At 41.9% G+C, this 140,088-nt stretch overlaps 5 protein-coding genes across 14 annotated transcripts; 3 read left to right on the top strand and 2 right to left on the bottom strand.

The window, feature by feature from the left end:
• Nucleotides 1-9,013: 9,013 nt before the first annotated feature.
• LOC102797990 (uncharacterized) lies at nt 9,014-62,707 on the top strand. Of its 7 annotated transcripts, XM_087848193.1 has the most exons (16): nt 9,014-9,275; nt 10,609-12,290; nt 14,294-14,632; nt 15,444-15,570; nt 15,658-15,767; nt 35,024-35,203; nt 36,265-36,354; nt 37,361-37,561; nt 39,562-39,741; nt 39,987-40,219; nt 41,261-41,390; nt 43,212-43,343; nt 45,241-45,484; nt 47,799-47,867; nt 61,947-62,091; nt 62,204-62,707. In XM_087848193.1, exons 2-16 carry the CDS (start codon nt 10,683-10,685, stop codon nt 62,322-62,324), a joined length of 3,909 nt encoding a protein of 1,302 aa, XP_087704319.1. In that variant the 5' UTR covers nt 9,014-9,275; nt 10,609-10,682; the 3' UTR covers nt 62,325-62,707. The 7 variants fall into 7 exon arrangements, with proteins under 7 accessions (XP_087704319.1, XP_006781821.2, XP_006781823.2 ...); XM_006781758.3 differs by lacking the exons at nt 61,947-62,091; nt 62,204-62,707 and adding an exon at nt 50,902-57,805; XM_006781760.3 differs by lacking the exons at nt 61,947-62,091; nt 62,204-62,707 and adding an exon at nt 50,902-57,805 and having other exon boundaries at nt 15,661-15,767.
• Nucleotides 55,565-60,099, bottom strand: asb12b (ankyrin repeat and SOCS box containing 12b). Of its 2 annotated transcripts, none has more exons than XM_006781757.3 (4): nt 59,910-60,099; nt 59,385-59,708; nt 58,090-58,618; nt 55,565-57,303 (listed from the first exon to the last, which is right to left on the bottom strand). In XM_006781757.3, exons 2-4 carry the CDS (start codon nt 59,667-59,669, stop codon nt 57,158-57,160), a joined length of 960 nt encoding a protein of 319 aa, XP_006781820.2. In that variant the 5' UTR covers nt 59,670-59,708; nt 59,910-60,099; the 3' UTR covers nt 55,565-57,157. The 2 variants fall into 2 exon arrangements, with proteins under 2 accessions (XP_006781820.2, XP_006781819.2); XM_006781756.3 differs by having other exon boundaries at nt 59,905-60,098.
• On the bottom strand, nt 62,569-74,158 carry zc4h2 (zinc finger, C4H2 domain containing). 2 transcript variants are annotated; one of them, XM_035910059.2, is made up of 5 exons: nt 73,833-74,158; nt 73,081-73,252; nt 72,697-72,869; nt 64,614-64,776; nt 62,569-63,372 (listed from the first exon to the last, which is right to left on the bottom strand). In XM_035910059.2, the coding sequence occupies exons 1-5, from the start codon at nt 73,841-73,843 to the stop codon at nt 63,259-63,261; spliced, it is 633 nt and encodes a 210-aa protein (XP_035765952.1). In that variant the 5' UTR covers nt 73,844-74,158; the 3' UTR covers nt 62,569-63,258. The 2 variants fall into 2 exon arrangements, with proteins under 2 accessions (XP_035765952.1, XP_006781817.1); XM_006781754.3 differs by having other exon boundaries at nt 62,576-63,372; nt 73,883-74,150.
• A 1,854-nt stretch (nt 74,159-76,012) lies between these two features.
• LOC102797197 (moesin a-like) lies at nt 76,013-89,516 on the top strand. Of its 2 annotated transcripts, XM_035910027.2 has the most exons (15): nt 76,013-76,117; nt 77,272-77,319; nt 77,538-77,621; nt 77,701-77,796; nt 77,898-78,020; nt 78,444-78,595; nt 78,699-78,782; nt 78,886-79,032; nt 79,471-79,567; nt 80,124-80,287; nt 80,461-80,591; nt 80,792-80,952; nt 81,213-81,305; nt 82,104-82,337; nt 88,890-89,516. In XM_035910027.2, the coding sequence occupies exons 1-15, from the start codon at nt 76,109-76,111 to the stop codon at nt 89,052-89,054; spliced, it is 1,788 nt and encodes a 595-aa protein (XP_035765920.2). In that variant the 5' UTR covers nt 76,013-76,108; the 3' UTR covers nt 89,055-89,516. The 2 variants fall into 2 exon arrangements, with proteins under 2 accessions (XP_035765920.2, XP_035765922.2); XM_035910029.2 differs by lacking the exon at nt 77,272-77,319 and having other exon boundaries at nt 76,019-76,117.
• Nucleotides 89,517-95,936: 6,420 nt separating this feature from the next.
• On the top strand, nt 95,937-107,245 carry LOC102795905 (progesterone receptor-like). The gene is made up of 9 exons (XM_006781752.3): nt 95,937-96,935; nt 97,929-98,065; nt 98,288-98,404; nt 98,552-98,695; nt 98,825-99,031; nt 99,996-100,140; nt 100,875-101,005; nt 101,155-101,306; nt 106,045-107,245. The coding sequence occupies exons 1-9, from the start codon at nt 96,073-96,075 to the stop codon at nt 106,207-106,209; spliced, it is 2,061 nt and encodes a 686-aa protein (XP_006781815.2). The 5' UTR covers nt 95,937-96,072; the 3' UTR covers nt 106,210-107,245.
• The last annotated feature ends 32,843 nt before the right edge of the window (nt 107,246-140,088 follow it).

The raw sequence follows: 140,088 nt of genomic DNA on the forward strand, positions 1-140,088 counted from the left end.
TGCTCCTGTATATCCAATGGAAACATAAAAGGAACAACTGAGTGCCCTTCATAACAATAGACAGTTTACAATGGCCCAGGGGGATGGTGACACAACAGGGGAGAGGAGACACAAGTGTCTTGATTAGTAATACTAATTATCATCAGACCGTTAGCAAAGACGAGAGAGCATTAAGTTAAATGGCCTGCTCCAAATTCTCTTTGTCTCAGCAACATAAATAGCTCGACGACAAATCAGATCTTCATCTTTTTCTCATTCTCTCTCTCCCACTCCCCACTTTCGCTCCCTTTGAGGAGAACAAAATGAGTCAAAATCTTGTTCGTTACAATCAAATCAGACAACATTAAATTGTTCGCCTATTAAATCAGCCCTTTATCAGACGAGATATTTTCAGTACATAATTCACAAAATGAAAACCAAGTTCACACGAACGCAGGTCTCTGCAGACCAGGGAATGGACTCCAGCTCTGCTGCCACACTTAGATGATAATTATAGTATATATTGTCACAGTGGATGCATCCTGACAAAACACAAACACACCATATGCAGATTGGCCAGTTTAACAGGCTGAGGATAAATCAACATTTAGTGTGCAGCAACGCTGGAGAAATATTTATCCTGGAGGACAAATGATGTGTGTGACAAAGCAGCCATATTGGGCGAAGTAAATAAGGCAGATTAACCGTTCTGTTGTTCTGGTGATGTTATGTTCCCAGACATGTTCTAGTAGGACAGATGGAGGCAGTGAGACATACAACCCTCATTGTTATCACAGACTGGGCAAAGCTGCATTAGAATTAATTAAACAAAAATAAACTCAGCATGAGGAGGGCTTCATTACTTATCATGCAAGGACCTAAAATGAGAATTAAAAGATCAAAGTTATTACAGTTAAGATGCAGAGAGAGTAGAGTATTCACAAATAATAGTTTTTTTTGCTACTGCTGTATATTTGACCTTATGTGTCAATACAAGATAGCCTGTACAGCTGTCACCACCTTGGTATTTTGGAGCCAGAATAAGAGATGCATTTGGATGAGAGGGAGAACCCAGCCATGGAGGGGCCACAAGCCAGTCCTTCTAGTGCCCAAACCACCAGATAAATGGGCAGGGTTGTGTTCAAAAAGCGCATCCGGCATAAAACCTTTGCCAAATCAAACATGCGGATCATCAAGAATGAGATTTCCATACCAGGTCGGTTAGGGCTTGGGTTAACAACGACTGCCTCCGGTGCTGTTGGCCAACAGGGTGGCAGTGGAGACTGTTGGCTGAAGACAAAGGAGGAGGACAGGGGGAAGGCATGTCCAGAGGCAGCAAGAAAGAAGGAAAGGAAGAAGTTCTTTGACTAGTAAAGGGAGAGAGCTGCCTGATAAGACAGAGAGAAAGAAGGAAGATAGATATATTGCGTGGTCAGGGGACCTTGTGGAAGGGAAGCAAGGCCAGGAGTACTGGAGGTGGACTCAAGCTGTTCTACCATGGTGTAGCTAGTGTGGTGATTGGATTGCACGTCAATGGATGTGTAGGTAAAGGGACCAGAGATGATGAGGTGTTGGGTAGGTGTGGAGTTAAGGAGAAAAATGCAGACGGGCAGGTGATGGTTGATTGTGGATGAGAATATCAAAGGGAGACATCACGTTGAGCGTTTTGGAGACCTTTAGAGAGGCAAGGTGGGGATGGCTGTGACATGGTGGCCAACGGATGTTGATGATAGAGCTGCCAGGAAGACCCCAGGGCAGACACATGGATGTGATAAAGGAGGACATGCGTAGGGTTGGTGTGACAGAAGAGGATGCCAGAGATAGGGTGAGATGCCGAAAGAGCCGAAAGAAAAAGGAGATTTGGATGAGAGGGTGGATACAAAGTTGCAGTTATGCTAGCATGACACATTCACAGACTGCAAGGATGTATCACACAGCAAGAGATCTTCTAATTACCGCTAAATAATATATCATTGAAATACTAGAATTTGACTCATAAACGGTGGAGCAGGCTTATTAGACGGGGTGTTAATTAACCAAACGAGCCATATTACTTGCTTGATTATCACCTTAAAAATGATGCATCATCACTAGCAACACAAACATGGTGAAGAGGTCCATTTCAGTTCATTCAGTGAGCCTAGATGAAAGCTAGAAGACTGCTACCTGTTTGTCAAAGCAGAGACGCCTGTAATGGTAACATTAAACATTCCCAAGATTTAAACAGGTGTGTGTAAAACTATTCAACCCTATAGATTATATAAATCACCCCAGATTATTTAATGCAAGTATTGTTATAAATTAAATTACTAATGACTAATTGGCTCTTTTCTCCTTTCTCCTGTTTTTTTTAGAGCTCTACCACTGTTTGCTTTAATTCCACAATCCTACTGTGTCACAAAAAGGGTGCGAGTTGTTTTTTTCTCTCGCTCTTTTATTTCTGTCAGACAAGTCCGTCTCATATTGATGTCAATCCATTGGTAAGGTCTAGCCAGTCGAATGAAAGGTCAGAAGACAGACTCTGTATTCCTTTTCGGTAGCAACCAAAGCCACCCACATGTAATACTGTGCGCTGCATTATCAATCCTGATGAAAAGACACGAGGCAATCTTTCATCTCACCTGGGAAATGTCATCTCTTTCAGCGGGACCTTGCCTGTGCTGAAGTTTGTTTGTTATTTCTGTTTACTGATCGTCCGCTGAAAAGATATGTGTTTCCTTGAGGGATTATTCAAATTAACAGAGTTGAAAATGATCAAGTGGTATTTGCTTCTTTTTTTTAAAATTCATGCTACATACCTTTGATTGGCTTGGGCTGAGCACACTGTGACATAAAACATAATGCCTTTTCTAAGTGAATATCATATATTTCCCATATGAAATAATGCACACGCGAGCTTTAGCAGCATTTACCTTCAAGCAAAGATCAGGCTGAGAGCCTGAGACACAGATCAGTGGAGGAGTCTCTGGGGAAAAGTAAGTCTCCCTCCTGCTCCCAATGATAATAACATCCATGGTTACAGAGTCGAGAATGCAAAGATATCACTTTCTTTCTTCTTTTAGGGTCTCTTACACACACACACACATGCATGCACGTGTATATATATATATATATATATATATATATATATATATATAAACATTGCAATTACATTCATTATTACCATAAAAACAATCTCTGTGTATATTCACACACCAGAGGGACCTATCTAATCGAATCTATTTCCTTTGCAGATGATGGATTCACCTTCTGTCATGGTGGATGTTGTCACATTTCCATGCTGGTGGAAATATGGTTTTATTTCCCGGCTTATCTCGACTGCCTCTACCTCATCTGCTCCCTGTTCTCTCAGCATCTCACACCCGTCTCTGCCTCTCTCTCTCTCTCTCTCTCTCTCTCTCTCTCTCTGAATCTCACTAACATTACCACCAGCAGCAAAAAATGATGGTAATTGGCCATTTTGGACTTGGACAGCTGCTAACATGAAAGCAAAAGTGGCTTCAGCTTGGAGTGCTGGGCTCTATAACCTCTTCAACAGTTTTCCCCCTAATAACCAGGATATCTCTTTCCTCTCACATAACCTCAATAAGAATGCATGAAAAGATGAATGTGGAACCCAGGTAATACATACAGGACACACAAACACACATGTGAGAACCATCTCTACTGGTTTTGCTCCGTCTTGGCTGATTGGAACTGAGAGCTGAAACAGAGGTATGTCTCCCCATATACAGATTAAAAAGCCTCTTATCTTGCTTCTTAAAGCCTTTAAGCAAGGACGATGTGCTTCACTGAATTATAAACGAGAAAGTTCCACTTGACTTGTAGTTTTTAATTTAAACCAAGCCATTACCTAACTTGCATCAATTAGGCATCCTTGGATTCTATGGAACTGACCAGGAAAAAAGTGGCAGATCATGTTACTGTTATTTTTCTCAACATTTTTGCAAACGTGCAAAGCAAATAAAATGATTTCACAGTGTTACATGGGAAAATCATGATATTGAATGGAGGGATTCCACTGTTTTGAAGAACATCCCGAGGCTCGGTACCTTGTAACAGAGATCCAATCAATGCCTGTGGCTTTAATCACATCTAAGTTTAATGCTAGCCACATCTCTGAGGTCTAATGCTTTACTTTCACACCAAATTACTTTTTAGCCCAGGGCACATTTTCTGAAAAAAAAAAAATGTATCTGTGGTCACAGCTTGAACAGTACGGCCATGATCCATTGATTGACACACGGCTAAAGGCTGAATCCCACTGGAGAGGATTCCTTGTAAAGCACATACAGTATGTGTGAAACAGTGTGTCTGTTTCTGTGGAATTACTGCACATATTTATTACAGAGTACGGTGCCCAAAGCCTTACGACAACTTTTTTTCATTTACAGCGAGCCTAGATTCAGGTGCAGACTGGTGCTGAACACAATCACAACCCCTTTATCAGGTTTGGTAGCAGTTTCTTATTGAACCTCCAACAATTGCCAATAATCCGATGAGAGAGTGAAATAAACCTTGGAACTCTGGTAGTTAATTAAAATCCTCATTGGAAATTTGGTTCATTTCATTTCATCATTTTAGATCCATTCCTCCAGTTTCACTTTATCATTCTGATTCCCCTGAAAACTGGATTTGCCTGTATGGTATTACTCCTGAAATAGACAATATTCTCAAATGCATTGTATATCTGATTTTTAATAATAAAGGATTGTCTTGTAATCCAAAGCAACTCACGAGATGAAGCGCCATGCTTTAAAAGAACCAGAGTGCCATCATGTGGAGGACATATTTAACTGCAGGGTGCTGTGTGGACTGCATTATATAAAACTGTTACACTATTACAAGTATTTACAGGAATGACAGCATATTTCAGTGACCTAAGTTATTGTTTTTTGAAACTGTGTATTTTCTGTTTAGAGACTTGATTTAGTAGAAGAAGAAAAAAACATCCCTCATGTCCCTGGTGTAAAAAGAGGACAGTTTCAGTTGGTTCCTCCAGATGTCTCTCTTTACCCAAGTGTATTTGCATATTTGGGAAATCACACAATTCCAAACAGTGAGGATCTAGGGGATGGACAGTTGTTCAGATGGCACTGAGTGTACACAAATACATGCAAAGTCCAGAATATACAATGTCTGTCCATTTTCCATATATTGTAAATACTGGTATGTTGGCATTTGCACATTTATGCACTCTTCTCAGTGCCAAGAGCTGAACCATGTTCTGCTATTGTAATCTAAGGGTCTGCTGTGGTTATAGAAATAGCACACAGAGCTGGGTTGGCCCATAGACATAAAAACTGCAACTAAGTGAATAAAAATACAATTTTTAGTTTAAAGAAATGAGGCGGGTGTTAGAATTCCAGACAATACTTAGTAAGTGACTACCAGATAAGCAGCATTTGTTTTTGGATCAGTTTTGTGGGATTACAAAAGAATAATTTTGTTATGCTACTTATAGAGGCATCCTTTTACCACCTTCCTTTATACAGAGTATCTGATGATTGGAAGATCACTTCCATGTATTTCCCTTTGCCAGGAGACAGTTCACAGAAAGCTGAGAGGACACAGGGAGAAGAAAGGGAGATAAATGATAGGCCTCATTATAGAGCTATTGTTTCATATCTGTTAAAAACACAGTTGGTTAAACTTGATTTCAACAGCTAAACCAGCACAGCGGACACTGACCAGAAACAATGACGTGGTCAGAGGTCAACATTCATCACGGAGATAAAACAGACAAGTCTAAAAGGACTTTTCCAGTGATGACTCAGTGCGAGGAATGCCGGTTTACTATCAATCATGCTACTGATCGTGTAGGAGATCTCGCCTAAGATCTCAGGCCTTGACTCAGCTCAGCTGTACTGACACATTGTGCTGAGAAGATGCAGAATGATCTTCAAAGTTTTTATATCCTTTTGTTCTCCTCAGCCCTCCTCTGATGACTCTAATCCCACCCTTCTTTTCCAAAGTCCCCTGGGTTTTCCCAGTCAGAAACACTGCTCTCTGAAGAATTTGGAAGCACCCAGATGAGTGGAAATGGTGCCAGGGTGCTTTTCTGTCACTTTTACTGACCCAAAAACACAGCCAAGTTCAGTTCACCCCGAGGGCCCGTATAGAAAGTTACAAATAAACAACGCACTGATAAAGAACTGGGGTGAATATCTGCATCATCGAAGTTTAGATTTTTGACAGCCACAAAACACAGAGATGCAGGAACCTACTGAGCCACATGCAAAACTAGGCCGGACAAATGCTGAATGCTAAAAATGCCGAAAATGCCAAAAAACATTTAATGTTTTATGAAGAAAGTCCATCCAGAGTGCACTTATGACTTAAATTCCTAAAAAATCTGCTGTTTCCTCCCTTGCTCTAAAACAGGAAGTAGAACTGTGCTTGCCTTCCGCTCGTCTTGTTTATTGGAACCCGCCTTCCTGTTTTCAGATTCATCCTGATAATGGCTGAAAGTCCCCAGCTGAAAGCCTCCCTCTCTCTCTCTCTCTCTCTCTCTCTCTCACACACACACACACACACACACACACACACACACACACACACACACACACACACACACACACACACACACACACACACACACACTGTCAAATCCCCCTCATTCCTTTTTTTCCCTCCCTCCCTGCACCTCTTTCTCCCTCTTGCTGTCTCTCAGATCACTGCTAGATAAGTCATTTTGTGAGACCTTCCAATCACCAGCAACATTCAGACCTTTCAGCACATTCCAGCTGTCCGTATGCGTGTGCCAACTGAGGTGGTATTTATGTGTGTGTGTAAGTGTGCAAAAAAAAAAGTCCCATGATTGATTAACCCAAAGTGATTGGAAGGTTCAAAGAGTCAAATGTCAAAGCGTTAGCTTGTAGGATGAGCTCAGATGTGTGTGTGTGTGAGTGAGATCTGGGGATTGTGCCATGTGCACCCAAGCCAAGGAAATATGCAGGTCAGTGCAGAGGGAATGTCAGGAATGTCAGTGTAATTCAAACTCTTGTCTGCCACCGGAGGCGAGTGCTACCTGGAAATACTTTTTACACCAAAAGTGGGCAAATATGGGTGTGTGACTTTACATCAGAGCATGGTCATGCATAAGGAGTGTTATACACGGTCGTGACAGCCCACTGGCTTCTCCTGCCAGCAATCGGCGCCATCTAGGGACATGTGCTAAAGTTCCACAGTGTTTTCCAAACACCTGCACCGAAAAACAAGATTTCCCCGACTTCCCAGCTGTTCTCACATGACCTACACCTCCCAAATCCAGTTCCCAAGCTTTTAGTAAGCCTTTCATTTGATATCACAACATATCGGCCAACCCCTCCCTCCCTCCCTCCTTCCCTTCCCTGTCTGTCTGGCTTTTTCACGGCAGCCTGTTTTCACTCAGCGGCTTTGACAAACACTGGCGAAATAATTACAGCTGGGCCTAAACTGGGTTTGTCTCCAGTAATCTCCACCAAAAACCAATGAGTGCGGACCGTGTCATAGGAAGAGGAGGAAGAGGCTGATTGTTCTGAAAACGAGAAGCCAGTGACATCATTTCAAAGAGCTCTGTTCCGAGTGTTCAACACTCGGGGTAAATGGGCAACAAAATAAACTCGCTGTAATGCACGCAGCTCGCCAGACACCAACAGAACTTATCATTTCAGGCAGAAGCCCATCTCAATTCATCGCCCATTTCCCCGCTTTCTTTTCCCTCATACAAGATGCTGCTTTAATGAGTTTATTTTCCAAAGATCAGAGGCTGCTTTTTCTGTCTGTACAAACCAGATCTGAGCTGAAACATTTGTCCCGTTTCAGCCAGGATGTCTTTTGTGATGGCCCGGGGACAGCAGGAAGACTGCTTGGGGTTCTGAGGAAGTGTGAGTAAGGGGAGGGAGGAAAGGAGTGAGGGACTGGAGGCAAAGGAGAGGAACAAAGACATAAGTTAACTTTATGAGAAAAGATGAACAGAACACATAAGAAATGACAGAAGGCATTAATTTAAATCAGTCAAATGTAGCTTTCTATATGTATAGTATAAAAGGGGGGGGGGGGGGGGGGGGGGGGGCAAGCCATTAGCTCGGCAAATGAAGACGTGACCTAAGATGCTCCATCATAAGAGGGGGTCATATGAAGATGAGGTGGCTTTAATTCGCAGTGACAGCTGCTTATGAGTTATCTGGGGAAGTGTAGCATGTAAATCACCGTCTTGCTGCTACTACAACCGCTACACCCTGGAGCACTCCAGGGACAGCAGAGGAGAGGAGTACGGCTCCATGGGCAAGCAAGGGAAGCATGGACACGCAGAGATATTTACATACAGTCAGACAGACTTCCTGGCATTGTCAGCCCGAGAGCGTTGATGTCAGATCCACTCCTTCCTGTGCAGAAGGGAGAACGCTATGCGATGACAATGGGCCCAAAAACAGGACAAAGAGGAAATGTTTAAATTTAGGCCCCCTTCTTCCACCATCTCCTCTTTCACGGCTATGGAGCTCTGGAGCTGTTTAGTTTTGTGAATTCCTTCAGCCCCCCCACCACCACCACCTCCCTGCCTCTCCAGAGCTCCCTCTCCCCATTGTGTCATTTCAATAGAAGGATTTTCACATTCAGAGCAAATCCCAAAGGAGGATCAGCTAGTGAGACCAGAGTTCAGTCAATCACTTGTTTTCACTGATGTTCCTTTAGAAATTATAAGTGCTTTCTCATAAACCCACCCAACAAATAGAAGAAAAGAGAAAAAACAAAAACATACATAAGTATGTGCTTAAAAAGCGAGTGGAAAACAGATGACGGGTTTTAAATGAGCTGAAGACTTAAAATGGGATTAAAAATGTGATAAATATTATTTATAAAATGAAATGTTTCCAGCATAATTTAGCTCTAAACGCGTTGTTATGAGCCTGTTTAACTCAAATAATTACAGCTGCTCTGCTGGTGTGCAGGCATGTGTGTCTAGGTGTGTGTGTGTGTAGGGGGTGTTGGTGTGTGTTTCTCTGTCTGCGTGAGAGCTTTATCACAAATCAGAGTGTCGGCGTCTGTAGAAGCTTACAGGGCAAGAGTTCACCGGTTTGTCCAACTCGTTCTCGGAGTCTTGAGGATAGCGGACGGACTTTACAAGCCCCAAAACACACGTGATCGGCAAAGGAGTCGCTGCAGTCCACGACTTAACTCATGGATAAAAGTTAAGCCCGCAGAGGACGGCGGATAAGTCTGGCTGACGTTAATAGCGACTGCTGTTATTGAATTTGACGACAGCAGCGACGATGCCTGTTTGACACGGAGGGGGGGAAGCTTTCTGCTTTCAGGTACGTTGTGAGCTCCAACAGCTAACTTCTCTTCAGGAAGACTCGGGAATTGTAAGGGAGAAGAAGACAGTTCGTTTTTCGCGGGTGTTACTTGACAAGCAAGTTTATGAAGTTCGTGAATTTCACAGCAAAGCCCACATCGGCTGACTTTTGCGCTATTTCCTTGTTTTCACTTTTTAAAACACTTTTAAGGTGGTTAAAAACTTAAAAGCCCGTTTTACACTTCAGCCTAGCGTTAGGCAAACGTTAATTTTATGACGCCATTTTTTTTAAATGACTTAAACGCCCAGTGCGGCAGCCGTCTGTCGTTCACTGACAGCGGGGTAGAGCGAGCTGCTGGTGCCCTTAAAACTTTTGTGACACGATAAATACTGAAAGCCAAAACTTAGTGTATATCTCATTACAGTATAACTACCAAGCAGGGTGTATAACACTGAGCAAAACTCATAATGCTGCTATCAGAGAATAACAGTCTTTTAAAGCCATTTAAAAAAAAAGTACATGCACTTTTCTGTTTAAATGCTAAAATAAATACTAGCTAATGTGTGTAATTAGACAGCGCTTGTAAAACTGTCATTTCTTCTTTTTCTAATTATTATTTTTTTTTAAACTTTTTGCGCAGCTACTGTTTATTTAAATAGCCCTCTGAAAGGCTTATCAGTAAATTGAATTGTAAAATTGTGCTGAGAGGCCAGCTTAATTGAAACGCATCTTTCGTTGTGATCTGAGGGAACAACAAAGATTTGTGCTGGGGGGCCTCCAATTACACAAAATGCTTCCATACATTTAAAGGGATTACAGTAGGAGGGGGTGCTATTAGCATGTGGTGGGTTCGCTGTGTCACCGAGCATCTTCTTCCTCAGAGGGAGCTTATCTGAGCTCTGATGATGTCACAGCTGGAGCGGGCCTGAAATAACCACACATCTCTGTAGTGGGTGTTTCCATGACAACACATCCTCTCGGTTTAAATGGTGGATGGCAACTGTGTCTGAAATAATTACTTTGAATAATATGGGCAAAATACTGGGAAAGTGGGGCGCTGGGTGTTGACTTGTTGCACAGACGTCTGACTCTCGCAATCACAGAATGAGACTTTGAATACTGTCATTGTGTTTCAGTATTTAAGCTCATTGTATTGGTTATTCTTGAATGTTTGACCTGCGAAAAAAATTCAGTTTATTTAATATCCTCCTCTGATATTTCCCACATTTGTGGTGCCCATCTACAGGCAGGCATTCTGAGCGAGTTACATTGGAGTAAGGATGATATAAAATGACAAGACAGTCAGTTTAATGTCAAACTCCTGAATAAAAATGTGGTTTTGTTCCTCTAGGTGATTGAGAAAGGGAAGGGCCTGAAACATGATGTCCATTGGAACTGATAGCTGACACCGTAGAATGAGAGAGGATGGAGCAGACAGGCAACCCTGCCCTTGAGAGCAACAACCCTAATGGGTTTGTCAACCGTGTGTTTAATGTTTCTCTGGATGTGGAGAATGAGACCAGCAGTGTTTATATTCAGGAGACTGGAACAGGGCCTGCAGAGGGGCAGGGAGAGACCCAGGCTGCCTCTTCTCAGACCCCTGTCAAGGACAGACAGGAGGTCAACAGGAGGCCTCGTGCCACAGGGGGCATCTGGAAGATCCTGAACCGAAAGCGAGCTGTCTCAGAGCTGGAGAGGAGACCCCACTCCATGATTTTGCCAGGGGAGGCTTCCATCCCGAAACTCTCATTCGCTGACAAAGTTCGATCCTTCAAGAAGCTTAAATCCCCAGCTGTATTCAGAGGGAAGGCAGGGAAATTGTCCACTGCAAAGTTTACCAGCTCTTTGGTGGATGAGGAGTCTTTCTGCCGCGATATTGGCACACCTCAGCAGCCCAGTGGTGGCACGCTTAGACAGCGTGGCCAGAGGCATTCGTATGCTGGCTATACAGCACAGTTTGACTGTTTGTTTGAAGACATTGACCTCTCAACTTCTATGGATGGCCATCAATCCACTGTAACGGGCGAGGCTGTGACTCAGAATGGCTGCAAATCATCTGAAAAAGTTTCCTATACTAAAAGAAGCCACAACAATTCAGCCAACTGCAACAAAACTGCTGCAGCTTGTGAAGAACTAAGCACTAGAGATAGCTCGAGGACCCACCGGAGTGGAGGAAGGAGGCACAAAGATGTGTGGAGTTACCTGAGGAGGATTTCCCTTTTGGGGAAGACCAATCCTGTGTATTCAGAGAGGAGCTTTGACTCTGAGCTTCCCTCTCTGGACAAAACAATAGACTCAGACTATGGCTCTGTGGACTTTGAGAGTGTCAGAGACTTTCAGCCACCTCCCCCAAAACAGTCGGACACCAAGGGGCACTTTGGTGGTCTCTTCAAATTTTTCAACAACTTTGCAGAGACAGCTAGACGATGGCGAACAACATCACGCTCCTTCTCTCCTCCGGAGGGGGAGAAGACTCCGATGAGCTCCCCACAGGCCCCACAGCGCGCAGTGGACAATGTTCACAGTGTGTCTCTGACACTTCACAATGAAGGACTTCCAACATCCCTGCCTACCCCTTCATCACCAGTCACTAGTAAATTCTTACACTCCAATAGCTTTGATGGTGACACTCCAGCACCTGTGACAGGTGGACGATCACCTACAGTGGTCCTTAAAGCCTTTAGGCCCTGCTCAGGACCTCAGGCTGTCAATGGTTTTCAGAGTTTTGAAGTTACAGACAAACCTGCTGACAGAGAGACAAACCTCTGGTCCGAGGCCATAGTAGAAAATCATGTCCCTCATTTAAGCTTAAACACGGAGGCTGAAAGTGAAGCAGAAGTTGAAAGGGACCAATCAGATTCTCTCTGTCAAGAGGAAAATGTAGCGGGACAGACAGGAAATGAGCAGGATTCCCAAGATGCTCCGCTTGACTCCCACCCGATACAGGAAGTGAATGTCCAATCACAACAAGGTGATAAAGAGAGCACAACCAATAGCGTACCAGCATCAGATTCCACAGAGGAAATATTTAAGGTAGGTAACTTTAAATAGCCAATGAGCCACCAAATTCAAATGAATGCATTCAGTAAACAAGTGTGTACTTTGTGTTGTTAAACCACCTTTGTTTTTCTGTTATTTTTTAGAGAAAGGCATTTTCATGTGTAAAGGGTCACGTTTTTATGCCATAACTACATTCCATTGCAGGCTTTTATTCACAATATTAACACTGCCAGAAGCATGCGACATGTCATTACTTCATAAATGCTGAAAATATCATTTATGTAACTGCTTTAATCATGGTCATTCTTTTGCTTCTGAAAAAAAACAAACGTAGAAGCTAAAAGGGACCAGGGGTGATTTGGTTGCATGCAGGTAGCATACGTGTCAGAAAAAAACAAAAATCTTTCAAAGAGCTAGACTATGACATGATTTGGGCACCTGCTTTGCAGTTGTCCTTTTGCCCCATCTGTTGGAGAAAAGAGGAAATAGTAATTGTAAAGGTGCACAACACCATAGTGGAGGAATTTGGCCTTTTCTTGCTTAGTCGGCCTTTTGTAGCCTGCAACGAAACCCCACGTTTCCCACAGAGCCAGGCGTGTGTGTGTGTGTGGGACTGCGGCAGCCCAGAGTTCTGTGACATCCGCGCATCATGACAGCACCCTTCCCTTCTCACTCCAGTGGCAGAATTAGTCATCTCCCTTCTAGTCACAGCAACGAGTCAGGACATGTTGGCCCCAGCTCCTAATGACAAAATCAGATATGACATCTCAGTACTCAGCACACTTTCATAGGGGCTTATTATGCAAAGGCAAGGGCTTTGGGAGCATGTGTTTTGGGAAGGGTGCTAATGTTTGGTCCCACTGTAAATTAGCAGGGTTCTACGCTGATGCCACTCTTAAATGGAAAAGATAATAGGGGCAGAAGGAGGAATTAGCAGATAAAAAGAATTCATGTTTAACAGTATTACAAGATGTAACTTAACTTGAAGCCTACTGAAGAATTTAAAGATGGAAAATGTTTTGAGCCTTAAGAAGGGCAGAATTTCACTTATTTAACCCAAATCCTTTTAAAGGGCTTAGTAAACCTGCGTGTGTTTAGAGTTCTGCTTTTTGAAGTCAGTGAAAAACTAAACAAGTAAGCCTTAAAAGAGCTAGCTGAAATCTGTAGGGTGATAAATGTCAGCCTAATTAAGGTTCACAAGCCAAGTAGCTGTGGCATGAAAATGGAATAAAACACAACTTCATTTTTTTGCAGAACTGTTTGTGCCAAATGTGTACACAGATCAGCAGTAGAAGAAAAACTGAAAACACTGATTATGTATTCACACACTGACTTAACTGCAACCCACTGGCTTTGGGGGAACTTGTTTCCCTACTAATACAAGTACCATAATACTTAAAGCCTTGCTTCAAGTATTGTGGTACCTCATTAAGTGAAATTGATCTATTTAATTCAGCCGTACACTCATGATTTTGAATGTGAGAGGCTGGTAGTTACAAAGTTTTTGCTGCTGTCAGGTTTGTATCACCTGCTGTCAAGGTGATACAAACCTGACAGCAGCACAAATGTGTTTTGGCCTGTCATCAAGATAAGTTATTGAATTAACACAAGTTTGGCAAGAGCATTGCACATGGACAGCAAAAACTGTGAAGCTGTGTACACCGAGCTTTGCTAAAAAGAGCGTTACAGCTCAAAGTTGTGCCAAAATAATTTGTCACATTTACACTGCAAAGCCCTGTTTAGGGGACGTGATGGCGTGTGACAAGAAAATCCTTCTCAGTAATCACAAATTATTTAAAAATGAAATCCACATGTCTGTTGTGCTGATGTTTCCCTTGATTTGCCAACAGTCTTGGCATTCAGTTACCTACTGATCCACTGCAATTAAGCTACTGGGTAGAAACTTTAAAAATAAAAAAAAAATTGAGGTATATTTTGTTGAACCTGCAGAGACATTTTTCTCAATTCCCTACACAAGAAATGCATTGTTGCACCTTTATCTGGGCCAAACTGCTGAGTATCTGTGCCAATCGCAGCTGTGTGAGCAGATTGCCAGCCAGACAGGCTGCAGTGTAAGACAGCCTGGCCCGGCCTTGCCCCACTCGAGCACAGAGAAGACCTCTGTACCTCAGAAGCGCTTGCGCCCTCGTCCTCGCCCGGCATCAGCTGTCCTGGACCTTTGGAGACCCAACCCGGACCGAGATCTCGACAGCCATTACAGTGAGGTCGGCTCACTTTCCCGAAGGAGACGCAGGCCTGCTACCACAGTGCAACACTCTCTGGGGCAGAGAGGGATGGCTTCCCGCACCAGGCCTTGCTCTGTCATAGAAACCAGTGTTACTAGGGAGACGCAGTCCACGGAACTGCATCACAGAGTAAGATGTTAACACAGGCATTCATTCAAAAACTCACTAAAAGCAAACATATAAATATGAACATAGACACGACAAGTAGTCCCATAAATATACCAACACATGCAGCTATATAAAGTCTATGTAGGTGTGGCTATTACACATAAATATATCTCATTTTTACACTGAAAAAGGGAAAAAAGGTAGGCCAAGTCTCACTAGTAGTCTCCACCAACTCACTGACAAATATAGCACAAGCCCATAATGAATCAAAGACACACCACAGACTATGAAGGGCATCCCAGTACTAACCCAGTATTTATATACCACTCACTGTTTAGCTGCAACAATGCTCAGCCTCTGCCTGCACTTTTGGATGCAGCTTTTATCCCTAGCTCTCATACTCCCTTTCTGCCTTTCTCTCTTTCTTTCTTTTTACTTTCTTCTGTCCTCCCTTGTGGTTCCCCTTTCTCTCTCCTTCACTCTCATTCTTTTTCTGTGGCCAATTTTCTGCCTCATCGCTTCCATAAGCTCTACCTCTCATTGCCCTAACTCAGAGTCAGTTCATTTTAACCTGAGAGACTGCCTGGTTGGCATGATGTATAGTCTCTCATGGTTTGCTGCAGGGCATGCACACTGACCAATGCACCAGAATAGACTTGCTGGATGTGAAATACTTTAATTCTCTGCACAAAAAAAGGAAAAAAAAGGGGGACAAGGCAGTAATGTGAAGGGCAGGAGAGAGTGTGCATTCAGCCTTGTGTGTGTGTGTGCGTGCATCTGAGTAACCGTGTATGGAATATTTGAGGTGTCCTGACTAGTCAGTGTTCTCCAGGCCTTGTCTCGCCCCCCGGGTGTGTCACCGTTAGAGCCCCCACACAGGGCGTCTCTCCAGCGGTGTCGCTCCCTGCCTCTCCCCCCCAGCACTCTCACTGCATTGGCCCTGCTCCTGCCACAGTCAGGTATTGTTCCATATTTTTATTCGTTTAAATATGCAGATTGTTAATTGATGTGTGCTCAATTCTGCATGTCTTCTTGTCTCTATCCAGCAGACATGGGGCAGTCCTCATCTTCAGTGCGCCTGCGATCTGGAGGTTCTGGTAGCTGCAGGAGGAGGAGGCTGTTAAGACCTGGGTCAGAACCGCTACAGGTCAACATAGTGAGTATGATATACACACACTTGCAAATAATGGCATTGCGTATTTTTATTTCTTTTATTTTCTTTTAGACTTTTCAGGCCTTTGGACAGATTTATTAAAAACAAAACACTGCACACAGTGGACGGTATGATGACTGATAGCTTCTCTCTGATACCGTTAATACTGGAGTTTACAAGGCGTTGCTCAGTGTTTCATCAGATAATGAAGGGACTGATCCGTGAAGATGGTGGCCACGTGGATTAATGTCACGCAGTACTCTTTGGCCATTACTCATCCTGAGTTGCACACCCAACATTTCAGATGTGTTGTTTAATGTGTCGTGTGCAATTCACTCAGACCAAATTGTTAATTTTCACAGCAGATAGAGAAATAGCAGTAAATTCTAAATAATACTCTTTGCATGCTGGATTCTCTAAAAACTGTCTAGAGTGTCAGTTGTGTAAAATTGGCTGTAGAGTATGCTGGAATAACGCTGCTCGGGAGGTGAAACCAGGCATTTCGGAATCGATGCTTTGAAGTGGAAGTGGCCTCTAGAGGATTCTAGTGAAAGGAGATACAGAGTCTTCTGATACATCCTGACAGGGTAGTGGCACACATTTCTAGTGCTGGGTCCAGCAGCTCTACTTACAGAACTATAATGCACAAGACAAACACTGTTTTTTGTTTTGAAAAATATTAAGAGTAAAAATAAAACCATCCAGAAAACAAAGAAAAGGAAAACAACAGAAATAGAGGTCAAGTGTCAGGAAACCACTCCTCTTTTTGATACATGTGACCCAATATAGCAAACAGCGCCCAAAAAGAGTCTGCAAACCTTTTCATACATTGTCTGGTTGTCTTCTTTATCTTATTCTTTCTACCCCCCAAAATTGCCATGATTTGTCTAACTTTGAGCAACATTTGAGGGTTTTTTTCTACCACTAAAATTATGCTTTTAGCTTTTTGAGACAAAAAAGGAAAAAATTAGGTTCCCTGATGTTTGTTCCTTTTTTAATATAACTGTGCTTTTGTGGGTACAATCCAAGTAGAAATGACTTTGGGTCTAATGAAATTTTTAATAATTTGCTCACATTACTTTTTCCAGAATGTTTTAATCTCTCTGCACTCCCAAACTCACTGTTCCTTTCACCTCTGTGCATCATTCATTTATTGTAATAATTAAAGTGCTTTAATCTGAAGCGCATCTGAGTAGCTAATTTCCAATCCTCCGCTGAGATTTCAGGTTCCAAGTCTTTGTTCCATGTGTGTTCAGTTTTTCTAGGTCTCTAAAGAACTCAATATAAACTCGTAAAAGATGTTTTTTTTTACCCAGAAACAGTCTTTTGTCATCATTATTTCGACAAGTGTAGTGAGTGAATTATGTTTATGTGTTTTTAAAAAGCTCAAAATAAAAAAAGGCTTCTTTTCAGGTCTTTAACATCACAGTTTGGATGAGACAGCTCTTAAGCTCTTTCATTGCTTTAGAGGGCCAAAATTTGAATGTAGAATCTGAATTTCCTGCGGTGTAAAACCGGTTAGACCACACTGTGACAGAGTCTCTTTGTTTTAAAGATTTTTCTTACGTTATATCAGAATGGAGCTACATGTTTAAAAGTCAGCTTACCAGCCTGCTTTGGGGTAAATATGGAAACTTCAACGAATATTATTTATTTGTAGTATCAGAAAAGTATTTTTTTTTACTCAGAAATCAAATAATTCAATTCTTTTAGTTGCAAATGTATATTGCTACAAGTTGCATTTTCCACATCAGTCTCAAATTTCCAGTTATTTACAAGCAGTCAATGAGGACTGACTACAATATATGAATTACATTAAGGTGTCTCTTCTCATAGCAGTGATGCTGTCTGCTCAGCTGCTGAATTATAATCCCCGGGCTTTCGGTCCTGGCATGTCTTCCCATTGAAATTTTGTAAGCTGTGCCTTTGAAGAAGTGACACTACTGCATTTATAGGCTTTGATTATAACTTTTTTCTCCTGCTGATCTAAATAGTGTTTGTGAAACACTGCGCACTGTTGCCATGACACTCACTGGCTCCAGTTCATCTTCTTGCTTCTATCTTTAGGCAGCCTTTTTAAGCGTGAGCTAAATAGAGAAAGTGTGTGGGTGAGAGAGAGAGAGGCAGAGAAAAAGGGGTGGGAGAGAAAAGAAGAGAGATGCTCCCTTTGTCGTGGTCCTCCCCTGGGGTAGGAAACATGGACACATAACACTGGCAGTGTCTTATGTGTGCGGTTGAGTGGTGAGAAAAGTTTATTTGGAGCAGGCTCAAACGCTGGGATCTAAAATAAAATCAGTAACGATAGCTTTATTGTCATTATAGTTACTGTTTAACAAAATTTCATATGACTCCTTAAAAAGCAAAGGAGTGCATGGTGACTTAACCTGATAGTATATAGATGATTGATAGATGGATCTCTCTGGGTCTTCATTGTTAAAAAGCTCTTGTTTGTGATACAGCGTAGTGTATATTATAGTCTTCCTGTTAGGATGACTGGTAGAGGCCGGAGGCCGCAGGCACAGAGAAAGCATTCTCACTGCAGTGGATTAACTGCTAATGCTGACGCCTCTCTTCTCCCTTTCATTTAAATGGATTTCTCCCCCAGTCAACCTCCTCTCCTCGTCTCTCGTCTCTTCTCCTCTCCTTTCCTCTCCTCTGACAAACTCTGGCAATAGGCGTCTTTAATTCCTATGCAGATGAGAGGACAGTTTCCTGTGTGTTACTAATGCTGTGCCTGAAGCTCTGCTGTCAGCTTGTCAGTGAAGGGGACTGTCTTATTAACAGCTTCATGCAGATTAAGAGTTTCAACAGAAATCTTCTATGATTAAGTTTGGGCGAACCTAGGTCTGTCTGGACATAATCATATTATGCAATGCTATCTATTTATTATGAACGCATGACTCAGCAGGCAGTGGTTAGCTGGGCAAGAAATGGAGCAATGATGAAAAAGGACAACGTCCTTATGCACACACTTAAACACACGCGGGAAGTACCAGTGCTCAAAATTTCTGTTCGCTAATTTAATCGGACACACTCGCAGATTTAGTTTGTATTTGCATCCTGGGTCTTTGGCCCCCATGTGATACACCCTCTTTGCAACCCTCTGATGCACACACACACTTCACGTGCTCTTTTGATGTATTCAGTATTCATCTGTCAGGATGTATGAGTCATTGCATTGACAACTTCATTATTTGGTGCGGAATGAACAGCACCAGCTAGTGATATTTCTGTCAACCACACTATGAATGTGTAGCGTTTGTTTCACCCTGGGCTTTATTTTAGAGTCCTGAGAGAGAAACCATGGGAATAGCTCAACCTCAAAATAACTGCACGTTTGTTCAGTTTGCACTCAGAGCCAGTGGCGACCTAGAATCCTTTATCAGTGTTCATTCAGCATTGTTCCTCAGTCAAGGTGCTGTAACTTACCGCAGCCACCAGCTAATGCTGTTTTGTAGGACGCTGTAGAATCTGATAAATAGCGGTGCCACTGACTAAACCAGAGTAGATGGTTGTGTCAGAGCCTCCCCAGGCTGTTTCTTCTTAAGAATGATTTTCTGCCTGTCAGGTGTGTGCATGTTGTTGTTAATGGCGCATAAATGCCCATGTGACTGTGCTTACATGTATGGGTGTGTGTTTCTGCGTGTCAGCGAGTGAGGCAGAGAGGCTAAGGGCCTTTCTCTTATATAACTGAGGAGAGCGTTGCCTTCACTCCCTACAAAACCCATTTCCACTTTTCAGATGGCTGCACGTTCCCTGGGACTGGAAGAACAGTGCCTGCGTATTAATTCTCTGAGTCACTGGTGTATCCTGTTTTACAGTAGCTCCGCATTACACTCTGTATTTTGTCAGAGCATGCATGCCTGTGCAAGTACTGATTTGCCTTCATGCTTTCTTGAAAAACACTCCACTGTTCTATATCTCAAGCTGTGATATGTTGTTGACAGTGTGGGACAATGGAGAAATACTGGTGGATGATTTCAGCAATATCACAACATGCAGTCATTTCACCTATGAGACCGTTTCAGACCTAAAGGACTTAGGGCTTGTTATCCAGCACCAGTTGTAGTTTCATGTGTACAAGTCTTCCCTGGCTGATTTTACCCACAGCCATCACTGTCCACTGCTAGTGCTAGTGTAGCACCTTTAAGGTGCAGTGCATTGTCCTGTATAATATATAAAACCAATTAAACTAAGTTTATGAGAGAGACTTGTAATGATGCCAGGTTTAGCAGAGAAAGCTGTAATTTGAATTGCCTATACAGAAATAGGTTAGAAAATACAAATGTCAATAAATAAAAAGTAGCTAACTTTCAATATGACACATATTCATAAGGAATATGTGTAAAATATATTTATTATATTTAACAATTTATTAAAATAGCTGACCCTGGATGTATTCAGTTAATATTGATGGTCAGCTCTTTGAAACCCCTATGTTATCTGTGATTCTTTACTCTCTCTGTGCACATTTAGAGACAGTCACTCTGATTTGAATTACTTTAACTAACTTAATCTGCTGAGTGTTTGGAGTCTGAATAAAGAAATAGCTCTGGCCCTGGTCACTTTATCCTGCATTAAAATAATGAGACAGAAGCTAACTGTCTGTACAGTGTTCTCCTAGTTAGAATGTATCCTGCAGGCCTCTGTGAAAGATGGGGTGTATTTTTCTGGCAGCTGCCACTTCTTGTGTACATTATTTAGCTTAACTTTCTGCCTTTGACCTCCCTGGCTCCCAGCTACGCCACATGCGGCATCAGAGAAAACCCTCCATCACATCCACGTATTATGCAATCTCCTTGCTCCTTGTAGTTCTTCTTCTTCATCCCCCCCCCCCCCCCCCATCTCAATCTGCCTCCCTTTCTTCATGACCTCAGCGCTCGTCATCCCTCCCTCCATCACGTCCATCTCTGTTTTCTCCTGTGTTCACATCAAGTTTTCTTCCCCCCCCACTGCTTTCTGTGCTTGCTTACCTTCTCCCCCCTCTTCCTCTATTCCTCCCTCCAGGCATGTGAAAACACCTGCTTCCTGTGGCCTGTTGTGTGGATGTGAAAGCTTGTGTGTGAGCACAAGAGCACAAAGTTTTAGTGCGCATCCATGGCTGTGTGCAGTCTTATATTTTAGCTTTTCAATGGAAGATGGTTATCAGACAGCCTATTAAGTCTTTGATGGCAAGAGCTACCCTAACAAAACAAAAAAAAGAAATAAGGTGCTCAGAAACAGAGAACAAGCCAAACAAGCTTTCACCCAAATATGGTTTCACTGCAGAGTTTTGCATTTCAATCTGCTGTTCTGCTTTTGAACTCTTGTGGCGTGGAAGCAGTGAGAATGTAAAGTCGTTTTTGCTCAGAGGACAGGTGGAGGTTTCTAACCATCCCTGCAGTTTGTAGCTAGTCACACATCTATGGCATGCACTGTGTGATAGTAGATTAGAGTGAAAGCATGGACTCATCACTGCTAACTGCTGTCCCACAGACTATGTGAGAAATGTTTTACAGGAAATATCTAAACATGGACGTTTTTTTACTCCTGAAAAGCCGTACCCAACAAGCATCGCATGCAAATCATCCTGAGTTGGAAAAGTCAGGAAGAACAGGAAGGCACTTCTCTCTACATGCTTCCGGGGGGTCTGGGCTGCAGGTGGCAGCCAGTGGCTCTGATGAATGGTGACAATAACACATGCTTACTACACACACAGCCAGCACAGTCGAGTGTAGTGAAGCAATGCCAGTTTATACAACCAACCTAGCAAAGGCCACTTGACTTTATCCCTCACACCTTAGCTGGGGTCTCTCCAGCGACGAGTCTGTGGGCTTCATGAAACCACACACTGACTCTCACGCTGAACAGAACCATAACTAAGAAACTGCAGTTACAACAGTGCTTCCTATTGGTTGCAATGTCTCAAAAGCTGCCTCACCATTACACACTTTGTTACGTTAAGTAAATATTTTAACAGAAACAGAGTTCTCCCCTCTATTAGAAGACATTTGAAAGCGGTCCTTTAAATGCATGTTTTATCACTGAGATGATTCAGGGAGGCAGCTTAATGAGTGAAAGGGATATCAAGATGATAATTTAATGGCATCATTTAATGAAATAGTCACTTCTGTTATCTTCGTTAATCGTCTTTAAAGAAACATTTTTTCTGTTTGGGAAATTACACGTATTTCTCAAAGAAGAGAGATGAAACTATCGTTACAACTCACATAAATGTGAAGCTACAGCCAGCAGCTGTGTGGCTTACAGCAAACAGTGACAGCTTGAACAAGTGCTTTCAATCTCATTAGGATTTTTTCTTAATAGAGGTGCGGGAGGATAATGCTGAGATTCATTTGTTTATTGCATTTTTGAAGCTATCAATGCACAATTAAATTACTCTGTGTTATACGGTTATGACAGTAGCGTGGTAAGCTTCTGTCACAGAAGTGCGGAAAACAGGTGAGGCGTGCATCAAATGAGTTTCTAATTTTATATGTTTCACAAATCTTCAAAAGCTTGGTTTCATTCCACAGAGAGACTTGATGTGGCATTCCCTAAGTTCAGCCTGTGTTTATTCAAAGACTTTCCGTCTTTAGTTCTGCTAGCGCTGCACAATGCTATGCAGTCTCACCAGGGACTGACCCAAAGACCACAGTCGCTGGACAGATGCAGTTTGTTTTGCAGTCTCAAGAACACACAGATACTGTATTGATTTGTCATTAAATAGCATTTCATTCTCATGACTGTATCATGCATGAGTAGGACTATTTCTCTTGAAGCTATTAGGCCCTGGAGTGTTTTGATATCACTTTTGAAATATGTATCTGTGATTTTGTCTGCCCTACTTGGCATCTATCTTACTCTATTTCTCAAATCTCTCCGTGCGCTGACCCACTGACTCGACTTTACACTAAAAGCCAAATTGAGCTGAACGAATAAACAGCTGATGCCTGAACAATGGTGACAAAACTGCGTTCAGGAAAAGTCCAGCACTTTATTTTTAGGGCGCTTTTGTGGCTGAAAGGCCTGGGAGGAAGCAGGAAGTCAGTGTGGTTGCCGTGGGGATGGGAGGAGAAGAAAAGAATTGGAGCAGACAGAAGGGAAATGGGTGTGGTGGGCTTTGCCTCCTATTAACTAAATACCTACTGACCACAAACAGATTCATTTGCTAGCACTGAAACTTTGCAGTCTTTTTCAGAGAGAGGTCATAAGATAGTGGCAGCTTTTAACTAATCCAAAAATGAAAAGTAAGAATTAAAGTAAGTCTCAAAAGAGCTGATCCCAGACCAGCAAATGAGCAGCGCTTGTCTTAAACTGATATCATGTAGAATCCAGCTTTTACCCTGGGGCATAAATTACGGGTTAATGTTCTGTCATATGCAGGGTGTTTTTTCCACATTGTGCCAGCCTTGTTCAAGGACGGCAGTTTTTACTTAGCTTTATTCTAATATTATTTAACCACCAAGTTGATATATAAACATACACTGCATTAGCTGCTGTTCATTGGACCGACGTGTTTACACAGCTACCATATTGTTCAGGGGCATCAGTATCCCCTTATGTATTCAGACCTGTAGGAAAAAAGTCTGTCTACCTATAATAAGCAGTTTATCTCAAACAGCACATGTTTAGTATTAGATTTAATAAGCATTACACGTGTTAGCAAGTTACACTGTGACAGAAGAACAGCAGCAAAAGTGAAAGGGATGATTTACAAGATGGTATTGAGACCTGCTGTGATGTATGGTTTGGAGATGGTTGCACTGACAAAAAGAAAGGAGGCCAATCTGGAGGTGAAAGATCTGAATATGTTAAGATTTTCATTAGGAGTAAACAGACAAGAATATTAGAGAGACGGCTAAGGTTAAGTGGCTTTGAGACAAAGTCAAAGAGAAAAGGCTGAGATGGTTTCGACATGTGCAGAGGAGGGATAGTGGATATACTGCACAAAGGATGTTAAAGATGGAGTTGCCAGGCAGAAGGAAAAGAGGAAGACCTCAAAGAAGATTTGTGGATGTAGTTGAAGAATGACCTGCAGAGGGTTGGTGTGACAGAGGAGGACGATAGGGTTAGGGTTAGATGAAGGCAGATGATCTGCTGCGGGAATCCCTAAAGGAATCAGCTGAAGGAAGAAGAAGCAATTCACAGGAAATTAGTAAAGATACTTAGGAAATGTAAAAATGCTCCTTAATTGCATTGAGTTGTTTGTCAAGTCTTTGGGTGTGTAATGACAGCAACAGTTGACTGAAACGTCATGTGACTCACTGTGTTTTTATCAAGGCTGCTGTTTACTAACTTCTGGGAATTTACACAGTAAATGAGTCTGTGTGAATGACGCTTTCTACATGCTGTTACAACTTGATCACTTGCATGCAAATGGATTGTCAACAGTGTGTCATGGACATAGTTTGGGACTCGTTAGCAACATAACACAATATTTTACAAAAACTTGTCACCATTAGAATCTTCTTCCTTTGGTGCTTAGTTTTGGCTTTTAATTTTCTTTTTTAATTAAAACACAGTAAGCAGAAAAAACATTTTACAGTAATAATATCTTCAGAGAGTACAAAGTCACTGTGAACATGAACATCATGTTATAAGGTTGTATTGATATCATATTTTTATTTTTTTTATTTTTTTTGCCTGTCCCGTTTGGATCTTTAGCCATCAGAATTGTTGTCTGAAAGCCAAGAAAGATGCCAAGTGGATTTACTTTGCCAAGTGGATCATCATGGCCTTGCCATATTGGTCCATTTCATTGACCTTTATTATAATTATGTATTTATTTTATTTTCATTTTTTAAAGACGGGACAGACATGACTGGGGGATAGGACAGGGAGAAAGAATGAAAGAAAGAGAGGGAGAGAAAGAAAAATAGAGGGGAGAAGAGATGGTGAGAAAGGGGGGAAGAGAAAAAAGAAAAAAAAACAAACAAAACACCTGGATCACCCGTATGGAGATAAAAAACCAGAAGAGAAAACAAACAACAAAGAGCAACATAATGAAAACAACACCATCACAATAAACTAGCTAACAATAGATAACAGTAGATACTTTTTTAATTTCACCTGTTGAGAATGAAAAAAGAAAACAAGCAGAAGAAAACGAGAGCAATAGAGTAAACAACATGACAATGATATATGGGAATATAACTGTAAATAACTAAATATTAAACAGTATAATTGATCTCATATTAAGATCTGCTGAGGTCTAGACAATGTTTTTTTTCTCATCAATAAACCCATAGAATAGAAAAAAGGGTGCACTTTCTTTTTCACAACTCGATATACAAATGAATCAGTAGTTATATTCAGACCTACTGAGGCTGGATTTCACCCATTTAAAAAAAAAAATACCACAATTTACCTTTTATAAATTTCACTCATCTCTCCTTCAAGGTCATCTTCTGATTGCCCTTTGGACTGCTTTCCACACAGATGCTATTTTTAGATCACTCTGCTCTGTCCCCTTGCACTTGTGTCATTGGTATGCACAGTGGATCTTCCACTGTGCATGATGTGAAAACAGCAACATTTCAACTTGAATTTGAACCTTGAATTGTGTTAGCGTGGCTTAAGTAACCTATGTTTTCAGTGCACAGAAAGACGATTGTCTCCCTCAGATGCTGCAGTCTGACCCTCTAGAATGAATTAATACTGTACAACCCTGTGAATACTTCATAAAAACAATAACCATGGTCCTAGTTTTGCTTCTAACCTTAGCTGCAAATTTGAGGTTCACTGTAAAATTGCAAACCGTGCAGTGCAGGTAGTCGTGATGGGATCTAAATATAGCAGCAGTCCTGGAGAAAGTCCAGAGGTGCACGATAAGATCACCTTTGGAGTAGGATCGGATAAATACTGATCTGGTTTGGTTTTTAATGTCTGTGGGCAGAATCCCAGAACTTCCTAATCGTTACTTGGGTAAATATGAAAGGCAGTTATTTGTAGATTAGTAAAATAGACCTTTTGTTTGTGTGAGCTGTTCTCTCATGGGTAAAACATGTCCCAGTGAAGTGGGGAGCCAGCAGCTGCTTCTGTGAAAGCGGTTCAGGGTCATTTTCACATGAGAGGATGAAGAGTGATGTCACTAAATTGACTGTCAGTTCGGTTTAGTGGTTGACAGTCCTGAAATTGGTGCAAGTCATACGACTGAGCAGCGTCTGTGCTCGTTCCCTAAGTAATGCACATTCACTAAGTGTAATTTCAGACTCATTTAACGTAATTCTCTGCCAGTGGGAAATATTCTGCCGTTTATACCATCTCTTTTTTTTTCTTCTGTATATGTATGAGTATATTAGCATTGGTGTCTGTGCAGATTTAGACTTTCAGATGTGACCTTTGTTGTCTAAATGTCAGGGAGATTGGAGAGGGAGCCCACAGAGGTAGGGCAGGCTTATGTAATCTCCTCACTCTGTGTTGCACACACACAAGCAGAGAGAAGGGGGGAAAAAAGCTTGTTTGAGGACGGTTGTCATATCTCAGCTGTGATGCCTTGTATGGCTCTCTGTTCTCTGAAAGCCAAGCTTTCAGGAGCCATTGCTTTTATCAGCATGTATGTGCAGAAAGTGCCCTGGAAATTATTTATGGCTTTAAAAATACTGATATATTGCACTCCTTTGGTGTTATTCTCTTAAACTTATTCTGAGGTCTTTTGATTCATTCCAAAGCTCACAGCTCAATGTGAAGTTTGAGTGTAGTTTGGAAAGGGAGTGTGTATCCGTGTGTAGGATGGTTGACTAGGGAGATGGAACTGAAGTGATTCTCCTATGTTAATTTATTCACAATCACGTCATGCTCCACTCATAATCTGCCAACAATCCCGCAGGCTGGGATGTGCTCATGTTCATCTAAGGTATCACTGTGAACATAAAGGCCAAAATTATGTGCATGCCAATGGCAAACACGTGCATCAGATCGGAGCTTGGGCCATTTTGTCCTGTCACTTTCGATAAACTTAAAACAACTCAACACTGAAAAACATTGCACTGCACACCAGACACTAGTCTCCTTTAGGTCTGAAAGGCTGCTCTGTAGTTGTAGTAGTTGTTCCTCTCTCTTTTTCAGAGGACTTCACCTGTTTCCTGCACAAACTTCTAGCAGTTAGAGTTGATTCTGATCCGCAGAAACTTAACAGAACAACCCCACAAGCACAGCCTCCTTTTCAACCATTCAAACAATATGCTCAAAATGCTCCAGTCACATTAAAAACTATCAAACCACAGCTGCACTTGTTTATGTTGGCCATGGGTGTAAAACGCTAACTAAGCTAGCAGTAACAGCCGTCTGTATTTCACATATTTCTGTTGTAAATGTGACAGTTTAGAATATATTGCTACTGACTTTTAAATACTTTATTTCTACAGTGGGCTGCTGTTGAAATCCTCCTCATTTCCCAGTGACCGTAGAGTCAGAAAGTTGTTCTTGAGTTTTGTTACTTATGTTTCACCGAATCACAACAGTAATCATCTCAAGGTACTTTACAGTGTAAGCTACAAAAATGACAGAAACGAGAAATGAGCAGGCATTTGGCAACAGTGGAGAGAAATAACTCCAGCAGAACCAGGCTCAGGGAGGGAGGCCATCTGCCACGAGCGGTTGGGGGGGCAAAAAGAAAAGCACAGAGATCACAAGTAACAAACAGGACAACACACAAACAAGAGGAGAGAGAAGACACAGAGAAACGACATGCAGTTGTGGCATCTAAGCACATTTGGTATCGAGGGGAGGGGATCGAAGGAGAAGTGATTTACAGGGAGCCGCTGAGCCAGTGTGGGCGGGAGATTTGTGATCTCCCTTTCTAGTGCCTGCACATTATTATTATTACTACTACAGAAACATAATTTAAGACAATGATGTCACATGGCTCATTATGGCCTTTAAAATACACTTTGAGGTATAATTACAGTTGTTGTTTTTTAAAATATCCTTTATTTTTGGGAAACAGTTACTATGATCTGGTTCTTTTACAAGTGATGTATATTGTTTAGTTTTTCACAACTCTAGCTGGGGGTCTGAGGTCTACCAGCACTGTCAGGTTTGACATATCATGTCCATAAATCCATGTTTGCATAGATCATTGTCAAACAAAGCGCATCAAATACCCAATCATTTGATGTCTAAGATATTAAAATGTAAAAACGTCCAATGGGTGATTTCTTTTAATTAGGCACCGCTTGGAACTGACATTTCCTCCGTGAGATCAGTTTCAGCCTTTTTATTGCAGCAGGAAACTGAAATAATTTTTCAAAAGTGGATACCAGTGCTGAAATTTACACGTTTGTCCCTCTGGAGCCATTAGTTTTATAAATCCCAATAGCCGCTTGAAGTTTCAAAGTTTTCCAACTGACCCATCATTTCTATCTAAGGAAACTGATTTATTACAGAATTTCAACCACTGGATACATTTCACAGGTATTTCTCTTGATTTAAAATTTCTATGAAGTCAAATTTATAACTTAGAAACCTAAGCACAAGCTTCTTTTCAAGTAAAATAAAATGATGGCAATGACACATACAGCATCTTCATTAACGTTCATGTAGTACCAGTTTTCCCCTTTTTCCCCCTCAAAGCACTTTTTACACTGCAGGCTGCATCCACAGATGCATTTTCAATGCTAACACACATCAGGGGATTCTTGGGGTTCGGTTTCTTGCCCACGATCACTCCAGCATATAGATCCAGGAGCTGGGGATCAACTCACCAATCTTCTGAAAACTATGCAACCCACTCTAAATCCTGGGCCCCCATGAACAGGATATCTGGGGGGCATAGGTGAGAAATGTGCCACCAGTGAGGAGTGCAAGGGTCCACCCAAGAGACGTGACAAACACCATAGAAATAGTGAGACTACTGAAGACTTGTACATGGTTAAACGTGTATGATTTAACAATAAAGTCATTCAGAAAAAAATCTAGTTTAGTGGAAAAAAATTTACTTTGTTGCAACTTAATTGATTAATACTACATTTGTGGAGGCATCTTCCATTTTAAAAAAGCAACAACAGCAACAGGTAACATTAAAACAGTACAGAAATTGAAAAAAAAAAATAATTGCAAGGAAATGGTGGTCTTAATTTTATCTCTGCCCTCTATGGAGAGTAGTGTCAGTGTCCTTTTATATAAGGAACTCTTTCTTTATGGATGCACTCCCTTTGTTTTTGGAGCACTTTATTAGATACTAGAGCAAAGGTAAGTCTGCATCAGGCAAAATTAATGTAGCATAGATGTGGCTTGGATTTTGAACTGCATATGCAAAAAAGGTTGCACTGCAAATGAAAGAAATAACTTTTAAGCTTAGCTCCACAGAGTACATCTAGTCCAAGTTCTCCAGTTAAGTGCACGCTGGACCGGTCTTCACACGATCTTAGAACTTAAAACTTGAGGTTCATCTCTTGAGGTTCATCCACTCCAGCAGGACTGAATTGGACACCTTTGATCCGAGAGATGGCACCTTTAAACGGTCTTCTTGCACCAGTGGTAATGCAGAAAGTGCATTTATTTGAATATCAAACCAGCTCCTGTCTGATGAATCTGCTGCCACTGATAAATTGGCAGACATTATGCCAATAAAATTATAAGATGGTGATCACTTTGAGGAACATGCATCCATTACTCTGACATTTATTCTCCTTCATGCCGGGGTTGTTAATGATAAATGATAAATCACCACGGCACCACCACGATATTTTTAGATGGGGTGGGAGATGAATGAGGTTATGATTCTGGTCTCAGTGGTCGATGTAGTCAGCGAGGGGCTGGCTGTGCCCCTCCCCCGGCTGTAGGTGATGGCTGACGCCGGTAGTCTAGCGGCAGAGAGCTGATCACTATTAACACAGGACCGCCTCTCAGGCTCACAGCCGTTCTCCCTGGTCCCCCACTCACCGGAAGGCAGCTCAGCAGCTGCGAACAGCCTGCGCACAGCCTCCCTCTTGTGTGCTCTGAGAATCTATTGGCCTGAGAGACGGTCGGGTTGAGGGAAGAGGCGAAACACCGGCAGGTGTTGACTAGCGGGGAGAAATCGCGGTGCAGACTGATGACGATGATGATGGTGAGGATGATGCATCTCTTCCCGTTATCTTTATGAATCGCATCGCGCTGTGTGGAGAGAAGTAGGGGCATCTTTTCGTCATTTCTTGCCTAACTGTAATGGAGGATTTCTGGTTGCTTTGAGGCTGCGTGTCTAAGTGTGGAGAGCTGAATACCGCCCGTAACTGAGAGCACAGCTCAGCATCGGCCCGCAGCGCTGCGCCATGGCCTTGGACGTCCAGACTTGCGCGGTGTTTACGGTGATCGCGGTTCTGGTGCTTGTGAACGTGCTGTTGATGTTCATCCTCGGTACTCGTTAAATGGATCTGCGCTTGGGGCCCGGTTCGCAGCGCAGCGCACTTTCACACAGGAGAGGAGAGAACAGCAGTGCGCGTTGGTCGAGAGCGGGGACACCCGGCGCTCCATCACGGCTACGCGTTGAAATGAATGACGTTGGTACAACATAATGTATTTCTGTTTCTTCCCACCACCCTACCACCACCCCCACCCTCTCCCTCCTTCCAATCCTTCGTTATGTTTTGTGTCCTCCTCCCCCCCGTTTGTGATAGCTAGTGTTGTCTGGTGGTGGTCGTAGTTGTGCGGATACAGATCTGTGATGCGCTTACCTTTTTCTTTGGTGACTGGAAATTCATTTTCCCCGCATAATAGTATAAACATCTCCCCTCCAACCCACCTTCCCCAACCCCACGTCGATCTTCCCCTCTCCTCCATGTTGAATATTGTGGATTATGCGCATTGATTAATTTTATTCTATAATAATATGACTTTTAGATGGGAAATGAATGTGACGGTGTTTTTAAAAATCATTCTAACAACATCCTACTGCTGCGTAAGGACTTGTTTTTTTTCCTCCCTTTTGTGATCCACTGTAGCCTCATCCACAATATGGCAGCTAATAGCTGTGCTGTGATATCTCCCCACAAGTCAGTGTGATATTTGTAGCAAATAGCGGTGCAAGTGAGAGGTTTGTGCTGCTGATCACACACTCTAGAACATCATTGTAGTCTCGGCTGAACAGTAACCAACAGCATGGCAGGGTAGGCCTAATAAAGCAGGGCCTCATCACTCCAGGTTTCCCCCATTTTAGATTCAGCTAAACTGAGCTCCCATTTCACAGCCCCCCCCCCCCCAATATTGTGCCCTGTTTTCTCTCTTGCACTTGTAGCACCTGTTTCTGAAGCCCACACGTTATGTCACCCAGGCACTAAATGGTGACTAATAAAAAATGCATCATTATATATTTCTTTCAGATGAAATGCAGTCCAAGTGAAAAGGCTTGTCAGCTGGAGATGACAAAAAAAGTCTTTTTCCTTCCATTCCCTTCCAAGTGCACCGCCATAGTCTAATAAAGGATTGGAGGCAGGTGTCATGAATGTTGAATGAATGTCTGAAATAGATATTCTGAAAGCCCTATCCCAGAGCTGTCCATGACAGTCCTATTAATAGGGATGTTAGACTCGCCAGGTTTTCTGAAGATACTGTATGTGCTTCCTCACACTCACTGCTAAGTGCTGTGTGTTTTCTGTGCGTGTGCAGTTAAGTGATAAATGTTGGACTGCAGGTGCTGTGAGATGTGTATTATGAACACAGATACCTCCATCACATGCTGTTGCATGAGGGCTGGTGTTTTCATCTCTGTGGCTGGTACAAACGCATAAACAGCATCCCCCTTTCGGAGACCCCCGCAGGACTGTAAGCATGCAAATCGTCACAACGTCACAAGATCGTAACGTACACCGCAGTGGTTATGGGTCACATGGCCAACAAATGGAGTGCTAATTACAGATGTGTTGCTCACATGTAAGTATGCGAGCATGTTAAGTGATGTGGGTGAGAGGTAGTCTCGAGTGGGTGTTATCTGCTGTGCCTTTTCAGTCTGCATCCTGCGCACATCCCGAGCATTCACACGTTTGTAATTCCTCCAGGGCAGGTGCCTTCTAATAGAGTTCTGTTAAATGCTGTGCAGTCAGAAGTGTCAATGTGCAGATGGTGTGCACGAGTGGGACAGCGGCGTGTGTGAGGATGTGTGTGCATTTCTCACCGGTTTTAAGCAGAGCATCTTTGATTGGCTCCCAGACTCAGGGTATAAGTGTATTACATAACAGGGTTGGCAGACACAGGGAGGACGGACCGCGAGACTCACTCGGTGCATTGGAAAGAGAAGCCTCTTTCTGGAATACACTACCTTGTTACTTTACGGCTCAGGCTCTCGCGGAGGACCGTCACCTATTCCAAAACAGGGGTTCGATTATCATGATCGTATGAACCGGACTTCTCCATGCATACACTCTCCGAACAGTTACATGCCACAAACATGGTAAGGTTGGCTAAAGGCGTATGTGTGTGTGTATGCGTGCTTGTTCAGGGATGCTATTGGTACTTTGGTGCAGCTGTGCTAAGGCTGGATACAGAGGAGGATGTTGGAATGCAGTGGCTTTGCCAGTGCAGTGAATGCTGATGTGTTGCGCTGCAAAGATGATATAAGCAAGTGAATCTGCTTTCTATTCATACACATTTCCGTGTCAGGCTCCATGTCTGTGCTCTGACATGTAACAGAAAGCACTGTCACATACGCCTATATAAAGGGAAAGATTCCTCTGCATTCATTTGCATTGACCCAAATACGGGTTTTGCGGTTCAGAGATATCTGCTTAGCCCTCTGATCTTTCATGTAGGAACTGCAGTGTGCCCATAATGATGACATAGGTCATGACAGCTGATAGACACACATGTAATGATGAGTATGATGAGCAAGCCCTCTCTGTGCTTGGCTCTGTGTGTTTACTGTATTATCCAGCTAGGTATGGGGCCGTGCTTAGGCGGGAACGGGGGAAGATTGATTATGTAATGCTTTTAATTTATTCAGACATGTAGAGGGAAAAAAGGATGCAATATATTGGAGAGGGCAGTACTGATCTCATTAGAGAGATGGAGGGATAAACGGAAAGAACTGAGGAGGGAGGAACACTGTGAATGGATCTCCATCCCTCTTTCCTTTGCTCTTTCTGTCTGTTGCCCGTATTACAGCAGATTGATGGGGACAAGAGAGATTGCACTTGTAGTGAATGGGGCTGAAAATGGAGTGGTGCTGGAGGGACGACGAGGGGGTGGGAGGGCAAGAAGCAAGGCTGACCTCAGTGCCAAGGCTCATCTCTTCTATGGGCTTCTTTTTATGGTGTAAGTCAAGTGGAGCTGATTTGGCTTCCACTAGTTGTTCCTTCAGGTGTTTTTTCCCTAATAGATCATTTAAATTCCCTTTCCTGAACCAGCAATGATTTTTTAATGTTTTTGAGCACTACTTATTGGTCCTGTTTCCATGGCAGCGTGACACATGTTTTTGCGGTAACCCTCCTCTCTTCCTGAAGTGGAGGGCTTTGAGATATAGGCTACAGCTATTGTTACCCCAGCTACCTGTCCAAAGTGATGCCTGGCTAAACATCTTTGATCTCCGAACTGTCTGCAGAGGCCCGTGCTGTTTTCCTTTGCATTTTTAGATTTAATTTGAAATTGCAGTTTGTGATTGATTTTAATATTTAATAGCTGAGTGACACTGCAGTTATTCGGTGGTCACTCTTTGTGTGTGACTACTCTCTCACACACGCACACGCGCCTAAATGTGGAAATATTGTGGTGCACCCTGAATTGTCCTTGCCTCATCCCATCATCTTGTCAATATCAGTGAAGCATCCTCATCTGTCACCATGACGACGGCTGTTCTTTCACTTCCAGGCATGGAAGTCCGTCCCTCCCTGTATTCACTTCTCTGCCCTGATTGGCTTATAGCCCCTGTAGCTGTCTCAGTAATCCATCAGGGTGGTGGTCTTGTCTACAGGTTGGAGGGCCCATGTAGCTGCTGAGTTTGACACACGCACACACTGTGTTGTTTCTTATAGACACACTGCAAACTCACTGCATCGGCAGGAAGGTAGAAAAGCAATTTTGTGCTAGACTGAGGTAGAGGTAGGAGGGTCATTTTTGTCTTTTACAATAGACAAAATAATCTTAGATAATTAAAGAGAAAGAAAAACAATTAGCTAAACGTATAAAATGAAAGTAGCTCAATAGGATTACGCAAAGGCCTTAAGAGAAGTAAGGAACTAATTTTGTAGCCATCCCTGTGACAGCTATTTCTGCAGGCCTTTGATAAGTCCTTACCTAGAGCCACAGCATCCCTTGTCAGGGTTGGTTAGCGCTGGCTGCTCTGCCCACAGCCCCAGGGACTGGATGCGTGGTTAAGCTCCGGACTGGAGAATGCTGATGAACACTACTGTGGAGAGAACAATTGGGACAAACAGTTGGATTTGTTCCACGGATGCATACACAGGTTTCATGCATACAGAGTAAAAACGTGGGGCTGCACGCATGCATGGGGTTGTGCTTCACAAGGTAACAGAGCTAAGTGATCAGTGTGACAGATGGTGATGCTTTAGATTGATGATTTCAGGCGCTAAAGAACATGTCTTTTAATGAGAACAACCTTTAGCTTCTCCGGTTCCCCCTAAAGATTACCAATCACCTTACGATCTCTAATTGATGCACATCAAATAACTTTGCTCATGTACGTTGCACAAATTCAATCTTTATTTTTAGTGTCGCATAATGTCCACATTATTTATTCATGATTTTAAAGTCAATAGAAAAGATTTGATGAGTCATCCTTTCATGTTCGGTAGAAGACTGCTGCAGATAAAATAACAAGCCCTAGTGACAGCATGAAGGAAAGGAGATTATCCCTTCACATTTGTTTGCTCCTTAGCATTTATATTACATTAACACATGTAATTATTCTAATGTCATAATGGGCCAATTACCGTCCCTGTGTGGAGACTGGTGCTGTGCTACTGAACACAGAATGTTTCCCCACTAACGACTCTGCCTTTTTTGTATCGTTGTTTTATTGTTGTGTTGTACTATGATCTGTGTTGGCTATTGTGCCGTTCTATTTGCTGTGCAGTCCCCGAGCTGCTAGCGAGCCCTGGCTTTGAGGGCCTATGTTTAACTCCATTAGAAATCTGAGTGGGTTTAACAACAAGGACTCACACATACCGAAGCCAAAATCTGGCATATTACTGTACTGCATTCAGTTTCAGATTTGATTCATTTACCGTTTTGGATCACGTTGGATTGTGTTCTGTTGATCAATGTTTAGTGTTTACTCCTGCTTCACAGCTTCACGTGTTCAGAATAATACATAAGGTATTTCTTGTCTCTCCTTCCAATTCCTACAGTTGATAAGTGGAGGTTCAATCGTCAACGCTGAGGCGGTATGGGACCATGTGACCATGGCGGACCGGGAGTTGGCGTTTAAGGCCGGTGACGTCATCAAGGTGCTGGACGCCTCCAACAAGGACTGGTGGTGGGGCCAGATTGATGAGGAGGAAGGATGGTTCCCTGCCAGCTTTGTACGGGTGAGTTAGCTGCAGCCATGGCTGGCCAGCGACCACAGACACAACAGACACCCACACACGTACACAAATGGAGGCACATGAACATATGCACCCGAGCTGATAAATAAACATACTGGAAGGTACACATGCACAATTATTCCGCCTTACACAAATACACTTTCACAAAGCACACACATTAATATGCTTGTTCCACAGTTCCACTGTTAAGTGCTGCTTTATTTTAATAATACATAACACTGAAGAGAGGAGAAAACAGCTAGCGAGGTGCCTTTATCGGATGTTCAGGGACAAGAAAACAAAGATGCTGATGAGCCCCCTTTTTTTTTTGTAGCGTAGCATCACCTTCAACTTCTATCCTTGAAATCCAATTAAATTTACAACATCCTCGCATTACATCATGATTATGTAATAGCACCCATGTCTTAGTTCAGCTGAATCCAAAAACTGCACGCTGCCACTGAATGCCTTTCCCTACTACTTTTACTTCTGCTTTCTGTAATTGCACTTCTCTTGGAATGGTGAAGCGTGACTGTACAGGAAGATGTATATTCATAGTTTAACCTTGCGATATGTTTTTGAAATTTCTTTGGATGAAAGCGGAAGGCTTCTCGCCTAAAGTCTTAGTCCAAGGCATATATTTGCGACTATGATATTTGACATCACAGCAAATTTGGAAGCAAGCAATGAAGCATGGCAGTGGAAATCCATAAAATTGTGATGCTGCAACCCTGAAATATACATTTCAGATATAGCAGGAAAAGGCTTTTTTCTGAAAATTAAAAATTTGAAATGAAAAATGAAAAAAGACACAATTTATGATGCAAAGTAGAATATATCGTTGAACATTCCTGATATGGTTTAGTGTCTTCATGAAGGAAGGAAGAATTAGCATCTTTGCTGCAGTTGAAGGGATCCCACAGCAGAGCACCCACCCAGACACTTTCCATGGTCATTCCCACCTGTCCACCCTTCCATATTCACTCCTGAGAGGGCAGGGCAGACAGGCTGACTGACTGTCAACCAAAAAGTATCTTTCTGTTCTGTCATTCTCTCTTTCCAAGGTGGAACCCCACCCTCCTCAGCCCCAAACAAAACAGGTTTTCTATATCAACCCCATAGCAACTCCACGGTTCCAAAACACCACGTCAAAGGTGCGTTTTTTTTCCCAGCTTCATCTACCCATCCAGCCTGCCCGCCCACCCGCCCGCTCCAGTCTGTCCACGCAACGTGCCCTCGACATTACCAAACATTAACGTTATCACATCATTCCTCAACGGGGTCGATAGAGAGGCAGAACTGATGAGTCAAAAGTAAAGCTAATGTGAAATGTCTCCTTAAAGGGCCATTCTAAAAAAAAAATTGTACAGATGTATTCACATAGAATTAGATGGATTTTGGAAAAATTACTCATGTTTTTTTTTTATAGTTCAATTATGGATCATTCTCTTCAGTACTCTATTTACTATTGACTCTGACTATTTCTCAGTCTTAATGCTGTGCTACTAGTTCTCGTCTGCAGTCAGTGCTCTACCACCCGTCACTCTGCTTGTCTGTGGCGCTACATTTCTCATCTTGTGTTTGACATTCTACCCGTCGGTTCTTTGATGTTCTCTTGGCAAACTGTGTGTCATCAGGTGTTGGCTGCTGGGCATCTGAAAACACGCTCACTTGGCCCTTTCTATGAGCGAGAGTGGAATACACGATGTATGTGGATCTCTATGTGTGTGCGTGAGTGTCGGTGAAATCACAAGGTGGTATTTGAGCGTGCATGCATATGTGTAGGGGGCAGATTTTGAGTCACACATTAAATGCCCTCAGAATATGTGCTCGGTCTCTGAGAGAGGCTTTTTTATACTCTGGAGTGTTTGGCAGTGTGTTTTTTGACATGCTGGACCAAGAGAGCGACTCACTGTCTAAACTACCAGAGGACCTCTTAATGAAGCGCTGTGTTTATGTGTGGGATGTTTGGGTGTGTATGCTTTCATGTGTGACTGGTAACACATTAGGAGAGCTAATATTACTTGTTAATACTAACAATAATCATTATATATGAATATGTTGTCTAATCCTTTTTTTCCCCACCCAACCTTTAAGAAAGCTCTTTACTCATTCGAATGCATGTGGCTCTTGTGTGTGCATGAATGTATTTGTCCTCAGCTGTGGGTGAACCAGGAAGACGGTGGAGCAGAGCCAGCTGAGGGAACCAGCGAGGTACAGAACGGGCACCTGGATCCAACCAATGACTGCTTATGTCTGGGCTCACCCCTCCAAAACCGAGACCAGATGAGGGCTAACGTTATAAATGAGATTATGAGCACAGAGAGACATTATATCAAACACCTCAAGGACATCTGTGAGGTACTAAACATCGGCACACATTCATAAATCACACATCTATGTACACTGCTGTTCCCGGCTTTGCTTTAATATGTCAAGTAAGAGCAGGACAGGTTATAAACTATATGGTATGAAGCTGAATTAATTAAAAAGCAGCAGTCTTTTTGATGCTACGCATCTAGTATCTTGCATAAATTCGTAACACTCCCACATTCACACTTTTCTTCCAGCCATTTTTTTTCTTTCTCGTTTGCTAAACAGGCCAAAAATAATGCTTTTTTAGCTAAATGCAAAACCGCAATATGTCAGCTGTACACAGTGGTCCCAGCAGTCCAGACTAAATTTGTCATTATATTATGAATCATCCTGAAGTGACAAGCTAAAATTCACACCTAATAAAAATAAACAAAACCCTGGCCATTTTTTATATTATTAGAATTGCAGCTCTTTCAAAATGCTCCCAAGCCAGGAATCTCAGTCTAATATATAATAAACAGACATGTATCCTCTATAAAGTGCACACATTCTAACATTTGAATATATTAATAACTTAATTTCTAAAATATTTGGAGCTAGTACAATTTTGCCTCTATATGCTGCATCATTTGATTTAAATGTCTTTACAACATACACTACATACAGCCTGCTTTTCCCTGGCATGTGTCTGGTCTTTAAACAGTGGTATCTAACTCACTAATCTAAGTGACAATCACTGTTATTTACTGGCCACCACACTAATGATAAAAGGCACTTGACTGATTAATCATCAGCAAGTGTGAGCACCTAAAAGAAGACGTTTTGGCACTTTGCTGTTCAGGTGTGTGCTCACACAATCCCACAATCTTCCCAGCAGTAAATGTCCCAGCATATTCACTCCATCATCAGACTGCGTGATGCTCGTAAAACCTCCAAAAAAACCCAACGCTACATCTCAGACTCTGCAGCCCTCAGTTAGCATGTTTAAAGTTCATGACAGTGCAATCAAAGAAAGACTGAACAAGTATGGCTTGTTTGCAACGTTTGCCAAGAGAAAGCCTCTTCTCTTTAAAAAGAACATGCTTATGTTTTCATAAGCATCTGAAAAAACAACAAGACCTCTGCAACAATGTCCTTTGAACAGACAAGACCAAAGTGGAGATGTTTAGCTGTAATGCACAGCACACAGCAGTGCTATATGCTAGAATAAACAGTTTTGAACTTAGACGATTTCCATCACATATTTTCCAATCCTCTTTCCCTAAACTGCTCTATACATGTTTGTATTCCAGGTCATATCTAGGTAAGCATCTTGTTTAAGAATAGTTGCAATAAAGCGTGGATTTTACCTCTGCACGTCTTGCTAATGTAAGCAACTTTGATCTTCCACATATTCAAGGACATGCACGGGCAAAGAATATTTCTGAGCTGAGGAACAGATTTGAACAAGCTCACTTTTAAATAATAAAAACTGAAGTTGAAGAGCTAAAAACCAGACCAAGCAATAAAAAATACAGATGTAGAATATTCTGGATTTAAAAAGCCGGTCAGTTCATTAAAGTAAGTTGCTTCGGTATTTTAGAAAAGTTACAAAGAAGAAGAAATTTTGCACTGCTGAATTCAAAATGATGCTAAGATTTTTTTTATTATTTAAAAAAGTATTTATTAGATGCCTGTAATGTTTTTTATGTTTTTCAGATGTTTTAATTTGTCACCAGTAAATGACTTGATCGTTGAAATGTCACATTTCTCAGATACAATAATGTGAAGTCCCTGTTGTGATTATGCATATTTGAACTGAGCCTGACTTCAAGAAACAAAACAAAAAGGATTAGCATGCATATTTCACAATGACAGCAGGGAGAAGTCTGGCTATCTTATATCAGATCTGTTCCCAAAGTGCCAAAGCTTCAGGGCATTTAATTAACTACAAGCAGCCATGGCACAGTTCGAGACCTGATACTCATTTTGAAAAATGTTTGTGCTCATCTGAACAGGATCATCTGTCAAAGCCTCACTGTAGCTGTAACCGGTGTTGTTTGCAGGGCTACTTGCGCCAGTGCAGGAAGCGCGTGGACATGTTTAACGACGACCAGTTGAAGGTCATCTTTGGAAACATTGAGGACATCTACCGCTTTCAGATGGGTTTTGTCAGAGATTTGGAGAAACAGTACAACACAGAGGAGCCGCACCTCTCTGAAATCGGGCCGTGCTTTTTAGAACACGTGAGTATATTTTAGACAAACTTAGACCAAAAATGAAAGAAGAAGAAGAAGAGAATAGATTTTTCTTTTATTGTCTCGTTATCTTGTGATAATATTTAAATTGTGGAGCTAATTAACCAGCTATCTTAGCTCATCCTAAGATAAGAAGAAATTAATGTTTTAGAAACCATAATCACTCCCCTATTTATATGATTTTTCTTTTTAATTATCCTGACGATGTCCATCTCTACTCCTTTGCACTACAGCAAGACGGTTTCTGGATTTATTCAGAATACTGTAACAACCACTTGGATGCCTGTATGGAGCTGAGCAAACTGATGAGGGATGGCAGGTACCAGCACTTCTTCGAAGCCTGTCGCCTCCTCCAGCAAATGATTGACATCGCCATAGATGGCTTCTTGCTCACGCCCGTCCAGAAAATCTGCAAATATCCACTCCAGTTGGCCGAGCTTCTTAAATACACCGCACAGGAGCACAGGTACAGTACGCCGAGGCCACGAATAACTTTTCAGCTGTTTCCTTTGTTGCCCTTTTATAGAAATGCATTTGCTTCTAAAAGTGAAGTCATTACTGATGCATCATTTTGTTCCAGATGCATTGTGTTGCAATGCAGCTGTTGCAGGTGTTGGGTTTAAACCACTGAAGCGGTAATTATCCATGCATTAACTGAAGCAAATGTTGTTTTGTACTCTTTTTTTCCTTTTTTTTGAAGAAAACCTCTCATTACAAACTCTAAGTTGTCTTGAAAATACTAAATTCCACTGTTCATATATACAGTATTCCATTCCACACACACACACATATATATATAGAGAGAGAGAGAGATAACAGGTTAAATATGAATTGAGGATTATTTTCTTCGGGTGTTGGCACACACACAACAATCTATGTTTTTGCAGCACAGAAGCAGAGTATGTAATCTAAACATTTGCTGATGAGCTTTCATGCATTAAACGCATATGTGCGCATCCAGATGTGCAAACCCATGCGTGCAAACCCACGGAAACATGGTGTAAGTGATTCAGCATGTCTCAGCCAGCTCCAGGTCATTCACAGACCACGCGTTCTCAGCCAGAGAGGGACAGGTGCCAGCTCTGCCAGCGAGGCCTGCCAGATCGCAGTGTTTGACTGTTAGGAGCAGTGGAGAATCTGCCAGATATAGGACTCTCTCTGTCACACAAGCACACACACACACATATTATCTTCCAAAGTGAGGATTGGATCTGCAGCACATCTAAGCCAGAGGGATAAATCCAGCTCAGTTAGCAAAGACGCAGCCGGAGTTGACTGTGAATAGAGAAAGTGGCTGATTAAAATTAAATAGCAGTGTCTTTTTTCCCTTTTTTTTGAGTGTGTTCCAGCAGATTACTACTGTTACTTGAGTTTATAACCCCGCTCTTTAATAGGCTACTCTGTATCATTAACTACTACAACATTACATGCCTTTGAGTGGCCAACCACCAAGAGCTACAACACTCTTAAACACCCAAGAGTAATTATGTGTGCACTGTGTCTGTAGTGACTATCGATACGTGGCAGCAGCGCTGGCAGTAATGCGGAACGTCACCCAGCAAATCAACGAGAGGAAGAGACGGCTGGAGAATATTGACAAGATCGCCCAGTGGCAAGCCTCGGTTCTGGACTGGGAGGTATGTGTATGAATGTACCGTACTGTACTGAACAAAAGCTTAATGTTTATGTTTTTATGTTTCCCCAAATGGTGCCATTAATTCCTAAAATGTGGGGCGTAGACAGCATTTACACCCAAAGCATCTCAGACTAAAGAAAAGGGTCCATCAGCAACACCTATGCCTTTGTTTTCATTTTACCACCAGAAAGGGTCTTTGCACAAAGGGCAATAAAAGAAATCCAGCCATGGCCAGCAGCCCATAGTAGCAATGTAAATTACATTGAATGGTTGTGATATGCTACAGTAAGCTCCCCCGCTGCTGCTTTTCCCTGTGGGCTTTTCTCTAATTTTTTCATGGCAGATTCGGGTCGAGTGAGTTTAAAATACTGAGATATTTTGGCGGCATTTTCAGACGTTTAGTGTTAACTATGAGGTGCCAAACTGGAGGAAAAAATGTTAAGAACAGCGATACAGAGAGATTAAAGCGGTTAAATTGCCCGTTAACGTGCTTGAGACTGACGTGTTTGAGAAAGGGAAACAAATGAATGCAGATGATTTGATCTGCAGACTCTTTTCAAGAAACTCTGCGAATCAAGCGCAGGCCTTCCTGGGGGCAACAGTGCTGCTCGTTGATAATAATTAATTTACTCTGATGGTAGTAGTTTCACTTGCAGAAATTCACATTGCGACACACACTTACTCAGAACATACTTTTTATTTTACCACCAACAAAAACAGTAACATACAATAATAACAATAAGAATATATCATAATATATTTATGCTCTCTCTTTCATAAACAAGCAGAAGAAAAAGAGCAAAAACGGATTTGGATTTTATTTTTCTCCTGCTACATTTCAGATGTGTCCTTTGTATTTAATCTGTGTATGAGACTGGATATAAAAACATTTACTTGTGCGGGTAATTTTTTTATTTCTTTGCAAAAAGTGTTAAATAATAAAGAAAAAATAAACAAATAAAATCTTTATAACTACTTCAAGGCATCCTGGTGCATCTTAGTTGACAGATGAACACCTGTTGGGAAGTTTTAGTTATACTTACAGTAACGTAGTGGCTTGACTTGAAGTTGAGTAACATCTTTCCTCTGCTCCTTTTTCATTGTTACACACATAGTCGAGACACAGTGAAACACAGAGCAGAGGAGACTAATAAGGCAGAGACTCTCACGCTGGGCTACAAAGTAATGACTGCAGTAAAGTAATGTAAATAACATAAATAAGGTAGTTTGTTTTGACTCGCTTTGCCAGCAGAACACTCTGGACCGCCATCTTATGTTTAAATGATGTGACTGTCTTAGTCTCTTTTTAAATGCCTGTAGGCCGACGAGTGCTTTTTTACTAACATACCAAAAAACAGATGAGCTAGGATTGAAACACACACAGCAGGAAAGCGAGTGTTTAAAAACTGAAAAAGACACCTTGATTTTCAGAGCAGGACGTGACTGTGTTGACTGATTTCCAAAGGGTTAATCCAGCAGTTTACTACTGCACTTTGCAAAGTTGGGCAGCTCATAATAAGATTTTATTTTATTTACTAGTTGGTTTCAAGATTGGTTGGTTTCCAGCACTCCCCCTTCCTACCTGGAGAGACATTTAGATGTTTCAGCCTGTAAAAAACGTTCCATAATTCCGATTTATCCCTGATGACATGATTATGACATTATCAGGTATTATCCAAGACTTCTTTGTGAACCACAAAATATATTATGTAACTGTTTCCACAGGCTGAGTGCGACTAACGGTGATGAGTAAATGAATTTTTGCTGTAGCAGGAGTATTCTTTTCATTCGTTAACTCTTTAACTGTTGTGTTTATGTCTAGGGGGATGATATATTGGACAGGAGCTCAGAGCTCATCTACACTGGGGAGTTGTCATGGATCTATCAGCCGTATGGACGCAGCCAGCAGCGAGTCTTCTTCCTCTTTGATCACCAGCTGGTCCTCTGTAAGAAGGTAAGGCTGTGTCTCTCTCTTCAATGTCTTCCCTTTATTTAAAGACTTTATTGAGTGAAAACATGCTTGGAAGCTAAAATGTAGCCTCCACTCGTGTTCTTGGAAGTTGCAAGATCACATGGCTGGTGACAGACACGCTTGAAGACAATGTGAATTCTTACAACCTGAGTCAAGAGCTGAAAACAGATTACATAATGCTGCATGAGACGCACCAGCCCTCGCTGAAGATGCGTTCAAATCCTCAGTGCCTTTCACAAAATGGAGCTTTGGTAGTTTAGGCTCTAATGCACCAAGGCTGTGCTCGCCTGTCAGACGAATGTTCACGCCTGGATTGACTCAATACACGCACAGAGATACAGACACAAATGCAGGCAGACACTTAGACACAAACACACACAGAGGCTGAAAAACTGCATCACGAACACACACGTGTGGAAGCAGAGGAACAATAGTTTTATCACTACACAGACAAACACACACACAGAACAAAAAACAAAGACTTGGAGTTATATTGTCTTTCCACGCACACACACACATCCTCCCCTGACTTGTCACATTTGAACATCTATGGCACCAGAAATGAACTCAGGTATGTCCTCAGACCTCTCTGTGTGCCTGCTGTTCTGGTCCACTAACAAAAATCTGCTCCGAGTCATTCTACATTATAAATTCCAGTCTTTGTTTTTATTCTTACTTATCCAGCATCCTCAGTGCTACATATGTATCGGCTCCTAAGAGCCCTCGGGATGCGTGAGGAGCACATTACATGTTGCCTGCCTTCTTTTCCTCTCATCTCTTCCTTATCAGCACAAAGATGCACATTTGCCTCTGCATGCTTATTAAAAGACGCCCGATCCTTTCTTTGTACCTTCGTCGACCTCGCAGCGTAACGGGATGTTCATTTCCTCCTGAGGGAGGGGTCGCGGCGAAGAATTTTTCATGTGGCCATCTTGTTCCTGCAAATGATAAAAGTTAGAAGGGTTACAGTTATTGTGCTGCGTGTGCTCGTGGAGAGCAGAAATGCAAAGCAATAACAATATCAGTCAATTCTCATTCATTAGTTGTGTTTGTGTCTATTGCAGTATGTGTTTTATAACTGCTCGTGTGTTGGGCTCAGGTACTCAAAAATCATGTTGCTCAGAAATTAATAGATAGAAAGTTGAAATTTCAGAACATAAATTTTGAACCTTTAACTGAAATTTCTTCTTACTAAAAAGGACATATTCCATGACCTGACATATGCCAAAAAAAAGCCCTTTTCACAATTTACAACAGAATTTTCAGTTTTACACAGTAAAAAAAATATGATATTTTCTATGAATTCACATGAGATGTATTTTTTAAATTTCAGGTTCTTTTATTTCTTTATTTCCTTTACAGTGGAAACCCAATGGGTCGTCCTGAAACATTTCTGATTTAATAAAATGGCTTTTCTTTTCATGCGAAAAAACAGAGATATTGCTAAAATTAAGCTTTTTCATCTTAAGATAGCTCAGGAATTACATTTGTAGTTGAACGTCTTCATGTGCTTAGTAAATGGACATTTTTTAAAAAGTTATTAGGCACCTTCACTGATGTGGCCCATTTAATATGAAATTACACTGGATGCACCCTGTGATGTTAAATGAGTTTGAGACCCCTGCTAAACAAATATTCGATTCATGGCGGTGTCATTTTACAGTCATTCGTCTGGTTTTAGTGGTGTATCTGATAATCTAGTGCCATGTGTCCTTTTTTGTGATATTAGGCAAAGAACTGAAAAATAGGGCTGTTTTCTGCGGCGTGTGAGTGAAAGGTGTCACGTAAGGCAGACTCTCGAGATACCGTGTTTGTCGGCTCCTCTAAGATTCAGATTCAGCACACACACAATGACAAAAATCTATCTGCTCTTCACCAGGATCTGATACGCCGGGACATCCTGTACTATAAGGGCCGCATTGACATGGATCGCTACGAGGTGCGGGACACTATAGACGGGCGTGACGAAGACTTCAACGTTAGTGTGAAGAATGCCTTTAAATTGTGCAACAAAGACAGCGAGGAGATCCACATCTTCCTGGCCAAGAAGCCAGAGGAGAAGATCCGCTGGCTCAGGGCCTTCGCCGAGGAGAGAAAGATGGTGCAGGAGGATGAGAAAATCGGTTAGTCACACACCGCTCTACACCTCGCTGTTTGAAAACTATTAGTTTTGTTCACAAAATGCTAGAACTTCAGTTTATTATTTTGTATATTTATCACATTTACATAGATGAGGTCGTCAAGCACATTTTAATATTTTACTAAGGAAATCTGAGTAAATCCAAAATGCAGTTTTTAAATGGTGATTTCATTCATTAAGGGAAAAAAGCTATGCCAGTCTACCTGGCCCTGTGTGAAAAAGTAATTACAAAGCCATTTCTAAGGCTTTGGGACTCCAGCGAACCATGATGAGAGCTAATATTCAGAAAGCGGTGACAGTGGTGAACCTTCCCAGGAGTGACTGGCCTACCAAAGTTACTCCAAGGACGCATTAGCGGCTCATCCAGGAGGTCACAACAGAACCCAGAACAACATCAACAAGAACTGCAGGCCTCACTCGTCTCAGTTATGGTCAGCATTCATGATTCAACAATAAGAAAGAGGCTCAGCAAAATGTTCAAGGCAAAAACCACTGCTGACCAAAAAGATCACAAAATCTTCTGTTGCATTTGCCAGAAACCATCTTGATGATCCATAAAACTGGGAAATATCTTCAAAAGCTGAACTTTTTGGAAAGTTTGAGCCCCATTGCATCTGGCGATCGTGGCTCAAGAGTTGGGAGTTCGCCTTGTAATCGGAAGGTTGCCGGTTCGAGCCCCAGCTTGGACAGTCTCAGTCGTTGTGTCCTTGGGCAAGACACTTCACCCGTTGCCTACTGGTGATGGTCAGAGGGCCCGGTGGCACCAGTGTCCGGCAGCCTCGCCTCTGTCAGTGCGCCCCAGGGTGGCTGTGGCTACAACGTAGCTTGCCATCACCAGTGTGTGAATGTGTGTGTGAATGGGTGGATGACTGGATGTGTAAAGCGCTTTGGGGTCCTTAGGGACTAGAAAAGCGCTATACAAATACAGGCCATCTACCTTTGCTGCTTCAGGACCTGAATTGATGAAACCATAAATTCTTCTCTCTACCAGAAAATCCTGAAGGAGAATGTCTGGCCATCAGTTCATGCCCTGAAGCTCAATAGCACTTAAGCTATGCACCAGGACAATGATCCAAAAACACACCAGCAGGTCCACTTCTGAAAACACAAAAATTAAGGTTGTGGAGTGGCCTAATCACTTCAGCCTGAATGAGATGCTTTGGCATGACCATTCATGCTTGAAACCCTCCCCTGTGGCTGGATTAAAACAATTTTGCAAAGAAGAATGGGCCAAAATTCCTCCACAGTGATGTGAAAGAGTCATTACCAGTTATTGCAAGCACGTTATTACAGTTCTTGCTGCCAAGGGTCACACGGTCAGTTATTAGGTTTAGGGGGAACTACTTTTTCACACAGGGCCAGGTAGGCTTTCGATAGCTTTTTCCCTTAATAGATGAAATGCTCATTTAAACACTGCATTTGGTATTTACTCTGGTTATTTTTGTCTAATATTAAAATTTCCCTGATTATCTGAAAGATGAAAGTGTGACAAATATGCAAAAAAATAAGAAAGAAAATAAGAAAGGGGCAAATACTTTGTTGGAATTCACTGCAAAAAACATGAGCTAACATCAAGTGGACAGTTCACCCAAAAAGGTACATTTTTTCTTCCTCGGCCATTTATCCATTTAGATCGTTTCAGTGCAAGTTGTCTAGTTTTAAAAATACAAGTTTTAGAACTATCTGCCTTCCCTTGAATTGAATGGAGATGCAGGTAATCAAAGCTTTACAAAACAATGTTTGAAAACATTGCAGCAGCGCCCCTTCCTAGAAATCATGACCTGCATAGCCCACAATGTCTACAAACCTTGTTGTCAGCAGTTTCATGTGCGACTTGTTCTTTCCAACCAAAAGGAGCGTGGTTGTAGATAACGTTACAGATCAGCAGATGCAGACATCAGTGTTGTTTTCTTGTCACAAGCATGAGCCTCTTGTGATGGTTACAGGGCCATTGCTGTCTGCAGGCACCTTTTTTTTTTTTATCTCTGAGGTTTGTAGATTTTGAATCTGAAAGACCAAAGTGATAATTGGGTTTTTTCTCTGGCTGGCTGGGCTGTGATCAAAATGTAGCAGAAGGTGATAAACTACAAAGTGTTTTTCAGACCGGACAGGATTTTGTTTATTGCTGAATGATGCTTCCTCTAGTTTCCACATACAGTAAAATTAGCTCTCAGGAGCTTTGTGAATTCCAAATTAAAGAGGTTTTACTGTATTTTAAAGTTATTTAAATAAAACTTTTTAAATCTGCAGACCCTGTGTGAAACTTCTCTCCAGCACATAACACTGTTGTCTTTTAGGTTTTGAGATCTCTGAGTACCAGAAGCGACAGGCAGCCATGACAGTGAGAAAAGTGACCAAACAGAAAGGTGAGGCAACAAGAAGATATCAGGTGATTTCCCTTTTTTTTTTTTCTTCGCTGGTGTGCTCTGTCTTCTCATCGCTGTTTACTCTTCCCTTTACCTGCTCTGTTTTTTTGCTTTCTACACCTTTTTTGACACATACTTTGTTTATGGATGGACCTAGACTAGTCTTGGAAGTCTAAGTAAGCTAGAAAAGTCACGAGCGTTCACGCGTTCTTGCTATATTACTTCAGATGTATCTCCTTTTAAGTTAAATGTCTGTCAGCCTATACATGAGACTACGTTGAAGATATGACCTGATATGAGTTGTAAAGCAGCTGTTAAGCATCAATGAAAAGACAGAGGGCTGTTTGCATGAAGTATTGAGTTTAAAGGAGGATGCCGGTGTTCATGACATGTGGGTCCTGTGTCACGCTTGCCTTGAAAGTGATTTAAAACATCGCACAGAGCTTGAATTTTTCTTCTCTTACTGAGGAAAGGCCTCTTCCCACTGCACATGTTTTGCAGAAGGTGCTGAAAAACGTTTCATCACTTGTAATTCTAATGCTGAAACACTCAACACCCTGTTTTAGATTTAAACAAACTGCTTGGTTTCTGAGCCAACTACTGTTTTGTCTATTTTTATTCAATGCAGATCTTTTATTTATTTGCTTATTCGAATAGGGACTACATAGCATGAACCATGTCGCGCAGCACAGCATGAGCTAATAAGTTAATTTGCATTGCTAAGTATAGAATATAAGAACTTCAGGACTCGTAACATAGCAAAGCACACACTGTAGTACAGTGAAGTGCCATATGACAGGGATCCGATTATTCGGGAACAGCAGGATTGATCCCTCTTTGAAGGAAAAGTGATCCTAATCCGGATCCAGTTTGTCCCCCTTATACGAAAAATCTTGAAACCTGTTTTTTACAATTGAGGATATAGACTATATTGCCAAAAGTATTCTATAAAGTATAATAGCTTAAATGTGCAAAGCCTTCAGAGTGTAGCATTGGAATAACAGACTGGGTATTCACAGTATTCACAAAATGTAATGAGAAGAATCATCAGAATTCTTTTTTTAAGGAATGGACACACACGCTTGCAGTGAATTTTAAAATACATGGCTTGATTTAAAGTTTTTGCATACAAAACGTGTTTTGTTCCCCAGACACAATACATATGTGTGTAAATTAGTCAAACTTATCCCATTCTTTACATACTAGCATGTCTGGAGTCAGTGCAGCCTCTGCTGTTGTTACAGTACCTACTGACAACCAAAAAGTACATGTTTTGATAGTGAACGACTAAAGCATTTTGAAATCATATATTTTTTTGATTCATCCTATATTTATCTAAAGGATTGTTGAAATGCAAACAGTGACATCCAATTGATTTTAATGATCAGACATTATTGTCTGTCTCATGCAATTTTATAAGACAAATGCTGCATTCAGTGGGAATTGGCCATGAGAGTGGTTGTTGGTGCTTCTGGTGCAACCAGAAACAAAACAATAGCTGTTTTGGTGAACACTGAACGCTGTGATATCTCGTAACATGTTCCACAGTTGTTCATGATTTATAATAAAATAGGAAGATTATGCCTTTTCTTCTAATTTACAGATTGAAAGTGTTCTGTTTTAATGCTACATATGTGACATTAAAAATCTATGACACATGTGTGGTATCAAAAACTGCATAGAGACCTACACTTGCCACCTATCTCGGTAAAAGAAGGAAGACGTCGAACAAGTTATTCAGAATGATAATTCTCGACGAAGCATCGGCGACAAAGCACCCACATGTCCAAACTGCCGGTATCATCCTTTACTATTTAGCCATTTTAGTGCTAGGCTAGATGTTTGTACATTTACCATTACTGATGTTCTTGCCAGTTTCACAATAAGCATGACCATCCATTAAGGTATTAATGAACTAATGACCACTGCTGGAATGTTCTCTCTGACATTAGGAACCCAGTAGATGTCTGTCAGAAGTAAATGTTGTCTGTTTCTAAGTGCTATATGTGTACATTGGCTGGCACAAGGTGAAGTACTCTCTTGAATTTCAGATTCATTTATAGATTTCATCTTGAGAAAGAGGGCCATGTTGTATGGACATGGTTTGAAAATGATAAAGGTATATGCATTAGAGTTCTCCTTAGAGCTAGCACAATAAGATGCCATGGCAACTGCTAAGCAGCATTGGGAGGTGTTGTGTCTAACGTTGGCATTGGAGCATGCGGTCACTGTCCAATCTGTTTACAAGCATTATGCTGTCTATAAACAGATAAACAGGTTCCCCTAACACAAAGAGATCGAACCCTTCTAACTGCTAAAACAGCGTCTGGCCAAAAACAAAAGACACTGTTTCTCATCTTCTCATATTCTTTTCCTAAGATGCCATGGCAACTTTTGAATATTTCATCTCCAAATATTGATTGTATTTAATAATGACAGTAGCATAGTTGTGATGCTTGTAGACTGTAGCTCGACGACATTGTAGACTGTAGTTAAATGCATATTAACAGCTTTCTGTTGGCTCTATTTTCGCCACTCTTGTGTTCTCAAGTGTCGAGGGTGCTATTCAAACAAACGTGCTGTTAACAAACATGGTGGAACAGCGCCCCTCTGTCCAAATGCTCGATTTCATCGGCGTATCAGTTGTAATCTGCTGCTTCTCTTGTTTGCCCGCCACAGAGTTTGATTGAATAGCATCCTTAGTCTCCCTTGTGTCATTGCTAGAGCTGAATCTCCCAATTCAGCTTTCATCATATATTCATCATATTTTCGGGATTAATATGCAGGAATGTTAACAGTGAAGGCCCATTTTGTATGTCTATGTGCCTGTTTTTGTGGAAGCATGACTTGATGTTGTGTTGTTGTGCCTGTTCCAGATGCAGTACTGATAACGTTTCCTCTTTGCTATCTGCCTCCCTCCTTCTTCTTTTTTTCTCTTTTGCTTTGTGCCCTGCACTGCCTCCTTGTCCCCTCTCCCTCCCCCACAAAACCTTCTTGCTCTTTTTTTGGTTTTTTTTGGCGCCTGCCTTCCCAGGTGTAAACAGGTGCACGCCCCCTTCATACCCGCCCCCACAGGACCCCCTCAGTGTGGGGCAGTATGAGGTAACGGAGGACATGGCACAAGGAGAGGTTTTTGAATTCAGTCAATCCAAAAGAGGCCAGGCTCCTTTCTGGCAGAATTTTAGTAGATTAGCTCCATTTAAGAAATAGAGATACACAGACTCTTCCGATGGACCAGCTATTTTTCTTAGAAGCACTAAACACTGGATGATCATGTCCCCCCTCCCCCCCCCATGATGAAGAAAAATACAAAAAAAAAAACCCCACACAAACACAAGACTTTGAAGTTAAGGACCAATGTTAATATAGAGTGTGATTGGAAGCTGCGAGAGGACTGAAGACTTGGATTTAAAACAAAGAAAAAACGTATAAAAAAATAAACACAACTTTACAGTTCATATATGTTAGTAACATTCTTAGTTATCATGCTTCTCCGGCTGAGTCAACTGTCACGAACTCTTCCCCCCTTTCTGGATAATCACGCCATCTGAATGTCCTGAAGTCATCGAGATTGTTACATGAGATCATTTTCAATCCATCTTCTGGAAAGAAACACGAGGCCAAGCCAAGTCATTCCCAGTAGTATGATTGTGACCAAAACAAAAAAACTACAAAAAAAGCTGAGATCTTGCTGTGCTGCTATGTGAGATTGTTTGCTGCATTCTTCTGAATGCGAGACGACGACCTCAGCCGATCGCCGCGGCCTGTGAAGGACTTGCCAAGCTCGGCTGTCAACCTCACCTCTGAGTTAGCTCCATCCTGCCACTGATCACGCACCCATCGAGCCATCTCTGCGCTGCTGATGTCTGCGTCTGGACCTCCTCCTCGCACTCAGAGCTTCATTCTCTTCTCTGTAGCAGCTTGCATATAATAGCCCCCTCCTCTCTCTTTCTTTTCACAGTCTGACATTAGGTGTTCCCTTCCTTCTCCACATCCCACTCGTCCTCTCTATCTCTCCATCCACCTGCTCTGCCTCTGTGAGTCAGTGGCTCTCAGAGGAAGAGTTTCACTCTTTTGGAAACCTGCCATTGGCCGTGATGTGATGATGGGTCAGGGAACAAATCAATAGGCGGAACATCAATAGTATATTTACATCCGTTCACCAACCACTCGTGACAGGGTATTCATGTCCGATCGCGCTGAGGGGGTGTGTGCGCGCGCTGGATTTGGCAGTGAGCTTAGATGAAGCAGCTGGGAGCAGGAGATAGGCCGGCAACGGTCCGCCTGCCTTGCGCCACAGCCCCTCTCCCATCCCGCCCTCCCTAGAGACCACCCCTGTAGCACTGTGCTGACACCTGGGTGGAAAAGAGAAAAAAAAGCACAGCCTACCTCCAGAAAACGAGCGGTAAAAGTGAAGTTGTGATGCATTGGCCAAAAGAATAACATGTCAGCTGTCAAAGAAAAGGCTTCGGTTAATTATTTTGTGTCACTTCCACTGTAAAAAAGCACAGCATGTACTCCCGTTTTGAGTATGAGCGATACAAATATCAACACGTCAGTGTGACCAATAAGTAAGAAGCCCATCCAGTATTCAAGAGGGTGGGGGGTGTCTAAAAAGTGATAATGATTTGTGAAGTGGACCAAAACTAACTGGGGAAACAAAAAAGTCCACTGCAGCAGTGCAAGCCGATACCGTATACGGAGGTAGAAAGGCGAATTTAAACTGTAGCATGCAGGTTTCCTCTGACACATTCATACATCTCTATAGACTCCAGCTCCAAACATCTGCTTTCTGCCTCACCCCTCCTCACGTTGCCCCCCCAGATCTGGCAGTTAGCTCCAGCTCTGCTTAAGTGATTTCCAAAGGACTGTGGCGTGATCAGATTGGTTTTGTTTAATCAACAAAAACGTGCGTGAAGCCGTGGTCTGCGAGAGACCCTAGCATTATAGAGTCCTTCAGCAGTAAAAGAGAAGATCTGAGGAAGTGAAGAGGAAAATTCATCGTGAAGACGTATTCTTTTTTCCCACACTTGGAATGTAAGTGATACATCTGTCCACGGTTTGTGACCACGTTTTGACCTCAGACACAGGAGTACATTTTGTGTTGAATTATATCACCAGATGGACAGTACATATACAGTTTGACAATTTGTGCAATGTGATATATCATTCTATATCTATCACTATTCACTACAGCGTGCTATGAAAGAGTTATATTGTTCTATGTCATTTGTTTGCCTTCTTATAGGCCTTATAACCTGTTGGAGAAAAAACAGACCTTACAATTGCTTTGTATGTTGTAATTTATGTTTTGTTTCAGTAAAGGAAGTTGAGAAATGGGTGAGTTGGCTGCTGGTGTCTGTAGAGATGGCTCCCAGTGAGATTGTTTTGGAAGATAGTTCTCCTGGCTGGTACGGCAAAAAAAGATATGGTTCCTAGGCTATCGTAACCTCAGGTCCCTTGCTATGGCCCGCTCTGCCCACCCTCCCTGCTCCCTCCAACTCCCTGCTTAACACTACCACCAGTACCAACATACAGATACAAGCATGTAGGCAAACACACACACACTAATAATCATGCTTACTTGCTGGCCCGTTCTGCTGCGGAGAGGAGAGATGCTATCTAACAGTGCCTTCCAGCATTCCACTAGTGATTATCTATTCAGTTTCACAGGCAGATTTGAATTAGTCATGTATTTTCCCTTCAGTGCATCTCTCACTCTCTCTTCCGTTCTGTTCCCACAAATCCCGCCCCTTCCCTCATGCACACTGGGAATTCCTCGTTCCCCAGTGCACGAGAGCCGCTCGGACAGAAACTTAGGCTACGTTCACACTGCAGGTCTTAATGCTTAATTCCGATTTTTTGATCAAATCCGATTTTTTTTGTCTGTTCGTTCACACTACAAATAAAATGCGACAGCAAACACGCTCTAGTGTGAACCCTCAAAGCGGCCGCATGCGCAAAAGAAGACGTCACACAATGCGCTCTGTTTAGACCCAGACCAAACAGTATTGTTTGACTGTTTCAGACTTTTTGTTTCCCAATTTTGCTTTAAGTTATAAAGTTATTTTGTTATTTACATATGGCCTAATAATGATCCTTATTGCTGTTTTAGAGGAGCGGTGCTTCAAAGGATAGTTAAAGATTTCTGTCAGAATCTGCCGATTATACAATACAAATAAAATGTTCACGTTTCTCCAACGCTGTCTTCAACAGTTTCACTGACATCTACACTGGATGGCCAGGAAGTGTTCACGATGTCTTCTCTGGCGCTTCTCCGGCGCTGATAATTGGTGTCTGTCTTGTGTCAGTGACATAAAAGACGGATTTAATGCGACATGACCATTTAATTAATGACCATTCAGCAGTCGCTTTCTAAAACATCAGATATGTATCGGATTCAGTACCACATACGAAAGTGACCCAGATCGGATTTGAAAATATCGGATTTGTGCCGTTCACACTGTCATACCATGATCGGATATGGGTCGCATAGGGTCAAAAAAAGTGGGATTTGATGAGCTTTAGCCTGCAGTATGAACGTAGCCTTAGAGGTCAGGCCACTTTTTCCATATAAGTAGATACTGTGCTGTTTGACTGAGACCCATTTAAAAATTGAAAGACGACTCATTTTCATATATTATCGCACATTTACATAGGACCAGTTTTATTGCACATTAGAAATTTATTCCAATTTCAGATGTTTAGAAGCATCGACTTCTTTTATTGTGTATTTAACACGCTGAAAAACAGTTTAATTTGAATATATAGTAGGAAGCAGATTTCCATTAGTCAACTTAGGTTCACTTGTCGATCTATATTATTAAAAGTGAGTTATGAATCAAGAGTCATCTATTTTACCTTTATCAGCTACACACTGTAAATACTGTAAAAAGAACAGATCATATATTTGGATATCGGTATTTTGCGTTGGAGACGAATGTTGTTCCAGTTCTAGCGTGCGGTAGATCTCAGTACCAGGTAATTGCATGCTTGTGGCATCCAATATTTTGCATGAGACTTAAGGCAACACTTAACGAGATCATTTAGTTTTGTTTAACTTCCAATTGAATCTCCTTTTCTTTTTTTTTTCCCCGGCAACACGGAACCATTCATTTGTGTGTACCCATACCATCTCACTAAAGGGAGTTCTTTTCTCTGTCCACCTGTCTCCTGCTCACTTGGCATTACAGGTTGTAGATTCTGTTTTTTTGTATTACTATTATTAATATTATTATTATTTATTGACACATAAGAGGGGAACATCTTTTCCTAAATAAAACACTGAACTGCTGATAGGGAAAATCAAAGGCACTGATGTTCTCTTAGCCCAGATATGATGGGTACTATAAACTCTAGCATCGTTTTAAACCCACACTGCTATGCTACAGACTGCTGGTTAATATTTTTTTCCTAAATATATGACTTTTTGGTTTGTTTTATTTTTGTGGAATGCCATTATGTGCAGAGGCAAAACGGGTAATCATTTTTCTACGACAACAGTGAACCAAATATGAGTTAGCACTGATCTTGGGTGTTTGTGTATAGATTTAGAGCTGAATAAATTCGAAACCTCTTGGGACGGGCTAAAAATAATCATAATCCTGAAGAGACACACACAGTATTTCATAGCTGTTCATATCACACTCTTGTTCCTTTTAAGTACAATGACTTGACATTACAAAGCAGTTCTTTGCTTGTATTTATTGACAGCAGTATTAAACAGTACCATTTTGGCCACATGGTTTCAATGATGTATATACGCTCGTTTGAGTTTTCTTATAAAGCTATCAATCTGACCTTGTGCTCCGAGCTGAGAGGATAGCCTTCTGTGCAAATTTATTTCTGTTTTTTCGCTTTCTCTTTCCAGTCATATAACCAAGGCAGCCAAGTTAGTTGAATGCATCAGAAGTTGCACAGATTTATGTAATTCCTTCTAGTCCAGGGTGAGCCAGTAGACGCGTTCACTCACAGTTAGCATAGCAACATCTTCAGTAGGAACTCCTTGGAGTCGGTTATGCAGTCCCGTGCTGTTCCAGAATAGTCAGGGTAAAAGTCTTCAATGAGCCATATGCCGATGTTGGTGTTCAATGGCAACAAACAGAAGACTGACGTCCCACATTTGGACACTATTCATTGTATATTACCATCTGGTTTCAGGGTTTGGTTTGGGAGGGGGGGGGGTGTCTGGATTTTTTTTTTCAAGTGAAAAATGTACTCACAGAATCCATATCCTTTGTCATCATATGCAAACATTTGTCATTTTCTTTCTTGCTGGCTTTTGAGTTTGATTATTTGTTGTAGAGATGAAAAACCTGAAAAATAATGCCTATTCAATCCAGAAACTGTGAATGGGAGAGTGGAAATGTCAACTGTATGTACATTATATGTTTTGATGTAATCAGAAGCACTGGGAATATGTTGTACTTTGCTGTAAAAAAAATCAATCCATATCTGATATAGCTGTACTTTTTGTTGAAAATAAAATTACAGAACTGCGGGGGGGAGGGTTCGAGGCATCAGTCTGTGAGTGAGAGCATTGTGCTGGCCTTCCTGTCGTGTGACATCATCTCCTGTTTGTTTGTAGGGCCCATTCCTAACAGCTGACACATTAACTCCAGGATATATTATGTAAGATAAATAATATCACAGTGGTAATCACTAATCACACACACACACAAAAGAAAACTTTTTTTTTTAAATCAACAAACTTCTAAACACTAAAATTGAATCCTGAAAATAATTATGCTCTAATCAATAAGTAATGAGCGTTATGCAAATATATTCTCCCAGCTGGAGGCACTGAAGTGGAGGCTTTTTATTCTGCTTCCTGGTGTTTTGAAGTCCAAATACACAAGAATGTTTTTCAGGCAAGATCTAAGACATCCTGTTGTGGTGCAGACAGTGTGTGTGTGTGTATGTCTGGATATCTAAATAAGTAAGGTGACTACATGTGTCTGTATAATGTTACCCGAGTGAAGGAGTGGGTTTAGTGAGGTAATATCAGAATAACAATAGTGCCTGTGAGGAGCCTGAGATTTGGATATCCACAATGTATGGTGTTACTGTGGTCTCTAGTGGCCACTGATGTTGTTACACTTCCCAAAGATACAGTGGATTTTCCAACATGGAGCCCTCCTTTTGCTTCTAAAAGCTTCATAGACATGAAAGAAAATCATCTGACTTCACAGGTATAAACAATTCGGATGTAAAACAGTCCTTTAGCTTGTTCTGGTAAAAAATTAAAAAATGTATAAAAGAAAGAAAATTTTTAAAAAAGAAGAAAAGCATCACATGACGTCTGAGGTTTCATGTTTCAAGTAATTTCTCAGGATCAGAGGAATGTCCAAGCTGTCAATTGCAGGCTCCTTGTTAGCAAAAGGGAGGTATCCTCTGATTGCCAGTCGAGCCTGTGACATCAGAGATTTGGGGCAAACTGTTGAAGAAACAGAAAACAACATTTGTATGCTGAGGCATTATAGCACCAACTCATAACAAAAGGCACCTTACGACAATTTAGGTAAAGACCCCACAGAGTATTAAAGGGAAAACCACAACCATCAGATAATCCCCTATGAGCGAGCGCATGGTGACTGTACGAAGAAAAAACTTCATTTGAACAGGAAGAAACCTCTGGCAGAACCGGGCTCAGGGAGGGGCAGCCCTTCTGCCATGACTGGTTCGTGTAAAGAAGAAAGACGAGAGAATATAAAATTGAATGGCATGCAGCAGTGGTGTATAAACGCATGTGAAGTGTAAAGAGTAAAGAAGAAATCCTCATTGCATCATGGGACATCCCCCTGCAGCCTGAGCCTATTACAGCATAACTAAGTGATGGTTGAAAGTCACCTGATCCATCCTTACTATAACCTTTATTAAAAAAAACAAAAAGGAAAGTTTTGAGTCTAATCTCAAAAGCACAGAGGATGTTTGTCCCCTGAATGCAAACAGGGAGCTGGTTCCAGAGGCGAGGGGTCTGAAGGCTCTGTCTCGCCTTGAGGCGACTTTTGTTGTGATTTGGCGCTATATAAATAAAATTGAATTGAATTGAATTGAATTGTCTCCCATTCTACTTCAGAAACTCTAAGAACAATAAGTTAGGCTGCAGTGTGAAAGCAAAGCTCTATTATTGCAAGCTCTATCATCATGGGGTCTGATCATTCAAGATTTTGTATGTGAGGAGAAGGATTTTAAATTAAATTCAGGTGTGACTCGCTCTCACCTCTCTCCTTGAGGAGCAGAAGCAGAGCTTCGTTCTGCTTTGTGGTTTTGTCAATGATGAGTGTCGGCAGATAGACGTCTGCTCCAAAGTCTATAAGAAGCTGAATGTACTCCACCCCACAGCCGTAGCGGAGACACACCTCCAAAACTGTCTTCGGCTGTTTGATCCTTGTCAACATTTTCTCATCCGTGCAGTTGTAGTTGGGGTTTGCACCGTGAAGAAGGAGCAGTTTAAAGCAGTCCAGGTGTCCATACACAGCTGAGATGTAGAGGGGCCCTCTGCACGCTGTGGCGTTGGAGGCCCATTCGGGGACCTTGGGCTTCACGTCTACCTCAGCTCCAAACCGAAGCAGCTCTCTGAGTATGTCGACGTCACCCTCTCGGGCAGCGGTCAGCACCGGGGAGCAGTTGTTGTACTGGCTGCCATTGGGATCTGCTCCAGCATTCAGCAGTGAAACTACACAGTCCAGATGTTTCCCACTGACAGCTGTGAACAGAGGCGTCTGGGCCTTCACGTCCAAGCTGTCAACCTGGATTCAGACATAAGAAACCAACAGGCTTTTTTAAAAGTTGATACAAGAAGTACGCCACTGATTTATCACCGCAAGTACTTTTCCCCTGAGTAAGTATCGAATACCGTCCTGTGTGCATGCGAGTAAGTGACTGGATCACAGTTTAACACCGTTCTAAGGGAAGGTATCATTTGCACAACCCAACATCCACATGTGTGCCACCGCAAGCTGTCACCTTTACTTCAGTACGACATTGTTAGCAGCTCTGTAGCTCACTGTAAGTGAAATGCTGAACTGACAATGTTGACTCTGCTCTGCTGCTGTGGGAAATCTAACCCCCCAAGGCTACTGATTAGGCTTTGACTGAAGATAATCAATTCGCTCTGCAAATCTGTCGATAGACATCTGCTGGCTTGTGCACTGAATGCACTGGAAACAAAGAGAAACATTGTTAATAGCTTGAAAAACCCAAAGAAGCATCTAATAGAAGTTGGACTGTGTTGGACTAGCGACTCCTAGTGACTGCTTCCACACTGCACTTAAAAATTTGATCTATTGTTTGAATTTAAAAAATCATTACGCCAGCTTTAATGCCCAAATTGTAAAATGTAATGATGCAATATATTGTAATATCACACCAAATTTAATTACTCTTCCCTTGAACAAAATAAAAAGAAAGACAATCCATGATGTCCAAGTCCAAAATGTCATTTTTGTTAATAAAAAAAAGGAAGGCAACTTGTTACACCCTCAACATTTCATCATCCTTTCCACAAAGTCTCACCTCTGCTCCGTGCCCCAGTAGCAGCTCCAGGCACCTCAGATGTCCCAGTGCAGCAGCAGTGCGCAAGGGAGTTACGGGGACCCCCCACCCACTTCGAGCATTGATAGACTTTCTGTAATCCTCCTGAGACAGAAGCTCTGAGAGCAGAGCTACATCGTCGCTGCTCACGGCGTTGTTCAGAGCCTGACTCTGCTCGCCGTCCTCATCCTCCTCCTTGGGCTGGAGCAGGGAGAAGATCTTAGAAATGTCCATCAAACTCATGTTGGCAGCTCGGCCCAGAACCATACTGGGACTCCAGGCTAGTTCAAGTTAAAACCCTTTCATCTGCAACAGCAGAGAAAGACCATAACACCATAACTTGTCATTCGGCTTATGTTTTGTTAAGACTCATTTTTTAACATCAGAATAGCACAAACATGAAAGAATAAGGCTCACAAGCATACACCGCAATCACGAGATAAATCAGTTTGTGCCAACTGCAACTGCAGCAGTGTGGGATTTACACTGGGAAGACACCTACCTCACCTTGTTGCTTGTTGATGGTGTTTCCAACGGGAGAAGTCGAAACCCTTTCAGAGCTCCAATAAAACACGAGTCACGTGAAGTAAAGGTCCTTGAGGAATGCCCAATGCTTCCACTGGTGCAACGAGTTGAGAAAAGTGCAGTGTGCGCTGTGTGTGTGTATGTGTGTGCTTAAACTGACAAAGGTGCCAGAGCTCCTTTCTGGGGTGGGGTGGGGGGTGTTTGGGGGCTAATTTTAGGCCACAGATGGGCCTGACTAAACTTCCATTCTTGGAGACTTGAGTCTCATGTTTATAATTAGAAAGGTGATAGAGTTGTGACACTTAGCAATTGCCCAGTGTGACTTATCTCTGGGACATTGCTGTCTCTTTGACACAGGTCAGCGTGTGTGGCATGTTAAGCTGGAAGGCGCTGCGCTTCTATATTTCTTTTCTAAGAAGAGCGGTTATTCTGCTGCATGTGTCCTGTCATCATCCCGCTTTGCCTGGTTCACACTGAGGGAGCCATTTTGGTGAGTGTCAGCTGTGTGACTGTCAGGGTCTTCAGAGAGGAAGCCAGTCAGCTGTTACCCTGCCAAACCCACCCATGTCTTCATGCTGTCCCACGTTCAGAAGGGAGGCTCTGACACGCAGCACTCTTTCAGCAGATGGCACAAGACACCAGATTCCTAGCATTGTTCAAACCCCACGAAGAGGTTTTAATTTATTTGAGCACAAAGAGCAATTAAATACAGACATGGAGGATTGGCTTTTAATGCAAACTTCAAGAACAGGGACTGAAAAATGGCGCAATCTCCAAGCTGGAATAAAAATGCAATAAGAAAAATACAGTGGGGGTTTTTTTGACCACAGCCAAACTAATAACATCAGTGAGACAGATTGAAAATAAACTATGGAGACCATGAAAGCAATGCGGTTGCTGGAAATGTTTAGTCCTTCACGTCACATTCCCTGCTGTGACATATCACATCAAAAAATTATTGTGTCACTAAACTTGACTGTACTAGTTTTATAATTTTTACAATGAATACATTGCACACAAAATAGCACCAAATTTTAAACACAACAGTCCCATTTTTAAATTTCTTTTAAATAAACATATGTGTAACTAACTGCACAACATCGCTCTCTTTTTTAAAGTAAGAAGTTTCTTAATTTAAGAAACTTCATCTAGCCCTTAATAAAACAATAATGTAATAATAATAACATCAAGTACAATAATGTTCTGTTTTATTAAAGTCTAGAAATAGTTTCTTAATTTAATTGAATGGAAAAAAGAAAAAAACTAAATATGCTTTATCAGTACCCTTTAAATTCCCCAGTCGACCACCAGATGGCGGTAGTGGCGCAGTGATGGCAGGAAGTGCAGCTGTAGTAAAAACTAAAGAAGCGAGTGACGTGTTGGGAAAGCCATTTTCTTAATGAACCGTGTGCCACGTTTTCAATTGTTTTACTAAGGCCTGGTTTAGCTAAACAACAATGATTGGCTTCGATACTCTGTTATCCCTCCCAAAAAATAAATAAACCCAACACTTAATTTAGCGCCATAAGCTAAACTTAGTCACGGTTAATCGGTTACGGTATTCATTTTCTTGAATGCCACTTTATCGTTTAAATAGATGCAGTGATAGCAGTGAAGCTCTGCGTCTGTGTTTGGCACAGAATGGAAGAGGAGGAAGCGCTGAGAAACTACTGCAGAACAATGATTTCTCGTGTCCGGAACAAGCGCCAGTCCCCCCGGGAGCACAAACATGGAGGAGCCAAAGGGAGCAACTGGTCCGAAACTGAGAGACAAGTTGCATCAGCGCACAGAGGGAGTAACCTCCGTGTTCTTGAACGCAACATACACCCAGCCTCCCCTCATGTGGGTCAAGGTCCCGCTGTCCCACACGCCCCCTTTCAACTAGTTACGATGCTGAGGATCAAAACCTTGAAGGAGGAGATGAGACGGGTTATGAAACATCCTTGTGTGACTCAGTTTCGCCCTGTCTGGATGTCATTACGGCTGTTCCAGCCTTCATGTGCTCTTATTTGTTGACAGGCTGCAGAGGTGGAGCTGCACGGTCCCACTGTGTGCAGCGTGTGCGCACAGGAACAGGCTTCACTGGCCTTGAAAACTTTTATCAGGAGGAAAAAGACACAACTGCAGATCCAAGCCCTGAAGTGCAGACTAAACACACGTTTGGGTAAGTGACTTTTAAGGGGTGATCATCTTAAGCTAACCCGCCAGTTTACATGCATGTCAGAGTAACTGATCACATCTGTTATCCGATTCTGTTTTTTTTTTTCCTCTTATAGGATTGGACACTTTAGGGGGAGTTGGCGCAGAATCTCTCAAAGCCCTCCAATGCCCCTCTCTGGATCTGAGAGGAGCTACTTGGCAAAGATATGCAGGTCACAGCAACCTGGGTTTCCTTAGCAACCGCTAAGGAACGTGGAGTTGCCCTGGCAACAGATGAAATGAGGGGTTACCCTGACAAAAAAGCTACAGGAACTCATTTAGGAGACCTTGCTGTCCTTTTTCAGACAGATAGCTGCAGACGGTATTAATGGAGCGAGGGACAGTGGCGTAAGTGCAGTCGAACATATTCTTGCCTCTTTATTTTCAAACACAGGCTAAACCCACCCACTTGCACTGCTCGGCAGCAGCTGTGTTTACATTCACACCCCTAAATAACACAAATGTCCAGCCTTTGTTTTGAGTGTAATAGTGGTGGTTGGGGGGAAAAAGTGCACGCTAACAGGGTTAGTACAAAACAGCAGTTTATTTTCTTATCATTGTATTAAACACACAACACTATTCAAAGCAAATGAGTCTGGCCTTTTTTTCCCTCCAGTTTTGGTGGTTACTGAAACACTGTAAACATTAAAACAACACTGTGTTGCATTTCACTTTTAAACCTATTCGATTTTATCTTGGCACAAAAAAAACAAAAAACAAAAAAAACACAACAGACAGCCGTGGCAGCAGGCATGCACAGCAAAAGAAACTAGAAAATACAGTAAAATATCTAAGGCAATAACCAATAGCAACACGGGCAACATTATTCAGACAAGTTCAAATTTTCTGCATTATTACAATTGTCAGGTGCTAATAAACTACCATGGAAATCGTACATTACATATAAACACATCCAAAGCACTGGAAAAACTACAAAATAACATTACTAGATGCTCAACCAAATCTTGACAGGTTAGGAGCAAGTTACTAAGACAGTTTGTTAAACTGGGGGGACTGTGTGGAAACTGGAAACACAGACCTGTCAGACCAGTCATGTGGACTGTACACGGCTGATTCAAGGTCAGTCTTGGACCAGTTGTCTTTATACTCCTCTGAAGCTAAAGGTGGGAGTCTACTCATCTGGCTTCCTCTTGGGCTTCTTTGGGTTGCGGGAGCGGCTTTTAGCCTTACATAATGGACAGATGGGAGCGTTACGATGAATCTGCTGGTGGCAGGACAGGCAAGCCTGGAGAAAGGTGGAGGTGGTTAGTGCGAGAACTTAATTTGAGGACTTTCTTGTGTTGTACAGATAAGAAGCACCACAGGTTTCATGCAGCTATGTAATCCATCGGCTAGTGTCTGTTGACTGAAGCACCACTAAAGAAAGACAAGAGTGAAACTCGTCAACTTGTACAGAAATAGCCACAAGCAATGAAAAGTGGGCAGGTCACAAATTAAACTTATCTTTTGTCCTCAAAGCTGATTTTAGAAGCAAGAAAAATGGGCAAGTGTAAGGATTTGAGAGAGTTTGACAAAAGGCCAAATTGATGGCTAAATGACTGGGTCAGAGTTTAAAAAACTGCAGCTCTTGTGGGATGTTCCCAGTCTGCAGTGGTCAGTATCTATGAAAAGTCCGAGGAAGGAACAGTGGTGAACCACTGACAGGGTCATAGACGGTCAAGGATCACTGACGCATGTGAGGAGTGAAGGCTGGCTTGTGTAGTCCGAGCCAAGAGACGAGGTCCCGTAGCTCAGACTGCTGAAGAAGTTAATGCTGGTTCTGACAGAAAGGTGCCAGAATACACAGAGCATCACAGTTTGTTGTTTACGGGGCTGCAGACCAATCAGGCTGCCCATGCTGACCCATGTCCACCACCGAAAGACCCAAGATTGGCATTAGAACTGGACCACGGAGTAATGGAAGACGGTGGCCTGGTCTGATGAATCAGGTGTATGTGCGTTACTTACCCAAGGAATACCTGACACTAGGATGCCCTATGGGAAGAAGGCAAGCCAGCAGAAGCAGCGCAATGCTTTGGATATTGTTCTGCCAGGTTGGGTCCTGCCATTAATTTAGATGCTACTTTGACCCGTACCACCTACCACTGTTGCAGACCATTAAAGTGTTCTGCCACAAAGCAGAAATAGTTCAGGAATGGTTTGAGAAGCACAACAACGAGTCTGAGGTGTTGACTTGGCCTCCAAAATCGAGCATCTGTGGAACGTGCTGGACAAACAAGTCTGATACATGGAGATCCCACCTCTCATCTACAGGAGTGAAAGTATCTGTTGCTATGATACCACAGCACACCTTCAGGGGTCTAGTGGAGGGTCTGCGGGTCGGAGCTGTTTTGCCAGTAAAAGGGGGACCGACCCAATATTAGACAAGTGGTGAGAATGTTATGCCTGATTGGTGTATAAATAGCTGAAGTTTATGTCAGTTAAATTCACAGTGCTTTGGCATCATTATCTGTGTGTAGGTAATACCTTCATAGGTGGAGGTTGCTGTCTGAAGGTGGCTGTCTGACGGGCGTCTTGCTTCCTGGACACCTGAAGCTGCTGTGCTGCGGCTGCGGCGGCAGCAAGGGATTCTGGAATGGCAGGCTCATGCGTCTCCTTCTGCCACTCTGCCTTCTGCTTCTCAAAGTAACTGTTCAAAAGGAAAAGCGAAACCTGGCTAGCAGTGAGTCCTATTTAATGCTTATGAATCATATTCCAGTTGAGATTACCCCATCTACACCGTGCACCACGAGACGAGGGGCGGCAAAAACTGAACAAAAGGAAGACTTAAATTGAACATTATAGTGGAGCTCACACGTCCTCTTTTTATGCACAACTTTGAGCAAAAGCACAGTCGCTGTGAGACTGTCTGCATGCATACAAACGTGTGTGTGTGTGTGCAGGGGAGGGCTGGGAAAGAAATGTGGCCTTGGACTTTATGCTTGACTGGCTCGTTTTCCAAAAAAAAAAAAAAAAAAAGTGATATCCTATTTCATTACGCTCTGATTTTTCTCGAAATAAGTCTGCGATAGAGCAGAACTTTGAGCATTCACAAACCAAACTCGATGATCTACCAATGCTCCGAACAATAAAGATCATTTGCAAGCACCACATTAACACACACATCGATTCATGCGCTAAAAGTTTATGTGCCATTTTTGTTTTCATACAAGTTAACACCTCAGTGTGAGGTTGTCTTGCTATTATGGAGGTGTAGCGTGCTCATTTGTGTGCTGAGACATCACTCTTATACGGTCTCTTTAAAAAAAAATACCCAGCAGCACCCCACAGGCCTGTGAGGTGGGATTTAATTTTCTCAGAAACCGCTCCAACACAACTTGTGATACAACTACATTGGCTACTATTACTACTAAGTACGGTTACTCAACGAAACTCGAGCAAATGGTGCTTCAAACGTCTCCTCAGACATCTCATGAATCTTTCTCTCACTGTGGTGACTTGTGTGTATGAAAAGCACTTAAGAACAACAGCGGTATAAGCCAGAACTTGCATTTACCAAGTACTAAAGTTGGTATTCAAGTATCTCATACATTCAGGATGAACATGAAGGAGCATGCCACTAAGAAAAAAGGAAGATTACCACCTGGCCAAAAATGAATTAATCAGCTAAGCTTCCACATAGCACGCGGCCAAATTAAGAATCCAAACTGCCAACAATGTCAGCCTGCTGAATTTCCCCAACAGCAAATATATTGACACCCTTTTCTTTCTTTTTTTTCCCCCATTGTGCTTTCGGGGCGATTGTGGCTCAAAGAGTTGGCAGTTCGTCTTGTAACCGGAAGGTTGCCGGTTTGAGCCCCGGCTCGGACAGTCTCGGTCGTTGTGTCCTTGGGCAAGACACTTCACCTACCGCCTACTGGTGATGGCCAGAGGGGCCGATGGTGTGATATGGCAGCCTCGCTTCTGTCAGTCTGCCCCAGGGCAGCTGTGGCTACAACTGTAGCTTGCCTCCACCAGTGTGTGAATGTGAGAGTGAATGAATAGTGGAATTGTACAGCGCTTTGAGGGCCCCGAAAAGCGCTGTATAAAATGCAATCCATTATTATTATTCATTAAGTTGAAAAGTTTTTCCTTGCATAGGGAGGAATGTCACATACTGCGAGAGAAACACCAGATCATCATCAGTCTGGTAGAATCATTAGTGAAAATACACAAGTGTGATATCTCCACTGAAGACTGCTTTTCTACAGCTGTGCTAGCACAGACCTGAAAAAAACAGCATGAGCCTTTGCAGTATTAATTTAATCACTTTAAAATATTTGCACCTATACAGCAAAATGTAGAGGATACAATAAACAAAGCCAAAGCTGTGGAATACTTCACTTCCTAGCCCAAAAATGGGATCCACTGCACTATTAGGACAATTAACTATGATTTCCTCCACATCGTAAAATGTACAATCACCTACTGTTGATGGATGTCAGCCTGCAGTTTGTGCTGCTGGGAGTCTACTTATCACCCCCCCAACCCCGCCAAGATGTACCTCTGGTGTTGTGGATAACAGGAACTTTTTGAAGCAAGAAATTTCTGTCAGCATCTGAAACTGGAATCTAGACAAGTAGAATTATTTTGTATTAGACTTAAATGTCTGAACAGGCTAACAAATCTGTTGATCACAAGAATACCTATCTGATGTTTAAACACCTAAGTGTTCAAAGGTTCTTGCTAAGACAAGAAAATTTGCCAGAGACTCTAAAAGTGTGTGAAAAAATACAAAGTAAATACTGGTCGTTAGAGTTTTAATGCCAGTTTCTAATAACCCCTATTTTAGGTGCCAGCTTCTAATAGCACATTTTTCCCAGTTACTCTTTATATAGTCATGCTGATTCTGTTGAGGTGATTTAACTTGCCAGTCTTTAGAAATAACTGCAGTTGTTCCTCTGTTGCCATCCAAATACAGTCTAGGGATGTCACCAGAAGTGATACTTACAACAACTTTAAAAAATGGAAAGACTGAAAATGTCCTGGAACTTGTTTTTTTTGTTTTTTCCTTCCCCAATTCCATATGTGCTGTAGGTAGCACAGGCCTAAGTGTTTGAATCTATCTGTACAAGCTAAAGAAGAAGGAGGCAGACACGCTCAGGCATAGGAATACACGTGGAAGATGTGTTGCAATGGCTCCACCCAGACTTACTGATAAGAAAGGCAGAGTGGGGTACAAAGATATTTTGCGGAACTGTTAACTGAGTTCCCAAAACGCAATATGTAAAAAATGTTACTGTTACTTCTTTACTGTAATTCGAGAACCGAGAGAGGAATACTTCCAATTTAGCGAAGCACCTAAAAGCCTGTAACTAAGTTTGATTCGCATGAACATCCAAAGCATGACTACACCTCATATTACCATTTTGTTTGAGACAGCTGGCACAATTGCTTTGGTATCCACTATTTTCATAGACTACAATATTGGCAATGGCTTATGTTAAATGTGTGGCACTTGTAGGTTGCTTTGCTTTCACTCTTCTTTCCAGTTCATCCCAAACCAGCTCGATGGGTTTAAGGTGAGAGACTATGCTGGCCACTCCATGTTTTCAAGCTTACTACCTTTATCCTTGTGTGTGTGACATCCACAGTGCTGATGTCATACACTGTGGAACCATCCTTTTGCTTAAATCCTCAGTGATGAACTGAATATTTAAAATTTTTATTCATCAGTCCATAACACCTTCTTCCAGTCTTCAGTAGTCTATTGGTGATGTTTCATGGCTCAGACAAGCCTCTTTTTCTTATTCTGATGTCTTAGGTTTCTGATGGCTTTCATGCTGCAAATCGACTTGTAAAACCTGCAACATGAAGTCTTCTCTTCACAGATGAAACTGAGATGTGCCTACAACTGCTATTAGGCTGTGTTTGAAGCTGTGTTCCTGTGAGCCGCCTAGCAAACCAGCTGTTGACTCTCAAAAACCTGTCTCCTGATTCTGTTGCGGTTTCCCCCAGTTTCTCAGTGCTTTTTGATGGTGAAGGAAACCGTACTCGCTGACACCTTGACTTTCTTCGCAATTTCTCTGTAGGAAAAACTTACACTTTCAAATGTTATGATGGTCTGTCTTGCATTGGTAATTGCCTTTTCCTCACCATTTTTATAGCAACACACTACTTTCTGCAGTACAATACTGTTCAAATAATGCTCACGCAGGTACGACACCACAGTGTGTGTACTTTTATGGAGACATATGGAGTTGTAAGTAATCAAGAAAATTTGGGACACCTGTAGGAATCGGTAGCACTAACTTTGAAAGCTCAATCAACCTCCATTGCTGCAGAACAGCTATAAATTGTTAACCCATCTCTTGTTCCTTGAAAAAAACCTTTTTGGATAGCTGAAATATACATTGTTTTCAGTTTTGGATAACCTTACTTTAAAAAAAAAAACTTCAGTTAGTTCATCACTTACCTCTGTACCATTTTTTTTTTTTAAATATGGTGTTCTAAGACTTTTGACCGGCAGTGTATATAAACTAAACTTAGTATAAACTAAATACTCCAAATATTAAAAACACTAAGGGATCCAACACACCAGAGATGGCCACGAGACCACACAATGAAGCAGTATTCCAGGAAATCAGCTGCCTCGCCACTGAAGCATGCCAAATTTCTGCCCTTAACCCTTTAAAGCCGGTCTGAGCGGGCACGCTCTGTTTTGCGTAACTATTTTTAAATCCCGGTAGCTCTGCAACCACGTAAGCTAGCGCAATAATTCTTTTTGCATATGAAACCGGAGGAGTTGTACTTACATCTTATGCCATCAGCTTGTCCTAGGTCACAGTTTCCTTCCACATAAAGCTTTGCAAAAACTGCATAAAAAGCGCTTGCAGCAACAAAAACATAATATTCCAGAAACACGCTTTGCCGATCCAATCAGCTGTTCATAACACTTCCTACGTTGGAATAGACGTCAGCGCAAACTTTTGCATGTCCGCCATTACCTGCCCGAAACCGGAAGTGGTGTCATTTTCGCGGAAATGTAGTTTTTTTTTTACCATCAAGGCCTCATGAGCCTATACTGGTGTTTTTAAAAGTTATCTTTGACTTTATGACTTTCTGTGTCGTTTCTGGGATGCTTAGAACTCATATTGCACTGCTGGAAATAGTTTATTTTGATGCATATGCTGCTTTTTTGCAAATTTGCAGTATAATATTTATTTTCGTTTTTCCTGCAGTATATAAAAATTGGTGTATTTCAAAAATAAAACTATGAAGACACTCAAAATAAATTTCCTGTGGTGGGAAACTATTTTGTGCAATTTTTTTGTATTTACAGTTTTGAGGGATAAGCCTCTCTAACTAGAAATATATGTTAAAAAAGCAAAAACAATTTTCAATTTTTTTGTAGTTTATTGCACTTCTTTGCAATTTATGTAATTACTATGCACTTAATGCATACATATTATTAAAATCTGGGCTATAATGGTTGTATTGATGTATAGCAACTTGAAATGCTCCCAAAAATGGCACTACAGCATGTAAAAATATAATATAAGCTCTGGCGGACTTGGTTCTATGGTAGGTCTTAAAGGGTTAAAATAATTTTCTCCTTCTTTTTCGCACTTGTGTTTTAGCACTGTCAAGTCTTCCTTTAAGGACCTGCTCCGCCACAAAATGGTCTTTTATCTCAGCAGTTTTCTCCAATGACTTAACTACTGTGTGATGGTACTAAATAAGCTAAGGCACAGAAGTCACAGGAGAGCCATTACTCTGCCAATTATAGCCACATAAGTCACTGACTGTACTAAGTTCACCATGTTTGGGGCAAACTAAATTTTCATTTTCGTGATCAGGCCGATTCTCTCAGGAACATTACAACTGTTGAAATACTATCCTGTTTGCTCAAAAGATAATGTCTTGGACTTCGATAACTATGTAATCACTTGAATAGACTTTGAGCCTGATGCTTAGATAATGCTGTTTACGATCCAAAGCCAGAAGTAAATCTTCCTTTCTGTAACTACTGCAATCTCTGTTTTAATTACAGCAAAAGTAGAGCAATAAAGCAACAAGAACAATAAATGTTTTTAAAGGCTAACTATTTTATGTCTCATCCTGGTGTCATTTTCTTTTTAAGTACTGACAGCGAAATTTTTCTAATCTTAGAAATTTAGGAGTACGTGTTTTTAGATCTCTTTATTGACATTCCCTACCCTTATCAAAATACAGTGAGATGCACTGGACTGATCCCTCTGTGTGAATTAATTCATCCCAATATACATTGGGATGTATTGATGTATTGATTGGGTCCTCTAGCCCCGTCAGCAATACCTCAACAGAATCCTGCTCATTTAAAATAGTGCAGAAACCAAATTGCTGTCTGTCCTTTGGTTGTGTGTGAATATTTTTATGTCCCACATTTGCCAAAAAAAAACAAAAAAACAACAACAACATGCCTTTGCACAAACCACTTCCCATTAGTGACTGGATAATGCAATAATAAATTTCAAGTATGAATTCCGCTGTTGCTTCATCCCCCTGACACAGTGTCTCTGAAACAGATCCTGTCATCGGGGTCATTAATTACAAGTTGGGGCCTGCTGTGTTTCATGATTAATGTTGAACACCTGTGTATCATTATTACCTGAAGCAACAGACTCTCTTAGATTTGAACTGGAGTGTTTTTGTTTCTTTTTTACCAAATGGAAAATTAATTTTTTTTTAAAGGGCATCCATTTGAAATTCAATGATTACACGAGGTGTTCCACAAAGTTCCACTTTTGGACCTTTTTTTTTTGCATATGCAATAATAAAGTTAACTACTAATTATGATTCTGGTTACCTTTGGGCATTGCAAGTGACAACATTTAAATGTGTAAATACTTCTATTTCATTATAGTAAAATGACTACAGGGTTTCTATTAGACCTGATGGTTGTGATAGGGGAGTTAAGGTTTAGTGATTGTGGTTGGTCAGATCCATGTGTCCTTCTGAATGCAGGAAAAGCAGTCAAAGAGAGACACCAAGGAATTTGCTAATTCAATCTCTGAAGAGGATGAGCTTTCCTAGCATACTCATCTGTAGTCTTAATCCATCAGCTGCAATCCAGTGTCAAGTATCCAAAGGTAAACAGGTAGCACCTCCACAAAACATAATGTCAGTCTGTTAACGTCACCGAAATACATCAGCTAAAGTGAGATTGTCACCTTTTCCTAAAGTTTTATTCGAATGCTACCTGTTCAGATTTGGATACTTGAGACTGGAAATATCTGGTCATTTATTTCCCACACGTAGCATAAAGAAATGGTGTATGTATATAGAGTACTGTGCAAAACTCTTGTTTTGTGCCTTGTTCGTTTATGTTTTATTGGGAAATGGGAAATAAGTGTAGCGATTTAATGAAACATGCAAGTATACAAAATGTTTTTTTACCACTTTAACTAGCTTTAAAGTCAATATATTGTATGAAAATCTTTACTTTTCAACAGAGCCTGAAATCACTTCCTTGAAATTTGAAAAAGTAATACTTCTCCAGGCTTCTTGAAGGACATTCCAAAGCTCTTCTTTGGTTGTTGGCTGCCTTTCTATGCCTTGTTTTGTGGATCAACACAGGGCTTACAAGGCATCAGTTGAAAGGGCCAAATGCAATTCCCACTAATCAGTTTCCTCAATTTTTTTTAAGGACACAAATATGCTAAGTTATTGGCTAATATCTAGGAATCAGCTTGTCGGTACAAAAATGCTATTTTATGCCTGTCAAACTGTGGTAACGATGGTATTTTTGTAGATTCAACTAAAAGAATCGGTTGCTAGTAATCATTTAAAATTATTGTTTTGCTAATTTATCTATTATGTGTAGATACAGCACTGGTTTGTCTGGTTGGGTTAGGTCTCTATGCTTGAATGACTCAGTGTTCAGTGGCTTAACTAAAAAATAAACAACAGTCCTTTGAAAATGGGCAGGTAAGGCTGGGCTGTATGACCACAAATCAAAAGTCACAAGTCACATCCATGACAGCTTTGATTGATTTTCAATCAGTTGTCCAGCCCTATGTACAAGGACTAGAATGCAGCCAGTATCCAAAGAATAAGTTTGAAAAACATTCTGAAAACCTGGAGAACTATTGCTCAATACCACTTTACAAAAAGTACAAGAAAGTCTGGGTCTTTGAAAGGAAACTAAAGAAACAAGAGGTCACTCAAGTCTACTGTTCCAGCAGGAAATCATATTTAATGTTGTTTACGTGATGCAGCTTCCCTCTAAGTGGACATAAGTTGGTGGATATTAGCTGCACAACTAAAACAATATGAAGTCATAACATTCTCACTAAATTTGTATTCAGTTTTTCAAACTGCTGTATTTTTTCTACCTATGACACACTGTAGATCACATTGTCTTTTAACAGCACTGCATTCTTTGTTATCGTTTCCATCCTGTCGCATCTAGACAGCAATATATCAAGAGGGCAATAAACAAACTCAACAGCTGAACTACCGAACAAGTAGTAGTATGCACTACTACTTAATGTTGACAAGAAAATTTGATGAGATTTACTGCATAAATATTATGACGTTGTATGCACTGTTTGTGTGTGTGTGTGTGTGTGTGTGTGTTTTTACTGACTCCAAGGAGAGCTTCTCCTCTTCTTCATTCAAGTTAGGGAGTCTGTGTAGACCTAAAGTCATCCTCAGGGCATCAACATGCTCCTTCAGGGGTTTGTACTCATCATGCAGGCGCCGAGTTGTTTCAAGCAGTTTATTGAGGTCATTCTCCGATTGCTTGATGGTGCTCTCCATCTAAAAGTACAAGCAAAGCAAGGGCTGATTTTTGAGAAATGCACATGTAATATACTCAGCCTAAGCTATCTGTAGTAACATATAACCACTGGAATCTTTCATCCTGCTACATACCACCAGCAGACACTGCAGTGACTAGAAGGTGTTGTGAAATCACATGAAAGTTCAACAGTGATTTAGTGGCACTTACTAGAGAACAGCACCCACTCACCACATTGATATCTGCATGGATGAGGCGCAGCTCCTCCACATGGGCCATTTTTTCTTGAAGCAGGAGATCCATTTCTTGTTTGTACTCTTTCAAATGTTTCTCCTCAGACTCCAGAGCCTCAAACTCAATCTTCAGACGAGACTTAATCTTCTGCATTTGGATAGTCTTATTCCTGCAGGCAGTGGGACAAGGAAAAAGACATGAGCTGCCAGGTTGTCTCAGTCACTCCTATGCACACGCCGCAAAAGATTTTAAACATAAAAGCAAACACAAACACATTTCCATCTGCTTTGCGGTATTGAATTTGTGCATATTCCTAAGCTCTAATTGCAGTAATGTTATGACCTATTTAAGTGAGCCTGCACTGTAATTAATTCCTACATAATTACTGTATCAAAGCGTTATAGCAAGGGAAACATTACTTTGCACTACACTACATTACACTGACAGCCTGCTAAGCTAAGGAGCTAGCTGGCAGACAGTAACAATTAGCAACGCACATCTGGCATCTTGTTGTCACACATCTGGAATGTGGATGCACATGGCTCAAATATGCGGTTAAATTACAACTTGCTTATATGTGCCACTTCAGTCAAAAACAAGTTAACACAGAGCTACACTCGCTCAAACCTGTTTAAAGAGAGGACACCGAGCAGGTCGGCTAATATTAGCTAGCTCAGTAACAAAAGCGAAGCCAAATGGGCTTTTACCTTGGTCGGCTAATGTTAGCTAACATAGCGTATACTTAGTACGTGCCAAACATTCAGGCAACCTTTAACTGTATCCGACATCTGAGTTTTACCGTATCTCCAGGATGTTCTCCAGTTTGCACATTATTTCTTGTTCGTCTGCCATCGTTCACCAGTCACTAGTCGTTCAGCTGGCCAGCTCAGTTACCCGCGAGGCCAGGGTGGTCCCCTTGTTGATAAAAACACAATAGCCAACGCGAGCGCGCACACGAGCACGCGTCCGTACTGTAAAAGCGTGGCTATGTAATGACAAGTGGAACCGCGAGCCCCCTGCTCCAAGCAACCCCAAGCAACCTGCGAGACACTCAAGTACAAACTGTCCGCTTCCTCTCTCTAAAGTAACTATATAAAAGCTATTTGAAGAAACTCACGGTCAGCAAACAAAGCACAAGAACCACACACACACACACAGACACACACACACACACACACACACACACACATATATATATATATATATATATATATATATATATATATATATATATATATATATATATATATACTTGTGACTATGTTAACCTTTCACTGAGGTTCAGATGGATTTGATGTACTCATCAGAGTCTTATTCAGCTAAATCATCATGCAGTCATTGTTCACCACCTGTTATAAATATGGCTGTGCCTCAAGTTTCCAGCTTACAAAGTAGCACTGGCAGTGGGAAACATGGCATCAGATCTAAGCCAAAATGTCAAAGTCTAAAGTGCTATGTCTAAGCATTAATTTGCAGTACTGAAACCATAGCATGCACAGTTTTTGCGAGTAAGACCAGCTTAATAGTTTAAATTAAGAGAGTAATTTTTGAAAACTTGTTCATGAAATTAAGAATTTCTCTATTGTACTTCCCAAGCTCTCCCGCGGGGTTGATGCTTGTTATGCTCCATGAAAGTGTGATGGGGTTGAGGTTAGGTGACTGTGGAAGAAAAGCGCACAAAAGACAGCACTCTCTGGTCCTCTTTCAAGTAGTTCTTGCACAGCTCGGAAGTGTGTTTGGGCTTATTACGGCACTGCAGTATGAATCCTTTTCTACAAAGGTGCAAGCCAGAAATTGTAGCATGTCCCTAAATAACTGAGTGCTACTCTTTGGTCAGACTGTCGCTGATTTTGTGCAGGTGTCAAACTCTACATTGCTCATGGTTTCCCTTTGAAATTTTCTGCTGGAAACTGGCAGGACAACCAAATTTACCTTAGCCAAGGAGGTTGTGTGATTAGTTTGAGCTGCCTGTTCTAATTTGAGATAAGGTTTTATCAAAAAGTTATGGAAATAAGGGGGGGAACGGGAGACATTATCATGATGTCTTCAAGAAATACCACAAACGAATCCAGATCAAGATATCCTTTTGGATCTGGGAGACTAAACTCATGTTATGAAGGAAATTTTCAGTCTTGGAGGAGGTATGCGGTCCCAAACTTCTCTTATTATACCACAAGAACAATGGCTGGAAACTCATTTCCTTTAACAAGGTTCTGATGAATCCCCCCGAGTGTAATCTGAACACTGCTTCAGCAAAAGGGATGCAAATCAGTGACTTCTGACAACGTGCACAAGGGGGTTAGAGGGATCAGTGCCATAGAATTACTTAAAAACACACTGCTGGTGTTTAAATACTGCAGAAACATAACTTTTTCACCTCACAAGTTTAGATGTTTCTAACTCTTCAAACTTTCTGTACTTGGTTGTGTGTTTGTAAAGCTGAGAAAAAAGTACTTTTGAAAATTTATGATCTTAGAGTCTATGGAGTGCATAAACAAGGAATATTTAATATAACTTTTTTTGGTAGGGGGGGGGGGGGGGCTTATTGCAGTTGTAAGTAAAAAACAAACACTCTTCCCTTTTTAAACTGTATGCCATAACAACATATGCGTTGAACATTTCTGAGAGGATTAATAGATTACAGGAATGCACTGCCGCATTCACTGATACTGAGAAATAATGGCCTGTGGTTAGTTACTGGTGATTTGTATCCGTCTACAGACAGGTTTGGCAGACGCACATCATGCCTCATTGAAATACTGCGAGTGATACAAGGTCAGAACCTCAATGATTCATGAAGAAAAGCGTAGACAGTGGGTGAAGGCTGCCACTTTAAAACCTGTGGGCCAGGGCTGCCACTGGATTAACTAAATGAAAAGTACTTGGGAATAATACAATGGCCCATTCTCATTCAGTATAATCCTTGCAGGTATTGCAAGCAGTTTCATATGACTCGGCAGCAAAAAGGCAACTACAAGCACCTCTCTGAAGAAGTGTTTTGGCCATAGGTTAAAACAGAATACAAATGTCAACTGTAAGTAATCTGACTTTTATTATCTTTCTATATTTTTATTATACTGCGCTACATAAGTGGCAATTGGACCTCGTCTGTAAAAGCTACAAGATTCTTAGAGGTATTTTTAGTGCAGCTCTTATCAAGCTGTGATATTAAAAAGGTGTTTCTGATTATTTGCATTTGTGTTCCTGCATGTATCAAAGCTTATTGTTTCAGTTTTTTTCTCTATACAAACAAAACAGTTGCAAAGTTGAGCCTTCTGTTCTTTCTTTTATGTGTAGCCAATTCACTGAAACAGTGTGTTCGGTGAGACTATCAGCTGTGCGACATTGTTATTGTTTCTGTCATAATTAAATCAGGTTCTAATGGAAGCTTAATAAAGCTTTAAAAAGCCTTACGGGGAATAGAGCAAACAATTTTCCCCCCACGTTGGTGTTTTTTTGTTTTTTGGCTATTTTACAACTCAATCTATACCAGGGATGTCAAACTTACATTTTAGATTGTAGGCCACATACACCCCACTTTGATTGGCCTGGAAGAGTGAAACTCCCCTTTCTGTCGGTCTAAAGAAGTTTAACTACACATTTAATCTCTGAGTTATCTTTGTTTGCTACATGATAAAGATACGCTGCTGTAGTAAGTGAGAGAAATTTGTCAGCTCTTTGTGCTTAAATTGTGAGAAATACATGTGCAAAATTACAGAAAAGCATCTAGCAGCTCATTGGCCGGACTGTGCTGTCATTATAAAGCAGAAAATGTTTGTTAAGTCACAGAAAATGTTGTTTTTACTGTCGACAAATTTGGAAAAAACAGACATTTCAATAGTAGATAGTGAAAAAACTGTTGTTTAACTACTTTAGTGTAACATGAGGGATGTCTTTATCAGGAGGAAAAATATGAAACGTCTGAAAATACAGTTAAGATTTAAAATGTATGCACTCCTTCACATTTTCCAAAGTCAGCCAATGGACCAGAGTGGAATCTTTATTGGCCCCCAAACTACACGTTTGACACCCCTGGTCTTTATCAACAACCGCAAAAAATATGTGCTATATATATGGTGTCGCTGCTTTGACCCATCATTATAAATACTACTAATGCATCATGGAAAAAACCCAACATGTTGCAAGTTAAGTCTAAAATACACTGTGGGCTTCGTTTTTTGATTGTAGTCCCCACCAACCTCTTGCGATTGGATGCTCCTGGTTGAACAGAAGAATGTAAGGAACACTCTCTTTTTTTTTTTTGCTGTAAAAGAACCAAGAAATTTAGCATTTAGCATTTTTTTAACAAACAATGTTAGTACAGATTTTGTAGTGCTCTTTTTTTTCCACCCAGTTGCTCTCCATGCTCCTTGATGCTTCTCCAGTGACGCAGATGAATGCACAGCAGGGAGCATTTCCCCCTGTATCTCAGTGAGAGTGTTTTTCTCTGGCAGATAAATGTCCGAGTTACAACCATGGATGCAGAGCTGGAGTTTGCCATCCTGCCCAGCACAACTGGCAAACAGCTTTTTGACCAGGTATGCCGTGCAAGTACAGTCAAAGACATCATCTGACTTGCAAAAGCACGACTTTGATTGTGTTTCTTCATGTATTTAGATAGTGAAGACAATCGGGCTGAGGGAGACGTGGTTCTTTGGGCTTCAATATAAGGACAGCAAAGGCTTCTCCACCTGGCTCAAGCTGAACAAGAGGGTGAGGTGAACGAGATGTAAATTTTTTCCACTGTGTCATATTGTGAGGCTAATTATTAGCTACTTATTCATCCCTCTGCTTGTAAAAAATCAATAAATCAGGTGACTACTCAAGATGTGAAGCGGGACAACCCTTTGTTGATCAAGTTCAGGGCCAAGTTTTACCCCGAGGACGTCGCCGAAGAGCTGATCCAAGAGGCAACTCAGCGGCTCTTTTTTCTGCAGGTTGGAGATGAGTACATTTACAAAACCCCCGGCTTTTGAAAGGAAGGTTATGTAAATTTGCACCAAAAATTGCAATGATGAGCATTCCTAGTCATTCTAATTCATATGGAACCATTTGTTTTTTCCATTAAGACGACTCACACCTGTCAGTTTATTGCAAATGGCAAATTTACTGAAACATAAGAAATATTTGCATTTAGATATAAAAAAAAACAATAGGAATCATACACATTTCAGTAAAAAGAAACAGCAGGTTTTGCATTGTTTCCATAAGAGAGTGCTTGCCTTGGAAAGTGTGCATTCGGGTGCACTAGTTAAAGACAAGAATACACAGGATTTCTTTCTGTGTATTTACACATTAATACTGCCATCCTTGTCCTACTATGAAATGGGTTATTCGTGAGTTTTTGTTCTCTATTTTAGGTAAAGGAGAGCATCTTAAATGATGATATATACTGTCCACCTGAGACTGCGGTGCTCTTTGCCTCATACGCTGTTCAGGTCAAGCTCGGAGACTACAGGGACGATTATCACGTACCGGGATATCTCGCAAAAGAGAAGCTGCTGCCACAGAGGTAGTACATCCTGTGAATATTAGCATTAGCCAGAGTTCACCTTAATTTCGAGTTTCTGCGACCTTAACTCTAACTGGCGTACCTACTCTACTGACTGAACCAGGGTTTTGGAGCAGCACAAGCTGAACAAGAGTCAGTGGGAGGAAAGAATCCAGGTGTGGCATAAAGAGCATAAAGGGATACTCAGGTACTACAGTTTTACTGCAAAAAAACAAAACAAAACAAAAGGTTTGAATACACTTTTTTTGCACTCTGGTGTTTTGTTCATAATGATACTTTCTTCCACACAGAGAAGATGCAATGTTAGAGTACCTGAAGATAGCACAGGATCTGGAGATGTATGGGGTCAACTATTTCAACATCAAGAACAAGAAAGGCTCAGAGCTGTGGTTAGGGGTGGACGCACTGGGGCTAAACATCTATGACAAAAAGGACAAGTGAGTTTATAATTCATAAATGCCTCTGAGACATTTACATACGTCACCGTCTGTTAATCTTGCTGTTCACTGGTCCATCACAACCACTGGCATTCATGGTGGCCAGATGACTTTGCTTTTATTCTACAGACACCTTTTTTTTTTTTCATTTGAATGAAATGAGCTACTTTTTGTCGATTTTTCTATCCATATAATCAAGTGCCTGAAAAAGGCTCTACCATGTATTTTGGTTTTTGTTTGATTATCAAATTCTATCATGCTAATATGTTAAAGTGATTGTGAAGATATTTGCATGCTGATGTTAGTGCTAAAGTCACAGAGCTCCTATCAGCAGGCAATCAGCTTCCGTCTGTTTTGTATTTTCAACATGCTAACATCTGTTACATTTCCTGTACACCACAGTATAATGAAAAACCACACACCATTTTTTTTTTGCAGGCTGACTCCAAAGATTGGCTTTCCCTGGAGTGAGATCAGAAATATTTCCTTCAACGACAAGAAATTTGTCATCAAGCCCATCGACAGGAAAGCTCCGGTATGCGAAACGGTATCGTTAACGGTGGCAACATCGCCTTCCATGAAGCTAAACTAAAATCTGGCAACAACCTCTCTGTTCAGCTTGATGGTGTGCTTATCGTAACTCACTTCGTAGATGCTCATGGACGGTATTAAGTAGTCTTTCCTTGTGTACCAGTGAGGGTACATAATATGTTAGTATTCAAACATAGGCTTTTTTCATGATAATTCGCTGTGACTGTAAACAGGAGGTGTGAGCGAATCCCATCTTTTTATTACTGCCAAAATAAAAAATTTGCAAACGCATAAATTACAGCAAGTAGTGTAATGAGCTTCTGCTTGATCTCATTTACAAACATGAGTTTAGACCCTCAGTCCAATTTGCCTTCTGACTGCATGCAGAGACTTGGAAAGTGCCCAAGAGTTTAGAAAAACTAATGCTTTCCTCAAAAACAAAACTATCCTTTTTGAATATTTAAACCCATCCTTGATGGTAAAATGGATTTGATGTGCTAGGGGCCTATCACAAACCAATCCTTGGACATTCAACGATTGCTGCGTTCTGTTTGCTATAGGACTTTGTCTTCTATGTACCTCGTCTTCGCATCAACAAACGCATCCTGGCATTGTGCATGGGGAATCATGACCTGTACATGCGCAGACGCAAGCCCGACACCATCGAGGTGCAGCAGATGAAGGCCCAAGCTCGTGAGGAGAAGAACAAGCGACAAATGGAGAGGTAAGAAAGTGGTGGTGGTGATGGTGGTGGTGTTGGGGGGTGGGGGGTGGGGAGTGAATAATGAAAGTTTATTTTTACAGTTTACAGTGTGTTCTCTCTGCTTTAAGAAAGGACTGTCAGGAGATGATGTTTTTTTTTTTTGGATGTGTATTTATGCACAATTCTCCTGTCAGGGCTCTGCTCGAGAGTGAGAAAAAAAAGCGAGAAAATGCTGAGAAGGAAACAGAGAAGATTGCTCGGGAGACCATGGAGCTGATGGAGAGATTGAGACAGATTGAGGAACAGACAAAGCGAGCTCAAGATGGTCTGACGACTTTCTGAATGCAAATATTTCTTAACTTTGGTTTTATTTTTCTGTTAAAAAAAGAAAAAAACACTGAAGCATGGCTGTGCGAATTTAAACATTATATATTTTGTGATTGTAAAGCTTAAACGGGCATGTTTGGGTGTGCTGGGACAGATGTGTGTTGGATGTGTCTGTGTGAACGTGCTCGTTTGTTTCAGAGCTGGAGGAGCAAACTCGTAGGGCGCTTGAGTTAGAGAAGGAAAGAAAAATTGCTCTGGAGGAGGCTGAGCGCCTGGACAAAGACCGCAGAGCTGCAGTAGAGGCTAAAGCAGCCCTGCTGCACCACTCTGAGACCCAGATCAAAAATCAGGAAAACCTGGTACAACTGCACACAGCAGCCTTTTATTCATTTTCAGTCAAATTCACAGAATCATATATTGACGAACCTACATACTGATTCAATCCGTGAAGCTAGGAAAGAGATTGTTTTATAAAATCTGATTTTTAATTTCAATTTCAGTTAAATGCAAAGTGCATGCAAGCATACGTCCTCTCCTACACATTGCACTAAAAGAGCACAATGACCTAATACCAGGAGGGCTCTTAACTCTCTGTCCATTCCTAACCATTGTTGTATAGGCCACTGAGCTGGCAGACCTTACTTCTAAGATCTCTCAGCTGGAAGATGCAAAGAAGAAAAAGGATGAAGAGGCGAAAAGATGGCAGAAAAGGGTGAGGGTAAATCAAAGAATCATGAGAGAAATCAAGAAGGGCTTCAAGCTTATACACATATCTGTCAACAGACCTGAGTACAAAAGACAAATACAGTGTTACCCACGTCACTGCGTTATCATATACAGTATATCTATCTATTTCTCTATCTAGCTATAAATGCTATACTGCAAATACTATAATGTAATTGCATGAAACACGAAAACATGAAACAGATAATCCAAACCATAAACTGTACATCATCATAGTTCTTTATTTATTCTGCTAAGGTCTGGCTTCTTTGATCACCTAAGAGCTTCTATGAAAAACCTTTTAAACTAGCTGTGAGTCCACATAGTCTACTATCACATAGCACCCATGCCTTAATACTAAAAATATGTTGCTATGTTTATAACATAAATGATTTACAGTATAAATCATTTATAGTTTATACTGTTTATAAATCATTTATACCAGATGTGTAGGTATTAATTTATTTGTTGATTTAATGTTGCAAAAACACCAACATAGATGTCAAATAGTCGAAGTGTTTTGTGTTTGATGAGGGAATCTGAAGCATTAACAATTCAGTCATTACCCCTATATATCATTAATAAAAATAATCATAAATGTCAAGAAAAATAATAAATAGATGTCATGGTCAGCTATTTCAGTGATTGTACATCCATAAGGCCTTTTTAAAGAATGGGACTCCCATGTTAGTTATATTATAATAGTGAATAATTACATCAATTATTCAGTTACTTTTAATGTAACATCCAACCCAAGCACTTCAGTACGAGTCATATCTGTTAACAGGCAGTGATGGTAGAAGCTGATTTGGAGCAAACAAAAGAAGAGCTGAAGACTAAACTCATGGGTGTCCACATCCAGGATTCGGTCCATTCTAACATCCTCGACCACGATGAGACGGATGAGAGCAGCGCAGAAGCGAGCGCTGAGCTGACTTCTCCAGGGATGGTCCGAGATCGCAGCGAGGAGGAAAGAGTCACAGAGGCCCAGAAGAACCAGAGACTACAGAAAAACCTAAAGGTGAGGTCAGCTGAACACAGTCAAATGTCTGTCTAGTAACACATCACCTAGTCTGGTCAGAGGTCCTATTCAGCTACAGGTTAGCAGTCATGGATTGTTTAAGGGAGCGGACAAATTATTCACAAAATACCCTCGATTTTTGTTGTTGTTGTTGTTGTTTTTAATTGAAAAGCTTTAGGTTCTCTGAATAATATTCTGTAAATTAGAAACCACTCAAGCTGAATGCTGAGACTAATGTGACAATGAGTAAATGGCCAGTTCCTGCAAAATGAGTCTGGATTAAAATGAGCCCATTCTACCAATGTGGGAACAATTCACACAAACACACACATGCAATCAATTCTAATACCCTTTGCATTAATTAGTAAATCCAAATGTTACAGTTTTTCTTGTTGACACAACAGGATTTGAAGTCTTTCAAAGCCCTTTGTCCTCTGCACAACCTAAAGCATTTCTCATTCTTTGTTACCGTTTGCAAATTTTAGCACATTTAAGTGTTTAATATTTTCTCAGTTTAATGTCTTTACTCTCAAATATGCTGGTATTATGTAATGGTGTATGTACACAGTGTTAGACATCACATTCAGAGCAGTCCTACTGAACAGTCAAAATCTGCCCCAAAATAAACATATTTACAGAGCATATGCACAACAGAGAGCATGGTCGCAGTGTGGGACCATGCACGGACTGCTCAGATGAAGATTTTAGGAGGGAAACAGATTGCCCAAAGAAAAGGAAGAGGAGTAAAAGGGTGTGACAGTGAAGAAAGGGGAAGACAACAGTGCATGTGAAGACGCAGAGACATGCAGGTGGCCATCCTCCTGTTAGACTGCATGTGAGCAGTTATTACAGTTTAGTAGTTTTTAATTAGTTTTTATAATTTCGTTTTGACATTCTATTTTAGTTCAGTTTTGTTTCAGTTAGTTTCCACAAGGGGGTTTCAGGTTAGTTTTTACAGGTTGAAAATGTTTAGTTTTAGGCTTGATGGATGCTCAATCATCCAGGTAAGTAAATCCCAAAAGGTTGATTCTGAATAGAATAGAATAGAATAGAATGTCTTTATTGTCATTGTCACAGGTACAATGAAAGTGGTCTCCGATCAGTGCACCATCCATAAAATTAAAATTAAATAAAAACAATAAAGATTAAAAAAAAAAAACTTAAAGTGCTAATAAGAATAATATAGCAGTTTGAACAAACAATTCCCGTACATTCAAACACACATACCTCACTCAGTGCATAAACCATATAAGCTGCATAATGACCATTATTTTGTAGCAACATTAAGACATCTTATGGCAGTTATGTAAAAGCTGTGTTAGAGTCTGTCTGTCCTTACATTGATTGTTCTGTACCGTCTGCCACAGGGCAACAGTTCAAACAGGCAGTGGCCATAGTGAGTAGTGAATAGTATCTCTTGTAATGTTCTGGGCTTTTTTTAAGACAGACAGCTGTGTAGGTCTTCCAGCGTGGGGAGAGGGCAGCCAGTGATCCTTTGGGCGGTGTTAATGACCCTCTGGAGTCCTTTTCTCTGAGCCACTGTGCAGCCAGTGTACCAGGTGCATATGCAGTAGGTTAGTATGCTTTCAATGGAGGCTCTGTAGAAGGACACCAGCAGTCTCTGTTTGATGTAATTCCTTCTGAGAATTCTCAGGAAGTGCAGTCTGTACTGGGCCTTTTTCAGCAACTCATAGGTGTTCACACTCCTGGAAGGGTTCTCCTCTATATTAACTCCCAAGAAGCGAAAGTCTGCCACCCTCTCCACACAGTTAATGATTAGTGGTGTTCATCTGGATGTAGTGTTTTCAGTGGGAGAAACGTTTCGTCACTCATGCAAGTGACTTCTTCAGTCATCTGATTGCAGGTTTCCCCAATCTTATAAACAGTACATTTGCACAATGAGTGACCAGCCCACTGAATGAACGATGGGCTGTGAGGTCAGTTCCTTGATTATTAATATGCAAATTGTCATGACCATTGATCAACAGCCACTGATCAAAGCCCACTGATCAAAACCCATGAGATCCATTCACAGAGAGTTGGGGAATGGCTCCAGTCACAGCATTGTACAATGGTGAAATATGTACCCTTAGGCCCTCTCCTCGATTCAGAGATGGTCTTTCTCTTTTCACATAAATGGCCTCATTGAGTCTGCGCTAAAACCAGCGTTCCTCCCTGTCCAAGATGTGTACGCTCAGAGTGTCCACTGGCCTGTAGGTGTAAATAGACTGTAGAGTCCTGGCCTGACGAGGTAGCTCTTCTGTGTTGTGCCAGCCGCTTCGCCAGATGTTGTTTGGTTTCCCCGATGTATAAATCCTGGCAATCCTCCTGGCACTTAACAGCGTACACTATGTTACTCTGTTTGTGTCGGGGGACCCGATCCTTGGGCTGGAACAGTTTTTGGTGGAGCAGGTTTTGGGGTTTAAAAGCCACGGAAACGCTGTTTTTAGAAAAAATGCGTCTCAGCCATTTCGATACTCCTGACGCATGGACACGTACAGGAACATTAAGGGTGTTCACTTTTGGCAGCTTATGAGCAATGATCACTCAGCTTTGATCTGATGTTGTTTATCAATGGACATGACAGTTTGCATATTAATAATCAAGGAACTGACCTCATTGTTCATTCATTCGGTGCTAGTTTCAGTCATTGTGCAAATGTACTGTTTATAAGGCTGGAGAAACCTGCAGTCAGCTGAGACTGAAGAAGTCACTTGGACAAGTGATGAAACGTTTCTCCCTCTGAAAACGCTACGTCCAGATGAACAAAATCAACCTTTCAGGATGTTTAGTTTTAGTTTAGTTTGAATTCGTTTCAGTGTTACTTTTAGCTTTTGTAGTTATTATTTTATAAAAGCATGAGGCTGTCACGATCCTGGGTCTTATGACCCAGTGTTTTGAGTTTTAGTTCTTTTGATGTTTATAGTGTTTGTTTAAGCTTATTAGGTTTCTTATGTTCATTTGCTTACTAGCCCCCCTTGTGTTTTCAACCCCTGTGAAGTCTCCCTTGCCCTTCGTGTGTTGCATGTCTGTGTGTCTTATGTTGTCATGTCTGCCTCTCATGTTTCCTGTTTTATTTTGAAGAGATCTTGTGTTCCTGTGTTCATCGTGTTTAGTTTTACTCTTCCACTGTGACATCGTTATGTTCATGTGTGTCAGCTGTCCCCCATGTGTTCCCACTTCTCTCATTAGCCTCCTGTGTGTATTTAGTCTGTGCGTTCTCATTCAGTCTTTGTCGGATCGTCTGTGTTGTTCCCATGTCAAGTCCTGCGTTCAGGTTTTCATATATATATAGATATGCGCTTAGAGTTTTGTTTGTTTTTCTGCCAGGGTTTTTCATAGTTCGTGCTTCCTTTCTAGTTTACCCAGTTTAGGTTATTGCTTAGTTTGCATTGTTTTTGCCCTTTTATTTTGTACTGTTCTGTCTGCCTTAATAAACAGCTCATCAGTTAAGTTTGAGTTTTAGAATGTCTGCACCTGGGTCCACTCTTCACACTCCACGCAGTTTGCCTCGGCAAACTGTGACAGAGGCAGAGGCAAGATATAGCAATAAAACCATACATTTTTGAATACATACATTTATTTTATTTTAGTTAATTTTACAAGTTTTACAAAATAACTTCTGTTAGTTTTTATTTTCATTCTAACTTCCATCAAATATTTTTCACATCTAGTTTTAGTTTCTACTTAACCAACTATAACCTTGCAATGGACAGCTTTAGAGGTGAGGTCACTGGGACTCTGTGACCGAAACAAGCGGCTGTAGTGTAGCACAGAGTGTGCCGATTATTGTTTATTTGCTTTTTAGTCTTAATAGTTCGTTTTTTTTGCACATTTTATTTTGTTTTTTTTATGTTTTTTCTTTACTGCATCGCAATATGTTGAGTGGCCATTGCATTGTGTGCCTCCAAAATAAACACTTTGTTCCTCTCATTATATGCAAAGTGCTCCTTTGCTTTACAAAACACAATGTAAAATCATATGCATCTCAAACCATCAGTATTTCCTTTGATACACAGCGCTCAATGTCAGTGTAGGACAAGACTGGAAGGATACGAGTACACTGTCATTATCGTAGAATATCAGCAATTGCTTTACCACTTTGGTGTCATGTTAAAGTTACTTGCCCTGTTGCTCTATTTGTTGACACAACTTTGGATTCTGAAGCATGAAAATAAGCTTTTAAGCAAGTTATGGCTTTTGTAGTTTAACTAATTTGTGTATCAGCAGTGTTGGGGAGTAACGGAATACATGTACCGCCGTTACGTATTTAAAATACAAAATATGAGTAACTGTATTCCGTTACAGTTACCGTTTAAAAAGGTGGTATTTAGAATACAGTTACTTTGTTGAAATAAATGGATTACACGGTGGTACTTCCCTGTTTCATATTGTCGCGGGTCAGGCCTGTTTGGGTTTTGTTTGACAGCTACGTTCTGTTGTTCCAGGCGGCAGCGTTACGGTTGCCATGGTTACAGGGTGACGCTCTCTCTCTGCGTGTTTCCTGGGTGAGAGAGCGCCTGTTGTTGTTGTGCTAAGCTAATAGGCAGAATGCTACCGGTATAGCTCTAAAGAATGTAGCATCATAGGCAGTGTAGTCCGTGCTGCAGGGAGAATGGACTGCCATACCCGTTATGTGTCTGTGAGCGAGGGAGGGAGAAAAAGAAAAAGTACGAGCTGTCATCGAGCAAAAACGGGAGCTGGAAGCATGTAAATATAATAATAACCACTGCAGCCAAGAAGAGTGCCTGACGAGCCCAGTTGTAAGTAAGCTATTAAGACTGGACTGTACACCGTGTTCGTGTTTTCCTCCAAAAACAATAAGTTCTGTTGGAGCAGCTTTTCAACGCCTCTCTCTGTCTCTCGCAAGCAAAGTTGACCCAGACAACAAAGTAAAGCTATTTTTCGGCTACGAGCCCGACACAGAACCCACCTTATTAGCCAGAGGTCCCTTTACTACGGTTCGGAGCCGCGGACCTTCAGTAACAGTAATAAATCACAGCAATAGTACATTCACGTAGTTGTAAACAGCATGATAATATATTAAGTAATCCAAAGTATTCAGAATACGTTACTCTCATTGAGTAACGTAACGGAATACGTTACAGAATACATTTTGGGGCATGTATTCTGTAATCTGTAATGGAATACATTTTAAAAGTAACCTTCCCAACACTGTGTATCAGTTATAATATTTTCAAACATGTTTCAAGAAATGTGTGAAAGCGATTGTGAAAAACTGCAAACTTGTAAGTGCCACTTGGTGAATATTCAATTCAATACAGGTTTATTTATATTGACCCAAATCACAATTTTATATTGTGAGATCAAGACCCTGCAATAATACAGAAAATAGAGAAAACACCATCAATCGTACAACTCCTGGCGACAGTGGGAAGGAAAAACTCCCTTTAAAGAGGAAGAAACCTCCAGCAGAACCAGGCTCTGGGAGGGGCGGGGCCATCTGCAGCTGCAAGTTGTTGGTTAGGGGTAGGGGACAACACAAAGACAAGATGTGGAAGAGAGCCAGAGATTAATAATAACTAATGAGTAAACGCAGAGTGGTGTGAAAGCACACACAGAGAGAGAAAGTTGAGTGAAGAAAAAACACTGATTGCATCATGAGAACTCCCCAGGGCCTACACCCATGGCAGCATGACTAAGCGAGGATTCATGGCCACCCGATCCAGCTCCAACTATTAACTTTGTGAAAAAACGAATTCTAATCTGTTATTAAATTTGTATTGGTGTTACATACTTTGTCGTAAGTGGCTGAGTTACATTTTTAGAGATTATTTATTTGACATTTAACAGTGGGACCACACCTCAAACCGTCCCTTTCCAGCAGCGAATGCATACCTGTCCGCCGCAGTCATTTTTTTTCTCGTTTCCATGTTCCACCTTCCCTTCCGAATTCTCTCTTAGTCATGCATTTCGATAGACATCAAGCCAATCCTCAGTGAGCCTCATCCTCTAGTGTAGATTGTTGTTCTTCACCTAGCCGTCATGTTCATTTTAAATAACCATTGCAATCTCGTTTGGGGTTGTGAACTCTTACCTACTCCGCCAACCAGCTGATTGTTCTTTCCTACAGTCTGAAAATCGCATCTTTAGTTCCTGCTGTCCTGTTGTGCTGTCACAAACATTTAAACTAGTTTGTTAAATCTTCTGTACATTTTGTTGACACATTCGTATGGAGATTTTGACTCTGCTGTAAAGACGGGCCACATAATTACTGCCACAAATTGTGTTTCACCAGAGCTAAGTGCACTTTACATAATTAAACATTGGTGGGTCGGTACATTATCATTCTTTTGTTTTTATTCAAGTTGCAAATTCCGTCTGTGCCCCTATCTCACAGACGTGACGAGAATTGATGCTGCATAGACAACGCAACACAAAAATAGACTTTATAACCGGGCACAATGGAGTGTTTTTTAGATGGGATTGAGGGGGAGTCTAGGGGAGTGGGGTAAGGCTTGTGAATAGTCTTGTACTTTCAGGTAAGAGGATTTTATTCACTTTGTGTTTGTGTTCTTTTTTCCCCCCCAGTTCCTGAGCACCGAACTGGCTCGAGCTGTAGACGAGAGCAAAAAGACCCCCAATGACCTGATCCACGCTGAGAATGTGAGGGCGGGCCGTGACAAATACAAGACCCTGCGTCAGATTCGTCAGGGCAACACCAAACAACGCATTGATGAGTTTGAGTCCATGTGAGCGGGAGTGCTGTCGGCTGGCTCAGCCTGCAGGAGAGACTAAGTTCGGATGAGCTGGACACACACAGAGATTTTAGAAGTGTAGGGGAAACATTATCACGTTAATCGTAAATTAAGCTTAAGAATGACAGTTTGAACCCGAAAACAAATTATATTATAGACAATGTTGACGATTTCTTTAGTAAGTAAGTCAGTGAGAATGTAGCAGCTGTTCTTCTAGATGCATTTTTAATTTTGCACACACCCACATTCCCACTTCTCATTTATAAACAGGTTTGCTGTTGCCCTTATCAGTCTGATTACATCCTACTGCACTTCCAATATGTCCTATTGAAAACCTTATTAATGTTGATTAATTGAAGCAGTGACATTTAAGGCAAATGTTTTTATTCTAGCAAAATGTGAAATCATATTTTCTTTATCTTGGAAATAGAAGTAAAAAATAAAATAGAGAGAGACACAACTGATGTGGGTTGGGTGCATTATTTTCCACATGAGCAATATTGGGTGTCTAATGAGTAAATCTGCTGCTGGTTATCAGTTTTAAATGCATGTTTGTGTAATATAATGTGATACAGGCAAAGTTAACTTGCCACTGTGGAGCAGGGATGTGGCTGAGGGGGGCTTAAATTCAACTGGCCCTGTCAATGAAAACAAGGGTAGAAATGAACCTTTTTGGTATAAATGCACCTTTGTAAGCATATTTATAAAAAAAAAAAACCCAAAAAACTTTATTTGATGATTTTGATTTTTATGATATGAGAAATGAAAACAAATTGCTGTAAAAATAACAATTTTACGACATAATTTTACAGTATTTCAAAAAATACAGTAATAATCTGTAAACAGCAATGCATTCTGGGAGCTTGGATAAAGTCTATACTGTAAAATTCCATATTTACAGATTTAAAATAGTCGTGAGAATTTTCAGCAATGCGTGGAGGGATTTCTAGTGGTGGTAAGTGACTTATTTAGTTCATTTGTTATTTTAATATTTCACTCTTTGTGTTTAGCAGCTTTAAATTCGACATTTTTGAAAGTAATGTTATATCACCGCTCATTGTCTGCTAACAAGGTTAAGATTAGCTTGATTGTTGCTGATGTAATCATAAGTGAATACAGAGGAGCTGTTGGCACTGATACACAAATCAGGAATTTAGTTTATGGTTAAATTAATAAAAGTTGATGTGCTCAGCAAGTAATACTAAACCTTTTCATTATATTTATTTTAACAGCATCTTTAGGTTTTTACATAATTGTCCTGTAAAACAAATACAGCATCATCCTGTAAAAAAAAAAACTACAGGGCAGGCAACCCTGCCAATATTTTTACTCTAAATTTTACATGGTTTGTCTTACAGTGTTCATTAAGTCTTTTACTCTGCAAAGAGGAACTTAAAAAAAAGATGAGTGCACAGATTTTTTTTTATTTCGCCAACTCAGTACAATAAACCATATTTCTGATTAAAACCAGACAGAATTTTCTTGTCTTGTCCTGCAAAGCACAACATTTTTGATAGGATTTTCTCATTTCCCATGTGCCCACCCATGTGCCCTCCCTCTTGTGTCACCCCATTAAAAAAAGGGTCTGCCCAACTTCTTCTCCTCCTGCAATCCAAAAAGGAAGCTTTCCACAAACACCCCAACCCAATCCAGACCTTTTCTATATACTGGGTAAAATTAATTTGCAGTCCCCAGCTCCTGTCGTGTGCTGAGTCATCACAAGCTATCCAAAAATAAATAGTTGAAAACACTGCGTGACTACCTATCAGAGCCTCCACTGACCACCCCATTCTTTTTAGTTGTTATTTTAATATGCTTTAAACCAGCGGTCCCCAACCTTTTTTGCGCCACGGAAAATTTATTCATAACACACGTGAAAAGACCAAGGAAAACAGAGTAAACAATAAAAACGATAACAAAATAACGCTGAAAACCGATAAAAACCCTGAAAACTATACATTTCACACCTGAGCCTCAACTCTCGCGGCCCGGTACCAAACGACTCACGGACCGGTACCGGTCCGAGGCCCGGGGGTTGGGGACCGCTGGTTTAAACCAAGGGCGTAGATTTGGCATGGACGGAAGGGACATGTCCCCACCAATATCCAGCGATTATTGAATTGTCCCTACCAATAATTTGATCTCTTTGAGTAAAGAAAAACAAACCCGATAGAAATTTAAAAAAAAAAACGATCTGTCAGGGTCTCATTCAGCCAGCGGTGCAGAAAGAGTTAAATTACGTTCTCTACTGGAGTCCTACGTCATGTGACAAATATGGCCAATGTGATTGGCTGTGCCTTTCAGGGAGCTCTGTTTAGTTTTAGCAGCGGCAAGCCTGCGCTGCGAGGAGGAGAGGAGGATGGCAGCAAAAAGGAAGAACCTGGATATAAAAAAGTATTTTGCAAACTAACTGCACAACATGCAGCACTTTTAGTTATCTCAGTCTCCCAGAGTAGCATTTCTAATTTTGATTGAAACTGTCAGAGAAAACAGCAGCCTCGAGCAATCCAGGATACTAGTTTACAGAGGCTGTTAGAATTATATGTCTAACGTTAAAATGTTGGTGACACAATAATTTCATCCTAGTGGTACTGACATATTCATAGGGTTAATTTTTGAGACAAAATATTATGAGGTAATTATGATTTTGCAAATATTCCACCTTGTAGTGCAGTTTGCACAAATTGTTTTAAAAATGCACTCAACCTACAAACATTACTGATGAGTCAAGATCTGCACAAATTTACAGAAACACTGAAGCAGCTACCAATTTTATTCTTATTGTCATGTATGTCCTATTTGTCAGGGGACAGAAGAACCAACACAAAGCTCAGAGAGTAATGGTGATACAAGATCACAGGTGGAATTGGATGATGACTTGATGGTTCATGACTGTATTTGAAGCACATGTGTGACTGCATGTATTTGGAATGTCTCACTGTTATTTATCAGGTGACAGAGGCAGCTCTGCCATGTTGTAGCTCGGACAGAGGTGAAGAGGCGAGGTCACAGGTGACTGACTGATGTTTTGGTGCTATAGATTAACTAGTATTTATTATCATGACAATTGTTAGGCTGCTGATGTAAATTGATTCATTAGTGTATATTTGACGAAGAATCTGAATTGACATGTCTCACTTTTTATATGGCACGAATCAATGTGTTATTTTATCAGGTGGCAATATGTCCTAGTGCAGTCAGGGGGGAAGAGCCAGGGCCAAAGGTGAGGCAAAGCAAGCACATAATAATACTTTTAATCTGAGGATAAAACGCATGTACTGAGGCTGAAAGAAACTTCAGTGCTCTCAGAAGACCAAAAAGATGGCTAAGGCAAACAATGACTCAAATGAGTTTAAACAATGCTGCTGTATGTCCACCAGGAGAGACTGGACAGTATAGATGTAAAACAAATGTGCCAGCAGTTTATCTCAGCTAACGAGAGGAGAAGGCATATGTTTGGCGGCTTCACATAGTGGACATTGAGTTGTTGTGTGGGTCACCAGTAGTCCATGTCTGTTGCTGTAACAGTAGCTCATATTTAGAATAAAAAATCCCAGCTCACTGATTTGATCGGAGCAATATTGCCTAAAATGTTGCATAATTTTGCTGAGAGATCTTTTACTCTGTGGTAATCTTAGATGGACAAAAACCACCAGGTCATTCAGTGTTCCCTTAGTGCTAATGTATAAGAGATGTTGGTGTAGTATAACTGAAGTAATGATGTTAAGTCCTTCAAGTCATATTCTTTTATTGTCATGACTGTATTTGAAGCTATTTTTATTTTTGTATGATACCTGATTTATATGGAATATGGCTGAAGTAAACTAACAAGTCTAAAATACTTAGTCAGTCATTTGTTTAATAGTAATTTAACATTATATAATTCACATATATGAATTGTAATTTTAAATGCTTTAAAAGCATGTAGAATAGCATATGTAGGCAAGTATAATTCTCCCCCCCTTTTTTTTTTTTTATCAAGAAGCAAAGACAAAAAGGAAAAAAAAAGAAACAGGGCAGGGTTCGGTGGTTGAATCATCCGTCCCCACCAATGCCAAAACCAAATCTACACCCTTGGTTTAAACACATCAATGATTGTGCAGTCTGGTTTGTTCTTAACTTGACTGTCTGTGTGAATCAGACCGACAAACACCAGCAAGCTTATATAAGTCTAAGTAGGAAAACAAACTACTGCACAGAGTGCTTGCAGAGAAACCCGACGCTGAGCCTGAGCCACACATGAAACGTACTAATACATGTAATGATTAATCGCGGCATTGCTCTTGAGACGCCATTAGATTTGCACGTAAAATAGTGAGAGGCATGCAGCTGGGTTTTAACCCTTAAGAACCCAGACCTATTTCTACTTTCATGAAAATTACAGGGGTTGTAAGTTATATCAAATGAATCATATATAACAGCGGTCCCCAACCCCCGGGCCTCGGACCGATACCGGGCCGCGAGAGTTGAGGCTCAGGTGTGAAATGTATGGTTTTCAGGGTTTTTATCGGTTTTCAGCGTTATTTTGTTATCGTTTTGATCGTTAACTCGGTTTTCCTGGGTCTTTTCACGTGTGTTATGAATAAATCTTCTTTTTTTTGGTACCGGTACTAGTTTTATTTTGTTGTATTTATCCGCGACACATTAAAGGCCGGTCCGTGAAAATATTGTCGGGCATAAACCGGTCCGTGGCGCATAAAAGGTTGGGGACCGCTGATATATAACACATTTCTGAAGTTTTTTTTGTAATAGCTCCACCCACTGCCCCAGATCTGAAATGTCACATATGCGTCACATTGAGCATACAAGGTACATTTGTTCCATATTTAGAAAGTAATTCTGTAAACACTTCCTTGCTTTTAAAAACAGAATTTCCTTTTTATTTTTAAATTCTTAACATGGATAATGATGGTAACACTTCTTGGTTTACCTCAACAAGCTTCTTGGGGGAAAAAAAAAAAAAAATCAGCCCAATGTTGGAGGTACAACTCGAACTCTCTTGGGTGGTGGAGGTGGTGATGAGATGTTCTGTGATGTGGCAACTTCTGCCTGGAAGCTTCTTTGTTTCAGTGGCTTTTGGACACCAAGTAGCTTGCAGTCACGACGGTAAATCAACCATGCGTTGACAACACCGAGCATGATGGTTTGCCAGAACATGTAGAGATACCACCTCCGTGACTTCATGTGGTACTTGTACCTTGCAATGCAGGCGTCAAGCAGGTCAATACCTCCCATGAATGTGTTGTACTCCTTCACAATGTGTGGCCTTTTGACCTCAACAAATGCCTTGCCCGATTTGCTCCAGCGACGGACTGTATCTTGAGGCTCAGTTGCACAACAGGATGAGATGAGGGTAACAGATTTGTTGTCATACCACTTCACAATAACCATGCTCTCCTCCTCATTCACCCTGGCATCAACAGATCCTCTGCCTCTCTGGGCAAGACTTTTTTCATCTTCAAGCTGCCAACCTGCTAAGCGATTTCCACGAAGTGTTCCTACAAAGTAGATCTGTCGCTGAAGAAGTGTGAGCAGTGGGGCTGAGGAGAAGAAGTTATCAGCAAAAACTTTGTAGTTTTGCTCAGCTGGCAGAGTTTCACACAACTTCACCACATCTCCTCCAATCCCAAGTAAAGTCTTCTTCCCAGTACCACCTTGATAAACAACAAAATCATGGAGCATACCAGAGGATGAGCACCGGGCCCAGATTTTCAATCCCCAGGGGTGGGGCTTTCCCTTCACATACTGCCTTATTGGGCTGTGTGTCCCCTTGAAGGGTACCATTTGCTCATCAACAGAGTTGTACTCCTCTGGGACGATATCCAGGCATTGTTTGCGAAACATTTCAAGCCATGGACGGATCTTCCAGCACTTGTCTTCTGCATCTCTGTGTAATAAATCTGTATTGTCAGTGAAATGTAGAGATCCCAACAGGGTTAGAAATCGGTTGCAGGACATGTTATCTGCTACCATAGGACACCTGGTGTCATTTTCCCAGTATGCTCGATTTCCAGGCATTTGGCAACGCCTCGACAAAGCTAAAGTAAAGTTCCATCACAAATTTAGGTAATTTAATAAATTAGGTATGCTTGAATTTAGTTAAATATGACTGAGGATTAACAACAAAGAATACATTTACTTAAAATAATTGAATGAGCTAAACTGACTAAGCAAATGATCAGTTTTTGTCTTTTTGTGACAAATATGTGACATCAGTTTTTTTAAGAAAATTTGGAGTTTAATGCCCGATGTGACATATTTGTCACAGCGATATTTAACAAACTGATTCTAGATCAAATTGTTTCAGAAATATTACCAAACTAGGTTACAAGTGACCTATGACATCTTATCTAAAGTTTATAATTGCTGAATGAGTAAAAGCTTACCTTTGCAAAAAGAAAAGAAAGTTTTTAAAATTAGCATAGTGGTCTTATTAGCTAACCAGGTGGACCACGACTTTGAAAATGGTGTCTTGAACACCCAGAGTGCCTCACTTGTCACATGACTGAACTAGTTTGTGCAGTAGACGTCACTTAGGGACTTTATTAGTTAAAAGTCAAAGTTAAACCATTATAAATAGTTTTTCTCTAAGTGTAAGGGGGCGGTGACACCAGTGTCACTGTGGGTCCTTAAGGGTTAAAATTGCTAAAAGTTAACCTACACTGGGTTCATTAATCACTGTATGAAGAAGAGTCTGTGCCAAAACCAATTCTCACTATGCTGGTGTTTTTCTTTCTTTATTTTTGTTAATTCGTGAGGTGAATTTTAATCCTGCATTGAAAAAAAAAAAGAGAACGTTATTATAAAAGTGTCGAAAAGCCCCCGTCATTTGTAAATCAGACCGGCGGGACGTCCCTTCCCTTTCGTAACTTACGTCGACGACTGATGTGCATTTCCCATCCGCCTAGACGCACGAGAGTAGTGTCACTGGGTAGGCGTTTTCTAGTCTGGAAAGTGTTGTTTTGTTTGTTCGCCGCGCACCCAGTGCACTCTAACTCCGAGAACCGGAGCCGAAAATGTCCTTTCACTCGGTTTTGGAAGAAACAAACTCTTTAACGATGAATGAAGGGGATCGGTTGGATACTACCATCTATGCGTGTCCGGCTTATGAGCTCAGTAAAGCGGTGTCGGTGTCTTTGGGTTTGGATTCGGTGTCTTCTCCGCCCAATAATATGAACCAGAGCTCCAGCAGCGCCTTCGCGGAATGCGACTCCACTGTGGCGGATACTTCTCGGGGAGTGCCAGAGTTGAGAAGGACGGGAAATATGAACTCCGACAGCAGCCTGCTTGTCCTGGGTGACAGCAGCCTTAGAGAGGACGACTTTGGAGAAGTGTGTCAGGGCATACAGCAGGTGAGCTGTATGGATCTGTTCGGATCGGGCGAAATGGACGGTGCGCAAACTGTGACGCGTGGCTCGGTGATATCCAGATACGTCTGCAGGGAGTCAAATGTGTTTATTAACCCCACGCTGGAGCTGCCCGCGACCCCTCAGGTGGCCGAGGTCGTACCTTTAAAACCACCTTCGTCTTACTATGCCAGTTCAGACCTATATAGGGATTTCCCACCGCAAATGTGGTGCGCAAATGAGCGCGCATACATCGACCGATCCCAGCCTCAGCCACAGCCACAGAGGGGAGATTCAGGGGAACATAATTTTTTGTGCAAATACTGTAATTGTGGGCAAGCTCCTCGCAGAAACAGGCAGGAATGCCGCTGTATCTGGTACGGTAGAGGTGAGCAGGGTGGCATGCGAGCGACGGCACAAGGATATGGCCAAATGGAAAGTTACCCAAGTGCGATTCCTCAGGGGCAGAGCACTTTCTCCACTATCAAGAGCGAACCTTCGGTGTGGATGAATTGCACAGATCGCAGTTTAAGGTAAAGATCAGATTCGAATTTTGTGTGCGTCAGGTCAAAAGGCCATTCATACTGAGTACAGTACATTCAGTACTACCGATCCCTCCCATCTCTCACACGTTTCGTTAATGAGAAACACACAGCATGAGCGTCGTGCCAGTAACTGCGCTTCAATCAACCCGCTTTGCAGTCGGGCTTTGGTCATTTTGTCTTCTAAAAGGAGTGCTGTAATGAGTTTAGGCGTAAGTTCGCAGATGTTTAACGGTGCACTGTCTTTCCCAATTTCATGCTTAGTTTCTTGACGTTTCTGTGAGAGCCACAAAGCATAAGCTAATTGGATAAGTGTCAGCACAAATAAATCAAAGGCAGCGAACACGATTATTATGTATCGCTATCAGCCATGACTTCTATTGATACTCTGTGGAGTCCTGAAATGTTCAGCAGCACTGAACCCTTTGTCCTCCAACAGCATGGTGTGCTTTTTTTGTTTTGTTTTGGCTTTCTCTAAATCATGTTATAGCATGCAGCTACAGCAACTTAAAGTTTATCCTATTCTTAAGATTTTCCAGAAATGTCCTTATAAGCCCTGGGACTGCAGCAGTAGGAAATGTATCAGTGTCCCTATAAAGAAGAGATACAGCACCTGTTTCTGCTTCTAGAAGGAAAGCCTTTTATTTTATTACAAGTTGCGGATTTATTAAAAAAAATTTCACTCTGGAATGTGTTAATCACAACTTTTACTTTGGAGCAAACTGACTCCCTTTGCTGACAAATTGTCAACCACATGATGGAAAAAATTTAATTCGATTGGATTTTAGGGAATTGGCATGATAACGCTCAGTGAAGGCAGACCTACTAACCCAAAACCGATAATGTCTGTGTGAGTGCTTTTTAATGTCTGCTGCAATTCTTCATCAGTGTCTTCCCTCAGTTTTTAAAAGGGTTTAAAAACTGAGGGAAGACACTAAAACAACACCATCGTGTGTGTGTGTGTGTGCGCGCGCGCGCGCCCAGGCATGAGGATTTTTTTCCAGGTGTGTATCTGTCAGAAAGGAGAGTGTGTCAAGTGTGCGGAGATGACGCCTCGGGTTGTCACTATGGAGCAGTCACCTGCGGCAGCTGCAAAGTATTCTTCAAGAGGGCCGCTGCAGGTGGGTGCAACACACACACACACACACACACAATTACTCACTCACTGATTTTAATTTCTTACACCCACTTGCTCTCTCCTGTAGACAGGGCACAGTGACCCTGACATTATGAGGTCGAGTTATTTGTTATCAGTAAACGCCCACATATCGTTGCTATGAGTGGAAGCCTAGGCATTGTTGAACTCGCACTCCTCATCCCCCAGCACTCTTGTGTGCCTCCAGGTAAGCAGAACCACTTGTGTGCCAGCCGAAACGACTGCACCATCGACAAACTGAGGCGGAAAAACTGCGCGTCGTGTCGCTTAAAGAGATGCTTCATGTCGGGAATGAGCCTTAAAGGTGAGCTGCCAGAGATGAGGAAATAATGAGACATAAATAAAGGAAAGTATTTTGCAGTTTTAAAAAAATAGGTCAGCGTGGTCAGATTCCTTACATTTATTAGATTAGAAGCCCTCCAGCTGAATTCCAACAGAATCATCTCTCCAGGTCGCAGGCTGAAGGGAACCGGGCAGGCGAGTAATGGAGAAGAGGAGCAACAGCCAGCTAGCTGGGGACACGGAGAAAAAGAAGGGAGAGCAGCGAAGAAAGATGCAGTCTTGGAGTCCAGAAATGCAGCTCTCAGGGCTCAAGGTGGTAAAGATTAGTTGCACAGAGCTCAAATGTCAGGTTTATTCAACGCTAAATTTACTTTTGCCAGAAAAGACTCGATCTTGCCACACTTTCTGCTTCATGTTGTTTTTATCTACATATCTCGAGCAGCTTCCCAGGCCCTGGTTGCGGCCATCCCCCCACCCCTGCACTCCCGCCTGTCCCTGCTCAGCATCCTACAGGCTATTGAGCCAGCTCTGGTCAATGCCGGGCATGATCCTGCCCAGCCAGACAGCCCTATGTCCTTGCTCACCAGCCTGAACGAGCTGGGAGAACGGCAGCTGGTAACTGTGGTCCACTGGGCCAAGGCAATACCAGGTAAACTAATCTGAGCCAAGGTAATTAATTCCAAGTAGCTCTTCCAAAGAATCCGGTAGGGAGCACATTTCCATGGCTGCTTCCATTTTGGTTTCTAGTCAGACATACCACTTGCATTCCTTGTTAAGCAAAACCCTGAAAGATCAGACTTGTAAACAACTTTGACTAAGAGAGTAGATGGTAAATGGGCAGTTTGAGAAGAAATAAGCGTAATTCAATCAAAAATTACATTAGAATTCCCTGCGGTTTGGATGAGCAGTACCACTGTTAGGAAATGTATTTAATCTGCCAGCACTGAGCAAGGCCTCAGTATCTAGGTCAAAAGATGAGAGACCTTTCCAGAAGTTTGCGCTGGTTTAGTGTCCATGCAAAACAAACAAAGTTGTTCAAATATTAGCCACTAGAGGGGGATGTTTCCCATTTAAGCAAAAAAGAAAAAATAGAGGAAGGCTGAAAATGGCCATCATTGTATCCATGTTTGCTGTTATGCAGGAAGGGAAGGCTCAGGGTTGAGTAATTAGCATCATGGGCTCATCCGATGAGAATAAGAATAAGCAGTCATCTAATCACGGGGTTCTCATTTTATTCTCAAATCAATAATTCTCGAATCAATAAAGCAAAAGAAGGAAGGAAGGAAAGACACACATGGACTGTCAATGCTCTGCTGCCGCCCCGTGTGGGAGTGAAGAAAGAGTGAGCCAAAAGTAAATGCAGTCCTTATATAATGTGTGACAGGTGAGTGCAATTAAGGACAAACACCACACCCAATCAAAGGTGAGAGAACTAAACAAGGTGCATCTGGTGAAGTGAGTGGGTGTGCTGGGATGTGCTAAAAGGTGGGTCTTTACAACATTTGCCTCAACAGTTATTTAATTGAGCCAAATCAGCTGATTTTTTTTTTAATAATAAAACTGTTAATGCTTAACCCTGAGGAGAGCTTGATAACAGCGTCTTTTGTTAACAGGGTTTCGGGACCTGCATATGGATGACCAGATGTCAGTGATTCAGCTGTCATGGATGGGGGTGATGGTGTTTGCCTTAGGCTGGAGATCCTACACGCTGACTAACAGCTCTATGCTCTACTTTGCTCCAGACCTGGTTTTCAATGAGTGAGTTTCAGCAAATATTCCATTTAACATCAAACAACGAATTCACAAAAAAGGAGACGCAAAATCTTTATCAAACTAAGAAACGAGAAATTATCACTGTGGCAAGGGGTTTTCTGGAATGCCATGAGACTTCACTTGTCATCGTGAAATGCGATGAAAGGCACGGCGCAACACTTTTCTGGTGTTTTTCGGCAGGAGGAAAACAAACAGCGAATGTCTCTCCGGGCACGCCAGCAAACCCGCCACTTTGCATTTGATAAATGCGGCAGGCGGAGGAAATCGCCTCAAATGCTTTACTCTTTTTCATCATCGCATAACCATTCATCAGTGTCCAAGAACTTCCACTCTGACAAGTTTTAATTTACACTCCAACCTCACCCCCTCTGCCCCTTATCAAAATGTTTCTGACACCTCAACTCCAGCCTTTGTCTTTTTCTTTCTTTCCCAAAAGAAACGGAGTTTGTGTCACAAAAATTGCTGCACATGAGTCTCTCTGCATAGTAATGGATATGCCTGCCCTTGTTGCTGACCCTCATTTTTCAGTGCCTCACTGTCGTTCTCTATTTTCCATTATCCATCTAACTCGTTTTTTCTCACCTCTGGTGCCTTTTTTCTCTCCTTTTTTCCCCCCATCATGTCCCCAATAACTACTCCTTTCTACATTTCTCACTACGTGACCCTTCTCCTGCGTCACGCTTTTTTTCCCCTTTTTTCTTTTTTATCCCTCCTCACAGCCAGCGGATGCAAGTGTCCAGCATGTATGAACACTGTGTGAGGATGAAGCTACTATCCCAAAGGCTGTGCATGCTCAAGGTTACCCAGGAGGAGTTCCTCTGCATGAAGGCCCTGGTCCTCCTCAGCATCAGTGAGTCACCCGGGACCATGAGTAATGACGCGAATGTCAACTCAACATGTGAAATACAACTGCAATAGAGTACAGCCATACTTTAGAGAATTGATGGGATGGATAAAGTCTGTGAGAGTTACTGTTGTGTTCTGGCTTTGTGGTCACAGTGCCAGTGCAGGGCTTGAAGAGCCAGAGTTGCTTTGACAAACTGCGGACCTCCTACATCAAGGAGCTAGACCGTTTGGCCAGCCACCACGGAGAGACCACCCGCACACAGAGACTGTTTCACCTCACGCAGCTGCTGGACTACCTCCAGTCGGTAATACACACAAACGCATTCCAAAAAATGCACCATGCTGTGACACTGGACATGGATGCACATGTCATTTTTTTAGAGTGAGCGCAAAATAATGCTCCTTCCTCTCGCACAAAATGACAGACACAACACTATACAGGCTTGAAATACAACTGTAAACCTATTATGAACACACAAGCAAGATTTGTATTGTTTTAAAATTTCACGGCTGGATTAATTCAACCGAGTCTGTTATTCTCTATTAGCTACTGTGTATCTTTGTTTCGGATTATATGATAACCTGGATTTGAGATTTGCTTCCTTGAAACGCCTAATCCATAACAGCCTACCATGATAATTAACAGTTATAAAAGAATAGTGGTGCCGGATGCTGCTGTATTAAAGCCAATAAGATGATTTCCATTTGTAGATGATTTATATGGACTGAAGAATAACCCAGACACAGTAAATGAACAGTCATGCGAAAAATAAAGTTTAAAGAGGCCTTTACTGCTTTGTGAGTAGCTCTGTGAAAGCGTTCATGTGTGTTAACACAATGCCACAGTCTTCCCAGGAGTGGACGTCCCAGCAAATTTTCAAACCTCAGTGAGAATGTTACATGGCAGCACAATTAGAGAAAGACTGAAAAGGTATAGCTTGTTTGGAAGGGGTGCCAGGAGAAAGTCTTCTCTCTAAAAAGAACATGGCAGGATAGCTTAATTCAAAAAGGTGCAACTGAATACTTTGCTTCTGAAGATTTTTGGAAACAATGTTTTCAATGTCAAAAATTCAACTGGAGATGTTTGGTCATAATGCATAGTACTCATTTGGGCTTGTTTTGCAGCCGGAGGACCTGGACACATTGCAGTGATTGAGTTCAACATGAACTCTTCAGTCTACCAAAGCTTTCTAGAGTCAAGCACAGCAACAAATCTGCAACAGAATGGCTCACAAAGAAAATAATCAAGGTGTTGCAAAGGCCCAGCCAAAGTATAGACCTTAACCTGACAGAGATGGTGTGGCAGGACCTAAGCAAGCTGTGCTTAAACAATTGCCTGCAAACCTCAAAGAACTGAAGCAATGCTGCAAAGAACACAGGGCCAAAATTCCTCCAGAATTATGTGAGAGGCTGATAAAGGTCATACAGAAAATTATTATTTTGAGTTATTGCTGCTTAATGTAGTTTTACAAGCTACCAAATTATGGGCTGTTTTCACATGACTGAATACAGAGGTGGCAAAGGTACAGACTTTCTTTACTTAAGTAGAAGCACAGATACATTTGTTAAAAAAACAGTAAAAGTTGAAACACTGAAACAACTTTACTCAAGTAAATGTGAAAAAGCACTTTTGGACAAAGGCAACTGAACTTTGCACTATAATAATATAATAAAATAATGTTAGTACATGAGAATACCAATGCTATTGAATCTAGAGTCTAACTTTAAGAAATCCACTCAATTTCAATCTGTTGTGCAGTGAAAGGGAATTAAAAATAATAATAACTTTTTTGTTGCAAACATTGTAGAGGGTTACTTTGCCTCCATATCTAAACAGTGAAATGAGAACAGTCAGGGGTTAAAGTGAGATTCAGCAGATCTGTGCAGTGTGTCAGCATAGGACAAAGAATCAGACCTGCTGTAAGTACTATGTCTGTGATCAGCTGACCTGCTGCTCTTTGTAGATTTACACAACTGAATTCAACAAGATGTAAACAGTTTCACAAGCTATCTTCACTGATGAGTATCCCCTACACTGACACTATACTGTTTATACTTTCTACTACACAGTATACATTTGGTATAAAGTTGGAATTCAGTCAGTGAATCTAAACATCATCATCTTAACTTCAAATTCATCTCTGTTACACTTGATGTAACCTAACACCGACCATGAGCACCACAGCCACGGTGCAAAAGTCCAACACAAAGCTTTATTCTGGTCGAAACTACCTAATATTTTCATGCAACACAAAATGAGTTTAGCTTAGTTTGTGTTGCAGGACATTTCACAACATGAAAACACATAATTTATCAAAACATATCATATGCAAATCCAATCTGAGATTAAAATGAAGCTTTAAATTTGCAGTTTATCAAGCATTACTGAGCAGTCCTTACCTTCAAACCCCTCTTCTTCCTGTCCTGTCTTTCTTATCTTAGCTGATAGAAACGTTGAATTTGAAATTACCACCTTTTAACCAACAGAAAACCAAAAAACATGTCACTTCCTTCCTGCTTTGTCCTCCTCTGTAGCGCTAGATAGATGCTGTACCGCGTACCGTGAACCTGCACTTCTATCGGTCCACTTTAACCCCGAGTATAAACGCTATAAATGATCATTTTAAAACAAAAGTAACGAGCCTGTTTTGAAAATGTAAGGAGTAGAAAGTTCAGATATTTGTTTAAAAATCTAGTGAGTAAAAGTAAAAAGTTGCTAGAAAAGGTATTAAGTATAAAAAGTATTTGTACTTCCTTACTTCCAACCTCTGACTGAATTTGACTGAATCTGACTGCTTTTTCTACTCTCACTCAAAACACTTTTCACTACAAGCCACATGTACCTATTCACATGCAAAACACTTTAATCTGTGGCCATAATTTTGACTTGATGTCATAAGAGTAGTGTTAAACCTTGAAACAAATGCATAAGCAATAAAAAAGCAGGTTCATAAAATTTACCTTCATATGCGCGACCATGCAGAAGGTGGATTAACGAGTTTCATTGTCATTTCTGTCAAACATTTGTGCACATATATACCCAATACCAGCAAAATCAGCAACACCTGAAAAGAATTTTAAAAAGCGCTTTTTATTATATTTCAACAAAATATAGAAAGGTCAAGTTGTGCTGTGACCTTCAGTAAAAAAAGAAAATGGAAAGATTATGAACCCAAAAAAAGGCATAAAAGTCCAAGTCCAGGCATTTGAGGTAGATTCAAATGAGTAATAAAAGGTCTTTAATTTAGTTTAAATTCACCCTAAATAAGACACACGCTGATAGCCATCAGTGTATTTAATATTTCTAGATTTATATTCTGTTTATTTTGTTAATAATATTTTTTCCTTTTTACCTCTAAGCCGTAAAAGACTGATGTGGTATTGTAGGTACGCAGGTCAGTGTTGGGAAGGTTACTTTTAAAATGTATTCCATTACAGAATACATGCCCCAAAATGTATTCTGTAACGTATTCCGTTACGTTACTCAATGAGAGTAACATATTCTGAATACTTTGGATTACTTAATATATTATCATGCTGTTTACAACTACGTGAATGTACTATTGCTGTGATTTATTACTGTTACTGAAGGTCCGCGGCTCCGAACCGTAGTAAAGGGACCTCTGGCTAATACGGTGGGTTCTGTGTCGGGCTCGTAGCCGAAAAATAGCTTTACTTTGTTGTCTGGGTCAACTTTGCTTGCGAGAGACAGAGAGAGGCGTTGAAAGGCTGCTCCAACGGAACTTATTGTTTTTGGAGGAAAACACGAACACGGTGTACAGTCCAGTCTTAATAGCTTACTTACAACTGGGCTCGTCAGGCACTCTTCTTGGCTGCAGTGGTTATTATTATATTTACATGCTTCCAGCTCCCGTTTTTTGCTCGATGACAGCTCGTACTTTTCCTTTTCCTCCCTCCCTCGCTCACAGACACATAGCGGGTATGGCAGTCCATTCTCCCTGCAGCCCGGACTACACTGCCTATGATGCTATATTGTTTAGAGCTATATCTGTAGCATTCTGCCTATTAGCTTAGCACAACAACAACAGGCGCTCTCTCACCCAGGAAACACGCAGAGAGAGAGCGTCACCCTGTAACCATGGCAACCGTAACGCTGCCGCCTGGAACAACAGAACGTAGCTGTCAAACAAAACCCAAACAGGCCTGACCCGCGACAATATGAAACAGGGAAGTACCGCCGTGTAATCCATTTATTTCAACAAAGTAACTGTATTCTAAATACCACCTTTTAAAACGGTAACTGTAACGGAATACAGTTACTCATATTTTGTATTTTAAATACGTAACGGCGGTACATGTATCTACTTAAAAACACATGTAGTTTTCCTGTTACGACTTCTCGATGTGCATTTTTTGCATTTTCATTTTCTTTTTATTTGGTGAACTTTCTTTTGTTGTTGTAATACACACTAATCACTCATCTCATCCTTACTGAGGTTTAGGAGGGGAAAGTGTGTTGATGTAGATGTGCAACCACTAGGGGGTGTAAATGCACTACTTTTAACCCTTTTTAGGATTTTTTTTTCTTTTTGTACTTTTATCTCAATGATGAGAACAATTAGCTGTCAAAGGAAAAACCCCTTACATCATTATATGAGTATGACTAGAAGAGTTAAAGCGCTATGTAGAGAGGAGCCACAACAGTTTGAGCCTCCTGTCTTTCACTGTGGATTTACCTTTAAATGCTCGGCTTTGTGGCTTTTGAGCTGGAGGGCAGCCAGAGATTGTCTGGAAGGGCCCTTTAGGAAGAAGATCAGAGTTGATGAGGACTCCTTCAGCTTTGCCCTGTCTGTGGAGCTTAGTGTCACAATAAGTGTTATCTCCTAAAACTGCCTCTTAAGCTGTGCCATGAAAGTCTCGTTTGTTTTTGTTCATTTGTATTATTATTTGGGCATTTTTAGTCTTTATTATACAGGGACAATAGACAGCATCTACATGTTTTCCACATTACATATTTATTTATCTCTTTGTTTCTAATAACCCCACCACATGTATGTATCATGTTTTTGTCTCTTGACTTAGGTTGTGAGGAAATTACACCAGTTCACCTACGATCTGTTCATCCAAGCTCAGTCCATGCAAATGCATGTCAGCTTCCCAGAGATGATCTCGGAGATTGTGAGCGTCCACGTGCCCAAAATGCTCTCTGGGATGGTCAAGCCCATCCTTTTCCACAACACGGCCTAGTGAGTGAGAGTCTCCAAGACTGTCTTTTCATCAGCCACACCGACCGGAAAGAGTTCTCAATGATTTTTACTCTTCTGTCCTGAGAGTATGGTGCAGTCAAGGTGTAAGCAGGTGCTAACAGAAGGGCAGACGGCACATTCTTCCAGTCTAATGTAGTCTGATTTCATCTTCTCACTTCTTCTTCTTATTGCCTGTTTGAATGTATCCCGCACATACACAAATGCTTTTTGGGGGCTGATTAAAATACTTGCATGCATTTCTGTCCACATACTAACGGTGAACCTCATGGCATGTGAACTTCTTCGGCTCTTCATGTGGATAATCACAAACTCTTCTGGGGCGTGCGGTGCAGGGGGACAAGTTTGAAGGCAGCACATCCCGGTAGCTTGTCTGTGTGCATTAGCATGACATTTTGAACTAGCTTTTTTTCACAATGAATGTTACTGTGTGCACCTGAGATGAAAAAAGAATAAATCAGTGACTGACAGTTAATAAGCGGTTGTGACGTTCATACTTGGAAGCAAAGCTATCTCCCCGGAGGCATATAAAAACATTTTTTTGACAGCTGTCATCATCTATTAAAAAAATATCGGACTATTAGATTTCTATTTTGTCAAAATGAAAGCACTTTCAAGGTGCGACTGCAGCGTCACCAATTTCAAATGTATATTTATCCATTTTTGATGCCAAAAAGGTCACAGCAGTCAAAGTGAAAGACGTAATTGGACAAAATGACTCCATTAGTCGATAAACACCACGGGTGACTTTATTTTATTTTATTTTTATCAGGAAAAAAAAAGGTTTTTCAGTGCCAAATATTATTAAAGCAAAGTTTATCCACAGTGGACGTTTCATACTGTTGTAACTTTTCTACAGTTTCCTAAAGTGTTCTTTGCAAATGCTTTGTTGTGTACGTATTACCATGTAATCCTCGTAGCTTATGACAGTTTTTGCTAAAGGTCTAGCCAAGAACCCGCTCTATTGTTGCAACATTTACAGCTTGACATGTAATAAAACAAAATAAAGCCAAAGTCTGAGTGCCTACCTGCTGGGTTTTTCTTTTTTGCTAATCTCATTGTCTTGATGATTATACGGGTGAATATTCCAGTTTTTCCCCTCCGCCTCATTCAATTCAAGCCCGCGAGGAGTTTAACTGGCTGAGCAGGGCGAACGAAACATCAGGCAGACATTTCTACTACTGCATTACCCACAGTCGGGATTATCACACATTCTCCATCCAGTCAAGTAATACATTACAGCAGAACACGGCACAGAGCTGGATATTTAATAGCAGGCCTGGAGGATTTCTTTCATCAGTTGAGCCTGTCTGCCAATCAGTAACTCCAGCCTTTCGCTACCATCTAGTGGCGGCTGCGATAACCTGCACCAGTGAAATGAAACTTGGCAGTTGTGTAGTAGCACAACATCTGTTGGAACCATTGACATTTGCTTCGTAATGTAATTGGACACGGGTTCACTCAATGTTTGAGTGAGGTTACCATTAAATAGACCGAGGCACGAGAGTGGACTTGAGTGCATTAAAGGGTAACAGCAACTAAAGGCTGCATGAAAAGCATGATTCAGGATTGAAAAACTTAATATAAATGTTGAGTGTAGGACCTTCACATTTAACCAGGCTGTGATGTTGAAATCACTGATTTAAAAAAATGTTTTTCTTTCCTTTTCCAGAGAAAGACCCAGGTATGAGACACTATAAACAGTATATATAAAGCATTTACATAACGTCTGTAAGTCTAGATAAACAATGAGATTACTTTAAGAGCTGGCTCATTTTAGTTACGTGGTACATTTGAAAGCCTCATCCATAAAAACGAGCTGTCTGGGTAACCTCTGCCGCCATTTTTAGTCCCATTTCCTGAACCACCTCTTTCAGCAAGTATTTGTCCCTCTCATAAATGAATCGGAGCTGAACGAAGTCGGGATTGAAAGACACGCTGAAATATCACTTATTTCTAAATACGTCCCTTGCTCGGCGTGCCCCTGTGGCTTCCCTTGAAGGGAATTGCATCTGGTAGGTTTGCAATGATCAAAAATGTATGCGCTGAAGTCGACATTTGAACTTAGTTTGGATTCCATTTGATTTTTTTGTGTTTCTCCGAGTCTGTTCTGCATCAATATTACATGTCTGCTCTGCGAGAGGAGGGGATTTTTTTTCCTTTCGGGTAAGGACGACCACAGAAAGCGCAGTGACTCTGACCACAAACAACAAAAGTTAAAACTATTTCCTTATGTGTAGAAGATGGAAAGATTAACACGAGGAAAGACAAAAAGGGCGCCCAATTAAAAGAGAAAGGGCGCGCCGAGCTTGACCCCAAAGTAACTGAACACCCACAATACCAGAGTGGTGGGGAAACGCGCTTTGCGCTTGGTACAATACTTTCTTTGCCAGAGCTTATATAAAACTCAAGCGATAATGTCTTTAACACCAGGTTACCGCAACTCAACTGCTACGGTGACCGGAAACCAATTAGATTGTGGAGGTGGTAAGATGACACCCCTGAATGGGGTGTTTCAGTGGCCTATCTAATGGAGGGTGATTCCTACCCAAGCACCAGTCCATTAACAACCAATTAACTTCCTATTAATATTTTACCAGACAGGGCCTCTCATCCTGACATGTTTTTAAGGAGCTTTTCCCAGGAGTGTTTGAACATGAGCAGCTTTTAGCGCAGCATAAAGAGGCCTGTGTAATGGGCTGGAGGAGGAGGAGTGGCAACCTGATAGCACTGAGAGCAGAGGAGGGGAGAGAGGAGAGGAGACAGACTTCTGCAGCTGGTCTGCCCCGAGCCGAGCCAAGCCTGAGCAGGGCCAAACGTACAGAGAGGGTGTAGAGGGGGGTTGCAGTGATAGGAAATCCACGAATTTTGAGACTGTGACACCACATCAGACATGATGAGTAATGATCTTGAGCGTAAGCGTGTTTTAACGGTTAAAGATGTCAGCGATGAGCGTTTTTGCTGTTTGGTCAAAAAAGAAGAGAAGGGGGAAAAAGGCTGAGTAGCAGTTTTGCTTCCAGGACCATAAGTGCTTCTCACCATCATGGGGTTCATCGTAAAATAAGTCTTAAAGAGCAACATTCCTGCTACCGATCAGCCCTAAACTTGCTTTATGCTGCGTAACGCTGGTTTTTGTGGACATTTCAAACTAGTTCAGGGAAACTCCCTGCCTTCAGAGAAGAGGAAAGCGAGAGAGAGAGAGAAAGGCCATTATGACTATAGCCTGCAGCTACTCCCAACGGATAAGGCATTTGTCTTCACTTGAAAGTATGATTTATTTTTCCAGCAGTCAGAAGGGTTATGTTTGTCACCGCGCACTGAAAGGACTTTTGGAAATAGCAGCAGAAATGGGTAAAAAGAATGTCTGCTGGTTTTCTAATGTAGTCTTGATGTTTTCTAAAATGCTTCTCCCTTCTATGGTTACATCGCCTGCGATCGCTTTCAGTCTTCATTAACTTTAGTTAATCATACTGAACCTCGCGTCTAATTTATCAGCGGGAGCGTTTAGTGTGTGTGAGCTGATGATTAAGAGAAAGAGGGGTATGTGGGAAGGTGGCGGAGGGGGGCTGCAGGGGGGAGGAGGCGACGTGGTTGTATCAGGTTCCTCCACTGGGTGTAGATGTGGTCTTAGATTTCTCTCCGGGCTGCTGATTAGCCGTGCGTGCGCGCGTGCTCAAGTGTGAGCGCGCGAGCCGGGAGTTGCACCGGAGGAGACGAGAGGAACTTCGGCTTTAATTTCCCCCAGCTCCAGATATTACACCCCCGCGCGCTCCTGTTTTTATTGGAACGGAGACCAAAAAACACCAAGTGTTTATGGTGCATTAAAACATGGCGGGGAACTTGAGTGTGGAATTGTAAATCTATACGTTTGGCCCCGTCTCTCCAAAGCGAGCTTAATTCTTTTATCGAGGATTTTGGGGTGTTTTACAAAGACTGATGATTGTAGTGCTCCGTGAAATCATGTTTATCATCTTAATGTGGAGGACAGAGGTGAGAGAAGCAAATGGAGGCAGAACTTTGGAAATAAAATGGGTTGTGGTTGAAGCACAGAAGGAGAGAATTATTCTGCATTCCCCTAATGGACATTTGAACAAACAGATAGGTGAGGAGACCGCATTACATTCTATTAAGACCACTTTTGTTGTCAGTGAACTGTTAATGATGTACAAAGGGAGTTTTGCACCTCTCTCCAGGACACTGCGAGCTTTGTGTTTCTCATTATTCTCAGGAAAACGCCAACAGCTTTTATACCTGGAGACACATTAGCTGGCTCTAATTAGAGTAAATATTCTTCTGGTATAACAGCGGTATTGCCTCACCAATCCGGCAGCGATTAGCTCTGTGTTTTTCTGCAGGGCTGCTTATTCATTCCCGGCCCCTCTCCATCTCTCATTCTTTTTTTCTGTCTTGATCATTGCTTTCGCCTCTTCCTCACTCTTTCCCTCTCCGCACTCAATTTACGTCTCGTCTCTCTCCACCGCTCTCTCTATCTCTCCCTCCCTCCATCCTCACAGCAGGCATGGAGCACCGCTAGCTGTGACAGAATCACACTGCCTGCCCATGCTCCACACACCTCCCAAGTTCATTATATCTGTACACACAGGCCATCTCTTGTAGGCCCTCATACCGCCTATGTCCCAGCCAAATGCAATGTGACAGCGCCGCCAAAGCCCTCATTTAGGGCCATCACAGGACAGATTTCCCCTTCCAAGGCTCCCGTCTGCAGCCTGATAGATGGTACCCCTGCTTTTTTCTTGCGCGTGCATGCTTCAGTGTTGTTATTTTGTGGGCGTGCACACAGTTGTGTGTGCTTTTACATCCCTACATTCATCTACGTCTGCACCTGTGTTAGTCTTTGTGTTTGCAGCAGGCCTGACTTAGAACAGCAACGTTTCCCCTGTCAGTAGTGATCGCTGAAACAATGTGTTATAATATTACCGGGCTTTGCTTCCACTTACTCACACGCAGTGTTTTTATATGTAATGCACTCTGCATACGTTGTTCTGATTTTGCGCTTAAGTTTCAGAGCGCTGCTCAGTTTTAAGTGGACGCTTCGTGCGAGACCCTCCATTCCTGTGGCGTGCTTATTGGCGCACCCTTGGGGCGGGCACATATCTAGTTCGGGGGGGGGGGATGCTGCAGCACACTTTAGTTGGCGTGCACACTTTCTGGTATCTTGTCCTTTCTTCCCTCTGAATTTTAGACTAAGAGTGGCCGCCCTGGGCATCAGTTCTGTGTCATACTGGGAAAGTCAAAAGCAGACACACACACACTCGTAGATTTCGAATATCTCCATCAGCCCTCAGAGGATCAGATTGTTTTACGGGAAATCATGTCACGGGTCAAATGATTGAATTATTAATGGAAGTGTGGTGCAATAACAATCGGCCCTTGTCTATTATGATTCCAACGTGATATTCACAGGCCCCCTCTCAGCCTGACTTACTATGTTACAATCCAAATCCAATAATGCAGACTCGGCAGAAGAATGTTTCCCCTCCTCCTCCTGCTATTGTTTCATCAGTCGAAGAGCGTCTTTAGTCTGTTGAATCCACAGGCACAAGTATTTCCAAGTCTCTCAAACCATATCGACTGCCGTGCCATGTTTCCAAGGTTAAAGCAGTACATTTTCATCAAAGGAGTCATGGTAAAGTAATCCGTGACGTAGGACTCTTTCACAACATGCTGCTCTATGAAAAGTGTATGTTTTTGTGCATACACTGGGTCTAATACAGTATGAGGGTGCGTAATCTAGCATTCCTTCAAAAAACTCTAATCTTTGTTCCTTTTTGCAGTGCCAAATATGGATTTTGTTTCTGAGCATAGCTGGAAATCAACCAAGCAAATCTAAGGCCTATTCATGATTCACATTATGGAAATGAAGGCAGACAATTCGGTATTCCCGCATTTGCATATGTAAAGATCCACACTCTGAGAGGTACAAGTATTTTAACCTAATTTGAAGCACAAGAGATTCAATTGGAAGCAATATGTTGGTTTTATGATGTTTTGAGAGGGGCTCAGTGCAAGTAGAAGCACTTCTTATCATTTTCCCTCGGGCCTGCTTCTCACACAGAGCCGGTATGGAAATGCATGTTCATGTAGGGAAAAGGGGAGGGGGGGATGGTGATGGATTCTTGACCTCGACTCAGGAGGATTTCTCGGGTCTGTTTTGAGAATGACCGTAAAGCAACACGGGGGAAAGAGACGTTAGGTCAACCATTTCGCATTTATTATCTGCTGGTGCCAGAAAACACAACTCTTTTAGACATCCTAAACATAGCACACTGGACACATGGGCTGACAACTTCACTTAGGCAAAAGAAATCAAGCAGGCTTGTTAATGCAGCTGTTGAAAACAGTCCCATTAGGAGCAGTCACTCCTATGCTTTGTTTTTTAATCATTTGTACTTGCCTTTTCATCGTCTCTCCCTATTGGGTATGGCTGTGGGTTTTGTGGTTTTTTTTTTAATTTTTAAAAAAGAGAGAAATGAAACATGTTCCCAAACATTTAATGAAGGCATCTCTCTTCCTCTTATGGCTCGAAAAAGGATATCACAGAGAATAATAGAAGAAAAGAAAAAGAAAAGTTGTAATAGGTTTCTTGGTTTCATGTTCCCCAACAAAGGCGCAGGCATGTCTAGCTTAATCAAGCTCGTTTGTGTCATTATGCATTCTCATTACAGCTTAACAGAAGTTTCCCATCTGGAGAAGCAATGTCGCTGTTTACAGTCCTCTCTTCCTCCCTTCTCCTCCCATTTCAAACCCCATAGACATTCTCCGAGGCCTAAATGAGCTTGAAGACAAAAAGAGCACTGTGTAGCGTTACACGGTTCTGTGTAGAAATGAGCTTTTTCCCTCATTATGCTCCTCATTTTATGGGAATAGAAAACAAAAGAAGACATATGTAATTACAGCATGAGCAAAGCATAAACATGCCACATACAATGAGGCTACGCTCTCGGCAGCAGGCTAATTGTAACTTTGCCCTTCTCCTTCAGTGCCTGAGTTATGCGATCGCTCACTTCGAGACCCAGAAAACACGCATATGTGCTCCTAAACACGCACGTACGCACCCATGCTGTGCGTGTGCGCCCGACCGAGCTTCACTTTCAGTTTCTCAAAAATGGGGACAATTCCCAAGGTTGTTTATGGTCTTCATTGCTTTATAGAGAGAGGCACGTGGCTTTAATGAGGGTAAGTGACACTGCAGCTATTTTGTCAAGCACATGATAGTCATATAGTTATATCTTCTGCACTTTGCTCAAATAAAATTTTGTTTTTTTAAAAAAAGATTCTGAAGCAAGCAGCGTTTTTTTTTTTTAAATGCAAACAGCGTTTAAGATTGCGACAGGCCATGTGTTAAAACTACTGTAAAGAACTTGCCAGTCACAGCCTTAAAGTCTCCTCAGGCAGTTAAAACCACAACACTACAACCATGAATGGCATCCCAGCCTTGGTCCACACACACATCATTCCACACATTACTCCCTTCAGCTCCCCTTTTGATGTGTCAGAGAGAGAACTAGCCACTGTTATACTGTTTTTTTTATTGCTCACACAGCAATGTGCGTGTACATATATGACTCTGTGTGTGTGTGTGTGTGTGTGTGTGTGAGAGAGAGAGAGCAGCAAAGTGTTTGCTCTTCAAAGGCAGCAAAGGGGTGTGCTACTTAAGGCCTATTAAACCTGGAGCTCTGTTCATTGTGGCTGGGAGAGAGAGCACTGCATGCTGAGGCAGACAAAATGGCAAAGGCGTACCTTTGAACTGGAATCATGTGGGAGCTCACATTTTCACAAGTGCTGCAGAACAGAAAACAATGTTTTGGAGAGTCCCCTGATATATATATATATATATATATATATATATATATATATGTGTGTGTGTGTGTGTGTGTGTGTGTGTGTTTGTGCTAAGGACCAGCTAACAGAGAATCTGTTATGGCTTTGCCCCTGACGGTGTGATATTACAAGCTTGCAGTACATAATCCAACATACTGCAACTTATTAAAATATGACCATAGCAGCTCCCTGAGGCTACATAAACCGTCTCTCTCCCTCTCTCTCTCTCTCTCTCTCTCACACACACACACTCACACACACACTCACACTGGTATACATTCCTGTGGCACACATGGGAACGCACTGTCCATACTTCTGTCTCACTCTCTTTCTCTAATAGCACATTCTGTAGACCCAAGCTGCACTGTGGCTCAGCGGCTGTTAGCACTGTTACCTCACAGCACGTCAGTCCTGGGTTTGAACCTAGCGCTGGTGCGGATTCATCTGGGGGCTCCATTTCCGCCATAATTAAGCCAAGATCAATATTTTCTCTGTATTTGCTTAACTAAGGCTCTGGCTTACAGCTGGAGGTTTGGCACTTGGTGGTGGTTGCCTGTTGCTCCTTAAACTCTTTTTTGAATAATCTTTATTTTGTTATAAATAATTTACAGAAAAGAGGCACAAAAAGTACAAATATGACAGTGGGAGTTATATAAACAGACAATTTAACATTTAACAGCATGCAAACTATTGTTCTTGGGAACACTTGTCAAATGTGAAATAGTATAAAGCTGTCCTGTAAAGTGATGCTAATACATTTTTCATACAAAAACATCATCATATCAGTCCAGAAAATCCTTGTCATGTGCTGGGTCTGTGACCCAGCATTTTGAGTTCATGATATATTGTGTCATGTTCGTGGTTGATGCTGTCATGCCTGTCTTGTCATGTTTTTCCGTTTATTTTGAAAGTCCAGTATTCATGTCATTGTGTTTGAGTTTACATTTCCTGTGCATCGTTATGTTCATCCTTGTCAGCTGTTTCCTCATGTGTCTCGACTTCCCCTGATCACCTCATGTGTGTATTTAAGTCCTCTGTTTTCTATGTTTCGTTGTCAGGTCGTCTGTTTGCATCCGCATAGTGTTTCGTCATAGTTTACTCAGTGTTCATAGTTTGTCATAGCATTTTCACTGAGTTTCTTAGTCCTTTAGTTTTCTGAGTGTTTTCCTTCACAGTTTTCCTAGCTTCATGCTTTTTCATGTGCCAACATCCAAATAAAGGATCGTCTTCTGTTCAGCCAGCAACTCCGCCTTTCAGTGTCTGCTTCTGGGTCTTGTAAACTAAACTTATCGGCGCACCCCGCCGTAACAATCCTTACATCACTCTGCATTTCATCATTAGTTATTATTAATCTCTGTCTTCCACAGTGTGTCTCTTGTCTGCCCCTCCTTGAGCCTGGTTCTATTGGAGGCTTCTTCCTGTTAAAAGGGAGTTTTTCCTTCCCGCTGTCGCCAAGTGCTTGCTCAAAGAGGTCATTTGATTGTTGTTGTTTTCTCTTTATTATTGTAGGGTCTTTACCTTATAATATAAAGGGCTTTGAGGCAACTTGTTGTGATTTTTGGCTCTATATAAATAAAACTGAATTGAATTGTGTGGGAGCAGTTGCAGAAGAGAGGCATCACTGCTCACAGTTAGGATGGGTTAAATACATAGAATCAATTTCCCCTAGGGGGATTAATAAGGGAAAAAGATCCAGGCATGAGCACACACTTTTATTTAAAACTGCATTTGAGTTCACATCCCGCCATGGGAAGATAAATGTCGCCAACAAATCAATACTCTGATGGAGTTTCGTTCTTTCATTACACACCTCTTGCTGCAGCTAATTGTCCCACAAGGTGAAGAAAGGCATGCCTCAGGAAGAGCATACCAGTGTATATGTTACTCAATATCACTGGATACAGCTGATAAGCATATCAGACACAGCTCTCTCTGTCAGGAAGCAGGAAGGAAGTGAGTCAGACGCACCGAGTCTGATCTGTACCACAGACTGCAGTTTATGTATAGGGAATCTAAAAAACAGAGTGAAAGAATTATCATAACCTGCAGGGTAGTTTGTGCAAAGCAAAGTTTGGCTGGATTGATTTCCAAAACTCATTCCAAATAACAAGAAGCGAGTTGAGCGCAAGGGCTGCAGTAATGATAGATATGCCCGTATTGGATTCTTTTATAGAGTGGGAGTGGAGCACTATTGTTAGATCATAATTCAGACAACCTGCTTCTTTCAACTATGGTGGATGAGTCTCCCAGGAGGGTACTGTTGTAGTCATCTGCATTATGTGTGTGCTTGCATGCTCACACATAATGCATCCACATCCACCTAGACACGCACATGCACACACACATTCTGTGGGCTCATACAATTTTGGTGTTCGTGCAGTCCCCAGGGCGCTGAGCAGGACAGGAGATTTATGTTCTCTGTCGTCCAGACACGGTTCTCCCGGCTAGCTCCCCACTCATTAGAGCTCCTACATGGTCATACGTGTTACTCTAACAAGCTGAATAAAGCCTCCCTCCAAAGCCTGATGGATTCGATGGGTGGAGTGAGTTCTCCTCATTGCAAGAACCCCGAAGGAGACGTCACAATACATGAAGCAGCGCAGCAACAACTTATCTACATCGAAGCGGGGGGGGGGGGGGGGGGGGGGGGGGACTACGGTGTTGTTCAGCCATCCATCATGGTTATACACATTTATTAGGACTTAGTTTAATGATCCCTCCGTGGACATGGAGATGCACTTAAATTAAAATGTTTGGTTTGCGCTGTGTTGTGTGTAAAACCGAGGCGAGGAGCCCTGTTATCACCGCTACGACTGCAAGTGAAGCCATAGAGCGTGTTTGCTAATCTCTATAGTTACCAGATATGAAATGAGTGTTGTACTCATTCACTCCCGGTTACAGAGACCGGAGTAAACATGAAGGCCAAATGAACAAACAGATGAGTTGTTTGTGAACTGCTCTGCTCACAGGGTTTATCAGTATTGTTTCTAATCCGCCCGATAATGAATCCAGAGTCTATTTTGCAACCCGTGCCTGACTGGTCATGGTATGTGCACGTGTCTATGTGTCTCTGTGTGTGTGTTGATTACAGCAGAGCTACTGATGTCTTTTCCAATGAGAGCTGTTCGCATTGGTGGAATTGACTGCAACATAAAAAGAGCTGTGCTTTGTTATAAATTTAATTTCTTGTGAAAGCTCGGGCAATAAGCGGTAATATTGCTGCCAATGAAGCTCATTTCGTCTAAGTCTGCACCCTGGGATTTAATCAAAAATCCTTTAGCTGTTCGCTTACAAGTGTTGAGATCAGGCTCTCCACTACAGAGGAATACATTATAATGATTTCTGTATGGGAGATATATTGGATGTTCTCATGCTAACTGCTGAGGCTCGGATCAGGAAAATGACTGACCAAGCCACAGTTAATAATCTCCCACTGGACTAGTTTTTTCTTCTCTTTTTACAGCCAACGCAACAAAGTTGCACACAGGTGAAGGTTGCAATGAAGCAGCCATTAGTTGGTAAAGCGAGATGGGAGACAACCAGCCAAGCATTATTTACAACTTAGTTGGCGTAAGACGGGCTGAAGAGATGCCCCTACATGCTCCACACGGCCCATATTTCACACACAGCTATCAAGAAGTGGCAAATAAAATGTCTGCAGTCAAATTTTACAGACCAGTAAAGTGTAACTTAATAAAGGCGGTGAAATGCGTGGTGCATTGACTGCCTGTGCAACAACATAGTGATTCCAGAATGATGGAGGATGCCATTAACAGCATCATTAATGAGCCAACTCAATGCCTTTGTAATCAAATGAATCCATTCAACGGCCTAACTTATTCAAACAAACAGCAGGGAGTGAAAAGAGCGGTGATAGCACAGCCACAGCCGGCAGTGCGTTCCTCCCAAGCCTTTCCTGATTAATCGCGCTAGAATTTTTGCACACTGGGTCATTCACCTCAGCAGTTCTGGCACTGAGAAGGAGTTGGATGGCTCTTGGAAAAAGCGCTGTTTATCATCGCACCAAGAACAGGCTTTTTTTTTTTAAATGTAGCACAAGTCAATTCATTCATCGTAAAAGTGTTTGAGTTGGCATGCAGCGCAGGTTTTTAAAAAGATATTTAGTGATCTGGGGAGAGTTTCACTTTTCTAACGCAACATCCAAAGTAAACCTTTTTCACTTCCAATGATAGTGGATCAGCGCGGCACAGACAGAGAGCCGTGCCATTGTAAATTAATCAGGTTTGTGGAGGAGAAAGAGGAAGAAAGCATTCCTCAAATGAGACAAACCCCAGCCCCAGCTTGATGCCGGCAAACCCTGGCTGTGTGATATGGCCAGCTTGCATTCTAGAGCCAAGGCAAATTTAGAGCTGATAAAGTTGGCCAGGTCTGTTACAGAGAACCTCTGCGTTATCACAGCTCCGGCCAATTATCTGTACAGATTCCTCCACTTGTGCGCTTGTCTATCACTCCAGGGGCACAGATGAGAGCCAATAAGTATGTAGGAGTATTTTTCTTTTAGTGAAATAACATTAAAGTCAAGTTGTTTCTTGGCTGTGTGACTGGGATTCCACCACTGAGTCACTGTCAGATTTGTGCCTTTTTTTCACCTCACTGGGGAATAGAGTAAGGGAGACTGTTGTGTATGCAGTCTCTGTACAAGCTGCTCTGTCTGGGGGGACACCAAGCCAGCCTGGCTGCCCGGCCCCTTCATGAAGACAGTGCTGGGTTTAATTATTCCCAGCTGTGCCTCATCTCCCTCCCCAGCTGGGGTCTGTGTCCCAGTGTCCTCTGCAAGTATGCCACCTTCAGCGAAATCAAGGTGAGACACAAAGATGAGTGTACCCACACACAGAGCCGGTGCTGGGGCTCATTCAAATCCACACAGAGAGAATCTCCCCTGCATAGAAGAAGAGAGACAAAGTAGCATGAATTCCATTTGGGACAAAGGTTTAATTTAGTCAGCTTACAGAAGCTGGCATTGTTCTGCAGGCTCAGTCAATTTGAATTATAAAAACCCAGTTTTACATCAAATTGCACTTAGAGGAGTGTTATGTTAATATAAACAAGTGTGGCCAAAGTTATGCCAGATGAACTAAAATAATATTTGGAGGTTTGTGTAAATTCCTCTGCAGTCAGTGACCGCCTGGAGTCTTTGACCCAAAGACATCTGCAGATCCTTTCAATCCACCTTCTCTACTGCACACACGTTTTCAGCTTTTGCTTTTTTTGTGGGCGCTCTCCACCTTTAGTCTGCTCCAAGAAAGTGGAATGCAGCTCAATCAGGTTGAGATCAGCAGACGAGGATTTCCCGCCTACACGTTTAAGGCCGATTCTGTTATGTGCTTCAGCATTGTTGTCCCGCTGAATTGTGAAACGTCCAATATGTTTTGATGCGTTTGGCTCAACCTGAGCGCACAGAAATCCCCCTGCAAACCTCTGCATTTATCCTGCTGCTTGCAGCGTCAGTGAAATCATCAACGAATACCAGCGTACCAGCGCTAGTGGCAGCCCTAATGATGACGGGGGTGCTTTAATCATGTCACTGTTCTTTTTCATCCGCCTGACAGAGGTGAAGTTTTGTTTCATCAGACCAAAGAACTTTGTTCCACAACACTGCCTCACTTTTGTACATTTTTGTGAACTGATGCTTGGCCTATCTGTTTCTGAGTCTTACCAGATGTTGCATGCCTTCATCCTGGAGACCATCGAGGACTTGTGCAGCCATAAATGGTTTTTTTTCTGCACTATTCAAATGGGTTGCCATTTTCAAGTTTCTTGTGTGCACAGGCTTTCTTTTTTTTTTTAGAAGGAAACCAACTGTTGATTTTACCTTTGATATCTCTCTCTGACAGATTCTGCCATGTTATCTCATCTTACTCTCGCTCTCTCTCTCTGAGCCACTTCTGAGCTCTTTTATGCATGAAGGAAACTTTGAATAAACACACACCTGGCTCAAAGGGATATTGTGGCAGTTTCTAATTACTTTTGAATCTTGCCGTCTGGGCACCGTGTGGTTAAAATAGCTATATCTCCCACACAGTTTTTTTTTTTTCATCACTGACACAAACCCACTCAAATTAATGCTGAAATTATTTCATTTCAAATTAAATATACAGAATCTCAGGGAGAAGGACGTGACAAGTGGAACTATCCAAAAAACTTGTATGTTTTTGTGCTTTAATTCAATTCAGTTTCATTTATATAACACAAAATCGCAACAACAGTCACCTCAAGTTGCCTTATACTGCATGGTCCTATCAAGGTCCTATAAGACCCTACAATACTACAGAGAAAAGCCCAACAATCAAACGAACTCCAATGAACAAGCAGTTGGCAACAGTGGGAAGGAAAAACTCCCTTTAAACAGGAAGAAACTTCCAGCAGCAACCATCTGGCACAACCAACGAGTTAAAGTTGAGGAAACTAGATTGCATTACTACAAAAACACAAGTGAGAGTATGTCAGGATAAAATGCTGTCGTTTTTTATCAGAGAAACCATTTCCATGGGTATGTCTCCATCTTTTTAATAAGAGCCAGAAACACCAGCATTGCTCTAAGTGTACCAAAAACATGGTCAGTTATCTCATCCAGGTGTCCTTTACCGGTCCTTTTTGCAGCCTGTTGCCATGGTACCAAAGTTTTTAAAATAAAGGTTGAATTAAATTTGGTCTACTTTAAATAGCTCGCCTAGTATTAATTAGTAGTATTAATGCTGTAAAACTGAGTATTTGGATTTCCCAGAGTTGGATAAATAGAAAATTACCCATATCTGACTTGTATTAATCTAGAGCTCTACCTCATATTGGGAAATCCCATAATCATCCAAAAAAAAATTGAATTAGCAGTGTTCTCAAGGATCTCAGTCTCAGAACATGAAGTATTTTTTTGCTAAACCAGCATGTTACAGAGTTTCTCTTGTTTCCGTGAACGTGGCCTGTGCGGAAGGACAGCGACGCATTAATCATGCACACTTTCGCGTAAAACAGATGTGATGTGCTGAGATAACAGAGCAGCGATGCCGCATACTGTTTTCAGAATGAGACAAATGCTTATGAAAGCTGTCCCTGCGTGAAGCTTTTGCGTGACCACCACTCTGGCAGTTTTGAATGAATCCCAATCTGACTGAGTTTGACTTGGTCCATCTGTGCGACTGTCCTTGGCCTTGGTTTAGGGTTTTGGGGTAGAAGGGAGGGGTGTAGAGTTATCACACTGAGAGGCTGTTAGGGTCATTACAACCCTCTGCTTCGATATTTCAATTTTTTTCCCTTTTTTTTGATGGGAGCCAAATGTTGTGCTGGAATCCCTGTGTCTGTCTGTCTTTGTTCCTGTCTCTCACCATCCTGTCCAGGGCTATGCCAGCACAGCTGTGAGCGGCAGCGTGTAATAAAAGTCTAATGCGAGCAGCTGCTGGGGGTTTAAACTGTAATGAGATGGTGTGTGAGATTACCACACTTCGCTAGTCGCTGAGAGAAAGCCTGGCACCCCTACAACACTGTCCCCCCCAATGGTACAATTACACTTTAGATATGGCTAATAGAATATCCACACAACGCCTGTAAGCAAGATGCATAATGAGCTTTAGCTCTGCCTCTTCTCCTTCTTTTTTATCTGCCTCTCCATCTCCCTCACTCTCTCTCTCTTATGCCCACAGCTGCACAGAACGTACACCCCCAAGGAGCTGCTGTAAACTGTGAAGGGCTGATGTAGGAAACAGAGACAGTGTTTTTGAAATCAAAGGCACGCCTAGTCAGAAGATTCCCACAGAGGGGGACAGTTTTTTTCTCCCCCTTTTTTCTCTTTTCTTTTTTTTCCAGGGTCTGATCGCTGGAAACACAGTTTGCCTTCTTACATCAACCCAACAAATAATTCAGGCCTCAAGTCATGAATAGTTGAAAGCCCTGTGTCAACTTCATTAGTCATCACGGGGGAGTTGGTGGTGGAGGATGTATGCATACCCACATGGTGCCCATGCATTGAATGGCAGGGTTACAATAGAAAGGAGGCTTGCTTTAGGTCTGCTGTGGAGCCTTTGTTACGAGCTACTTTATTATGCAAAAACCTTTTTTCCCACTTCTCTGTTATTGTCTTGCTTATTTTTCTCTTCTCTTCTCTTCTCTTCTCTTCTCTTCTCTTCTCTTCTCTTCTCTTCTCTTCTCTTCTCTTCTCTTCTCTTCTCTTCTCTTCTCTTCTCTTCTCTTCTCTTCTGTGTCATCCTATTATTAGAGCTCTCTATCTCGGGCTTGATTCGATGAATGTAGGAACATAAAAGTCCTTGTTATGATTCTCGCACCTCTTCTGAGTCTCTCTGTAATGAAAGTTCAGGGTGTCTGGGTGTGAGGCGTACGTACCTGTCATAGCGGTGCTGCGATAATAGGCCCATTGGTGCCACTGCCTCATCGTGGCGGATGAGGAACTCCTCTGAATGCATGCTGCTATTCATTACCTCATGCAGAAAGGCTAAACTCCAGATTCACAGCTCTGTAGGGCTGGATATTGTGAACGTGACCCCGGGGAGCAGAGCAGCGGAATTTCAATACGCCACTCGGCCAGTATTATTCCACACCTGAATGCAGAGCCTTCCAGACAATTAGCGGAGAATTATAGCAGGGGAGACGTTGGGTAATTTACAGAGTCCGTCTCGCCTCTGCCCCAGCCTTGGCCTTGCCATCCGTGCAAGGATATTACACATTTTGCACAGCGGGGAGATTGCAAAGTCGCTGGCAGGAGAAAGAAAACGGATGCTCTCAGAGTACTTAAATGGGAGCAAACTCCATTTCTACAGGTATTTAGGAGATGTCGAGTGAGGCGGCTCCTGCCTTTCAAAATCTTAAACATTACTGTGAGAAGTGTGCACATCAAGCCTAATGTCTGACTCTTTTTTTTTCCTCCTCCAGCTGCACTCATACGTCTACATTCCCTGCAGGTACGGCTTTACGTGCAGCAAATGGCCTGTAACTGCTGCCAACTGTAACTGTTTTATCAATCCAGCGCAGACGAGCTCCATCCCATTATAAATGCAAAGGATGATCAAGTCATTAAAGTAATGTTTGAGCCTGGACCGTGGATATGCAGCCTTATCGGCGTATTCCACCGTCCCTTTCATTAGCCCACCTCGTCTTGTTATTATCATCAGCAGCAGATATCGTCTGCTGCAGATAACGGTTGTCATTTAACCGCGCCGCAGCCCTTGATTAAAGTGCTCCATTAACTGACACACTGTTGTTATTTTGCCATGAATCCATCTCTTCATCTATACAGAAATTTGGGTGATTATGATACGGCATGAACATAATGGGAAGTTGAGCAGAATCTCCAAACAAATGCTCAAGCGAAAGCATCAGTCAACCTCACTTCTGTTTGCCTTGTCATCTTGTCGTGCAACGCCTCGGCTCGCCGCTCGATGTGGAATGCTCCTTGCCACATGAGATCTTCTCAGTATCCCAGCCCTCTCCTTCCAAAACGTGTGTTCCAGCTGTTACCACTCTCCGGAGTTGTGAGGTTATAATGAGCATGGAAGCAGCTGCTTCCTCCTACAGTAGAGGCCCCAGCCTCTCTAATCCTGATCATTAAGAAAGGAAAGGGTGTGTGGAAGCCAGAGCGCGCAGACTTGTGGGCCTCGACACTCCAGGACAGGCTGCGGAGACTTGGGTTACTCGACCATTTTATTAGTCCGCCCAGCAGGTATAGCCCTATTGATCTGCCTGAAGTGGTAAAAAGAACCAACTTATGCAAGGCAGCTGGAGCAGCGACTACAAAGAAGCACTGCCACTATGGTTTCCGCCTATCGTTGTCCAAAAATATTTGCCTCCATTACTCCACGAAGCTGCTTACCCGAGATTAAGACACAGTAGCCTGATATTTCGGTATTCTCCCAGCCTTAACGTCGCCATGCATAAACTCAATCTTACACAGAAAATATCAGATTATGAAATATTTATGTTCTGACCTTTCTCAGTAATGATTTCATGATTTAATTTTCTCTGGCTTTACCTTAAAGTGCTGAGAGAATACAAAACAGACCAAAGCACCAGGCACGGGCGGGGGGTGTAAAAAGATGATCTATAGAGACGATGACATTTGCATTCAGCTTGTAAATATCAACAACACTCAGGCAGATTATTCATAGGTTTAGACTTTCCTGTTCCACAAGTGTCTCTCACTAATCCTTCAGACATTGCCAAAGACATCTCTCTCTGTCTTTAATTTCACTCAGATGAAACACTAGAGTGAGCGAAGTTTAAAACACACCGATACCCAATGCAAAAGCTGGAAATAACATACCGTGGATGCGTCGCCATTAAAGCGAAATATATGCAAGCGCACAGCATGGAATGTACCAGTGTAAAGTTAATAGAGTTACATTTAGAATAACAAGCCCGCTCAACCTTGTCATGGTTCGGTCGACGCGAAACTGCACCCAGAGCTGTGTCTCTAACAAGGCTCTGTCTTTGGAGATATTTTATGTAGATTAGTTATATGCTAATTTGAAGCATGACCTCACTGTTTGCCAGAGAAAGTCTGTCTCTCTTTTTGATCTGCATATTAATGCCCAAAGAGTAGATGGAAGTTGAGACATGAAAAGGTTTAATAAAATCAGCAGGTAAAACGCAGCCTCATAATTAATCCAGCAAAGAGGAAGTCTTCTGCAGACAATGGCCGCACCTCAGATTCATAATTAGGCCCTTTATTGATATTCCACAGCCTCTCTGGCACATCACCTGAAACAGTGATTAATCTTTCGCGGTAAGAAAAAAGCGAGACGTGCTTAACTTCCTCCTGTACAACTGGCTTAACCGAGCAGAATCCTGAATTATCTCGACCAGAATCATAATACACCCCCCTTATCCCCCGATCCCCATGCCATGAATACACAAACTAGCAAAATTACTAACCAAACTCATTTTTCAACTCCAAGCCCAAACGTAGGTGGAGTTCATGGGACGGTGCAGCGGCTTTGTGTGTCATTGCGTTTGCTCTGCCTAACCTCTCCTGACACCTGGAGTCAGGGACCCCCCTCTAAATGTGTAATATTCAATCTTCCTGACAGCTCTGCTAATGACCAGAAGGAACCAAAACAGAGGTAATAGGTGAGCCTCAAAATTGCTTTCAAATTATCCCTGATAATGATTCCCGTCCAAGTAATAAACTCTGCTGTGTGAGCGAGTGTGTGAGTGGCGGTGTGTTTATGTCGAGGGGGGAACGCTAGAATGGCGGGGCTAATTATCAGCACTATTAAAGGTAAGTACATCCAGCTGCATCCCGGACAAGTCCTAATGAAGGACAGCAGACGAGCTGGACTCTTTCATCTGTCTGCTGTTGTTGGTCAATATCCACACCTCTGGACCACCGGTGTCTGTGCCACTCTGCTCCGACTTGGAGGAGAGAATTAAACATCGCGCGGTGACAGGGGTCGTATTTCTTCAGCGCCTGCTTTCTTTTCCACTTGTCAAGCAAAGGGCGATTTTGTGATGGATTATAAAGTTTTCAAATGAAAAACTTGTTATGTTAGGTTGATTAATTCTCCTTTTTCCTCTTTTTTACCTTCTTCACTGGTGGATATAATACAGCCAGCCTGACTTTGTCTATCTGTGGTTTATTCTTTATTTATTATTACTTATTTATTTATTTTTGACAATAGCGTTAAAAACGTATTGTCGTCACTCTTGACTTGGGTTGCTTTCCCTATAATTAAACCATTAAAAACCCCAGTCTGCACTACACAAATTACACTTATTAGACATAAAGTAAAACTATACTTTATCTGTTGAGCATTTAAAATTGCTCTTTAAAGTCCTATTATTTATATATATATCATAACTGGATCAAGATTTTAATATACCTAGACAATTAGAATGTAATACAAAGGTATTTGGTGCTTGTATAATCTTGTCATCTGTCCAAAATTACTTCCATAAGCTTTCAGATGGTGCCTCACCAAACAGCTCCAATAGAAGGATTTTATTAGCTGTGTAAAGTTTGGAGGACAAGCACAAGAAAACACGTGAAATATGTAAGCGTATAAATAAATGTACCCCAGTAATATTTTATAGACAAGGCGCACATATATACATATATATAAAAATCGTGTTTCCCAAATGCTTTGTGCTCTGTAAAAAGCCCCTGTAGGCTGTGTAGCCTTGGTCTCTTTATCTTTTTTTTGATAGGGGATTTAAGGCGTAACACAATAGGCAAAAAATGAAGCGTACAAAAGTGAAACACACAGACTTCCACAGACATAAAACCAGTGTTACTGTTGGAAACATGTCATGAAGTATTCAGTTACGAAAAATGGTGTAATGTCAGAGTCCTCATTAAGACCCTGAGAGGCTACGATACTCAGTGTATACCTCCAGAAGTCTGATGCAGGGTATTGTACTGTAAGCACTGTACAGCTAAAAAAAAAAGGAAGAAAAAAGGCTGATCTGGTAGCTGTTTGGAGTGTGGCTCGACATGTTCTTACATCTGCTATTTTCCTGATCCGGCACCCTTGGTATTGAATTCTGGGGTACGTGTAATTTTTCTCATTTTGCCTTTTCAGATAGCGCTCCCATCCCATTAGCATCACTTTCCAACATCTCCAAAATTGTTTTTCTTCCCTTTTAAAAACATTCACGGCCTATTTGTGTTTTGTGATCTGTCACCTCTGTGAGATTATCATTTATAAAGAATTGGCCAGGTTTAAACACAACAAGCGTTCAGAGGCTGTGCTCAGTGTTAAACAGACACCGACACGGATTGTTGGTAGCGGACAGGAAATAGCAATTTTTGGTGCAAAGTCCAATTTTTGCTTCGTCACACTATTTCCACCTCTGCCTCTGAGAGAGGGAGCTGTCATGAGGCAGGATGCCTGTCAGGAAAATGTGCATTTCAACCAACCCAACAAATGGGAGCTTCAACCAAGTTGTTGAGTAGTGACCCATAATGCCGCAGTGTCACGCCAAGCACACAAATCCCAGGTAACACTGAGTCAGAGGCTGTAAGTGTTAGTTAAGCTTACAGCACTTTGTTTGTTCTACTTGGAAGCCTGCAAATGTTTTTCATCAGGGTCATGGGTAAATCTGGGGTCAGGAAGTTGTTTTATTTCCGTAATCTATGCAATACACTGATTTTTTTGTGCGCTGCAAATGATAACAAAAACACTTATTCCCCTTTAGATAGTGTTACATGACTATATAGGAAGTCCTGGCTTAAGATATCTTGTTCCACTGTGTAAAGCCTGCAGATCTTTTCCCACTAACTTCTTGTAGGGTATGTTTGGTGCCAAAAAAGTAAAGAAATAGCCTTTAAAAAATAGCCCTGTTTCTTCTGGACCGCAGCTCATTGTATTTACAGTGCTTCACTGTAGTTCGTTAGCCAAACAGCAATCCATCAGTCTCTATTTCTCCTCTAATGCATGTAATGTAGCAGTTTGTACATTTCTAATCAGTGCTGTGTATACATCACTGTCAGCATTCAGCACCCCACCGACTTGTTTCTTTTCTCAGATTACAACCGTTGTAGTCGCTCGTATATTTCCAGAGCTCGTGAATTATGAATGATATAAAATATAAAAAAAAACAGCACAGAGCAACAGTAGAAAGAGCTTCTCGATCAGTCGGGTATGCATGTGGTCTGTACTTACCTAAATGAGCCCAGAGCTGTGCACAGTCTAACTGTCTGACCTCTACGCTGCACATTTATTTTCCAAACATATGTTGGCTATTTCGGCAGCTCTGGACTGTGAAACTGAGACAGGAGGAGAGAGGTCTGTCGAACATGTGAGCATGATCTAACTGGCTGTGAATACGGGGCAAATGGACCAGCGGTTAGCGGTTGAGGAGAAAAGCTAGCAAACTGACTGACATGTTTTTGTGATCCAACGCAGATTTTGCAGAGGTGCTCTGTAGGACTGCGTAACCCCGGGCCTTGGGGCTATGAACTTCCAATCATTTCCGAAAATGCATGAGCGCACACGCACACACAGCCACACACACGCACACACAGCCACACACAATCCCCACCAGCATAAACACTCATGAGGTACAGCTGTTCTACTGTGTCTGATATTAAATGACAAGGTGACTTGGTGTCCTGTGGGCCACCTGAGAGGTAGGGCTCTGCAAGGGGGACACAGCAATCTATTCTCCTCAGTACTGAGAGGAACTTACTCAAGCAGAGCAGCAGTTATTTCCCCACTCTGCTCTGCCCCTGATCCCTCCCCGTTTGCCTTCAAGTCAGCACCAGTTAGCAGTTCCTTCAGTGTGTGCACGCGCGTGAACATGTGTATGCGAGACCGCGCGCCGGGCTAATTTCTACCGCCGTGCACTGCAGTGTGTTACGAGCATTCTCCGGGATATTGATGTGCTGCATATTAGGGAGCCGAGTGAATCAGTGCTGTGCGCTGTAAATATTCTATTGTCACTTTAATGCCTCTGTCAATGGCTTTGTCCGGGGTAATTCTGTCCCCCGTAGCGTCCACACACTTCATGCGCACACATGCAGACACTGAGACTGAAACAGAGAAAATGAAGGAAGAGAGATGGAGAGGATACACACACACACACTTTGCCTGAGGTTTTTTTCTTGCCGTCACAGATGATCAGGCCCAGCTCTGGCTTTAGCACAGCTCTGGCCAACCCCGGGTCCTGAAGCCAAACTGTTAAAAGACATTAAGTCAGCACAGAGACGCGCCACTGCTTCCTCTCTCTGCTAACCACAGGACACTAAAAGTGTGTGTGTGCATGTGCGCATGTGTCTGCGCTATGGAAACGGAGAGACTTTGGGGCTAAGATCTGCACACATGTGTATCCTAATGAGTCTTTGCATGTACTGCCGCATGTGTAGCCCTCTCCTTGCTGAGGTCAGATAAAGCGGGGGGTTTGGTGTGGGGGGGGGGGGCAGAATATTTGGAGCAGCCTTCCGGTCTCTCTGGGCTCACCACATGCCTGTCGCAGCTCAGTGAGCAGACTGTGGAAAGCTTATGTAAATGACGAGCCGCTCAGATGTGAAATCAGCTCTGTATTAAATTGTTTTGTTCCACTTGTCAGAGCTGATTAGTCCAAAAGCTCTCCAAAAGCTGCACAGGTATTGTGTTGATTGTATTCATATAGGAGCGAGTGCAGAAAGAAATGCGTGGAACACCTCGGGGAAGAGCATCTGTGTAGGTAGCGGGGTGCAATTGCCCTCTCAAGTGTGATCACTAGTCAGATATCCGATGGCAGATTAGTAGATTCTGAAGATGCTGGATGGCCCCTCACAGATGCACACTGATTGAGATCTGCCCCCATACGAATCCAGAAACACTCCACTTGTCTCTTCAAAAGAGGCCATTTTCACTCCATTACAAAGCCCCAGATCACAGGCTCCATTAGTCTAACCTTAGTTCACTTCTGAGAGAGCCTCAGAGCTACATCCCCCTACCTTGCCTTCCTCTGTTGCTCTCTCTCTCACACGCACATGCACATACACGCTTCTGGGATGCAGCACAGGTGACATTGTTTTTTCAACTGAGTGAATAGTGGGGGAGAAATTAGAGTGAAAGAGAGAGGTATGTGGGAGAAAGCGGGGAAGCAGGTCTGAGAGACGTGTGCAGAGAGAAAGAAAGAGAGGGGGAGAGAGAGAGGCAGTGAGAAGATTGCAGCACTACGTCTGGAGGGCTCCCAGCATAAAGCAGGTCTTTGAAAAGGGCAGACAAAGAGAAAAGGTCTCGGCCAAATACCTGAAAGAATGTAGAGAGGAAAGAGGAGCGCGGCCAGAGGGAGATAAGGCAGTTAGCCGCACACTGAGGCCAGCTCCTGTGTCATTGGATCGGGTTACTCCTGCTCGCGTTCGCATGTGCGTGTGTCTTCGCATGTGCTCATCTGCGCGCTCGTCCATTTGAGCCGGCCGAGCTCAATGCCGACATTCCGGAGTGGTCTGCCTCTGTTCACGGTCCAGTGAGGTCGCTGACAAAGCTGTGATGGGCAAGGATGTGTGTGGCGCCTCCGGGGCGAGCCCAGGTTGGTCAGACAAGACCCCCAGGCTGCAGATGTGAGCATTAGGCCAGACTACAGGGTAAAAGAGGTTTAACAAAGTCTCAATATTTCTGTTAAACCCAAGAGAATCTAGGTTCCTGTGCGTCACTTTTTTCTTTTTTTCCAAGCTCTTCTCCTGGGCTTCAAAGCATCTAAAGATGAGAGCCTTCTTTGAAAATGATTTTCAAGTCTGGGCTTTATCGGTGTGTGGGAAATCACCCTCTAGCTATTTTGTAAAGCTTAGGCACCTTTGAATATACTAACAGAGCCTAAGGATAAAGGGATCTACTGAGCTACCATACAAGGGCAAGGCAAAACGAGGTGCAGACCAGCTTCTCCCCATGTTGGGGTGGCAATGACAACAAATCCGTCAGGATATTAGAAGTGGATAATATGAGTATCGAAACAAATCTAAGCAGTTATTAGTTGTGATTGAGGTCTGATAGCAATTAGTCTCGCTCCGGCACACAGACTGACTCCTGTCTAATGATGTCATTGACCTTGTCACCTCCCCGAGGTCAAAGTGTCCATGTTAAACCATGCGTAATGGTTCCGTGTTTAGACTACAAGGGCCTGTCCAGCTAAATAGTGATGGATCGCTTCTTCTCGCTGCTGGTGGTGTGTGTTGCATCAGATGATACGGGTCTCAACATGATACGCAGTTGATTAAATCAATACTCCAAGGAAATATGTGGTGAGCTCAATTTCAGTCCAATAACACAGGGGTTTTAGGTGCACGTGTGAGAGCGCGCGTGTCTGCGCATGTATGTCTCTCCACGCACTCCCCTGAGGAGCATTTCCACAGCACACAGAATAAAGGACAAGGACATTGTGTTTGTTTGCAATATGCTTTTTCAAATGAGGTCATCAGCATAAAAAAAGAGAAAAAGCTATCAATGATCATCTGAAAACACATAAAAACAAAATTCCCTTCCCTATCAGCCATGACAGAGCGGATGACAGCGTGGTTATTTACTGCCCCGGGTGTCAAAATCATAAAGGCGAGATGGAAAAATTACCAAAAACCCAAAGTCGGCTTATGCAAAAACTGGAGAATATTTTTCTATTTTCTCTCGCTTGCTTATTAGATTTGCTTGTGTGAACTGAATGAGGGAGACAGTACATAAAGGATGCCAAATTTGGATGCAGAATAGCAGATCTGAAAGAATTTCCACCCATATGGCCACTGCTTTCTGTCTGTGAGCCGGACAGGTGCTGCCCTTAGGCAGTGAACGTTAACGAATGCAGGCACGCTGTTCAAAACACGAGCAAAACAGGGCTAAAAACAAGAGCAATCATTTGTGCTATTTTAGTCCTTACCTGTATTTTGTCCTTTTCTCTCTTCCCTTTTTTCTGCCTCGGCCCAGCGGTGACCCACAGCAACCCCCAGCCTAATGACTGCTGCAGTTTAACACTCATTAAAGGTGGTCAATTAACCAGAGGGCCCAGAGTCACTTTCATTAGGCGACTTGTAAAGGTCTATTTTAGTCTGGCTTTAAACACAAACATAAGGGGGGCAGACAGGACGGGTTGCTTGGTGCCTTGACCTCCAGTGCTTGTAGCTTTAGATGCAAGAAAATAAGGGTTGGGGAGGGGGTCGGTTAAAAACCTGCAAGAGGAAGAAAAAGAACCTCTGGAGAGTCATTTGTTTTGTTTATTATTTGTTTTGTTGAACTGGATTCTGTTGGTGTTTTATGGAAACAAACTCAAATGGTAAAAAAAACAAAAAAGCAGAGAAATTGCTGAACAGAGCACAGAAAATGAGATCTCATGAGAGTGAAGATGAAAAACAGAGCCATCTGCGCCGAGGGTTGGCTCTCTAAAGACGATCTGGTCTCATTTCAATCCTTTGTATCACTCCTTTACAGTAAATCAAGGGAGAGACTTTTTTTTCTGTGGTTTTTAAGTTTTTGCGTGCGCGCGTACTTATAGATGCTCGCGCTCGACACAAGACCAACCACGCTAAGGGGGAATGATTGTTTTTTTTCCCCCATTCCTGTAACACATCTTAGAGAGAGTGTGTGCGTGTAAGAGGGGAATGTGCGGATCTGGTTTTAGGCAGAAAGCGTCTCCTGGTCCCAGGCCTCTGGAGTCATCAGCCTGTGAAGGTCAAGTCTGATTCAGAAAGAGACAAGGCAGATTGGCATGGAAATGGAATCTGCTGTCTCTGTGCCAAACGTCCAGACTGACTGACTGGCCTCAGCCTCTCATCACATCCAAGTCTATCCTCTCATCGCACTGTGCACTCCTCCTCCTCCTCTCGCGGACGCCTCTGCATACCAATATCAGAATAAGACAGCGGAGGACGGGCTCTGAAACAGGCCTGTTTAATAATCACGATGTCAAACAACGTCCGCATGAAAAGGAAACACGAATACAGCTGTTAGTCGCAGCTAGGAACCATCTGCTAAAAGCAAAACTGTCTCTTCTTGCCGCCTTTTTTTTTTTTTTTTTTTTTGCATATGGCAGATTTAGCCTTAAGACATTTCTGAGGCAGTTATTTCATAATGAAACAAGAAATGCACTTATTGTGCTAATGGATTCATAAGCAGCTGCTGCTAAAAGATATTGTTCAAATGTTTATTATATCTTTATGAGCGACAGCAAGTTAGATGAGTTGCACGATGGCTAATGGCTGGTGTGCGAGTGTGTGTGTTCTGCTGTTGTATGTAATGAGCATGCGCTTTTGATATGAATGAGTGCAGTGAGGCATGAGATGAGTATGTGCCTGCTGGTATGGAACGAGTCCTTGCACTTCTTGTGTGTGTGTGTGTGTATAAATTTGTGACTGGACTGTATTTGTGTGTGTGTGTGTGTGTGTGTGTGTGTGTGTGTGTGTGTGTGTGTGTGTAAGCGAAGGAGAGAGGGAGAGAGTGTTCACTGGGCTGAAATGGGTCCCTGCCCTTCATGAATATTCAGCTGCTCTCCCCCCACCACGTTCTACTGATGTCTCACTGATGTCAGCTTGCGTGTGGGAAAACGAGTTGGCCCAGTAAAACAGCACTCCCCTAAAGCTGTTCTTGCTGCAAAAAAAAAAGGGATGTGCTCTCTAGGTCATCCCCGAAAATGCAAAAGAAAAAGAAAAAAAAAAGTGTGCCGGTGCAGAGCTAGTAACAACATACAGATGAGTGAAATGTTCTTGATCTCATGTGGCACTCCTAAATCTAGGGCAGCACTTAGGTCACATGTTTAGGTCAGTCACCCTTCACTCAGAGATCCTCTAATGCATCCTGTCAAGCATCGCGCAGCCGCGGCACGTCCGCGGACGCTCTCTTGATGCTTCCCGGCTGCTCTTCTCCGTTTTTCATTTTTTCTCTGTGTTTGTTAAGCTAACAAGCGCCGATACATACGCTCTGTCTTCAAGTCGGGTGACATTGAGAGATCCTTCACCGTGCCGCTGACTCAGAGACGTTATTATTCTGACACTGTCGTTGAGGAACAGATTTCCAGACAAAAACACTGTGGCATGCGCAGACACACACTCCACTCTGCCCCCACAGATGTTGTTCAGTATTTAGGTCAGTTAGTGTGCAGATGGGTGGTCAGCGATGCTTGTATTAGCTCGGGTTTACAGGAACTGATACAATAGGCCAGTCAGCTCTCAGTTGCCACCCTGGAGAGACCGGAAGTGCAGCTCTTTATAATCACAACGGACAGTGTTTGCTCACGGACACCAAACAGCATTAAGGACCAGTTAATGACTGTAGCCAGAAGATTTAGACTGCTGTGAAAATTTAATATACTTCTACAGTGCTGTAGCTGTGGAAATAAGATTGCTCATATGACTAAGTACAGCTTACAACATGTTCCTAGAGGTAGGCTATTCCTTTTTTTGGTATTACTCTGCACGGGGGCCATAAATGCACAGACCACTAAGCAGAGACTGGCATGCGGTAGAGGACAAAACATTATTACAGTGCGTTGAGGAAACTGGCAATCAAATACAAATGGAAATTCAAAGCTACGAGAGAGAAATCTGTGCTGTAAACTAGGCCGAATTTTTCATTTAAAAAAATTATCCCACAGGTTTGTACGTGTGATATGAAGTTATAGAACAAGATACATAAATGAAATCCTATGCCATCAATTCTCAACGAGTCATCACAGAGCCATATAAAAACCCAAAAAATATGGAATACTTTGAGGACTAGAGTTGGGTGTTAAATGCGCTGCATGGTGATGGTGGTGTTAGTCATGCGTTTGCGCAAGCATGACCGCAATGATTCTTCCTTGGGCTCAGCTTTGTGAGGTTTATCTGTGGTGACACTGTCACTGTGTGACCAGAAAGCAACCACCCATCCATTTTGCAGATGGACTATGTAAAGGTCATGCATGTAGTGCTGGCTGACTGGCAAATGCACAGCCTGGACATGGAGGGGTTAGAAAATACATATAGGAGACAGACTGGTCAAAGGGACCTGAAGTCTATGACAGAGAAGAAAGGAAATATAAATTGACCACCGATGCATAGCAGAAGGTAGGGATGCAAAAAAAAGTGACAGGAAGAAAAGAGTCCAAACTACTATACAAACATGAATGTAGCTGAAACAGTAACTCATACACAATGTAGGCAAACATCTGGACTAATTATTTGCAGCTTAATGCAGCATTTATCAAACACAATGATTGTAAGGACATAATGCTGAAATATGTCAAGTACATATAGAAGGATAGCAAATTACAGGTAACATTAACAGTCTCAGTAAGGTGCTAGACAACAATGTGCTGCCGACATTGATTCTCTAGTGCAGTGCTAGAAGGATGAAAGACCACTCGTCCAAAAAATATTCCCTCATTTGGTGTTTTGATGTTGTGTGCAGACAGCATAGTGCTAATTAAATCTGATGCAATCTGGTGGCTGCAAAGGCCATATCCACCCACCGGCCACTTCATTAGGTACTATCACTGGGTTAAACCCCCCCCCCCCCTTTTGCCTTCAGAACTGCCTTAATTCTTTGTGGCACAGAGTCAACAAAGTGCTGGAAACATGGCTCAGAGGTTCTTGTTCATTCTTACATCATATCACTCAGTTGCTGCAGATGTGTCAGCCAGCACATCCCATTTCCATCCCATGGAGGGCATTTAAGTACAGCGAACGCCCCATCCTGTTTTTAATATTATAACTTTATTATTTTTAATCTCTGCCTCTCTTCCACAGCACATATTTTCTCCTGTCTCTCTCCATTCACTCACATCCAGTTGTGGCAGGTCAATGCTGCTACATCTCTTCCTGTCAAAAGGCAGTTTTTCCTTCCCACTGTAGCCAAGTACTTTTTCATAGGGGGTTACAACATACAGCACTTTGAGGTGACCATATTAAGGTTCTTACTCAAAAAAGTAACATATTACACGTTATTCAATTGCTCGCTGGAGAAAAAGTAATTAAATGCACTGTTAAATCCACACTCTCATAATTACTAGTTTACAATATTAACCTGAGGCTACAGTCCCACACACCAACACAAATGGGTACCCCTTTTTTTTAGTGTTCAAAGCCAACAGCACAAAGCAAAAATGAAAGCCAACCCAAGAAGAACTCAAAACAATCGCCACAGTGATTCTACTTTAAACACATGAACAGGTAGAAACTTTAGCCCAACTACTCATCAACTTGTTACCTGTTGAAGTTGAGGGTCTGGCTGCTGGGCTGGGGTCAGGATTCACTCAGCTTTAACATCTCTCTAGGCTCTTGGTTAGCTTAGTGTTAGCTTAGCGTTAGCATGCTGCCTGTGCAGATGCTTGCAAATAGTAGAAGTTTTGTTAGCAGTGTTTCTGTCCTGGATGCAGTTTACATTCTACTGTTGTTATCCTTTTGTCGAATAAAAATAAAAGTAGTGTCCACATCTCCACTCCTGAAAAAATGCACATCACTCTGTCATTTTTGTCCTCTGGCACATAAACTGAAATCAGTGCACAGGAAGAAAAGAAAACATGCTTGTTTGCTGTTTTTCTTTCTTTCTTTCTTTCTATGCTCCTTGCATGCAGATAACTGAAAAACCTTTGTAACGAAAGTAGCGATATAATTGTAACAGTTTCTAATGCATTACACTCCACACTTGTGGGAGGCTGTGGTGTTTAAATGATGCTCAGATGGTACTAAGGGGCCCAAAGTGTGCCAAGAAACTATCCCCACACCGTTACACCACCACCCACCTTGACTGTTGATATAAGGAAAGAAGGGTGCATGTTTTCACATTGTAGCAGAAATTGAAACTCAATAGACAAGGCAATGTTTATCCAGTCCTCTGTTGTCCAGTTTTTAGTAAGCCTTTGCTGCTTGTACCCTGAGTTTCCTGTTCTTACACGAGCGGCGCATGGCGTGTTCTTCTGCTGCTGTAGGAGAACTGTTTCAAGGTTTGATGTGTTGGCTGTTCAGAGATGCTCTTCTGAATGTACCTTGGTGGTAACAAGTGGTTATTTGAGTTACTGTTGCCTTTCTATCAGCTCAAGCCAGTTGGACCATTCTCCTCTGGGATCAACACAGCTTACTCACCCAGAGAGCTGCTGCTCAACTGGATATTTTCTTCTTTCCAACCCTTCTCTGTAAACCCCAGTAGATCAGCAGTTTCTGAAATATTCAGACCAACCCATCTGGCATCAACTTTTCTTCCCCATCTGATGCTTCTGTTGCTTCTGTTTGGTCGACATGCCTAACAAAACGACTGGTGAGTGTATATGATTTAGCCATTATGTGACATTAATGCCATACGGATAGGAGCATTGCTGTTTTAGAGACATCTTAGAGTTTCATTAAAGGTTAAAGGTCATCACTTACATAAATTTGTATTGATTTCCCCTCTTTCTATGGGGTGTGCCAACAAATGCTCCCCAAAGACTTACGGAGCCGTCAGATCCCCTCACTGAATGCACCCAGAGTTAATCTTCCCTACTTTTCAGCCTGTATTTAATTTGTGTTTAATATTTTTTGGTAATTATATTTTTTTGTATATTTTTGTAGAGTATTCTCAAGGGTTCTGGAGACTTTGTGAAACATTCATTCATTATTCACTTCAGATTAAATACCCTCAGGTTTTTGAGCCACTATTTGATGGTTTCTGTTTAATAGTTTCTTATCGCTATTCAAAATCTCATTTTAATGCCATTAAAATGTTTATTTAGTCAAAAAAGTTTCTATTCCATTCAATGTTTCTTGTATTTCTTCAATGTTGTAAAGCTTTTGTTTAATTTCACTTAATATTCTCATGTTTTTGGCTCAGTTGGGCATTTGAGCAGTGATTTTTTTGTCATGTTTGTCTTTCTTCAGTGCCCTCGAGTTCTTACTCTTTCAGTAATCTACATTTTTTATGATTAGGCATTTTCAGATTTTTGTTTATCACTCATACAGACATATGTAAACATTTCTCAAATATTCTGGTGTTTTAATTCCAATTTTTTTATTCCCCAGGCATTCTTTAAGATTTAAGTTTTCTTTCTTGCTACCCGTCAGTCACACGGCGCCAGGGCGCAAATGATTAAGCTCGAGGTCCTGAAAGTAAAGTTTCGTAAACACCAGCAACACATGAAGAGAAAAAAAGGTGCCATTATTTAAAAGTAGAAATGTATGTCTGTATTTGCAGGGGTGACTCTTTTGTAGTGTTACACATCAAGAGCGGTTTGAGTGAAAAGGGGGGAAATGAGAGAGACAGAACGAACCAAAGCTTCAAGGCATAATACTGTAATTGGAAAATTGTGCAAATGCGTTTTGGAGTCATGTTATATAAATGGCCAGCAGAGATAATGCCTGAGATTCGAGGCATGGCCTAATTGAGAGTAGGAGATGGAGGAGGAGAGGGGTGTTGATGCTGAGGGGGCAAATGAAGTGTGGGTTTTAAATTGGAAGAAGAAAATGTGGATGGAAATGGCGTTTTCAAAGACATGGGAGGGCGGCACAGGGAGAAAAAGAGCCGTTTCTCTTTAAAGGGGAGAGGAGGGAAAGAAAGAAAGGGAATAATTCCCACTTTCTCCCTTGCTCTCCACACCTGTGACCCAGCAGCCAAGCGGTCCCAGCTATTTCTCCAGGTTTTTTCTTCTTTTTTTTTTAATGCATACAAGTCTCTTTGGTTCCCTCACTCTGTATGATTGATGAGTCTCGGTTAGACCTGGATCCCTGCCACGGCCCAGGCCTGATCAGGCATGTTCTGGTCATAACAATGCCATCAATATGTAGCTGACGGCTGTGCTTGTGCATGTGTGTGTGTCTGTGCATATGTGAACGTGTGTTTATAGTGAAGCATAAAATAGAAACATGCTATAACCCTTAAGAACCAAGATGCTTTAGTGGAATTTCCGTTTCCTGCCCCTCCGAGGGATTAAAGAGGAATGTTGTTTAGACACAGTTCCCCCCGCTGATTGGAATTTGAATCACATTAATGAGCCCTTTCATGAATGATCTAAATGTTACTGTTTGACTAATGAACTCTCTTTTCATGTCTCCCCTTCCCCTCCCCTCTCGGTTTCCCCTTTCTTTGTGCCATCTCAGGTTTCCTCCGTAACTCTGAGATTGAGCAAAAATCTGCTTGATATTTGATGAGCAGCATGTGATGAAAGGCATTAGAAGGCCTGCATTATTTATGAATGGCGAGTGATGCATTAAGTCATTAAATATGTATATGTACATTACATGAGAAAGAACATGTCCCATTGCATGTCATATTGATTCTGGTGTGAGTTACGAGTCTTCTGTATGATCTCTATGAAAAAACATTAAGAGATCGCACACCAAAATCACTTAAGAGCTCTATTGACCGCCTTTCCCTCTGGATCCCCCGGTCACAGTCGAAAAGTTGCAGAGTTCTGAACCCACTTGCTTCACCAGATCAAGGGTAGCGTCTGCACGCGCAGCAGATTTTGTGAGCGAGCGGATTGTGTGAAATAACGTGAGGGGGGGACTAAGATGCGGTGCCAGCTTACACCGTTTGAGGAATCGCACCAATGTTCCTAAATTCTTTCCATCATCTGGCGCGGTGTCACTTTTCTTCTCCAATTTTATTTTTCCATCTGTGGCTTCGTGGCCTTGTCAGAACTGCAAAAGGCTTGCCTGGTAGACAGCGACGTAGCAAGCGAAATGATAAAAATCTGAGGGAGATATCCACCGGCAGAACTGAAAATAAATTACTTAGTGCAAAGGGAGAAAAAAACCCCATTAAGCAGTGCTTCTTCACCTTAAAAGACCTTGCTCTTGTTTAGTTTACATCACTGGTGACAATAATTGGTATGGTGGCCACACGCTGTGAATTTCTTAATGCTTTTTTTTTGTCAGCTTGAAAATAAAGTTCAACTCCATTTTACAAATAAGACGTGAGTTTGCTTGTTGGGCTTGCTGACTAAGCGTGACGTTAGACTCTCCAATAATTCAAATCTTTTCCACAGTCAAAAAGAAAAATCTTCCTTGGAAGTCTTCTTCTGAATTAGTATTCATGGTCATGCATGAATATGTAAGTTAAATTGTTCCCAAGCCACCACAAGCTGCTGGCAGTTTCTGCTTTCCCAGGTGACTTGTTTCATCTATAAAGATGTTCCAGGCGCCATGCTACACGATTAAAAAAACATAAGACATGCACATACTTACATCAAGTGGGAACACGTAAGGACGGGGTTCAGCTGCTGACAAGTAAATAGACAATACCGAGATGCAATCAAAAGGATGAATTACTGCACACTACAACCACTGTATGCTGCCAGAGAGTCTCCTAATGCTGCAGCAACATATGCAGCGAGGACACGAGGCTAATATTTGATTTAAGGAATGACGAGGAAAAATGCTGCAGTGCACGCTGCAATGCTATTTTTTCCCTAGGATTTTTTTGTGTGTGTGTGTGTGTGTGTGTGTGTGTGTGTGTGTGTGTGTGTGTGTGTGTGTGTGTGTGTGTGTGTGTGTGTGTGTTAGTGAAAACAACAGAAGAACCCCCGTGGCAAATCCGTGCACACACACACACAAACACACACTTGCAGAGTCACAAACACAGAGACATACACAGAAAAAAACATGCAGTCACACACAGTAGCTCAGTGGGGGGAAGGATTT

The sequence above is a fragment of the Neolamprologus brichardi genome, chromosome 2 (genome assembly GCF_056152115.1).
Source record: "Neolamprologus brichardi isolate AB-2024 chromosome 2, ASM5615211v1, whole genome shotgun sequence".
Taxonomy (NCBI): Eukaryota; Metazoa; Chordata; class Actinopteri; order Cichliformes; family Cichlidae; genus Neolamprologus; species Neolamprologus brichardi.

Bases quoted from the DNA above. Each gene is read 5' to 3' on its own strand.
- LOC102797990 (XM_087848193.1), top strand. From the start codon at position 10,683: ATGGAGCAGACAGGCAACCCTGCCCTTGAGAGCAACAACCCTAATGGG. The intron at 14,633-15,443 runs GTAAGATGTTAA...AGTGTTCTCCAG, and splicing joins CCACGGAACTGCATCACAGA to GCCTTGTCTCGCCCCCCGGG. The intron at 43,344-45,240 runs GTAAGGCTGTGT...GCTCTTCACCAG, and splicing joins AGCTGGTCCTCTGTAAGAAG to GATCTGATACGCCGGGACAT.
- asb12b (XM_006781757.3), bottom strand. From the start codon at position 59,669: ATGGTTCTGGGCCGAGCTGCCAACATGAGTTTGATGGACATTTCTAAG. The intron at 58,619-59,384 runs GTGAGACTTTGT...GTCTGAATCCAG, and splicing joins TACTGGGGCACGGAGCAGAG to GTTGACAGCTTGGACGTGAA. The intron at 57,304-58,089 runs GTGAGAGCGAGT...TTTCTTCAACAG, and splicing joins TCTGCTCCTCAAGGAGAGAG to TTTGCCCCAAATCTCTGATG.
- zc4h2 (XM_006781754.3), bottom strand. From the start codon at position 73,935: ATGGCAGACGAACAAGAAATAATGTGCAAACTGGAGAACATCCTGGAG. The intron at 73,253-73,882 runs GTAAAACTCAGA...CACTGCCTGCAG, and splicing joins GAGAACATCCTGGAGATACG to GAATAAGACTATCCAAATGC. The intron at 72,870-73,080 runs GTGAGTGGGTGC...TTGTACTTTTAG, and splicing joins TCCATGCAGATATCAATGTG to ATGGAGAGCACCATCAAGCA.
- LOC102797197 (XM_035910027.2), top strand. The intron at 79,033-79,470 runs GTGAGTTTATAA...TTTTTTTTGCAG, and splicing joins ATCTATGACAAAAAGGACAA to GCTGACTCCAAAGATTGGCT. The intron at 81,306-82,103 runs GTGAGGGTAAAT...ATCTGTTAACAG, and splicing joins CGAAAAGATGGCAGAAAAGG to GCAGTGATGGTAGAAGCTGA.
- LOC102795905 (XM_006781752.3), top strand. From the start codon at position 96,073: ATGTCCTTTCACTCGGTTTTGGAAGAAACAAACTCTTTAACGATGAAT. The intron at 96,936-97,928 runs GTAAAGATCAGA...GCGCGCGCCCAG, and splicing joins TGCACAGATCGCAGTTTAAG to GCATGAGGATTTTTTTCCAG. The intron at 99,032-99,995 runs GTAAACTAATCT...TTTTGTTAACAG, and splicing joins CTGGGCCAAGGCAATACCAG to GGTTTCGGGACCTGCATATG.